The sequence below is a fragment of the Orcinus orca genome, chromosome X, assembly GCF_937001465.1.
Source record: "Orcinus orca chromosome X, mOrcOrc1.1, whole genome shotgun sequence".
NCBI classification, from domain to species: domain Eukaryota; kingdom Metazoa; phylum Chordata; class Mammalia; order Artiodactyla; family Delphinidae; genus Orcinus; species Orcinus orca.
The window spans coordinates 27,745,535-27,889,713 of record NC_064580.1 but is presented as its reverse complement, the minus strand read 5'-3'; the positions used below and the strand labels follow the sequence as shown (position 1 = coordinate 27,889,713).

General features: G+C 39.7%; 1 protein-coding gene and 1 pseudogene across 3 annotated transcripts; one reads left to right on the top strand and one right to left on the bottom strand.

Moving 5' to 3' along the window:
* Positions 1-15,819: 15,819 nt before the first annotated feature.
* LOC101274372 (tRNA 2'-phosphotransferase 1-like) lies at positions 15,820-16,581 on the bottom strand (annotated as a pseudogene).
* A 13,308-nt stretch (positions 16,582-29,889) lies between these two features.
* TAB3 (TGF-beta activated kinase 1 (MAP3K7) binding protein 3) lies at positions 29,890-131,051 on the top strand. 3 transcript variants are annotated; one of them, XM_033407966.2, is made up of 9 exons: positions 29,897-30,224; positions 69,451-69,574; positions 99,712-99,903; positions 104,157-105,618; positions 106,501-106,661; positions 112,589-112,682; positions 116,101-116,184; positions 124,934-125,035; positions 127,353-131,051. In XM_033407966.2, exons 3-9 carry the CDS (start codon positions 99,802-99,804, stop codon positions 127,499-127,501), a joined length of 2,154 nt encoding a protein of 717 aa, XP_033263857.1. In that variant the 5' UTR covers positions 29,897-30,224; positions 69,451-69,574; positions 99,712-99,801; the 3' UTR covers positions 127,502-131,051. The 3 variants fall into 3 exon arrangements, 2 of the variants coding, with proteins under 2 accessions (XP_033263857.1, XP_004281072.1); XM_004281024.3 differs by lacking the exon at positions 69,451-69,574; XR_004477540.2 differs by lacking the exons at positions 112,589-112,682; positions 127,353-131,051 and having other exon boundaries at positions 29,890-30,224.
* Positions 131,052-144,179: the final 13,128 nt, after the last annotated feature.

The window sequence follows — 144,179 nt, the reverse complement described above, 5'->3', positions numbered from 1 at the left end:
CGATTATTCTGTTGTCAAAGACTGAGTTTCCCTTGAGATACAGCAGTCCTTTGCTTTGTGCCCTATGTGGGTCACGGAATTTGCAGAGGTGAGGATCCACATAGCTATGTCCACCAAGCCTTTGAGCATTGCTGCCTTCCTGAGATTCTGCCAAATCACTGCCCCTTTTCTCTCCCTATCAATAAACGTATTCATAGTAACACTGCTCATAACAGCCCCAAACTGGAAACAGTCCAAATGTCCATCAAAGGTAGAGAGGATAAATAAATTGTGGTACAGTCATACAATGGGATATTATACAGCACCAAGAATGAACAAACAACATGACACACAACAACATGGATGAATCTCACAATCTTAATGTTAAATGAAAGAAAACGAGAAACAAGAACATTTAGAAGAGTAGAATTTGCCACCCTAAAATATGTCTCTTTGCCATATTAATTGTTTTAAGCGATTATTTTCCGAGAGAAACAGCAGACATCGAAAGGGCTCTGAAAACCAAGTAGGTGTTGCCCTTTTGTAAGAAACGTTTACATTTGTAAGGGAAATCTCCATTTGTAAGAGGGCCTCACTCTCTGTACCTGGAAGAGGAGGATAACCAAATATCTAGAAACCTATCAATGGAGAAGGCACTGACTTAAATCTGCATCACAATCACCCTTGTTTACTGTGCTTTTCCTGGGAACCTCCCATAACTGACTCTCTCCACCCTCAGCCATCCTCCTTTTTGTTTAGCTGTGGATGGTATTTAAGGGGAAGGCTTTGGCCATTTTGGTGAGTTACTCAGTTTTTCTGGGTCTCTCCCCCGTAAACAGGTTAATAAATGTTTGTTTGATTGTCTCCTGTTAATCTGTCTCCTGTCAATTTAACTTTTAGACTGGCCAGAAGGACTTGGAAGGATAAAGGAAACTTTCTTCCTCCCCAACAAGTACAAACTGTATGGTTTCATTTATAAATTTTAAAACCAGGTAAAACTGATCTAAAGTACTTAAGGAAGGATACTAGTTGAAGGATAGCAGAATATACCACCTCCAATTATGCCTCTTTGGCATAAGGATAATTTTGAGGTGGCATATTTCTGAGAAAAAGTAGACACAGGAGAAGCTCTAAAATCAGAGTAGAATTTATTCTCTTTATTTTTGTTTTTTGTTTTGCGGTATGCGGGCCTCTCACTGCTGTGGCCTCTCCCCTTGTGGAGCACAGGCTCCGGACGCGCGGGCTCAGCGGCCATGGCTCACGGGCCCAGCCCCTCCACGGCATGTGGGATCTTCCCAGACCAGGGCACGAACCCGTGTCCCCTGCATCGGCAGGCGGACTCTCAACCACTGCGCCACCAGGGAAGCCCAGAATTTACTCTTTTGTGAGGGAAATTTACATTTCTAAAGTTAATCTCCATTTTTAAGGGTGTCTTTCTCTCTGTACCAGGAAAAAGAGGATGACTCTAAATCACAAGGAACTCTCATCGTGGAGAAAGGCATGGACTTAAACTTGCTAACAATCTGTGTTTTTCTGGTAACCTTCCATAACTGGTCTCCTTACCCCTCTTGAAGATGGTATTTAAGGTGGTGTCTTGGGCCATTTTACAGAGCTTTACTCAGTTTCCCTGGGTATCTCCCATGTACACAGAAGGAATATATATTAAACTGGTTTTTTTCTCCTGTTAATCTGTCTTTTATTATGGGAGTCTTAGCCAAGAGCTCAGAAGGATAGAGGGAAATTTATTTTTGGTGGTTATTCAAAGGGTAGTGACTGAAAGAATGCACAAGAGGGCTTCTGGGACCCTAGAAATATTCTCTTCCTTGATCTGGACACTAGTTACATATGTGTGTTCACTTGGTGAAATTTTGTACAGCTACACACTTATGATTTGTGCATTATATATGTTATATTTCAATTAAAAGTTTACATTAATATGGTATCCTGCTCTCCCTTTGCCCTTAGGGCCACTTCTCTTCAGTGAACTCAGGGTTTAGAAAAAATTCCAGGATGGGAGGTATCTTGTACTGACTTCTGCCTAGGGTGACCAACTTGTCCCAGCTTGCCTGGGACTTTCCCAGTTTTTGTACTGAAAGTTCCACATGCCAGGAACTCCCCCTCCCCAAGTCCTGGACCAACTGGGAGAGTTGGTCACCCTGTTTCAGTCTACAAATATAAATTTGAGAAGGGGCATAAAAAGAATTGACTAACTTTCTGGAATGGGGGAAGGAAGAACATACATTATGCTCTCAAGAAATTATCCCAGCACAATACTTAGAGCTTATTCATCCCCATAATTAACAAAAGTTCTCTCTGTTTGGGCAATTAAAGGCACACAATATCACTTTAAAAGTCAGAATCTAGGACTTCCCTTGTGGCGCAGTGGTTAAGAATCCACCTGCCAATGCAGGGGACACAGGTTCGAGCCCTGGTCTGGGAAGATCCCACATGCCACAGAGCAACTAAGCCCATACACCACAACTACCGAGCCTGCGCTCTAGAGCCCACGAGCCACAACTGTTGAAGCCCATGTACCTAGAGCTTGTGCTCCTCAACAAGAGAAGCCACCGCAGTGAGAAGCCCACGCACCACAACAAAGAGTAGCCCCCGCTCGCTGCACCTAGAGAAAGCCCGCACGCAGCAATAAAGACCCAACACAGCCAAAAATAATAAATAAATAAATAAAAGCCAGACTCTACGTTAACCTAAAAGCTCAGGTTACACACGCGCACACACACACAAAGAACCATCTGAACCTAGATCCAGAGGGATTTATTCAGTTGGAAAGTTTACTTTTAGAAAGGTCAAGTTATTCTCTCTGAAGTTCCTGTAGACAAGTGATTTTACAGATAGAGGTCCCTTGAGATCTACAGGAAATGCTATTATAATACAAATAAACCTTCATGCAATGCAGCTGTGACATTTGATACCAGAGAGAATATGACTGAAAATACACAGCACCACTCTGGCTTTTCTCAAATGCAAAGGGAATTGTCAGAGACAACTATAATTTTCAAAGACAAAAACCAAAACATGTGAATTTGCATTTATAGTTCAAAGGATAAAGATGCTGGGCGGTGGGTAGTCAGGGTAGGCTGCAGAATAGCTACCAGAAATATTGACTTCTGTCTTGGCCAAATATTTCCAAAATGAGAAGCCAGAAAAGAGAGGACCCAGTTTAAATGAACTTCTCAGTCAATAAGTCCCTTAAACAAAGTGTTGTTCCTTTAACGTCTTCCATTGCCCAGTGATTAAATAGGCTCCCACACAGCCCTGATTAAAAACATTTTCTGGGGCACGTTTCTCCAGTTCTATAGCACTTAATGTTCCCTCCAAAATTGCTTTGGGGAGAGCAATCTCATGTCAGGGAAATGAATTCAAAAGTGCTTCCTTACAAGGGCTGAAAGAAATTCATACCTTTAATCCACAACTTGCAAAATACCAGGCTTTAGATTGCTTTTGGAAGTTCAGAAAATAAATTCAAGAAGGCTGATACTGAGTGAGGTAATCTTTAGCGAGTCTACATACACATTTAGTCTTTAAAAGTACCATTTTAAAATAGGTGATTACCAATATTCTTCAGCAGAATGTACCTTTTTAACCAAGTAAACTATTTGGAGAGCATGTTTTGTAAGCTTTAGCCTTTCTAGACTATCTCCTTTTCAGAGGTTATACTTTAAACTTTTGCCATACTATGTATTTAAATCCTGCTTGTACACAACTTAGCATTCAGCCACAGACCTCGAAGGGACCCCATGTGGGTTTATGGATCTTTTCTGTCTAGTCCCTTCTAGTATATTGCCCGGCATAAACATCTCCCTCCACTGGACAATCTTTCTGGGTTTTCTTTGGCCACAGGGCATGTGAGATCCCCAACCAGGGATTGAACCCGTGCCCTCTGCAGTGGAAGCTCAGAGTCCTAACCACTGGAGTACCAGGGAATTTCCTGGACAATCTTTCTGGATTCATGGGTGAAGGGGAAAAGAATTTGCCACCTCAAAATATGACTCTTTGGCATATTGATTATTTGGGGGGCTGATTATTTTTTTCTCATTTCATAAACTTCCTTTATTCAGGGGTGAAAACACGACTATCAGCAAATGGTATGTGCCTCATTTCTTCTAAGGAATCGTGTAAAGATTAACTTTCTAGATTAATGGTCTCAGTTCTCATTCTCACCTGGCTATTCTGACTTAGATTTCAAACTGAAGACATCCACAACTAGATTACTGCCCCCACCTGCCCACCTCCTTGTCCTGTGCCCTTTATCTCAAAGGGAAAAACAGGCTTGTAGCTGCTCAGGCAAATCCTAGGTTCGAGTCCTTTATCTCTCACCGTCTGACTTACACAGTGGCTGGTGAGTAAGACTCCCTGGTGAGAACATACCTGGATCCAACCAGTTCTCACCACCACAGCTCCACCAACCAGTCCGAACTGGCCCATGGCTGGGTGGTCGCAGTCATCTCCTCAGGCATCTCCTTCCTGCCTGTCTCTTCTCCACCAGATGGTTTTTTTTTTTTTTTTTTTTTGCAGTATGCAGAGCACAGGCTCCGCGGCCATGGCTCACGGGCCCAGCTGCTCCGCAGCATGTGGGATCCTCCCGGACCGGGGCACGAACCCGTGTCCCCTGCGTCGGCAGGCGGACTCTCAACCACTGCACCACCAGGGAAGCCCTCCACCAGATGGTTTTAAAGGCAAGTCCGAATGCGTCTTTCCCCAGCTCAGAACCTTGGGAAGTCCCCATCCCCTCACAAGAAAACTGATCCTTAGCGAGGTGCCAGGCCCCACCTCTTCTTTATTACCTGCAGCTGCAGACCAGGACTAGCCTGGGAGCCCTTAAGGATAGTGATGCCATTTGTGCGCTTAGGAGCACAGGTGAATGGAATCCTCATTCTTAGTGAAGGGGTCTGCAAATTGCTGAGCTGATTATTTTTGAGAGACTTCAGCCAGAGGAGAATCTCTGAAAATAGACTAGAAGCTGCCCTTTTGTAAGAAACATCTACATTTATAAGGGAAATCTCCATTTGTAAGGGTGTCTTTCTCTCTGGGTCAGGAAGAGGAGTCTCTAGAACCTGTCATCCATGGAGAAGGCAGAGGTTTAAATTTGCATAACAACCTTACCCTTGTTTACTGTGCTTCTCTTGATAGTCTCTCAGAACTGGCTGCCCTCCCATCCCTCCAACATCCTCGTCTTTAGCTGGAGATGGTATTTAAGGTGGGGACTTGGGCCATTTCAGGGAGTCATTTAGTTTTCCTGGGTCTCTCCAATGCATACAGGAGGTATCCACGTTATTAAACTTCTGTTTGTGTTTCTCCTGTTAATCTGTATTTTATTACAGGGGCGTTCTCAGCCAATAACCTGGAAGGGAAGAGGGAAAATTAGTTTTCCTCCTCTACGTGGACAATAATGTGAATTGGGACAGTTTGCTTGGCCTGTGTCCACTTGGGAACAGAACCCTCACAGCCTTTTTCATGTGTGACTCTAATTCTTCCCTCCAAATGGATCCTCTAGCAAAAGCCATAGCTCAACACAATTCCAGGGAGCGTCATTCACAGACACGATCCGAAGGGTGCCATTCAATTAGAGTTGTGTGGTGTCTAGACCCCGTCTCACCCTCCAGTTCTATTTCTGTTCACCTGAAATGAGGATTGGTCAATTGTTCACATTGCCCTTAAAGCCTTGGTCTCCATGAATTTTTGATTGTTTAGCCCATCAGTAAAAAGATTTTTGATCACACTCTCCAATATATATATACACACCTTTATTTATAAAATATAGACTTGTGCACACGATCACAATAAAGAATTTTTAAAAGCTTGAAATAAAAAATAAATATGTAGAGAACTTCTAACAATTTTTGAGATCATCAGGTTGGATGAAAAAGCAAGATCCAAATACGCTGCCACCAAAAACCCACTTTGAATTTAAGGATGCAAACAGGTTAAAAGTATACGCATGGGGAAATACATACCATACTAACACTAATCAAAATAAAGCTGCAGTGGTTATATTAATATCAGAGTAAATTTGAGAGCGAAAATAATAACAGAGGTGAAGAGGGAGACAAACCTGCAGTCTCTAATAGAGGGTTCCTACTAACCAGCTTTCCTAGAAATCTGTAGCATGGCAGGTTGCTTGTGGAGAATTCTGGGACTTCGGCTCCAGTCATCATTATTTCCTTCTTGAAGACTCAGTAAATAATGTATCACTTTGGACACTAAAAGAGAAAAGAAGCCATTTATTAACTCAGAGCACATAATGACATTACAACATTAGGACAATATCCTTAACAAGAAGAAAGGGAGATATGCTGCCGAAGGGTATGAGGGGCAGAGAGAGAACCACAGAGTAGCCGAATGCCAGTGGAACGAAAGCGTGACTTTTTATCCAATGTGAACTTGATTGTCAAAGACCTTCTGACCTTGGCTCTACCAATCATCACCTGTGGGACTTTGGACAAGTTATTCACCTCTGTGAAGCTCATTTTCCACATTTGTAATAGAACAGTAATAGAAACCACTTCTCAAATTTGTTGTGAGACCAGGAGACTATATGAAGAACGGGTGAATATGTATATTTCCATATTAATGTTGCCAATCATTTGGACCGGTGTCTTCTCAGCCATTATCTCCCACCAGAGATACATATCTGAGACACTGTATCACATAACTGTGTTCCCACAGTTTGTGCCCTTACTCCTCTCTCTTGGTTGAATATTCAGAGACATTAAACTGAGGTTAAATGTCTTTTTACCCAGTGTGATTGCTTTCATGAATTTTAATAATCTGAATTATATAATCCCACCATGCCTTCTCCTTGTTAGACTAGAAAAGATTCAACTCTCTTGCAACTACTTTGGTTAAATATTTTCCAGTATATCTTATGATTATTAAAAAGAAAAATACATTAATTCATTAACCAAATAAATATTTATTGAGTGTCCACCAAATACTGTGCTAGGTACCAGGTATAGAGCAGTGAACAAAATAGACCAAATACACCCTTATATTACATACCAGTATAAATAACTATAATACAAATTTCTTAAAATCTGTTGACTTTGTTCCAAAACTTCCATTGAGAATGGTCATTGTCTCCATTCTCAAATAAAATTGGTATTCAATTTGTATTTAGACAGTGCAAATTAATGAAGGTATCTTTAGTGCTAGAGATAAAGGAATATGGGGTAGATTTATCACACGAAATGAACATCAGGAAAATAACATATAATAAAATGAACATGCTGAGAAAAGAAAGAAAAATCTCTTGGTGACAATCATTAATTTTTCATTCTCTTTAAAGGTTTATTTTATAATATAAGAAGGGAGGAAACATGATCAGGTATTTGGAATATATTACAAGCTCCAAATTCGCATTAACTATATCTGAAAGAGAATAAAAGAATTTGGGAAGTAATGTCAGCAGTCTGACAAGCATATTAAAAAAGTTGTAATAGTGCATGAGTTTTCTCATGTTTACAGTTATTAAAGTCACTGTGTAGCTGTTTTACTCGACTTTCAAAATCAAGTTTTGACAGGGCCCAGAAAGTCAGCTTCACCACTAGTTATGAGACATTCTTTGAGCATTTATACCAATCATATCAAAACTAGCAAAAGTTTATACCAATCATATCAAAACTAGCAAAAGCTGCATTTTTTTTTCTTGTGGGAGGAGCTGGCTATCTCCTTTTTGAAAGTGAGTCCTTTGCTACTGTATGATATGGCAGTCTGAGGGTGCCAGTTTTCTATTCACTGCCCCCGTGCCTTCTACAAGTTGCTGACTCACTTTCTGGAGTGAAATTAAGAATCTGTCTGAATCAATAGGCATTTGTGGCAGAAAGTGCAAGTTCTCCCCCCAGCATCCATTTTCTCTTTCTTCTGAGGAAATAGAATCTTAGCTAGGCACAGCATTCACACAGGTCGACAAGATCCTGGAAAGCAGCTCACAGGCAGCAGAGGCAATAGCAGTGGGGTAAACAAGAAAGATTTACAAGTTTAGCAGTGTCTGCTGCTTCTTCCTACTTTTAGCAACATCCTACAGAGGGATGGACCCCAGTCAGAGCTAGCCAGACAGCAACCAAAAATGGAAGAGAACATAGCTATGTCAAGAGCCATTCTTGGCCTGTGGCCTCTGATTTCAGAGCTCCACACAATTGAAAAAGCCAACTGCTTTCTGCAACTCCACAGTGAAGCAGTTTAAAGGGCCAAAAAGGAAGACTTGGCAAGAGATAATACTACGGCTCCCCAAGGACCTTCCTTCTTGACAGGTAAATGAGAGCTGGAGCAGAGGTAAGAGCATACCTCTACTCTCCGTACCTGCAGGCTCTGCATCCGTGGATTCAACCAACCTAGGATAGAAAATATTCAGGAAAATAAAAAATCCAGAAAGTTCCAAAAACCAAAATTTGAATTTACCCTGCTGGCAAATATTTATGTAGCATTTACATAGTATTTATAACTATTTACATAGCATTTACATTGTATTAGGTATCATAAGTAATATAGAGATGATTTAAAGTATACGGGAGAGGAGAGGGGGAAGATGGCGGAAGAGTAAGACGGGGAGATGACCTTCCTCCCCACAGATACATCAGAAATACATCTACACGTGGAACAACTCCTACAGAACAACTACTGAACGCTGGCAGAAGACCTCAGACCTCCCAAAAGGTAAGAAACTCCCCACGTACCTGGGTAGGGCAAAAGAAAAAAGGATAAACAGAGACAAAAGAATAGGGACCGGGACCTGCACCAGTGGGAGGGAGCTGTGAAGGAGGAAAGCTTTCCACACACTAGAAGCCCCTTCGCGGGCAGAGACTGCGGGTGGCAGAGGGGGGCGGGGAGCTTTGGAGCCGCGGAGGAGAGCACAGCAACAGGGGTGCGGAGGGCAAAGCGGAGAGATTCCCGCACAGAGGATCGCTGCCAACCAGCACTCACCAGCCCGAGAGGCTTGTCTGCTTACCTGCCGGGGCGGGCGGGGCTGCGAGCTGAGGCTCCGGCTTCGGTCGCAGGGCAGGGAGAGATCTGGGGTTGGCTGCGTGAACACAGCCTGAAGGGGTTAGTGCGCCACAGCTAGCCGGGAGGGAGTCCGTGAAAGGTCTGGAGCTGCCGAAGAGGCAAGAGACTTTTTCTTCCCTCTTGGTTTCCTGGTGCGCGAGGAGAGGGGATTAAGAGCGCTTCTTAAAGGAGCTCCAGAGACAGGCGCGAGCCGCGGCTAACAGGGTGGGCCCCAGAGACGGGCATGAGACGCTAAGGCTGCTGCTACCGCCACCAATGAGCCTGTGTGCGAGCACAGGTCACTCTCCACACCCCCTTTCTGGGGAGCCTGTGCAGCCCGCCACTGCCAGGGTCCCGGGATCCAGGGACAACTTCCTCGGGAGAACTCACAGAGCACCTCAGGCTGGTGCAACTTCACGCTGACCTCTACCGCCGCAGGCTCGCCCCGCCCTCAGAGCCCCTCCCTCCGCCCCCGGCCTGAGTGAGCCAGAGCCCCCGAATCAGCTGCTCCTTTAACCCCGTCCTGTCTGAGCGAAGAACAGACGCCCTCTGGCGACCTAAACGCAGAGGCGGGGCCAAATCCAAAGCTGAACCCCAGGAGCTGTGAGAACAAAGAAGAGAAAGGGAAATCTCTCCCAACAGCCTCAGGAGCTGCGGTTTAAATCTCCACAATCAACTTGATGTACCCTGCATCTGTGGAATACCTGAAGAGACAACAAATCATCCCAAATTGAGGAGGTGGACTTTGAGAGCAAGATTTATTATTTTTTCCCCTTTTCCTCTTTTTGTGAGTGTGTATCTGTATGCTTTTGTGTGAGATTTTGTCTGTATAGCTTTGCTTTCACCATTTGTCCTAGGGTTCTATCCTTGCAATTTTTTGTTTTGTTTTTTACTATTTAAAAAAATTTTTTCTTAATAATTATTTTTTTATTTTAATAACTTTATTTTATTTTACCTTACTTTATTTTATTTTCTTTTATCCTCTTTCTTTCTTTCTTTCTACTTTTTCTTCCTTTTATTCTGACCCGTGTGGATGAAAGGCTCTTGGTGCTGCAGCCAGGCGTCAGTGCTGTGCCTCTGAGATGGGAGAGCAAACTTCAGGACACTGGTCCACAAGAGACCTCCCAGCTCCATGTAATATCAAACGGTGAAAATCTCCCAGAGATCTCCATCTCAACGCCAACACCCAGCCTCACTCAACGACCAGCAAGCTACAGTGCTGGACACCCTATGCCAAACAACTAGCAAGACAGGAACACAACCCCACCCATTAGCAGAGAGGCTGCCTAAAATCATAATAAGTCCACAGACACCCCAAAACACACCACCAGATGTGGACCTGCCCACCAGAAAGACAAGATCCAGCCTCATCCACCAGAACACAGGCACTACTCCCCTCCACCAGGAAGCCTACACAACCCACTGAACCAACTTCAGCCACTGGGGACAGACACCAAAAACAACGGGAACTACGAACCTGCAGCCTGCGAAAAGGAGACCCCAAACACAGTAAGATAAGCAAAATGAGAAGACAGAAAAACACACAGCAGATGAAGGAGCAAGATAAAAACCCACCAGACCTAACAAATGAAGAGGAAATAGGCAGTCTACCTGAAAAAGAATTCAGAATAATGATAGTAAAGATGATCCAAAATCTTGGAAATAGAATAGACAAAATGCAAGAAACATTTAACAAGGACCTAGAAGAACTAAAGATGAAACAAGCAACGATGAACAACACAATAAATGAAATGAAAAAGACTCTAGAAGGGATCAATAGCAGAATAACTGAGGCAGAAGAACGGATAAGTGACCTGGAAGATAGAATAGTGGAAATAACTACTGCAGAGCAGAAGAAAGAAAAAAGAATGAAAAGAACTGAGGACAGTCTCAGAGACCCTGGGACAACATTAAATGCACCAACATTCGAATTATAGGGGTTCTAGAAGAAGAAGAGAAAAAGAAAGGGACTGAGAAAATATTTGAAGAGATTATAGTTGTAAACTTCCCTAATATGGGAAGGGAAATAGTTAATCAAGTCCAGGAAACACAGAGAGTCCCATACAGGATAAATACAAGGAGAAACACGCCAAGACACATATTAATCAAACTGTCAAAAATTAAATACAAAGAAAACATACTAAAAGCAGCAAGGGAAAAACAGCAAATAACACACAAGGGAATCCCCGTAAGGTTAACAGCTGATCTTTTAGCAGAAACTCTGCAAGCCAGAAGGGACTGGCAGGACATATTTAAAGTGATGAAGGAGAAAAACCCTCAACCAAGATTACTCTACCCAGCAAGGATCTCATTCAGATTTGATGGAGAAATTAAAACCTTTACAGACAAGCAAAAGCTGAGAGAGTTCAGCACCACCAAACCAGCTTTACAACAAATGCTAAAGGATCGTCTCTAGGCAAGAAACACAAGAGAAGGAAAAGACCTACAATAACAAACCCAAAACAATTAAGAAAATGGGAATAGGAACATACATATCGATAATTACCTTAAATGGAAATGGATTAAATGTTCCTACCAAAAGACACAGACTGGCTAAATGGATACAAAAACAAGACCCATGTATATGCTGTCTACAAGAGACCCACTTCACACCTAGAGACACATACAGACCGAAAGTGAGGGGATGGAAAAAGATATTCCATGCAAATGGAAACCAAAAAAAGCTGGAGTAGCAATTCTCATATCAGAAAAAATAGACTTCAAAATAAAGACTATTACAAGAGACAAAGAAGGACACTACATAATGATCAAGGGATTGATCCAAGAAGAAGATATAACAATTGTAACTATTTATGCACCCAACATAGGAGCACCTCAATACATAAGGCAAATACTAACAGCCATAAAAGGGGAAATCGATAGTAACACATTCATGGTAGGGGACTTTAACACCCCACGTTCACCAATGGACAATCATCCAAAATGAAAATAAATAAGGAAACACAAGCTTTAAATGACACATTAAACGAGATGGACTTAATTGATATTTATAGGACATTCCATCTAAAAACTACAGAATACACATTTTTCTCAAGTGCTCATGGAACATTCTCCAGGATAGATCATATCTTGGGTCACAAATCAAGCCTTGGTAAATTTAAGAAAATTGAAATTGTATCAAGTATCTTTTCCGACCACAACGCCATGAGACTAGATATCAATTACAGGAAAAGATCTGTAAAAAATACAAACACATGGAGGCTAAACAATACACTACTTAATAACGAAGTGATCACTGAAGAAATCAAAGAGGAAATCAAAAAATACCTAGAAAAGAAACAAATGACAATGGAGACACGACGATCCAAAACCTATGGGATGCAGCAAAAGCAGTTCTAAGAGGGAAGTTTATAGCAGTACAATCCTACCTTAAGAAACAGGAAACATATCGAATAAACAACCTAACCTTGCACCTAAAGCAATTAGAGAAAGAGGAACAAAAAACCCCCAAAGTTAGCAAAAGGAAAGAAATCATAAAGATCAGATCAAAAATAAATGAAAAAGAAATGAAGGAAACAATAGCAAAGATCAATAAAACTAAAAGCTGGTTCTTTATGAAGATAAACAAAATTGATAAACCTTTAGCCAGACTCATCAAGAAAAATAGGGAGAAGACTCAAATCAATAGAATTAGAAATGAAAAAGGAGAAGTAACAACTGATACTGCAGAAATACAAAAGATCATGAGAGATTACTACAAGCAACTCTATGCCAATAAAATGGACAAGCTGGAAGAAATGGACAAATTCTTAGAAAGGCACAACCTGCCAAGACTGAATCAGGAAGAAATAGAAAATATGAACAGACCAATCACAAGCACTGAAATTGAAACTGTGATTAAAAATCTTCCAACAAACAAAAGCCCAGGACCAGATGGCTTCACAGGCGAATTCTATCAAACATTTAGAGAAGAGCTAACACCTATCCTTCTCAAACTCTTGCAAAAGATAGCAGAGGGAGGAACACTCGCCAACTCATTCTACGAGGCCACCATCACCCTGATACCAAAACCAGACAAGGATGTCACAAAAAAAGAAAACTACAGGCCAATATCACTGATGAACATAGATGCAAAAATCCTCAACAAAATACTAGCAAACAGAATCCAATAGCACATTAAAAGGATCATACACCATGATCAAGTGGGGTTTATTCCAGGAATGCAAGGATTCTTCAATATGCGCAAATCAATCAACATGATACACCATATTAACAAATTGAAGGAGAAAAACCGTATGATCATCTCAATAGATGCAGAGAAAGCTTTCGACAAAATTCAACACCCATTTATGATAAAAACCCTGCAGAAAGTAGGCATGGAGGGAACTTTCCTCAACATAATAAAGGCCATATATGAGAAACCCACAGCCAACATCGTCCTCAATGGTGAAAAACTGAAAGCATTTCCACTAAGATCAGGAACAAGACAAGGTTGCCCACTCTCACCACTCTTATTCAACATAGTTTTGGAAGTTTTAGCCACAGCAATCAGAGAAGAAAAGGAAATAAAAGGAATCCACATCAGAAAAGAAGAAGTAAAGATGTCGCTGTTTGCAGATGACATGATACTATACATAGAGAATCCTAAAGATGCTACCAGATAACTACTAGAGGTAATCAATGAATTTGGTAAAGTAGCAGGATACAAAATTAATGCACAGAAATCTCTGGCAATCCTATACATTAATGATGAAAAATCTGAAAGTGAAATCAAGAAAACACTCCCATTTACCATTGCAACAAAAAGAATAAAATATTTAGGAATAAACCTACCTAAGGAGACAAAAGACCTGTATGCAGAAAATTAGAAGACACTGATGAAAGAAATTAAAGATGATACAAATAGATGGAGAGATATACCATGTTCTTGGATTGGAAGAATCAACATTGTGAAAATGACTCTACTACCTAAAGCAATCTACCGATTCAATGCAATCCCTATCAAACTACCACTGGCATTTTTCACAGAACTAGAACAAAAAATTTCACAATTTGTATGGAAACACAAAAGACTCCAAATAGCCAAAGCAATCTTGAGAACGAAAAATGGAACTGGAGGAATCAGGCTCCCTGACTTCAGACTATACTACAAAGCTACAGTAATGAAGACAGTATGGTACTGGCACAAAAACAGAAATATAGATCAATGAAACGGGATAGAAAGCCCAGAGATAAACCCACGCACATATGGTCACCTTATCTTTGATAAATGAGGCAGGAATGTACAGTGGAGAAAGGACAGCCTCTTCACTAAGTGGTGCTGGGAAAACTGGACAGGTACATGTAAAAGTATGAGATTAGATCACTCCCTAACACCATGCACAAAAATAAGCTCAAAATGGATTAAAGACCTAATTGTAAGGCCATAAACTATCAAACTCTTAGAGGAAAACATAGGCAGAACACTCTGTGACATAAATCACAGCAAGATCCTTTATGACCCACCTCCTAGAGAAAAGGAAATAAAAACAAAAATAAACAAATGGGACCTAATGAAACTTCAAAGCTTTTGCACAGCAAAGGAAACCATAAACAAGACCAAAAGACAACCCTCAGAATGGGAGAAAGTATTTGCAAATGAAGCAACTGACAAAGGAGCAATCTCCAAAATTTACAAGCAGCTCATGCAGCTGAATAACAAAAAAACAAATAACCCAAAACAAAAATGGGCAGAAGACCTAAATAGACATTTCTCCAAAGAAGATATACAGACTGCCAACAAACACATGAAAGAATGCTCAACATCATTAATCATTAGGGAAATGCAAATCAAAACTACAATGAGATATCATCTCCCACCAGTCAGAATGGCCATCATCAAAAAATCTAGAAACAATAAATGCTGGAGAGGGTGTGGAGAAAAGGGAACCCTCTTGCACTGCTGGTGGGAATGTGAATTGGTACAGCCACTATGGAGAACAGTATGGAGGTTCCTTAAAAAACTGCAAATAGAACTACCACGTGACCCAGCAATCCCACTACTGGGCATATACCCTGAGAAAACCATAATTCAAAAAGAGTCATGTACCAAAATGTTCATTGCAGCTCTATTTACAATACCCAGGACACGGAAGCAACCTAAGTGTCCATCATCGGATAAAGAAGATGTGGCACATATATACAATGGAATATTACTCAGCCATAAAAAGAAACGAAATTGAGCTATTTGTAATGAGGTGGATGAACCTAGAGTCTGTCATAAACAGTGAAGTATGTCAGAAAGAGAAAGACAAATACCATATGCTAACACATATATATGGAATTTTAGGGAAAAAAATGTCATGGAGAACCTAGGGGTAAGATGGGAATAAAGACACAGGCCTACTAGAGAATGGACTTGAGGATATGGGGAGGGGGAAGGGTAAGGTGTGACAAAGTGAGAGAGTGGCATGGACATATATACACTACCAAATGTAAAATAGATAGCTAGTGGGAAGCAGCCGCTTAGCACAGGAAGATCAGCTTGGTGCTTTGTGTCCACCTAGAGGGGTGGGATAGGAAGGATTGGAGGGAGATGCAAGAAGGAAGAGATATGGGGATATATGTATATTTATAACTGATTCACTTTGTTATAAAGCAGAAACTAACACACCATTGTAAAGCTATTATACTCCAAAAAAGATGTAAAAAAAAAAAAAGAAGAAGAAGAGCTTAAGGAAGCAGTCATCAAGTTGAATGAGAGGAAGATGAGTCAGCACAGAGAACAGTGAAACAGTAAGAGAATTTGCCTGGAAGAGATCTTGGGCTGTGGTTACTTCTTTTTTTTCAATCCTGAGTTTCTTTTTTTGATTGTCTATTTACATTTCTTATTTAATGAATATTTTATTGTTGGATCATCCTTTACCCTCTGGAGCGGTGCTTGGGGCCACTCTGACATTCTGTCTACTCATTACCGGCCAAGGAGAGGGACTTTTGGGTGGGGCGTAGTTGCACGGCCTTCTCGAAATACTTGGGAAGCAGGAAGCCATCAGCATTCCCTGGAATCAGGATCACCCCACTGACGGAGAGGAAGAAGGGTATTTCATCTGCCAGGGCCAGGGGCCCATTGATGAACAAGGCCACTTCACAATTTGGCCACATGCCACTGATGACACTGTGCACAGTCCCCAGGCAGTCCTGAGGCCAGGTGGATGTGCATCCTTCCCCAGCAGGACATGCCTTTGAACGGGATGGATGGCCAGTGCTGCCAGAATGTGCCATAAATAAGCATCAGGGGCAGGGCCTGTCGGGTTGCCAAGGGCATCAGATCCATCTCAGGTACTTGCGGGAAGTGACCAAGATTGGCTTGGATGAGAGCCAATGCCGGGGTCCCCTGGCTGCAGTGTGAACCACTGCTTCCCCATGGTGTTCACCACTTGCTGCACATCTTCAGCTGAGAAGCTGTGGGACTGGGGCAGCTGTAGGAGGGTGCCCAGGGGCAGGAAGGCTTTGACCCCCACGGGAAGCCCCAGCTCCAGGGCTCCATGACAGGTCATAGGACCAAGTTTTGGGTACTTGCACATCTTGGTCTGGTTCCTGGGGTCTGTGAGCCTGTCTATCCCTGGGCCCTGCTGCTTCTTGCCTCTTTCCTCCAGAGAAGTTCATAGTCAAGATAGACTCCTGCTGTCCGGCAGCGTGTTACTTCTATATGTAACTGACGAACAGCAAATACAAAGAAGCCTATTATTAAGTGTTACAGGAATCTGAAAGCCAAAGAGACCAAAAGCCTGGCAAATTCCCATGATTATTAGAGTCAGTGTAGGGGCGGAAAAATTATTTTCCCTCTAACCTTCTGGATTCTGGGCTGAGACACACCTGTAATAAAAGACAGGTTAACAGGAGAAAAACAGAAGTTTAATAACATGTGTACTTCTCTTTATGCATGGGAGATACCTAGGAAAACTGAGTAACTCCCCCAAAATGACCTGAACCATCACTTAAATAACACCTTCAGCTAAAGACGAAGGAAGATGGGGCTGGGGAAAGTGGGGTGGGCGGGAAGCAGGGGCAGTCAGTTTGGGGAGGTTACCAGGCAAAGCACAGTAAACAAGGGTATGGTTGGTATACAGATTTACATCATTGCCTTCTCCCTTGATGAAGATTTCCGGATATTTAGAGTCATTCTCCTCTCCCTGGTACAGAGAGGGAGACACCCCTACAAACGGAGTTTCCCCTTATAAATGTATATGTCCCTTACAAAAGGGTGACTTCTACTTGGTTTTCAGAGCTTCTCTTGTCTTTTGCTTCTTGAACTTAACCAGCTCAAGATAATCTTATTTTGGGGTGGCAAATTTTGCTCCCCTTCCGTAGTCATGGAACTGTACTTGGAACTTTCCCTTGGTGATGGGTATGTTCTATGTATGGGAAGAAGAGCACACATAGATGTTTGCGTGGCCAGAATAGCAGAATGGCAGAGGCCAGTCGTTTTCCCCCAATATCTGTTTGCCTCTTCTATTACCATAATAGAATTTTGAGCTGAGTACATGACCACCTAAAATAAAAACTTCACTTCCTAGTCTCCCTTGTACTTAGATGTGGTCATGGAACTAAGTTCTGGCCAGAGGGAGGGCGATTACCAGTTATAGGGGAATTGACGTCAGGTGAGTTCATCATTAGTTAACAGGGAAACCAGTAGAGGGGCACGCCAAAGAAGATAAGATAGGATAAGAATAATCACTACCTGGGATCTGGGGCAAGTATCAATAGTAGGAAGGTCAGTCGTGTGTGTATGGTAGAGATGAAGCAAGCACTGGTCAGGCAGGGGTTGTACAGAGAGCAAGAGAACAGCCATCTTGTGTGGCCTGACCATACAACCTATTTCATGCTACACACTATGCTAAGTGTTTTGTATTTATATTCATGTATTTGGTCTTCACAACATTTTTTTTTTCGGCCGTGCTGCGAGGCATGTGGGATCTTAGTTCCCCAACCAGGGATCGAACCCATGCCCCTTGCAGTGGAAGCACAGAGTCTTAACCACTGGACCACCAGGGAAGTCTCTTCACAACATTTTATATAAGGGAAGCTGAGACTTGAGGAAGTTAAGCAAGTCACCCAAAGTCACATAACCAGGAAGAGCTTTGAGCAGGTTCAATTCCAAGGGTGTCTGACTTCAGAGTCAGTACTCTCAACTACTAAACTATATTGCCTCTCATGCCAAAATAGCAACATTTATAATGATGATAATGTACAATGCTGGAAAGACTGGTAAAGTGGTTTACTCATCCATTACTATCCAGTTTGCTTTCAGATGCCTCGCTGCCCTTCTCTTGCCCTCTGTGTCATAGAAAACTATATTTTCCAAGTTCCTTTGTTCTCTGGCCTCCGGGTAGGTTTTCCCAACGGACAATACTTGCAGAAGATTGGAAAGCAAGAAGATGGAAGAGTCCGAAATATTTTTCTCTGTCTCTTTTTCTGTTTCTTACAGCACCTCTTTCATGGATCCAACTTTTCCCAAAGCAAACCTTCCTTGATGATCCCAGTTACTACTGGAGAGTTCTGACCCGGCAGACCCAGTCATGGCTCTAGTTCCCTTCAGATGGCCCTAGTTTCTGCCCTCTGGTAATACCACCTCATCCAAGTGTCCCTCCATCCCCAAGGGTGGCAGAATTTTTCTGCTGTTGTCAATCTCTGGGTTATTTCACTACTGATTTCTTAGCTTCTCCATTACTTGTGAAGTCAATTTCCTGTTTTATTTTCCCTCTGTTAAAATTACTAGAGTGGTTTTCATGGTTTTTGCTGGAACCTGACTCAATACACAGACAATATACCCCTTTGGGGAATAAGAGCGGTAATGATGATCATACATGTTGTCCCAGTTTTCTATGCTGAAAAATGTATCCTAAGGGAATAACTTAACAGAAACAACAACAACAAAAACTGCACGTGTCCATTTCAGCATTATATTTAATATCGGAAAATTGGAAACCACTTAAATGGCCAATATTGGAAGAATGGACTAAAAAAATCAGGGTACATAACATGATGGGGTAATATGCAGCTGTTATAATTATTGTACCAGTCAGCTTTTGCTAGATTTTGCTGCAGTAGCAGATAATCCCCAAATCTCAGTGATTTATCACAGGTTTATTTCTCACTCAGTTACCTACCCTTTGCAGTTCAGCTGTAGCTCTGCTTCAACCCAGGACCCAGTTGGAAGGACTAGCTCCATATTGATCTCAAAGTAGTGAATAAAGAGCAAGGATTGACTAGTACAATAACTCCTACAGCTTATGCTCAAATGTGGGATATATCATTTCTGCTTAAATTCCACATGACCAAGCCTGATTTCAATGGGGCAGACGCCGCTCCTATGGGGAGGCCCACCAGGAATTGGTTCCGCAGAGGTGGCACCAGAGGAAAGGGATAGCAAATATTTTCAACAATAATAAAATCTTCCACAGTAATGAAGACTATGAAAATAACATGGAAAATGTTTGATATAATGATAGGTAAAATAAGAATGTACAAAAAGATTTTACATATACTAAAATCCATTCTAACCTGCTTCCTGGGCATATGAAGTTAGATGTAGTCATATGACTAAGTTCTAGTCAATGACACTATCTACCTGGAGACAGCATTAGATCCCACAAGATCCCACAGGACTGTCCCATCCCTCTCCATTTCAGATGCCAATCACAAGTCCAGGTTGTCACCTGTGCTTCTGAACAACTGGCTATAAATTGGATGTTCCCATGGCCTCAGGTTTGATTAATTTTGCTACAATAGCTCACAGAATTTAGGAAAACAGTTTATTTACTAGACTACCTGTGTACTATAGAATGATATAACTCAGGAACAGCCAGATGGGAGAGACACCTAGCGCAAGGGATGGGGAAAGAGCACAGAGCTCCTTTACACTTTCAGGACATGCCATCCTTCCAGAACCTCCATGTGTTTACCAACCTCGAAGCTCTCCCAACCCTGTCCTTTTGGGGTTTTATGGAGACTTCATTAAGTTGGCATGGTTGATTAAATCATTGGCCATTGGTGAGTAATTCAACCTCCAGTCCTTCTCCCCTCCCCACAGGTTGGGGGATGGGACTGAAAGTTCCAACCCTCTAATAGTTGTTGTTGGTTCCCTTGGCAACCAGCCCCCATTCTTAGGGGCTTTCCAAAAGTCACCTTATTAGCATAAACTCAGGTGTAGTTGAAAGGGGCTTATTATGAATAACTAAAGTCACTTTTAGAGCTCTTATCACTTAAGAAATTCCAAGGGTTTTAGAGCTCTGTGCCAAGAATGGGGACAAAGACCAAATATATCCCTTATTATAAATCATGTTAAAAAACAAAATTCAACTGAGTAAAATTTAAAGATCTTATTGGCTTTATTCAACAATTCATGGATTGGGCAGATCCCATATAACAGATAGAAAGGAGCTCCGAAGAGCTATACGAAATGGAAGACTTTTATAGGCAGAAGGAGGCGGGACTAGGCAGTTATTCTAGCAAGGAGCTGATTGTTTCAGGCCAGGTCACCTTTCTTTGGGGGACGGCAGGGGTCTATCAGGCAGATTACCTCACTAGTACTGACCAGGTAATTCCAGATTGACTGGTTTAAAGTTCCACTTCTGAAAGAGGTTGAAACTGCAATTTAGATATTATAAGTCTTAGTTTGGTATTGTGAGCTTAGCACAAGTGACTCCATTTGGGGTCTGTTGTCCCCTTTTTAACAATGACAATATCAAAAGGACTCACTCTCATATACCCTGATTTACCATCTCCCAGCTATTCCCTCTCAACTTTGTATGTGGATGACCACAGGTCAGAAAATTATAGAGTGAGAAGTTAAGGAAGAGCACCCTCTGATCAGGAGCACAGGATTCGAGAGTCAAACAATGATCTTTTTAGGTGTGAAAAAGAGAAATTCTAAAAAATTCTCCACGTAATTTCTCCTTGGTAAAATCGAAATAATAATAAACTTTAACTTTGAATATTTATTGTTTCATTGATAAGAACTGAACATGGGACTTCCCTGGTGGCACAGTGGGTAAGAATCCACCTGCCAGTGCAAGGGACGTGGGTTTGAGCCCTGGTCCGGGAACATCCCACATGCCGCGGAGCAACTAAGCTCGTGTGCCACAACTACTGAGCCTGTGCTCTAAAGCCCGTGAGCCACAACTACTGAGCCCACATGCCACAACTACTGAAGGCCACACACCTAGAGCCCATGCTCTGCAACAAGAGAAGCCACCACAAGGAGAAGCCTGCACACTGCAACGAAGACCCAACGTGGCCAAAAATAAATAAAATTAAATTTAAAGAAAAATAAAACTGAACATGTATTTACTCGTTTTTATTATGAGTTTACACATGACCTCCTTCGGGACAATCTCCCCAGACGACTGACTACTTCCTATAACTTTTGCAAACTTTCACTCTCCCAAACACTTTCTCCAGACCCATAGTTTCTAGAACACCAAAGGCATGAACCATGGCTTCATTTGCTACACTCCATTACGCTTATTTATGTGACACTTCTTCCAAAAACTGGGAAATACCTTGAAGCCAGGGACTTTGTTTTACTCATCTCTGTTTTCTCAGAACCTGGCTCAGTAAATGTATGTGGAACAATGAATGAATTCCTATAGCCATGAATAAAGGACACTGGCTGTTTCTGATGTTCCTGGCAGAGAGCTTATTGCATTTGCGAAGGGAAGACCCAAACGCGCATCTTAACTGGACAGGTTACCTATTACCTTAGGCAATTCACTTAATCTCAGTTTTCATCTGTCAAAGATCTTTTTTTTACTAACCCATGTTTACTATGAAAAGGAAACTGTGGTTCAGAAAGACCTCAAGACCACCTGGTAGAGGAAATGGCTGAAACAAAAGCATTTTTTATGTGTATTGACGAGTTGGCTATGATCTTCCCAAGAGCAAAGAAGATTTTCAGTTACAATATTTTGTAAGCAGTATCAATCAATAAATCACTTTTGGTGAGAAGGCATTTAAAATTTCCCTTTTTCCAAACTCACTGTGTCACTTAGGTTCTCCAGGTTCCTTTTGCAGAATCACAGTTAATGTAACAGATGCTTATTGAACACTTAAGTCTTGAGAGCTTATTATGTGTTGGGCAGTAAGCACTAGACAAGGATATTTTAGTAATACAGAATATAAATATTTTTGGTCACTTTGCCTTCCCTATACTCAATCGTTGTCTTGAATATTCAAACCATTAATTTCTTATTCATTCATAGTTTATCAGTTTAGATTCTTTTGTTTGCAAGCAACAGAAAATTTATCCCAAATAGGCTTATGCAAAAGGAAAATGTATTAGTTCGTGCAACTGAATAGTATAGAGCATAGGGCTGGTTTTAGGTACTGTGTGATGCAGGAGTTCAAATGATATTCCCCAAACCTAGTTCCTCTCTGTCTCTTTCTCTTTCTTCATGTCTCAGTTCACTTCCTTTTGGTTGGTATGATTCTTTTTTTTTTTTTTTTTTTTTTTTTTTTTGCGGTACGCGGGCCTCTCACCAATGTGGCCTCTCCCGCCGCGGAGCACAGGCTCTGGACGCGCAGGCTCAGCGGTCATGGCTCACGGGCCCAGCCGCTCCGCGGCATGTGGCATCTTCCCGGACCGGGGCACGAACCCATGTCCCCTGCATCGGCAGGCGGACTCTCAACCACTGCGCCACCAGGGAAGCCCTAGTTGGTACGATTCTTTAGGCAGGAGTTCCCACAGCAGTCATGAAACGGCTATAGAAACTCCAGATCTTCTAAACACTCAGAAAAAAGTGAGTGTCTTCCCTGGATGTCCCAGCAAGAGCCTCATTGCATCTGATTGGCTCTGCCTAAATCATGTACCCACCTCTGAACGAATTACTGTGATCTGAGGAATCTGAGGCTCTGAATGGCCAGAGTACTATGATCATCCTCGGAGCTGGAGGTGGAGGCAACTTCACTAAAGGCAAGTACATTTAAAGAGGAGAGTAGTTTCCTCCATCCCCCAGCAAGGGAAATCTGAGAGAATTACTAGAAGAAGGGTTGGTAGATACTAGACAAATAAAACAACTCAGTGCAATTATACATAGGTTTACTATACAGAGGTCTAAGATTAAGTTCTCTGGAAACAGATTTTGAGATGAGTAACTGAGTGCAGAAGGTGATTGAGAAATCCTCTTGGAAAATACACCTGTAAGGATGTGAGGAAAACAAGATTGGAGAGAGGGAGACCCTGATCCATGATGAAGTTGCAACCAAGGCTTCAGCCTGTCTCACATGGAGCTCTGGAGCTGGAATGGTCCTTCAGAGTTGTCTCAAATGAATGCAAAGATGCTAAGCCTTTATAGCTCCACATCAGCCAGTCATTGGTTGTGGGCCATCCACTGGGAGAGTGCATAACCTTTGTGAGGCGTACGCCTGAAGGCAAAGGCAATTCCCAGCGAGGGACATAGATGTAAGCTGTGGAGAACCAGTAGCCGCAGCAATTCAGGAATAGATACATTACCCTGAAGAGGGGATCTTGGTGGAGCATCACAGTATTCACTACAAATGTTCTGTACCGTTGCTGTAATCTTAGTGAGATCACTCCATGTGAATTCTTCCTAATTCACCTACCCGCTCATTCTCTTCTACCTGCCTAGCCAAAAACGGTGTTTTCCTTTCCCGTCTCGGAGGGGTCCCATCCACCAGTATCCACCCACTGGATCTGTAGCAAACCTACTTTGATGGCTTCCTAGAGAAGAGATTTTTTTAAAAAAGGAATCTATTTGTGATTCTTTCAACTTAACAGTTGAGGAAGGTGGGCTCTGTCAGCCTGTGTATGAGGATTCTCTTACAGCATCATTGAGCTGATCTAGCATTAAGGAAAGTCACAATACATTTATTTAGCAGTAAATATGGAACATATTGTCTATTTGTAATGTACTTTTGTACTTTTTGTACTGGTTTAGAGAACTGGCTCCCTAAATGTTTCTATCCCTATTATTAATTGACTTTTGACTCCAAACAAGAAAAAGATGTTAGGCCAATTTTAATGAAACTCTTTCTTCTGAGAGAAAGGTTAGCTCTCCCGAGATGACTGCCTTGGTAGCGTTGATCCAGTGGGGGAGTTGACCCACTGGATGGAGGCACTGGTGTTTAGTAGTGGGGTCTAGCAGAGAAAGGGAGGAATATGAAAGGATTGATCCTGGCCACCAGCTGGTGTCGCTGAGATTGGTGTACTATATGCATCCAGGGTGACAGCCTGAGACGCAACGCTATTCCTCTGGCTTGTTCCAAAAAGAGTCCTGGTGAGTATAGGTGAATCACGTTCCAGGAGGAGAACTAACCCATTATGCATCACCAGATATACAACTCGTAAGTCGGAGAATTTTGAAACAATGGGCACGTCCTGTCCTGGGACCAAGGGTAAAACGGTGGGGGTGATGGGCAACTGGTGTCTCTTCCTTCTTTGTCCTTTGCACTTAATTAATAATTTTTCCCCTCTTTAGGTGTCTTTGTATAAAGAGGCTCAGTTCTGTTGTTCGTTATGATAGGGAAAGTGAGGGGAGGCTACCTTTAGGTCTTCCAGCAAGCTCAGAAGGCATTCTGACACACTCATTATTTAGAGTACTGGCCAGTACAGGGGCAAGTACTAAATGAAGCTTAGGTGGGAAGCAAAGTAGATTATAGGGGAAATTTTAGATTATAAGGAACCCCTTTCCCATTGAGAATCACCAAATCACAAGGTAAAAATAAATCAAGGGGTCTACACAGAAGTGAAAATTAACATAACTTAAATATAGTATTTTTAGTACAAATTTGTCTGAAGTTGACCCTGAAAATTCATGCTGGGTTGCAGGCAAAAAGCTAACTGGAACCAGACATCTGCCCTTCTCCCAGAAGGGTGGGTTGCACCCAAACTCAGCTTCCCATGGGACTTCCTTCCCTCACAGAAGGACTGTAACATCTTATCAGCCTCAGAGTCCCAGATAATGCTTATAAACAGCTGGCACCCCAAATCCAGATTTCCCCAATAAGTTTCCTCGTAGGCTTATTCTACAAGAAGGCACAGCAAATGATCCTGCCGACAGAACCCAGGCTGGCCCTTCAGGTCCAACAAGGGTTCCCTCTAATTAAGGCACAATTAGCTACTACTGGCCCAATCCACCACCTGCAGAAACCAACACTGAGCCATATTATGGCACTGTTTCTAAAGGAGACCAGCCAGCCACTTGGGCAAATTGATTACTTTGGATCCCTTCCACAAGGGGTGTGTGTGTGATAGTGGGGCAGAAGTTCATTCTTTCCAGAACTGATTCAGACTCTCATTATGAGTTTGCCTTTCCTATTCACAGTTCCCCCAGCAGCACCATCATTCAAGAGTTTACAAAACGGTCACCTATTGATGTGGTATCCCACACAGTATTGCCTGAAACCAATGGACCCGTGTTACTGCAAAGGAGTTGTACATGACCATGAGAATCACTGGTCTCATCATATACCTCATCATTCAGAAGCAGACAGTCTAATGAATGGCCCATTAAAGGCCCAGCTAACATTTTAGATCTTAGACCATACTCTGTAGAGCTGAGGTGACTTGGTGAGAGGGAGTCCTTGTTGGTGCCAAGAATTGCCTCTATTCTTTTTTTTTAACATTTAAAAACTAGATATTTATTTTATTTATTTATTTGGCTGCGCCGGGTCTTAGTTGAGGCACGTGGGGTCTTCGTTGCTGTGTGCAGGATCTTTAGTTGTGGCATGTGAACTCTTAGTTGCGGCTTGTGGAACCTAGTTCCCTGACCAGGGATCAAGCCCAGGACCCCTGCATTGGGAGCGTGGCGTCTTAGCCACTGGACCACCAGGAAAGTCCTCAAATCGCCTCTATTCTTATCACCATAAGTAACCTTGGGTGAGACCAGAAGAAGTGCTGCCCAGCTGAGCCCAACACAAATTGAGAATCTATTGCACAATGAGCAAATAAAATGGTTATTATATTAGACTATTATGGTTTTTGTTGTTGTTGTTTGTTTGTTTGTTTTTTTTGTGGTACGTGGGCCTCTCACTGCTGTGGTCTCTCCCGCTGCGGAGGACAGGTTCCGGACGCGCAGGCCCCGTGGCCATGGCCCACGGGCCCAGCCGCTCCGCGGCAGGCGGGATCCTCCCGGACCGGGGCACGAACCCGCGTCCCCTGCATCGGCAGGCGGACCCTCAACCACTGCACCACCAGGGAAGCCCAACTATTATGTTTTAAAGTGGTTTGGTTACATGGCGATAGTTTATTAATTCAACAAGTGAAACCAAAAATATCTGAAATGGTACATGTGTCTGATACAGCTGAAGACGATACATTCCAAATTCTACCACAGTATTTTTTTAAATTAATTTTTATTGGACTATAGTTGCTTTACAATGTTGTGTTAGTTTCTGCTGTACAGCAAAGTGAATCAGTTATACGTATACATATATCCACCTTTTTTAGATTTCTTTCCCATCTAGGTCACCACAGAGCACTGAATAGAGTTCCCTGCGCTACACAGTAGGTTCTCATTAGTTATCTATTTTATACATAGTGCTGTATATATGTCAATTCCAATCTCCCAATTCATCCCATCCCCCGCCCCCCCTCTTGGTAACCATAAGTTTGTTCTCTACATCTATGACTCTATTTCTGCTTTGCAGATAAGTTCATCTGTACCATTTTTTCTAGATTCCACATATATATAAGAGATATTATACAATATTTGTTTTTCTCTTTCTGACTTACTTCACTGTGTATGACAATCTCTAGGTCCATCCACGTCTCTGCAAATGGCACTATTTTGTTCCTTTTCATGGCTGAGTAATACTCCATTGTATATATGTGTCACATCTTCTTTATCCATTCATCTGTCAGTGGACATTGAGGTTGCTTCCATGTCCTGACTATTGTAAATAGTGCTGCAACGAACTTCTGGGAGAGCGCTTCCAGGGTCTTCCCTAAAGGCTCAACAGGAGGTGGCAAAACTGGCTCTGTGACTTCCTCCAGCTTAAAAAAGAGAAGACTAGAAGGGAGATTTGTATTAGTTACCATCCTTGAGAGAGTGTTGTAGATTTTCTCTCCCATTGGGGAAGGCGAGGCCAAGTGAGGGGACTTCTGAGCTGAGTGAGGAGTGTCTTCAAGATGTATCACTCTCTAGCTGCTTGGTTACTGAACTGCAGCTACCTATAGGTCCAATCTAGAGAGAGAATATTAGGGAGAGCCAACCACGTATCTTTGGAGTTTGGAGAGCTGTGTTGATATAGACACTGCTGCCTGCTTCTTGCCAGAGGAATTCTGAAGGCAGGAAGCTTGCTGAGCAGCAGTGACAGGGTAGCATGTCTGTTGTTCAACATGGCCACGATTTGTGAGTTTTCCACAGATCAAGTGACTTTTGCAGAAAGCAAAAAAGCTTGAGCCTCTTGCTTGTGCTCTGCCGATGGATGAGGAGATACCAGAAGTAAGAAGTTCTGGGTATTCTACAAACGGCAGGAAGTGAGAAGAAGTTAGAAAAGCTTGATTCATATCAAACAACTGTGCCATGAGGAACGTGCTGAAGAATCATACTCACCCCATGAGAGAGCCAGCATTTGAATGCCTATCACATAGAAAGAACTGACAGCCTAGAGAGGACTTACAGCAGCATCAAAAAGTAAAAGAGACGAGGGGCTGAGGAGAGAGAGGCCCGATAGAAGAAAGAGCATCATTTGTGTCCTAGGATGTGCTATCAGATCTTCCCAGTGGGAGCCTAAGAAGAACGCCCAAATGAAACCCGGAGAGAGAGAGAGAGAGAGCTGACTTTAGACACCTGTCATATCCAGAGAGGACAAAGCTATCTCATGATTGTACCTGTAAAGCCATAATTTGCCCACCTCCATTCCCACCCTCTTATTCCCTAGAGGAGAAGAAACTGTGGTTAGCAAAACAGGGGAGGAGAAATAGAAGCCTAAGGAACAGAAAGATAAGGGTTATACCTGCTTCTTTGACTTCAAGCTCCTCACTGGGGGCAGGACCCAACTGGGAGAGGGAAGAAATAATTTTAAGTCAAGATCTGAGTTTTGATTATTTTCTGGGGCTGCTGGTTGTCCTCCCAACCTTTTTTCTAAAGTCAGAGAATTTTTAGCTAGGGACAAGACCGCTTAGAATGAGACCCCATTTCCCAGTCTACCCTGCGGGTAGATACAGTAATATGATTAAGTGATGTTAACAACCCACGGATAGTGCCCTTAAAGAAAATGGGTAGGCCTTCCTTTTCCTAATGACTGGAATGTCATGTGGTGCTGAGCCATTCTGGACCAAATATACTAGGATGGCAATCTAGGGATGGTGGGGCAAGAAGACAGAAGGAGACTAACTGCTCACTTTGTGGATAGAGCTGCTGTTCCACTTTTGCCATGTAATAAGCAAAAGTCTCAGTGCCATACTACAATACACATTTATTGCTCACTCATGGTTTTGTGAGTTGGCTGGGGCAGCTCTGTTTGGTGTGAAACCCTGAACTTGAAGCAGGTTTTCTACAAATGTTTTAACACACTAGTTCCCACTATGCGTGGGTGTGTGACAGGAGCGAATGGCTCCCTTTCTGACCACATCCAGCTTCTAAAATGAGTGGTTCTCAACACTGGAGCTGCTCTGCTTCAGAATGTGGGCCCGGTTCAGCTCTGCTTTATGTGTCTCATTCTCATTCCCAGGCTGCAGGGAGACTGGAAGCTCTCAGGACAGTGGCAGTTCCTTCCCATAGCAGCAGTTGGATGCAGTTTGCAGTTTTCCCCACACTTGCAGACACAGCATCTGGAGCCTCCCTCAGAGACACCAGCATCGGCAGATGCTGCTTCCTCCTCAGAGGTCTGAGTTTCAGCTCCACAAGGCCCCTGGTCTAAATATCTAAATTGTAATGACTGTAATAATCCCAACTGCTTTCCTTGGTTCCACTAGTTCTAGGCATAGTAGCTGCTTCCTTCAGTTGCTACCTCAACAATATATTAAGGGTTCTCTTCTTGCCTTTTTGGTTATATAATTATCAGTTCTTTATATTAACTTCTCTCCGTGAAAATACTGGAGGTGGTTTGTTTCCTGACATCACCCCGACTGATTCATTGGACTAAATCCCATGACTGTGAGACTCCCCTCAAGAATTTTCTCTTTGATAATTTCGTGACACCCCGCCTCCAATATCTGTCACTACTCTCTGTACTCATTTCTATCACAGAATTCACTGTACTGAACTGTCAGCATTGTTTTTTTCTCACCCATCTCCATCCTAGGCCAACAGATCCCTGAGGTCAGAGCACATCTGTTTCCTCAGTACCTGGCACATAGGAAACTCTGAAAAACAGAGGGTTTGAATGAATGAATAAATGAATGAGCGAGGAAAAATAAATCAGGAGCAGAAGCAGCTATTTTAGTATGAGATTTGGAAGGCTCATGTAGTGCCAAAATGAAAGAGAAAGTTAGGTGGTGATGTGAGAAACAGGAGGGCTATGGTTGCATACAGCAAGCGAACCGACAACAGGATGAAGGGGCAGCTGAGACTTTGCAAAGAATACTCGGTGACAGGAAGAGTAGGGAGAGGAAAGGGTTGGAGGACTCCCGGAGACGCCAAAGTGTGTAAGCTGTTCGTGCTCTGGAGGGATGACCAAGCCTTAAGGGACTTCTCTCACTTCGCCTCCGGGTCCCGCCCAATCCTTTCCCTGGTTTCGGTCCTGGTTGCTCCGCCCTCTCCTTCTCCGCCCCGCGCTTCCAGAGGAAACAGGTAAAACACGGAGAACTGGGTCCTATGTCAGGGGCTGCTCTGGGCATGCGTTCTCGTCCTTCCGCGCGCAGGCGCAATAACGTTCGCCTGGTGCTGCACGTTTCCGATATGGGGTAGCGTTTGCTGTGAAGTCAGCTTAGGTTACCCTCATTGACCGCCTTTCCTGTGGGTCCCCGCCCTCCCGTGGTTGTGGGGGAAACCTCGCGAGATCGCCATCGGCAGTCCCCCGGCGGCGCCATCTTTGTGCCTGGCGAGCGACGGCGCTCGATGCGAACCCTGAAGCCGGAGGTTCGCTTGCCAAGCTCTCGCCGAGACCGGATCCAGGAAACACGAGGCGGGTCTCGGTGGGAGGGACGCATTGAAGGAGGAGGGAGGAAAGGGGGCGGCGGCGGCGGCGGCTGCTCCTCCTCTCACCGGACCCGGGCCCCGCGCAGCGCGCACCCAAGGGGGGGTCGGGCGGAGAAGCGACGCCGGGGCCGGACCCCCGTGGGAGCTGGCGACTGGCGTGAGGGCAAGGCGGCGGCAGCGGCGGACGGGGAGCAGCGGCTGCGGGTGAGTGTCCGTGAGGAGGCCCGGCACCTGCCCGAGCCGGGACGTCGGGGGTGGCCCTGGGGTCGTCCCGGTGACCCCTCTCCCGGGCGCTGGGCGTGTGCCGGTCTGCGGGTGTCCCGAGGGCTCGTCTCGGCCTGGGGCTGCGGCGGACTCCGGGAAATGCGGGGTTGCCGGAGGTTTGCGCAGGGCCTGACGCGCCCGCGCCCTCCCGGGACGCCCCTGGAGGCCGAGGAGAGAGGGAGTGGCCGGGGGCCTGGGTTGGCCTTCGCCCCCCGAGCCGAGAGGGATGATGTCGTTCCTCGCCGGACCCTGGGCATTACAAGTAGTGAACCTCTGTGGACTGGTTTCAAGCCCCAGCAAAGCGCTTGGGAATGAAGACTAGCAGCACCAAGGTTGGGGTTGTCGAGGGTGTTGAGACCTGGGAATGGTTAGTAGTGATAGTAGTAATTGTTCTGAAAGAGGTTTGCAATGATTGTTGGCAGGTGTGGAGTAAGGAGAAGATACTGTTGACGTTCATTTAAAGATCACACAAGCAGTCCTCTGAGGTCCAACAACAGATTAGAGTTATTCCCAGGTGGAATTCTATAGTTTAGTGCTGTGTGCCGGCTTATTAAGGTGCCTAAAAGCAGAATTTGGGGGGATGGGATGGGGGACAAGGTGGGTTATAAAGTAAGCTGCATATAAAGTCAGAAGTTCATACCGTTGATGCAAAGCATTTATGTCCTTACTGAAACGTAATTTATTTAAATTGCTTAAGAAAACTTGTCACCTTTGGTCCAGACGGGGCTTATCAATTCCATGTTCATCAGCAACGTTTGTCAACCAGACAACAATTTTGGCGTGTGATGTATTTAGTTCTGGTGTGTAAAAGAACAAGAATGAATGGGAAAGAAGAACAATTTGACAAACTTAGCTTCTTTTCCACACTTTAGTGAAGGTAAATATTACATATGTGATTTTTATCTTAATATTTGACCGAACGTAATAATCTGTGTTCTGTCACTCTGAATTTTCTCCCACATGTTTCTTTGACACACTGTCAACACACTGTACAGTTTGTGTTGGAGCAAAGGGAGCTAACATTGAGTATTCAGGCACTGGGCTTGGTGGGTTACGTATGTTTGCATTTAATCCTCATAGCTACCCTGTGCTAAAGATGTTATCTTTGTTGTACAGATAAACACTAACCTCCAGTATTCTTCAGTAACTTTTCTGAGTAGGTCATATAGCTGGTAAATTGTGGAGCTAGAACCCAAACTCATGTGTGTCTGATTCTAGAATATGTGATTTTTCTACTATACTCTGCATAAGTGTATGTGCTGATTAATACATATTTTATGAAAATGGAAATTTTTGTTACAAAGAAACCTTTCAATTCTGTTGGTAATCTTGAAAGCGTTCAGTGTCCTTGGCTGAAGATAATCTCATTTTTTTTTCTTTGCAGATTTTTCCATTTTCTAGCCAGAGGTTAACATTTTAGCAGAAGTCTGCTGATTAGTGAGGATTCCTAGTAGTCGGTAGTGACCTATCTGAAATTCAGATGTTTTCAGTATCTTTGCCTTCAGTTTCAGCATGCCCAGGATACTTCAAAGATCAGATATCTTGTTTATTCTGGTCCTGAGTAGCTTTTCAAATTATATTACTAAAATAAAATATGAACTGTTTATAAGGATTTGAATTTGCTTTATCATAACTTGGAGGTTTACGCACACCTACCCACCCACCCACCTTCTCCAACAAGTGAAGTACTTGATAGCAGATGTTTTTCTTCTCTTTAATTTAGTACAGAGGTTTTGGACCCAGTTTGTGGTTTGCAGAAAATACAGCAGCTGTTCTGGGATCCAGCATAATCTTTTATGGGGCTAGGGAGTGAAAGACCTGAGACGTTGGTGAAACAGTAGAAACATCTTCCCAGTGCATGGTCATTGGTCACTTTTGTCCCCCACTGGTCTCTGCTCTTGCATCTTTGACTTGATGCTGAACTTGCCTACCTGGCCATTATCTCTGCTCAAGAGAGAGTTCAACTGGAAGAGTAGCTGCTGAAAGCTGAAATTAAAAAAAAAAAAAGAATGCTAAGTGCTGGCACTCATCCTCTACCAGGTCATTTGGTTAGGTTTACCTGTCGAATTAATTATCCCTGGCTGGAAGTTCTAGAAACATGGGCATAAGAGGCTGGAAGAAAAAACAGTCCTGTGCTCCTCAGGACGCATCTGCTTATGTTTTATGGAGTTTAGAGCTTTGCTTGAAATGTAATATCTTGAAATCCTCACGGGCGATGTTTGGTAATGAAAGAGCAAGTTTTTCATAATAGTTATACTCCCAAGAAAGGGTTAAATATATTCCTTACTTGTGAAGGTAATTACCGTATTTGGGCTACTGAGGTGAAAAAGTCAACAAATGATAATGTAACTGAGTGCTCACCAAGTAAATAAAAAAGCCTTTCTGAAATGATTTATATTGCCACTATATAAAGAAAAGACACCAGGAGATTGTCTCATATGTATTTAGAAGTTTATTTTCATACCTTCCTTATAATAAGCCTCAGCTTATTATCATGACCACAAATGTTCATTTGTCTAAAAGTGAAATGGTCCTATGAAATTTCTGAAACTGTCAAAATGAATCCTAAATATTTAAGAACATTTATTATAGTTTAATTTATTGGCAGTTCTATTAATTTATTTGTCTGACCCTCTAACATCCCACTTCTCTCCTGCTTCAAATTTCTCTCCTTCCTCTGCTTCCTCTCTTTCTGGTGCTGTTCCTGCTGGTATCTGGAGCTTTCCATTAGTTCTCAATTGACACTGAAGTCTTCGGCAGAATCAATGATGACGAGGAGGGCAAGGAAACTTCTCTGAGTCCACTCCCCTTCTCCAAACCCTTGTGCTCTAGGAGGTCAAGAGGGACCCGGACAGGAGCCCTTTACCCACTCCATTCTCTCTTGCAAAGGAGAATGAGAGTAGCCAGAGAGAGGGAGGCAGTGTCAAGACCCTTGCCACGGCTTCTTTTCCTTCTCTCTCTGAAGCATTAAGGAGGAAAGTTTGTAAAAGCCCATCTGCTGCAGGAGTAGCCACTGTTCCCTCATTGTCTTCTGCAGCCCACCCCGACCCTCACACACTTCTTCCTTGCTCCTTTTAGTTGCCATCCCACCATTCATCCTTTATTCCCAAGTAGGTCGTGCCTTCCTCATCCCAGGATCTCCTTCCACTACAGCTCTACCTTTTTGTCCTTCTAACTCTGAAGCCTGATGCACTGTCGACTGCCCTCTTTCATGCCTTTCCTCCTCCTTGGCCTTGATCATGGAAGCCTAGGCCTGTGGTCCTAGGGGAGCTGACTCCCAGTTAGAGGAGGGAAGGATTCTTTTTTACTTCCAAGGCTTATTGGGGCAGGGATATTCTTTTATTCTAAGTTGACTGTTAAATGGGTTTTCCCATAGAAACATTGCCCATGCAGGTTCGGTATTTTATTATACCTGTAACCTTATGGATGTTTAAGCTTTAGTGGACTAGCTTGGAAATCTGGCACCTTAGATCTTTGTTTCCTGGGAAGGCAAGTTCTGAGGTTCAAGTAGGTGATTTAAAAAAACAGCTTGTGCTCCAGAAGTTGTTAGGGGTTGCATGCTTTTTGTTAATTACTCATGGGCTGGTAGGGAGCACAGGTTAAGCTATCCAAAATTATCTGTTATGTGGATCAGGTGGCTCTTCTGGGAGATAAACGGTTAGTCTTTTTAGATGGTCAGTGGAGAATTTCTGAATTTAGGCACATGTTTTGAAATACAATTGAAGTTCAGTCTATCCCAGGTTAATGTTTGTGGTGAATGTTTGTCCTTAGAGCAGATGTTACAGTGTTGTGGAAAAAACAGAATTTTTCTTTGTCATAAAAGGAATATCTTGTTCCCGCTATTTCTTGCTGCTGTTCTCAAACTTTTCAAGGGTATTGGAACTCCTACAGTTATTTTACCCAAGTTTACTTAGTGGTAAACATGGACAGTGTTTTATTTTAATCAAAAGATTTTAAAGTAAAGTTTTATTAGTTTGTTGTTGAAGTTGCATGCTGTTACCACCGTTTGTATGGTTCAAACAATTGAGGGATTTCAAAGTGATAAAAGCAAAGCAAAATACATTTAGAATTTGTTATCCATAAATGTGTTCAGTCTTAGCTTGGTTGAAGGACATATTTCTAATAAAAGGCGAGATGGGACCATTTTTTTTGGTCTCCAAACCAATCTTGTTTAAAAATGAATTTGAGTTAAGTACTGTTTATTTTAAGAGTTTACTAGATTATTTAATTACACACAGATTGCAGTGGTTAAAAATAAAATCTCTAGGGGTAAAATGCTCAAATGTTCAGATCTTACTTTTGACACTAACTAGCTCTGTGATCTTGGGCAAGTTGCTTAATCTCTGACCTGTTTCCTCATTTTTGAAGTTGGGATAGTGTAATGTCTACCTCACAGGATTTTCATGAGGATTAAATGAGATGTACAGAGGATGTACAGTATGTAGAACATGCCTAGCAATGGTAAATGCTCAAAAAGAGTTAGTTTTTCTTGCTATTATTACTACTTTGTCATCATCATTAGTACTGCTGCTATTACTACTTTAGCTACCTTCTGACATAACACCCCTTCTGTTCTGGGGGTGTGTGTGTGTGTGTAAGATATATTTATTTGTTAATAATTTTTAAATGCAAAGCTTAGGGGGGGCCAGGGAGAGCAGTATATTCATTGCTGGATACATCCAAAATTGGCCATAGTGCAGGAAATTCATAAAATATTAAACTAATTTTTTTCAGTAACACCATTCCTATTATGTTAGGTATAAGGAACTGTGCCACTTTGACGTTATGAGCAAAACTGGATTATTTTAGTAATCACAGTCTTTATTAAAATTTTTTTAACTATAAGGCCAGAGCCTGTGTAGACAGAGCCTTAATTTCTAAATGGTTAAGACTTTCTTTTAGGAAGTCAGCACCATTTTCCCACAGAAATAATGTCACATATGGCCTTTAGATTCCCAGGCCAGCCCAGCATATCTGAATTTGAAGACTGATAGTACTATAAAAGCTAACTTCTATGTATAACAGTGTCTCAACAAGAATCTGCACTGAGTGCATCAGGTACTTAAAGATTATGAACACAATCTTGAAGATGGCGTGGTGGGGTCACATTCCTTCACGATTCCAGCAAGCACTCCCAAGCCTTGGGCAGAGGGCTTTCTTCTGGTGGAGGCTAAGGACAGGGTAAGTAGTGGGACCTGGTCTCTAGAAGGCAGGAGCTTTTTCCTGGCTTGGCTCCTCAAGAAGCTGTGTAGTGTAGTGGTTGCCAGTGTAGTGGTTGCCCTCGGTCTCTGTTCCATCACTTACAGAACTTCTCATGTGTAAAATGTAGATATAAGTACTGCCTATTTTACAAGGTTCTTGGGAGGATTAAATGTGTTAATATATATAAAGCAGTTAAAACAGTAGCTGGCCCATTGGTGAGTGCATGAGAAATGTTATATATATATTATTAACCTTTACTGTTTTAGGACTGCCAGAATACCCCTCTCTACTTGGCTGTCCACTGCCCATATCTGTTGTACTTAATATTTATTTATTTATTTGTTTGTTTATTTGGCTGCGCCGGGTCTTAGTTGCAGCATGTGGGACCTTTAGTTGCGGCATGTGGGATCTAGTTCCACGACCAGGGATCGAACCCGGATCCCCTGAATTGGGAGTGCAGACTCTTAGCCACTGGACCAATAGAGGGAAGTCCCTCTTTTTTTTTTTTTTTTTTTTTTTTTGTGTGTGTAGTACGCGGGCCTCTCACTGCTGTGGCCTCTCTCGCTGTGGAGCACAGGCTCCGGACGCGCAGCCTCAGCGGCCATGGCTCACGGGCCCAGCTGCTCCACCGCACGTGGGATCCTCCCCGACCGGGGCACGAACCCACGTCCCCTGCACCGGCAGGCAGACTCTCAACCACTGCGCCACCAGAGAAGCCCGGAAGTCCCTTTTTTGTACTTAAATAGGATTATTCTCCTCCCTTTCCACTGAGAAATAGTTTCATACCTTTTCATTTTCATCCCTGCCTAAAGTAAGCATCTTTTTTTGTGTGTGTGTTTTTGGCTTTTCTGGGGTTTATTTTATGTAGTAATATTGGAGAAATAGGTGGCATTTAAAGAGTCCCTTCTGGGAACCTCTCCTCATCCCCTTTTTAGGCTTTGTAGGGATGTGGAGACAACATTGCTTGAAGATACTGACTGTGGACATGTGATTGGGTCAGAATTGAGGTGTAAACTTTTGACTTTCGGTAGTTCTCACTGAGTTATTTTTTAAAAAAATAGGCAAAAATAGTACAGAATTCCATATGCCTTTCATCCAGGTATACACAGTGATGGTACGTTTGTCAAAACTAAGACACTAACATTGGTATATTATTATTAGCTAAACTGATTTTATTTGATTTCACTAGTTTTCCCACTAATGTCCTTTTCTGTTTTAGGATCCATTCGAGGGTACCATGTTGCATTTAGTTGTTAGGTCATTTTTAATCTTTAGTGAATAAGTTTCTGTGGCCATAAAACCATTTTGTGATGTAAGCTTTCTGCAGATCCTCAAAAGGCCAGGTGTTTCCCCTGGGGTTGGCAACTTCAGGGAGTCATCTTGGTACTGAACTTTATAGTTTGAAATAAGAGGAGTCCTGTGATAGAGGAAAGAATGCTATGGTGTTAGGGTGAGATTGAAGCATTTTTATAATTGAAAAATATGTTGGACTAAATGGGTTTTATGTACTGTTCACTTTTGGTGGATTTAGCTTCAGAGTGACAAGACATTCTTTTTAAAATGTTAAAGATATATAAAAAGCATGCTTCATATTGGATGTAGAAGCTAACTGGAATGAATTGCAGAAAGTACTTATAATTTTGATTGAGAAATTAATATTAAGTTAGGACAATAATTTGTTACTAATTTAGCACATTTGTTTATATGTGTTGGCTTCAGTTTGTGGTCGTGATTGATTTTATTTTGTCTTTTTCAGGGTACCGTATGCTATAGGTGCCATTGTCATTCTAAATTGTGACATATGCCTTAAGATTGATGTCACAGTCATCACTTAGTGTAAACAGAAAGTTATCTGTTAGGTTGCACATCATGAGCTTTACTTTAGAAAGTCTTATCTTTTCTGCCCCAGAAATAGGTTTTGGCTATTAGTCATGGATGGCAAAGAAATTAATTTTGAGTTGGTAAAATTTGGATGAAAATGTTTCAGTTGAATATGGTATGTGTTGAGGGACACTGTCAGTAAACAAGTACTCTTGGTGGGTGGAAATCCCCTAGTACTTAGAGAAAATTGGCAAAGGGGAGAACTTAATTAAATAGTTTCAGTTGTTTCTACTTATCAAGAGCTGCTTATGACGTTGAACAAATCACCCAACTTCAAAGGACAAGGGTTTCTTCGTTTGTATATAAAATTAGGAGATTTGACTAGATGTGTGAATCTATTCATTTCTAAGATTTGAAACCCTTTTATTTAATAGAAACCTACTGTATAGCACAGGGAACTATATTCAATATCCTGTGATAAACCATAATGGAAAAGAATGTGGGAAAAAAAGAAAAAAAAAGAATGTGAAAAAGAATGTGTATATATATATATATATATATATATATCACTGAATCACTTTGCTGTACTGCAGAAATTAACACAACATTGTAAATCAACTGTACTTGAATAAAATAAATTAAAAAAAAACCTATAAGGTCAATTTGCTTATCTTGGATCTTTATGAATCAGCATTAGTCACTAATCTAGGTATAAATCAGTTTATCTTTCAGCGTTCAAATAGTTTCAAACCATTGTTACTGTAAGTTTGAGAGTCTCTAGTTGGTTTGACAGCTCTATCAATATTTTTTGGTAATTAGCATGTTGTCTAATACCTGCTTTTTTAGTTTTTGTTAAGTTATTTAATTTCTGTGCTTTGACCTGAAGTAGTGGACTTCAAACTTTTTTGCTCTCATATCCCCTAACCAATTTTGAAAAATAGGTACTCTTTCACACTTAAAAAATTATTAAAATTTAATATATTTACAGAAAGTACACATCAAAAAATTATTAAAATTTAATATATGTACAGAAAGTACACATCAGTAGTGAACAGTTTAGTGAATTTTCACAAACTGAGCACACTTGTGTACCAGCAGCCAGATCAAGAAAGTGAACATGACCAGCCACTTTCAGAAGCCCCTTTTGTTTGCCCTTTTGGTCACTTGCCGCCCTATCATCCCCCCACCGTTTCCATGACTTTTTTTTCTTAATTTAATTTTATTTATTATTTTATTTTTGGCTGCATTGGGTCTGCGTTGCTGCACGAGGGCTTTCTCTAGTTGCGGCGAGTGGGGGCTCCTCTGTTGTGGTGCGCGGGCTTCTCATTGCAGTAGCTTCTCTTGTTGCAGAGCACGGGCTCTAGGCGGGCGGGCTTCAGTAGTTGTGGCATGCGGGCTCTAGAGCGCAGGCTCAGTAGTTGTGGCACACGGACTTAGTTGCTCTGCGGCATGTGGGATCTTCCCGGACCAGGGATTGAACCCGTGTCCCCTGCATTGGCAGGTGGATTCTTAACCACTGCGCCACCAGGGGAGCCCTTCCCTGACTTTTAACATCAAAGATTAGGTTTGCCTACTTTTGTATTTTATATAAATGGAATCCTACTGTACTCTCTTTTGCAGCATTATGAATGTGAGATTTATCTGTATTGTATATAGTTGTTAACTATTCCTTCTCATTACTGTATATTTCATTATGTGAATATATCATTCTGTTGTTGATGGGTATGTAGGTAGGTCTCAGTTTTTGGAGAATGTCTTTGTTGACCTTGGAGTGGGCAAAGATTTCTTAAACAGGACTTTTTCAATGATACATATTTGTTTTAGAGTTGTGACTAGAGAAAGAATGAGAAAACTGGCTTACTTTAATACAGGCATCTAAACAATTTTGAAAATATTAATATATAGTAAAAATCTTTTAGTCTGTAAATCTTAGGGAAAGTGTCAGATTTAAAACTAGATCTAGGTGACTGAGGTTTGTGCTTTTATAACTGTTTTGGGTGGTATTCCTTCAGAAATGTGTCATGTACTCCCTTGCCTATTTTGACTTGCTGATTTGTAGAAGTTCTTTACTGTATGCTAGAAATGAGCCCTCACTCACTGCAGGGGCCTGCTTTTTCATTTTTAATGTGTCTTCTGATAAACCAAAGTTTTAAATTTTAATGTAGTCTGATTTATCAGTGTTTTATGTTTAAACTAGACATCAGGTTCGGTTTAAAATATCCTTTCCTATCCCAAGGTCTTGAAGATATTCTCTGTCATCTTCCAGAAACTTTATTGTTTTAGCCTTCTTATATAGGTCTAACATCTACCTGAAAGTAATTTTTGTGCATCGTGTGAGGAAGAGGACAATATTCCTTTTTTCCACATGGATAGCTAATTGGCCCAGCACACTGTCTTTTCCCTACTGTTGTCAAGAATCAGATATTCCTGTGTCTCTGGTTGTGTTACTTGGCTGTCCTGTTCCATTGGTCCTTGCACTGATACCACACTGTCTTCTTTACTGTAGGTTTGTCGTAAGTCTTGATGTTCAGTAGAACAAGCTCTTCCACCCAATTGTCCTTTGAGAGCATCTTGGCTATTCTTGGCCCTTTGCACATTTATGTGAATTTTAGTATCATATTGGAACTTCCCACACATCACAGATACACACACTGACACAACATACCGAGGGATTTTGACTGAATTTGCATGGAATCTATAGAGCAATTTAGGAAGAATTGACATCTTTATCATGTTGCTTTCTAATTCATGAACATGATATACCACTCCATTTATTTAGGTCCTCTTTAATTTTTCTCAGTAATGTTTATAATTTTCTCCAAAAGTCATTCACAACTTTTGAAAGTTTTATTCCTAGATCTTGATACTTTTTGATATTGTAAGTTTTTATAGATTTCATTTGTTTATAAAAATACAATTGACTTTTGTATATCAAGCTCGTATCTATCAGTTGTGCTAAACGTTTATTACTTTTAGGAATTTATCTTTTAGAATCTTGTTTTTTCCTTTCAAACTGTGACACTTTTGTTTCTTAGTGTTCTGACTAGTACTTATATTATAAGATAAACTAAGTGAATAGAAGTGGTAGTAGAGGGCAGTATTTTCTAGTTCCCTTTCTCAAGGGGAAAACTTTCAACATTTCTACTCTAAATATGATACTTGGTGTAATTTTTTACCTGTAACTCTATTGAAGTTTCATTCTGTTTGTGGTTTGGTAAGAGCTCATATCATGAGTGATACTCGATTTTATCAAATGCTTTTCCTATTGTTAATATATTATTTTACTTCTCGAATCAAATTATATCGATAGATTTCCTAATGCCAAATCAACTTTGCATTCCAGGAATAAACCCAATTTGGTCATTATCACATTTTCCTCTTACTTAACATAGGAACTTTGTACCTTTGTTCTTGAGTCAGATTGGCCTCTAATTTTGTTTTATTGTCCAGTTTTGGCGGACTTGTAAAAAGAGTTAAGGAAGGTACCTGTTATTTCTTTTAAAAAATTTATTTTTTCTATTTATTTAAACTAAAACAAAACAAGTTCACCCATTTCTTCCACTCCCACCTCTTGCAATCACAAATCTGTTTTCTGTATCTATGAGCTTTTTTTTTCTTTTTAAGATTCTGCAAATAATAGAGACTATATGATGTTGCATATAATAGAGACCATATGATATTTTCTTCCTCTGACTTTTTTCACTTAGCATAACGCCCTTGAAGAGCCCTTGAGGTCCATCCATGTTGTCACAAATGGCAAGGTTTCATTCTTTTCTAAGGCTGAATAATACACCACAGTTTCCTTTATCCATTTATTCCTTGATGGACCCTTAGGTTGTTTCCATATTTTGGCTATTTTATAATTTATATAATGCTGCAGTGAACATGGGGGTGCATATAGCTTTCCAAATTAGTGTTCTTGTTTTCTTTAGATAAATACCCAAACATGGAATTGCCGGATTGTATGGTAGTTCTATTTTTGATGTTTTTGAGGAACCTCCATACTGTTTTCCATAGTGGCTGCACCAATTTACATTACCACCAACAGTACACAAGGGTTCCCTTTTCTCACATCCTTGCTAGCACTTGTTATTTCTTGTCTTTTTGATAATAGTCATTCTGAGAGGTGTGAGGTGGTATCTCATTGCGGTTTTGATATGCATTTCCCTGATAATTAGTGATGTTAAGCACCTTTTCATGTACCTTTTGGCCATCTATATGTCTTCTTTGGAAAAATGTCCATTCACATCTACCCATTTTTTTTTTTTTTTTTGCGGTACGCGGGTCCCTCACTGTCGCGGCCTCTCCCGCCGCGGAGCAGAGGCTCCGGACGCGCAGGCTCAGCGGGCCCACGGGCCCAGCCGCTCCGCGGCACGCGGTATCCTCCCAGACCAGGGCACGAACCCGTATCCCCCGCATCGGCAGGCGGACTCTCAACCACTGCGCCACCAGGGAAGCCCTACCCATTTTTTAATCAGATTGTTTCTTTTCCTGTGGAGTTGTGTGAGTTTTTTGTATATTTTGAATATTAGTCCGTTATCAGATGATTTGAAAATATTTTCTCCCATTCTGTAGGTTGCCTTTTCATTTCTTGATGTTTCCTTCACTGTGCAGAAGCGTTTTTGGTTTGATGTAATCTCACTTGTTTAGTTCTGCTTTTGTTGCCTTGGCTTTTGGTGTCAGATCCAAACAATGATCACCAAGACCTATGTCAGGGAGCTTACTGCCTGTGTTTTCTTCTAGGAGTTTTATGGTTTTGGGTCTTACAGTCATGTCTTTATTCTATTTTGAATTAATTTTGGGGTATAGTGTAACATAGTGGTCCGTTTTTTGTTTTGCATGTGGCTGTCCAATTTTCCCAACACCATTTATTGAAGAGACTCATTTTCCCATTGTATATTCTTGGCTCCTTTGTCATAAATTAGTTGATCCTATATGTGTGGGTTTATTTCTGGACTCTCTGTTCTGTACCATTGATCTATGTGTCTGTTTTTATGCCAATTCCATACAGTTTTTTTTAAAATTAAATTATGACTTTGATATTCATCCTATCCTCAACTCTGAGGTCCTTTTCAACGGTACCACCACTATGTATATCAGGACAGCTAAACTCAAAGCAGTCCCTGAAAAACAGCACAAAGACCCAAGTCCGAAACAGAGGTCACAGGGTGGGAGTGGAGGAGTGCCTAAGCCATTTTTCAGGACGTGTATTACTTTTTTTTTTTTAACATCTTTATTGGAGTATAACTGTTTTACAATGATGTGTTAGTTTCTGCTTTATAATAAAGTGAATCAACTATACATATATCCCCATATCTCCTCCCTCTTGCGTCTCCCTCCCTCCCACGCTCCCTATCCCACCCCTCTAGGTGGTCACAAAGCACCGAGCTGATCTCCCTGTGCTACGTGGCTGCTTCCCACTAGCTATCGTTTTACATTTGGTGGTATATGTAAGTCCATGCCACTCTCTCACTTCGTGCCAGATTACCCTACCCTCTCCCCATGTCCTCAAGTCCATTCTCTATGTCTGCATCTTTATTCCTGTCCTGCCCCTAGGTTCTTCAGAACCTTTTTTTTTTTTAACATTCCATATATATGTGTTAGCATACGGAATTTGTTTTTCTCTTTCTGACTTACTTCACTCTGTATGACAGACTCTAGGTCCATCCACCTCACCACAAATAACTCACTTTCGTTTCTTTTTATGGCTGAGTAATATTCTATTGTATATATGTGCCACATCTTCTTTATCCATTCGTCTGTGGATGGACACTTAGGTTGCTTGCATGCCCTGGCTATCGTAAATAGAGCCGCATTGAACATTTTGGTACATGACTCTTTTTGAATTATGGTTTTCTCAAGGTACATGCCCAGTAGTGGGATTGCTGGGTCGTACGGTAGTTCTATTTTTAGTTTTTTAAGGAACCTCCATACTATTCTCCATAGTGGCTGTATCAATTTACATTCCCACCAGCAGTGCAGGAGGGTTCCCTTTTCTCCACACCCTCTCCAGCATTTTTGTTTGTAGATTTTTTGATGATGGCCATTATGAATGGTGTGAGGTGACACCTCATTGTAGTTTTGACTTGCACTTCTCTAATGATTAGTGATGTTCAGCATTCTTTCATGTGTTTGTTGGCAGTCTGTATATCTTCTTTGGAGAAATGTCTATTTAGTTCTTCTGCTTATTTTTGGATTGGGTTGTTTGTTTTTCTGATATTGAGCTGCATGAGGTGCTTGTAAATTTTGGAGATTACTCCTTTGTCAGTTGCTTCATTTGCAAATATTTTCTCCCATTTTGAGAGTTGTCTTTTGGTCTTGTTTATGGTTTCCTTTGCTGTGCAAAAGCTTTGAAGTTTCATTAGGTCCCATTTGTTTATTTTTGTTTTTATTTCCATTTCTCTAGGAGGTGGGTCAAAAAGGATCTTGCTGTGATTTATGTCATAGAGTGTTTTGCCTATGTTTTCCTCTAAGAGTTTTATAGTGTTTGGCCTTGCATTTAGGTCTTTGATCCATTTTGAGTTTACTTTTGTGTATAGTGTTAGGGAGTGTTCTAACTTCATTCTTTTACATGTCGCTGTCCAGTTTTCCCAGCACCACTTACTGAAGAGGCTGTCTTTTATCCTTTGTATATTTGTGCCTCCTTTATCAAAAATAAGGTGATCATATGTGTGTGGGTTTATCTCTGGGCTTTCTGTCCTGTTCCATTGATCTGTATTTCTGCTTTTGTGCCAGTACCATATTGTCTTCATTACTGTAGCTTTGTAGTATAGCCTGAAGTCAGGGAGCCTGATTCCTCCAGCTCCATTTTTCTTTCTGAATATTGCTTTGGCTGTTCGGGGTCTTTTGTGTTTCCATACAAATTGTGAAATTTTTTGTTCTAGTTCTGTGAAAAATGCCATTGGCAGTTTGATAGGGATTGCATTGCATCTGTAGATTGCTTTGGGTAGTACAGTCATTTTCACAGTGTTGATTCTTCCAATCCAAGAACATGGTATATCTTTCCATCTGTTTGTATCATCTTTAATTTCTTTCATCAGTTTCTTATCTTTTTCTGCCTACAGTTCTTTTGTCTCCTTAGATGGGTTTATTCCTCGGTATTTTCTTCTTTTTGTTGCAGTCGTAAAGGGGAGTGTTTCCTTAATTTCTCTTTCAGATTTTTCATCAGTGTATAGGAATGCCAGAGATTTCTGTGCATTAATTTTGTATCCTGCTACTTTACCACATTCATTGATTAGCTCTAGTAGTTTTCTGGTGGCATATTTAGGATTCTCTATGTATAGTATCATGTTATCTGCAAACAGTGACAGCTTTACTTCTTCTTTTCTGATTTGGATTCCTTTTATTACTTCTCTGATTCCTGTGGCTAAAACTTCCAAAACTATGTTGAATACTAGTGGTGAGAGTGGACAACCTTGTCTTGTTTTGATCTTAAAGGGAATGGTTTCAGTTTTTCACCATTGAAAACGAAGTTGGCTGTGGGTTTGTCATATATGGCCTTTATTATGTTGAGGAAAGTTCTCTGTATGCCTACTTTCTGCAGGGTTTTTATCATAAAGGGGTGTTGAATTTTGTCAAAAGCTTTCTCTGCATCTATTGAGATGATCATATGGTTTTTCTCCTTCAATTTGTTAATATGGTTTATCACATTGATTGATTTGCGTATATTGCAGAATCCTTGCATTCCTGGAATAAACCCCACTTGATCATGGTATATGATCCTTTTAATGTGCTGTTGGATTCTGTCTGCTAGTATTTTGTTGAGGATTTTTGCATCTATGTTCATCAGTGATATTGGCCTGTAGTTTTCTTTCCTTGTGACATCTTTGTCTGGTTTTGGTATCAGGGTGATGGTGGCCTTGTAGGATTAGTTTGGGAGTGTTCCTCCCTCTGCTATATTTTGGAAGTGTTTGAGAAGGATGGGTGTTAGCTTTTCTCTAAATGTTTGATAGAATTCGCCTGTGAAGCCATCTGGTCCTGGGCTTTTGTTTGTTGGAAGATCTTTAATCACAGTCTCCATTTCCGTGTTTGTGATTGGTCTGGTTATATTTTTTATTTCTTCCTGGTTCAGTCTTGGAAGATTGTGCATATCTAAGAATTTGTCCATTTCTTCCAACTTGTCTATTTTATTGGCATATAGTTGCCTGTAGTAATCTTTCATGATTCTTTGTATTTCTGCAATGTCAGTTGTAACTTCTTTTTCATTTCTAATTCTATTGATTTGAGTCTTTTCCCTTTTTTTCTTGATGAGTCTGGCTAATGGTTTATTCATTTTGTTTATCTTCTCAAAGAATCAGCTTTTAGTTTTATTGATCTTTGCTCTCCTTTCCTTCATTTCTTCATTTCTGATCAGATCTTTATGCTTTCTTTCCTTCTGCTAAGTTGGGGGGTTTTTGTTCTTCTTTCTCTAATTGCTTTAGATGTAAGGTTAGGTTGTTTATTTGAGATATTTCTTGTTTCTTGAGGTAGGATTGTATTGCTATAAACTTCCCTCTTAGAACTGCTTTTGCTGCATCCCATAGGTTTTGGGTCGCCATGTTTTCATTGTCATCTGTTTCTAGGTATTTATTGATTTCTTCTTTGATTTCTTCAGTGATCTCTTGATTATTAAGTAGTGTATTGTTTAGCCTCCATGTGTTTGTATTTTTTACAGATTTTTTTCCTGTAATTGATAGCTAGTCTCATAGTGTTGTGGTTGGAAAAGATACTTGATACGATTTCAGTTTTCTTAAATTTACCAAGGCTTGATTTGTGACCCAAGATATGATCTATCCTGGAGAATGTTCCATGAGTACTTGAGAAGAAACTGTATTCTGTTGATTTTGGGCAGAATGTCCTATAAATATCAACTAAGTTATTTCTTTTTAATGTATGATTTAAAGCTTGTGTTTCCTTATTTATTTTCATTTTGGACGATCTGTCCATTGGTGAAAGTGGGGCGTTAAAGTCCCCTACTATGATTGTGTTACTCTCGATTTCCCCTTTTATGGCTGTTAGCATTTGCATTATGTATTGAGGTGCTCCTGTGTTGGGTGTATAAATATATACAACTTTTATATCTTCTTCCTGGATTGATCCCTTGATCATTATGTAGTGTCCTTCTTTGTCTCTTGTGATAGTCTTTATTTTAAAGTCTATTTTGTTTGATATGAGAATTGCTGCTCTAGCTTTCTTTTGATTTCCATTTGCATGGAATATCTTTTTCCATCTTCTCACTTTCAGTCTGTATGTGTCCCTAGATCTAAAGTGGGTCTCTTATAGACAGCATATATATGGGTCTTGTTTTTGTATCCATTCAGCCAGTCTTATGTCTTTTGGTGGGACCATTTAATCCATTTACATTTAAGGTAATTATCGGTATGTACGTTCTTATTACCATTTTCTTAGTTGTTTAAGTTTGTTATTGTAGGTCTTTTTCTTCTCTTATGTTTCTTGCCTAGAGAAGTTCCTTTAGCATTTGTTGTAAAGCTGGTTTGGTGGTGCTGAATTCTCCTAGCTTTTGCTTGTCTGGAAAGGTTTTAATTCCTCTGTCGAATCTGAATGAGATCCTTGCTGGGAAGAGTGATCTTGGTTGTAGGCTTTTCCCTTTCATCCCTTTAAATATGTCCTGCCACTCCTTTCTGGCTTGCAGAGTTTCTGCTAAAAGATCAGCTGTTAACCTTATGGGGATTCCCTTGTGTGTTATTTATTGTTTTTCCCTTGTTGCTTTTAATATGTTTTCTTTGTATTTAATTTTTGATAGTTTGCTTAATATGTGTCTTGGCGTATTTCTCCTTGGATTTATCCTGTATGGGACTCTCTGTGCTTCCTGGACTTGATTAACTATTTCCTTTCCCATATTAGGGAAATTTTCAACAGTAATCTTTTCAAATATTTTCTCAGTCCGTTTTTTTTCTCTTCTTCTGGGACCCCTATAATTCGAATGTTGGTGCGTTTAATGTTCTCCCAGAGGTCTGTAAGAATGTCCCCAATTCTTTTCATTCTTTTTTCTTCTGCTCTGTGGTAGTTATTTCCACTATTTTATCTTCCAGGTCACTTATCCGTTCTTCTGCCTCAGTTATTCTGCTATTGATTCCTTCTAGAGAACTTTAAATTTCATTTATTGTCCTGTTCATCATTGTTTGTTTGCTCTTTAGTTCTTCTAGGTCCTTGTTAAACGTTTCTTGTATTTTCTCCATTCGATTTCCAAGATTTTGGATCTTTACTGTCATTACTCTGAATTCTTTTTCGGGTAGACTGCCTGTTTCCTCGTCATTTGTTTGGTCTGGTGGGTTTTTACCTTGCTCCTTCATCTGCTGTGTGTTTCTCTGTCTTCTCATTTTGCTTAACTTACTGTGTTGGGGTCTCCTTTTTGCAGGCTGCAGGTTTGTAGTTTCCATTGTTTTTGGTGTCTGCCCCCAGAAGGTAAGGTTGGTTCAGTGGGTTGTGTGGGCTTCCTGGTTGGGGGGACTGGTGCCTGTGTTTTGGTGGATGATGCTGGATCTTGTCTTTCTGGTGGGCAGGACTGTGTCCGGTGGTGTGTTTTGGGGTGTCTCTGTCTTTATTATGATTTTAGGAACCTCTCTGCTAATGGATGGGATTATTTTCCTGTCTTGCTAGTTGTTTGGCATAGGGTGTCCCGCACTGTAACTTGCTGGTCATTGAGTGGAGCTGGGTCTTAGTGTTGAGATGGAGATCTGTGGCTGAGCTTTTGCCATTTGATGTTACGTGGAGCCGGGAGGTCTCTGGTGGACCAGTGTCCTGAACTCGGCCTTCCCACCTCAGAGGCACAGGCCTGACACCCGCTCGGAACACCAAGACCCTGTCATCCACATGGCTCAGAAGAAAAGGGAGGAAAAAAAAAAGGAAAGAATAAAATAAAATTGTTGTTAAAGTAAAAATTGAAAAATAATTATTAAAAATAACAGAAACTTGAAAAGTAATTAAAAAAAAAAGAGAAAAAAGAGAGAGAAACCAAACCAAGAAACAAATCCACCAATGATAAGTGCTAAAAAGTATACTAAGAAAAGAAAACAAAACACACACACACCAAACCGGACAGACAGAACTCTAGGACAAATGGTAAAAGCAAACCTATACAGACAAAATCACACAAAGAAGCGTACACATACACACTCACAAAAAGAGAAAAAGGAGAAACATAATTCTATATATAAAAAAAAGGAAGAGAGCGACCAAATCAATAAACAAATCTACCAGTGATAATAACTTGTACATACTGACTTAAGATAAGCATAAATCTAGAAACAAATCAGATGCAGAAAGCAAACCCCAGGTCTACGGTTGCTCCCAAAGTCCACCACCTCAATTTTGGAATGACTCGTCTATTCAGGTATTCCACAGATGCAAGATATATCAAGTTGATTATGGAGATTTAATCCGCTGCTCCTGAGGCTGCTGGGAGAAGTTGCCGTTTCTCTTCTTTGTTCTCACAGCTCCTGGGATTCAGCTTTGGATTTGGCCCCGGCTGTGTGGGTAGGTCTCCTGAGGGCGTCTGTTCTCGCCCAGACAGGCCCGGGTTAAAGGAGCAGCCGATTAGGGGGCTCTGGGTCACTCAGGCCAGTGGTAGGGAGGAGTACGGAGTGCGGGGCAAGCCTGCGGCGGCAGAGGCCAGCATGACATAGCAACATCCTGAGGCGTGCCATGTGTTCTCCCAGGGAAGTTGTCCCTGGATCTCGGGACCCTGGCAGTGGTGGGCTGCACAGGCTCCCGGGAGGGGAGGTGTGGATAGTGACCTGTGCTTGCACACAGGTTTCTTGGTGGCTGCAGCAGCAGCCTTAGCATTTCATGCCCATCTCTGGTGTCCGCTCTGATAGTTGCGGCTCGTGCCCATCTCTGGAGCTTGTTTAGGTGGTGCTCTGAATCCCCTCTCCCCGCACACCCCAAAACAGTGGTTTCTTGCCTTTTAGGCAGTTGCAGACTTTTACCCGGCTCGCTGTGGCTCACTAGCCCCCTTCAGGGTATATTCACACAGCCAACCCCAGTCTTCTCCCTGGGATCTGACCTCCGAAGCCCGACCGTCAGCTCCCAGCCCCCACCCTCCCCGGTGGGTGAACAGACAAGCCTCTCGGGCTGGAGAGTGCTGGTTGGCACCGATCCTCTGTGTGGGAATCGCTCCGCTTTGCCCTCTCCACCCCTGTTGCTGCACTCTCCTCCGTGGCTCTGAAGCTCCCCCACCCCCGCCACCCTCACCCCTGTCTCCGCCAGTGTAGGGGCTTCCTAATGTGTGGAAACTTTTCCTCCTTCACAGCTCCCTCCCAGGGGTGCAAGTCCTGTCCCTATTCTTTTTTTGTCTCTTTTTTCTTTTGCCCTACTGACTTACATGGGGAGTTTCTTGCCTTTGGGGTTTTCTGCCAGCATTCAGTAGGTGTTCTGTAGGAGTTGTTCCACATGTAGATGTATTTCTGATATATTTGTGGGGAGGAAGGTGATTTCCACGTCTTACTCCTCCGCCATCTTGAAGGTCTCCCTCCATACTGTTTTGATTAGTATAACTTTTTAATATAGTTTGAAACCAGAAAACATGATGCCTCCAGCTTTGTTCTTATTTCTCAAGATTGACTATTGGAGGTTTTTTGTGATTCCATACAAATTTCAGGATTGTTTATCTTTTTGTGAAAAATACCATTGGAATGTTGACAGGGATTTCATTGAATCTGTGGATTGCTTTAGGTAGTATAGACATTTTAACAGTATTAATTCTCCCAATCCATGAGCATAGACTATCTTTCTGTTTATTTCTGTCATCAGTTTCTTTTGTCAGTGTCTTGTAGTTTTCAGTATATAGGTCTTTAACCTCCTTGGTTAGATTTATCCTAGATAGTTTATTCTTTTTGATGCAGTTGTAAATGGGATTATTTTCTTAACATCTCTTTCTGATAGTTAATTATTAGTGTAAAGAAACAGGGTTTTTGTGTATTGATTTTGTATCCTGCAAGTTTACTGAATTTGTTTATTAGTTGTAACAGTTTTTTGATGGAATCAAAAATTTTGATGGAATCCTATGGGTTTGCTATATATAATCTCATGTCGTCTGCAAAAATTGATAGTTTTACTTTTTTCTTTCCAGCTTGGATGCTTTTTATTTCTTTTTCTTGCCTAATTTCTGTGGCTAGTTCTTCCAATGCTATGTTGAATTAAAGTGATGTTCCTGATCTTAGAGGAAAACTTTTAGCTTTTTACTGTTGAATATAGTGTTAGCTGTGTGCTTGTTACATACATCCTTTTATTATGTTTAGGTTCATTCCCTCTGTACCCGCTTCGCTGAGAATTTTTATCATGAATGAATGTTCAATTTTGTCAAATGTTTTTTCTGCATCTGTTAAGATGATCATATGATTTTTATCTTTCATTTTGTTAATGTAGTGTATCACACTGACCGATTTGCAGGTGTTGCACCATCCTTGCCTCCCTGGGATAAACCCCTTTGATTATGGTGTATGATCCTTTTAATGTATTGTTGACTTTGGTTTGCTAATATTTTGTTGATGATTTTTGCATCTGTGTTCATTAAGGATATTGGCCTGTAATTTTCTTGTGCTATCCTTGTCTAGTTTTGGTATCAGCCTAATGCTGGCCTTGTAAAATGAGTTTGGAAGTGTCCTCTCCTCTTCTATTTTTAGAGGAGTTTGGGAAGGATTTGTATTAATTCTTCTTTGAATATAGAATTAACCAGTGAAGTTCTCAGGTCCTGGACTCTTTGTTTGTTGGGAGATTTTTGGTTACTGATTCAGTCTCTGTAATAGTAATTGGTCTATTCACATTTTCTATTTCTTCATGATTCATTCTTGGAAGGTTGTGTGTTTGTAGGAATTTATCTATTTTTTCTAGGTTGTCCAATTTGTTGGTGTATAATTGTTCATTGTAGTCTTTTATGATCCTTCATAGTTCTGTGGTATCTGTTGTAAATGTTTGTTAATTTTGTCTCCTTTTTAAAGAACCAGCTGTTTGTTTCCTTGATCTCTTCTTTTGTCTTTTGGCCTCTATTTTATTTGTTTCTACTCTGATCTTTGTTATTTCCTTCATTCTACTAACTTTGAACTTTGTTCTTTTTCTAGTTCCTTGAAGTGTAATATTTTGTTATTTATTTGGGATATTTATTGTTTCTTGAGGTAGGCCTCAGTTATTATGAACTTCCCTCTTAGAACTGATTTGCTGCATCTCATAATTTTTGGTGTGTTGTATTTTCATTTGTCTCAAGGTATTTTTCCATTTCTCTGTTGACCTTTTAGTCTTTCAGTAGCATGTTGTTTAATCTCCACTGTTTGTGCATTTTCCAGTTTTCTTTTTGTAATTGATTTCTACTTTTATACCATTGTGGGAAAAGATGCTTGGTATGAATTTATTTCTTCTTACAACTTGGTAAGTTATATATTTAAAATATTTGTCCATTTTATCCGAATTTTCAAATTATGGGCATTACAGTTATGCCCTTTTATCATTTATTGTCTACAGATTCCTTACTGAATGTTCCTCCTTTCTTTTCTTAATAGCTTTGAGGTATAACCGCACATTTCACCCACTCGAAGTGTACAATTTTGCGGTTTTTATAACATTCACAGAGTTGTACAACCATCAGCATAATCAATTTCAGAACAAAAAGGAATGCTGCACCCATTAGCAATCACTCCCCATTTTCCCCGAGCTCCTTCTTGCCCCATCAGCCCTAGGCAATCACAAATCTTTTTGCCTCTGTAGATTTTCTTCCTGAAATTTTCACATAAATGGAATCATGCAATTTGTGGTCTTTTGTCACTGGCTTCTTTCACTTAGCATAATGTTTTCAAAGTTCACTTATGTTGTAGCATATTATCAGTACAGTTGACTTTTGAACAACAGGGGTTTGAGTTGTGTGGATCCACTTATATGGGGACTTTTTTCAGTAGTAAACACTATAGTACGACACAGTCTGCATTTGGTTTAATCTGCAGATGTGGAACCGTGAATACAGAGGAACTGTGTACACAGAGGAATTATGTATGTGGAGGGCCAACTATAAGTTATACTCAGATTTTCAACTGTGTGGAGGGTTAGCAACCTTAATCCCTGTGTTGTTCAAGGGTCAACTGTACTTCATTTCTTTTTACTGCCAGATAACATGCTACTGTATGGATATACCATATTTAATTTATTCATTCATCAGTTGATGGATGTTTGAGTTGTTTTCAGTTTTTGGCTATTATGAGTAATGCTACCATGAACATTCATGTACAAGTTTTTGTGCAGACATATGTTTTTATTTCTCTCGGGCCTTTTTCATTCTTGATACTGGGTATATGTATCTTTTTTTCCTCCTTCGCTTTTTAAAAAGAATTTTACTAGAGGATTAGCACTTACAGTAATTCTTCCAAAAGAACCAGCTGTGTTGGTGTTTCTTTATTTTGTTAATATCTGCTTTTATATTTATTATTTTTTTAGGATTCCTTTTGCTTTTATTTTTCTAACTTCTTAACAAGGGTGGTTAGGTATTAATTTGCACCGTTACTTCCTTCCTAACATATGCAGTTAAAACTACACATTTCAAGTATGTCTTTACTTGCATCCCATTATTTTTGATATGTAGTATTTCCATTATAGTTTCACAACATATTTTAATTTCCATTGTAATTTCTTCTTTGATCAATGGGTTATTTTAAAGTGTATTTTTTAATTTCCACTAATATAAGAATTCTCTAACTGCATATTTTATAATTGTTTTCTGGTTTAGAGTACTTTCTCTGAGTGATTTCAGTCTTTTTAAATTTCTCGAGATTTACTTTATGGCTCAACATGTGATCAGTTTTTGTAAATATGTAAGACCTTGAAAAGAATATATTCTGCAGCTGTTGTATGCAGAGTTCTATATATGCCCATCAATCAGATTTGTTAATTGTGTTGTGTTATCCTTACTGATTTGTTTTTGTTTTTGTTTTTTTGGCGGTACGTGGGCCTCTCACTGTTGTGGCCTCTCCCATTGCGGAGCACAGGCTCCGGACGCACAGGCTCATCGGCCATGGCTCACGGGCCCAGCCGCTCCGCAGCATGTGGGATCTTCCCAGACCAGGGCACGAACCCGTGTCCCCTGCATCGGCAGGTGGACTCTCAACCACTGCGCCACCAGGGAAGCCCTTTACTGATTTTTTTTGTCTGCTTATTTCAACTACTGAGAGATACCTTAAAATCCACCACTATGATACTAATGTATGTGTATTTCTCCTATTAGTTCTGTGAGCTTTTCCTGTATATATAATTTGAGGTCATTATATCAAGTGCATGTAAATTTTTAGAAACTATTTATTTATTTGGCTGTGTTGGTTCTTAGTTGGGGTACGTGGGATCTTTCGTTGTGGTGTGCAGGCTCTTCTTTGCGGCACATGGGCTTCTATCTAGTTGTGGTGCGTGGACTCTCTAGTTCTGGTGTGTGGGCTCCAGAGCGCACAGGCTCAGTAGTTACAGTGCGTGGGCTTAGTTGCCCCGTGGCATGTGGGATCTTCGTTCCCTGACCAGGGATGGAACCCACGTCCCCTGCATTGGAAGGCAGATTCTTAACCACTGGTCCACCAGGGAAGTCCCAAGTGCATATAAATTTAGTTAATTATGTTCTGGTGAGTTAAACATTTTATCATCGTTGAAGTGACTCTTTTAACTGTAGTGATACTTTTTCTTTGATGTCTGTTTTTTCTGAAACTAATTTAGCTATACCATCTTTATTTTGGCTAGTGTTTGCATGATATATTTTTTTTTCTTTCAGCCTTTCTGTATGCTTATGTTTAAATGTGTCTCTTGAAAGAGACCATATGTTTGTAGATTGTTTTTTTAAGTCTGATAATCTTTCTCTTTTTTCGGAACATTCAGTCCATTTGTATTTATGTAAGTACTGACATTTTGAGATTAAATACAGCAGCACATTTTTGTCCCACCTGTTCTTTATTTTTCTCTTCCTTTTATTTGATTGTTTTTATATCAATTTTCCTTTATTGGTTCAGATATCACATGTTCATTTTAATTATTTTCATGGTTGCACTCGCACTTCCAGCATGCATAGGTCACTTATCAAAGTCTAGTGTTAACTGATAGTTTTATCTTCCTCCTGGTTGAAGCAAGAACGTTAAAATACCTCTGTTCCGCTTACTGATCTCCTGACATACATGCTCTTGTCCTGTAACTTAATATTCTGTATGTATATTTTTCTACAAAAAGCTGTACATATTCCATGTATATAATTTAGTGGGTTGGAAGATAAGTTGCTGTACGTATTTTAACCCCCACAGGACATTATTATTTTATACAATCAATGCCCCATTAGATTTTTCACATTCTTACTTAAACTTTCATGGTTCTTCATTCATTTCTGCATCTGTGACCTTCCATTTTGGGTCAGTTTTTTTGCTTTATGACTTTTTAGTGAATTGTGAATTCTGTTTTTATTTGTCAGAAAATATATTTCATTTTCACTCTTTTTTTAAAAATGTATGTATTGTTTTTCAAGTTCTTTTCCCATTTAGGTTATTACAGAATATTGAGCAGAGTTCCGTGTGCTATACAATGTGTCCTTGTTGGTTATCTATTTTAAATACAGTAGTGTGTATATATCAGTCTCAAACTCTGAATTTTTTTTGACTTTTTATTTTATATTGGAGTACAGTTGACTAACTGTGTTGTGATAGTTTCACTTGTACAGCACAGTGGTTCAGTTATACATATACACATGTCTATTCTTTTTCAAGTTCTTTTCCCATTTGGGTTGTTACATAATATTGAGCAGAGTTTGCTGTGCTATATGGTAGGTCCTTTTTGGTTACCCTTTTTTTTGGCTGCACTGGGCGGCATGTGGGATCTTAGTTCCCTGACCAGGGATTGAACCTTCACCCCTTGCAGTGGAAGCACAGAGTCGTAACCACTGGACCACCAGGGAAGTACTGTTTATCCATTTTAAATATAGCAGTGTGTACATGTCAATCCCAAACTCTCTAACTATTCCTTCCCCTCACCCTTACCCTTACCCTTACCCTCCTGGTAACCGTAAGTTTGTTCTCTAAGTCTGTGAGTCTGTTTGTTTTGTAAATAATTTCATTTGTATCATTTGTTTTAGAGTCTGCATGTAAACAATATCATATGATATTTGTCTTTCTCTGTCTTACTTCACTCAGTATCATAATCTCCAGGTCCATCCGTTTTGCTGCAAATGGTATTATTTCATTCTTTTTAATAGCTGATTAATATTCCATTGTATATATGTACCACATCTTCTTTATCCATTCATATGTCGATGGACATTTAGGTTGCTTCCATGACTTGGCTGTTGTAAACAGCACTGCAGTGAACATTGGGGTGCCTGTATCCTTTCAAACCATAATTTTCTCCGGATGTATGTCTAGGAGTGGGAATGCTAGATCATATGGTAGCTCTGTTTTTAGTTTTTTAGGGAACCTCCATACTGTTCTCCATAGTGGCTGTACCAATTGACATTCCCACCAATAGTGTAGAAGAGCTCCCTTTTCTCCACACCCTTTCCACCATTTATTGTTTGTAGACTTTTTGATGATGGCCGTTCTGAATGGTATGAGGTGATATATCATTGTAGTTTTGATTCACATTCTTCTAATAATTAGCAGTGTTGAGCATCTTTTCATGTGTCTCTGGGCTGTATGTATGTCTTCTTTGGAGAAATGTCTATTTTAGATCTTCTGCCCATTTTTTGATTGGGTTGTTTGGGTTTGTTTTGATATTGAGCTGCATGAGCTGTTTGTAGATTTTGGAGATCAATCCCTTGTCGGTTGCATCGTTTGCAAATATTGTCTGCCGTTCTGTTCATTGCCTTTATGTTTTGTTTATGGTTTCCTTTGCTTTGCCAAAGCTTTTGAGTTTCATTAGGTCCCATTTGTATATTTTTGTTTTTATTTCCATTACTCTAGTAGGTGGATCGAAGAAGATATTGCTGCGATTTATATCAAAGAGTGTTCTTCCTATGTTTTCCTCTAAGAGTTTTATAGTATCAGGTCTTAACATTTAGGTCTTTAATTCATTTTGAGTTTATTTTTGTGTATGGTATCAAAGAATATTCTAATTTCATTCTTTTACATGTAGCTGTCCAGTTTTCCCAGCACCACTTATTGAAGAGACCGTCTTTTCTCCATTGTATAGTCTTGCCTCCTTTGTTTTAGGTTAATTGACCATAGGTGCTTGGGTTTATTTCTGGGTTTTCTACCTTGTTCCATTGATCTATATCTCTGTTCTTGTGCCAGTACCATACTGTCTTGATTACTGTAGCTTTGTAGTATAGTCTGAAGTTGGGGAGCCTGATTCCTCCAGCTCCGTTTTTCTTTCTCAAGATTGCTTTGGCTATTCGGAGTCTTTTGTGTTTCCATACAAATTGTGAAATTTTTTGTTCTAGTTCTGTGAAAAATGCTATTGGTAGTTTGATAAGGATTGCATTGAATCTGTAGATTGCTTTGGGTAGCATAGTCATTTTCACAATATTGATTCTTCCAATCCAAGGACATGGTATATCTCTCTGTATCATCTTTAATTTCTTTCATCAGTGTCTTACAGTTTTCTGCATACAGGTCTTTTGTCTCCTTAGGTAGGTTTAGTCCTAGGTATTTTCTTTTTTTTGTTGTACTCGTAAATGGGAGTGTTTCCTTAATTTCTTTTTCAGATTTTTCATCATTAGTGTATAGGAATGCAAGAGATTTCTGTGCGTTAATTTTGTATCCTGCTACTTTACCGAATTCACTGGTGAGCTCTACTAGTTTTCTGGTAGCATCTTTAGGATTTCTATGTATAGTGTCATGTCATCTGCAAACAGTGACAGTTTTACTTCTTTTCCGATTTGTATTCTTTTTATTTTTTCTCTTCTCTGATTGACGTGGCTAGGACTTCCAAAACTACGTTGAATAAAAGTGGTGAGAGTGGACATCTTTGTCTTGTTCATGATCTTGGAGGAAATGCTTTCAGCTTTTCACTGTTGAGTATGTTGTTAGCTGTATATATGTTTGTTGTATATGGCCTCTATTAGGTTGATGTAAGTTCCCTCTGTGCCCACTTTCTGGAGAGTTTTTATCATAAATGAGTGTTGAATTGTTTCAAAAGCTTTTCCAGCATCTATTGAGATGATCATGTGATTTTTGTTCTTCAGTTTGTTGATGTGGTGTATCACACTGATAGACTTACGGATATTTAAAAATCATTGCATCCCTGTGATAAATCCCACTTGATTGCGGTGTAGGATCCTTTAATTGTGTTGTTGTATTCGCCTTGCTGGTAATTTGTTAAGGTTTTTTTTTTTTTGCGGTACGCGGGCATCTCCCATTGCAGAGCACAGGCTCCTGACATGCAGGTTCAGTGGCCATGGCTCACGGGCCCAGCTGCTCCGCGGCATGTGGGATCTTCTCGGACCGGGGCACGAACCCGTGTCCTCTGCATTGGCAGGCGAACTCTCAACCACTGCACCACCAGGGAAGCCCTGTTAAGGATTTTTATGTCTGTGTTCGTTAGTGATATTGGCCTGTAATTTTCTTTTTTTGTATTATTTATGTCTAGTTTTGGTATCAGGGTGATGATGGCCTCATAGAATGAGTTTGGGAGTGTTCTTCCCTCTGCAATTTTTGTAGAAGTTTCAGAAGGATAGGCGTTAACTCTTCTCTAAATGTTTGATAGATTTTGCCTGTGAAGCCATGTGGTCCTGGGCTTTTGTTTGTTGGGAGTTTTTAAATCACAGTTTCAATTTCAGTACTTGTGATTGGACTGTCCATATTTACTATTTCTTTCTGGTTCAGTCTTGGGTGATTGTACTTTTCTAAAAATTTGTCTATTTCTTCTAGGTTGTCTATTTTATTAGCATATAGTTGTTTGTAGTAGTCTCTTATGATCCTTTGTATTTCTGTGGTGTCTGTTGTACCTTCTCCTTTTTCATTTCTAATTTTATTGATTTGAGCCCTTTCCCTGTTTTTCTTGATGAGTCTGGCTAAAGGTCTATCAATTTTATCTTTTCCAAGAACCAACTTTTAGTTTCATTGATCTTTTCTGTTTTTTCTTCATCTCTGTTTAATTTATTTCTGCTCTGATCGTTGTTTAGTGTTGTGTTTGGATAGCTCTCTGTCTCTGTCTCCTTTTTTTTGGTCACGCCACACAGTATGTGGGATTGAACCTGTGCTCCCTGCAGTGGGAATACAGAACCTTAACCACTGGACCGCCAGGGAATTCCTTGCTTTTTCTCTTTTGTGTGTATATTTCTTATAGATTTTTGGTTTGCGGTTCCCATGAAGTTTTGCTATAGCAGTCTGTATATATAAACAAGATTGTTTTAAGCTGCTGGTCTCTTAATTTGAAACGTTATTTCCCGTTTCCTGCATTTGTGCTCTCCTCACCATTGCCGGTTTTGATAACATATTTGTGTGTAGATGCTTTCCTACCTTTACTGTATGTTTGCCTTTACCAGTGAGCTTTCTCATTTGTATATACTTGTTTGTAGTTGTGGCCTTTTCTTTTCTGCCTAGAGAAGTTACTTTAGTATTTGTTGCAAAGTTGGTCTGGTGGTGTTGAATTCTCTTAGCTTTTCCTTGTCTGTAAAGCTTTTGATTTTTTTGTTGAATCTCAATGAGAGCATTGTTGGGTATTCTTGGTTGTAGGTTTTTCCTTTTCATCACTTTAAATATACTGTGTCACTCCCTTCTGGCCTGCAGAGTTTCTGCTGAGAAATCAGCTGAAAATCTTACGGGAGTTCCCTTGTATATTATTTGTTGCTTTTCCCTTTTGCTTTTAATATTTTTTCTTTGTTTTTAATTTTTCTCAATTTGATTATTATGTGTCTCTGCATGTTCCTCCTTGGGTTTATCCTGCCTGGGACTTTCTGTGCTTCCTGGACTTGGGTGACTGTTTCCTTTCCCAAGATAGGGAAGTTTTCAGCTATCATCTCTTCAGATATTTTCTCAGGTCCTTTATCTCTTTTTTCTCCTTCTGGGACTCCTCTAATGTGATTGTTGTTGCATTTAATGTTTCCACAGAGGTCTCTTAGACTGTCTTCATTTCTTTTCATTCTTTTTTCTTTATCATATTCTGTAGTAGTGATTTCCACCATTCTGTCTTCCAGCTCACTTATCCTTTTTTCTGCCTAACTTATTGTGATATTGGATTCCTCTAGTGTATTTTTTATTTCAGTTGTTGTATTATTAATCTGTTTGTTTGTTCTTTAGTTCTTCTAGGTCTTTGTCAAACATTTCTTGTATCTTCTCGGTCTGTTCCTCCATTCTTTTCCTGAGATCTTGGATCATCTTTACTATCATTACTCTGAATTCTTTTTTGGGTCGATTGCCTGTCTCCACTTCACTTAGTTGTTCTTCTGGAGTTTTATCTTGTTCTAACACCTGGGACAGATTCATCTACTGTCTCATTTTGTCTTACTTTCTGTGATTACCGTTTGCATTCCTCAGGCTGCAGAGTTGTAGTTCTTGCTTCTGCTGTTTGCCCCCTGGTGGATGAGCCTGTCTCAGAGGCTTGTGCAGGCTTCCTGGTGGGAGCAACTGGTTCCTGCCCATTGGTGGGTGCAGCCGGGTCTTGTCCGTCTAGTGGGCAGGGCCATGTCAGGGGTTGTGCTTATGGGGCAGCTGTGGGCTCAGGAAGACTTTAAGCAGCCTGTCTGCTGATGGGTGGGACTGTGTTCCTGCCCTCTTGGTTGCTTGGTCTGAGGCATCCAAGCACTGGAGCCTATAGGCTGTTGCGTGGGGCCAGGTCTTGGTGAGAAGATGGCAGCCTCCAGGAGGGCACATGCCAATGAGTACTCCCCAGAACTACTGCCGCCAGTGTCTTTGTCCCTGCATTGAGCCACAGCAGCCCCACACCTCTGCAGGAGGCCCTGTAATACCAGCAGGAAGGTCTGGCCCAGGCTCTTATGAGGTCACTGTTTTTTTTCCCTGGTTCCTTGTGCACACGAGACCTTGTGTTCCCCCTCTGAGAGTGGAGTTTCTGTTTCCCCCAGTCCTGTGGAATTCCTGCAATCAAACCCCATTGGCCTTCACTGCTAGATTCTCTCGGGCCTCCTCCTCCCGTTGCCAGACTCTCAGCCTGGGGAGCCTGACGTGGGGCTCAAAACTTTCACTCCTGCAGGAGAGGTTCTGTGGTATAATTATTCTCCAATTTGTGGGTCACCCACCCAGCGGGTATGGGATTTGATTTTATTGTGATTGTGCCCCTCCTACCATCTCACTGTGACTTCTTCTTTGTCTTTGGATGTAGTATATCTTTTTTTGGGAGGTTCCAGCATTTTTTTGTCAATGGTCATTCAGCAGTTAATTGTGATTTTGGTGTTTTCGTAAGAAAAGGTCAGCTCACTTTCTTCTACTGCACCATTGTGTCTCCGCCTTCTTAATTTTCATTCTTGATGGGTGTTTTCTCTGCAGTGGAATACTTGGTTGGCAGTTGTTTTTCTTTCTGCTACTTAGGGATTCCATTACATATGTCTTTTAGCTTCCATTTTTGTTGTTGAGAATTAAGCTATCCATGTAACTGTTGCTTCTTTGAAAGTAATCTTTTTCCCCCTCGGGATGCTTTTAACTTTTTCTTTGTCTGCTGATTTTCAGCTAGGAATTCATTGACATCCTTAAATTTGTGGTTTGACATTTTAAAATCATTTTTGGAAATTTTCAGCCATTCAAGTTTTGCTTCTACTCTATACTGTCTTTCCTTTCCTTCTGGAATTCCAATTAACTGTGTCGGATGTTATACCTTCACACCATATCCCCATATTGCTTATCATGTATTTATTCTGAGCTTTTTTTCCACTGACTTGTCTCTGATTCAGTGTCTCAACTGTGTCCATTGGCTGTTAAACCTGTTCATTGGATGACTAACTTCAGTTTTTGTATTTTTCAGTAACAAAATTTGTTTGCTTCTTATAAAAATCTGGTATATCACTTTTTATAGTTTCTAGTTCATTGGTGAGACTTTTCAGTTTGGCTTCCATTTCCTTGAACCAAAGTGTGTGTTTCGTAATTCCAATATTTGGAGTCTCTGTGAGTGTCTATTGTTTTATATTTCTGTGGCTTTTGATCTTATGTCTGTTGTTTTCCCATGTGCCCAGTTGTCTTTAATTGTTTGCTGGGCATTGGATTTGAAAAATTACTTGAGAAATCATTTGAGACCAGGATGATATCTTACAGGAAGGATTTTTTGGGGGGGCGGGGGGTGGCATCTGCTTGAGGGAATCTAGGATTACTTAGTCAAATCTCAGCTTTTGAGATTTCTCTGGGCCAACTGGATGACTCAAGGCTAAATTGCTTTCAATTTATGGACTGTTCAATTTCCGGTTCACCCATATTTCTAAGGTGCAGCCCTTTAGGTTCCTAACATGAGGGTAGCGAAGAGGATTTTCCTTTTGTCTCTCTGGGCCTACCCATCTGTCAGATACAGTTTAACTTCTGGTTTCTTCTGGATTGTTGTGCTCACCTCTCTGAATTCCAGTCCTTTAATGTATCTGAAAGCACTATCCTGTTGGTTCTTTGATCCTTTAAGAAAGTCATTTCTTACATTTTGTCCAACTTTATTATTTGTCTTCAGTGGAAAGATTGGTTTGGGCTTCCCTGGTGGCGCAGTGGTTGAGAGTCCGCCTGCCGATGCAGGGGACACTGGTTTGTGCCCTGGTCCGGGAAGATCCCACATGCCGTGGAGCAGCTGGGCCCGCGAGCTATGGACACTGGGCCTGCACGCCTGGAGCCTGTGCTCCGCAACGGGAGAGGCCACAACAGTGAGAGGCTCACGTACTGCAAAAAAAAAAAGGAAAGATTGGTTCAAATTACCTAATATGCCATAACCAAGAGAAGGAGTCTTCCCATTAGCTCTTTATGGCAGAACATGATTTTGTCTTGTTTTCTAGGTCAGACTCAGCCCCTAGTTCTCTTTAAATTTTGTTTGATGTAGCTGTACTCACTTGGATAACTTTGCACATTTTCATTAAAAGGTTACATTGTGTGTGTGTGTGAAAGTATAAATAAGTTGTTACCTGATTATTCAGGATTCAGGATTTTAGTCTCTTCCACCTAGGGCAGTTTCTAGTCCTTGACAGTGGACAGGTTTATTGTATTTAAGTTTCAGTTAAAAATAAGTCTCTGGAATGACTTTAAGAACATGAAATCCCTCTTAATTACTATTGAAATTGGGATGTACAATATCAACTAAGTTTTTTTCCTTTCATAGAAAAGAATGTTTTCCTAGTTATACTATAAGTGTCATGACTTCTGTTTTAGTGTACATATTTGTAGACATAATATATGTCTTTGTGAAATAGAAAAAAAGGAGGCAGTTCTGCTGAGCTTCTTGTTTGCTGTATTATGAAAGCTCTCGAGCATCCTCTTGAATGAATATGGTGCTTTACAAGTTATAAACATTTTCCTTCTGCATAAATTAATTCCTACATCTTGTGAGGTGTGGTATTAAGCAAAGGATTTGGAAACAGGGCCTAAGAGAGGTTAAGTAACTTGTCTGTGGCTCCACATCTGGTGAGTGGCTTATGTCGTCTATGATTATTATAGTGTTTTATTTCAGCTGTTGTGGCCTGTTAATGCTTGCCTGTAGATGCTCACTGACTTCCCAGTTTTGTCATGTTATGCTTTCTTCTTTCTGTACACCATGTAATATAATGACCTCATGACTCATGTCCTGAAGATTGAGACAATTGGGATATTACTCCTTCATATCCCATCCTCACTGCCTCTCAGCCCACCCCATTTCTAGAATATGGTCACACCAGCCCTGGAATTTGCCAACTCCTCTGCCCTGTTGGAAAGCTTGCTTTGTCACTAGTCTTTTCTCACCCCACATGTATAGTCAGTCCCTTTCCTTCTCTTTACACATGCCTCAATTTTTCTGATTCTAAGAAAGATGCCTCTTTTTTTTCCAGTGCACTTGCCATCTTTCTTGTCACTCTTATGGTTAGACTCAAACTGTCTAACTTCCTTACTGGGTATCTTCTGTAAGCCTTCCTTTCTTTCCTAATCGCTCTTTATAAGATCCTAGCCAAAATCTCGTTTGCTCTGATCCTTTGAATCTTAAGGAGAGCAAAAAGCTTTTCTGCCTCAGACCCTTTTCCTAGCAGTAGAGTCAGTGCTTCTATATGTCTGGTGGTGCTTCTGCTTCTGAATGGTACTCACATCTCATTTTCAAAATCCTTGTAATGAAAACACTGAACAGTTTTCTTACGTTAGGAATGTGGATGTCAAATGCCCTTGTTTGCTTGGAGCATGTTCAATTACATAGTGTTCAGTTACTACTTATTTAAGGGTATGAGGATGCCACCTCCTCAAATTTAGTAATATTCCATTTTCTCTTGAGAACTATTGTGTCTGTGTGTGGTTTGTTTTTTTTATTTTGTCCCTGTCCAAGGATTCTTTTCTTGGAAGTTGATTCATCAGTTTTCTCTCAATCTCACTCACAAAACTGTCATGCTTTAAAATGTTGGTAGAAGGGCTTCCCTGGTGGCGCAGTGGTTGAGAGTCCACCTGCCGATGCAGGGGACACGGGTTCGTGCCCCGGTCCGGGAGGATCCCACATGCCGCGGAGCGGCTGGCCCCACGAGCCATGGCTGCTGAGCATACACATCCGGAGCCTGTGCTCCGCAACGGGAGAGGCCACAGTAGTGAGAGGCCCGGGTACCGCAAAAATAAATAAATAATAATGTTGGTAGAATTGTGAGTGGTACCAGTACCTTTTGAATGTCCTGTTTCAAACCTTTGCACTTTTCCCTTTTCCTTCTCTTTTAATCCTGCATCATTTCTGTTGTCCACTTCGATTATTTTTCTTCAGTAAACTTGATTTACATGAACTCATCTTTCCCTTCTCTGAACTCTTTTTGTTATCAGGGTACAGAGTACATATGTTCTTTTTCACCAGCTCAAGAGTAAGCTTTAAGACAGGGCATGGGCAATTAAAAAAAAAAAAAAAAGACAGGGCATGGGCTTCACTCTTTTGTTTTATCACTTATTTTTTAAAATAAATTTTTAAATTATTATTTATTTTTGGCTGAGTTGGGTCTTTGTTGCTGTGTGCGGGCTTTCTGTAGTTGTGGCGAGCAGGGGCTACTCTTCATTGCAGCGTGCAGGCTTCTCATTGCAGTGGCTTCTCGTTGCGGAGCACGGCCTCTAGGTGTGTGGGCCTCAGTAGTTGAAGCTCATGGGCTCTAGAGCACAGGCTCAGTAGTTGCGGCGCACGGACTTAGTTGCTCTGTAGCATGTGGGATCTTCCCTGACCTGGGTTCGAACCCATATCCCCTGCATTGGCAGGTGGATTCTTAACCGCTGCACCACCAGGGAATCCCTGCTTTATCACTTATTGCAGGGCCTTGCATATAATAAGATTCAGTAAATATTTAAGTTTATATTTAATATTATAGTTAATTATAAGTTATGCTGATAATTATAATTACTAATTAATATTATTAATCATAATATTAGGTAATGTTAATTGACGTTTAAATATAATGGTTTTGGCTCTTTAAGGATTTTACCTCTGGACTGCCTTAAGAACCTTCTCAGTAGTTTTATATCTTTAGCTTCTTTTTCTGTGATCTCTGTACAAAAGAATGAAAATCATCAGCTTTTAAGTATTATTTTGAATACATTGGGTTTTTTCTCCTTAAAGGACTCTGTCGTGACTCCTCGTTGATTGTTTTTATTTTTAAATTTTTATTTGTGAACATTTCCAAATGTACACAAATAAAAAGTTCAGTGATCCTCTATGCTGCAGACATCAACATTTCTCCATACTTCTTTCATCTTCCCCCTATAGCTTTTTTTTTTGCTGAGAATTTATGGCATATCCAAGACATTATTTCATCCCTAAATAACATGTATCTAAAACAACACATTTTCTTACATAACCACAATGCATTGTCATGTACAGCACACCTGGTAATGATTCCTTAATTGTGTATACAATACTTACTAGTCCATGGTCAAGTTCTCCCAGTTGTCTAAAAAAATTTCTTTTGTAGTTGGTTTGTTTGATTTGTGCGAGAGGTCAGGTGTTGACAGCCTGATCCCTTCATAAAGCCCCACTTTTCACCCTAATGCTTTTATTATTCATTGATTACAATTGCATGGATTAGTTATTAAATTAAAAATTGCCAAATTAGCTGAAACTTTTCTCTCTGGAAGAACTTTTTCCTCATTCACTAAGGCTAGTTGGTTAACCTAAAATATCTAGTTAGTTCTTGAGAAGTTAATACCCTCTACTGGGGAAAGAAGACTCTGCTTTCTTTTTTAGCTAGTAAGACTCTTTAGATTATTTCACTAAGGCCTATAGTAAAGTATTTTTTTTTCCTTCTTGAGGAAGTTAAAGTTATTCTTGAGTGGTAGATTAGTGATTTTGTGGATTGGGTTATGGGGAGGGCCTCCCAGTCCTGAGTGAGCAGTTCAAGTTCTCCTGAGAAGGTACAGCGGCGGGGGGCGAGGGGGCGGTGGATGGTGGGGAAAGGAAAGGAATACAAAGGAAAAAAAATATACCCCCTTCACTGTTGGGATTTGTACTGAAGGTGTGGTGCTCACTTGGGGTGTGGAAATTTCAAACGTTCTTTTACTTTCCCAGAGAATAAATTAGACTCAATAAAGATTCTGTATAGACGCAGTATAGAGTCATTTAAATTTAAGGACGTATGGCCCTTAAAGGGTCTTAGCACAGTTTTGTAATCAAAACCATTCGATTTTTTTTTACATCTTTATTGGAGTATAATTCCTTTACGATGGTGTGTTAGTTTCTGCTTTATAACAAAGTGAATCAGTTATACATATACATATGTTCCCATATCTCTTCCCTCTTGCGTCTCCATCCATCCCACCCTCCCTATCCCACCCCTCTAGGCGGTCACAAAGCACAGAGCTGATCTCCCTGTGCTATGCGGCTGCTTCCCACTAGCTAGCTATTTTACGTTTGGTAGTGTATATATATCCATGCCACTCTCACTTTGTCACACCTTACCCTTCCCCCTTCCCATATCCTCAAGTCCATTCTCTAGTAGGTCTGTGTCTATTCCCATCCTACCCCTAGGTTCTACATGACATTTTTTTTCTAAAATTCCATATATATGTGTTAGCATATGGTATTTGTCTTTCTCTTTCTGACTTACTTCACTCTGTATGACAGACTCTAGGTCCATCCACTTCATTACAAATAGCTCAATTTCGTTTCTTTTTATGGCTGAGTAATATTCCATTGTATATATGTGCCACATCTTCTTTATCCATTCATCCGATGATGGAAACTTAGGTTGTTTCCACCTCCTGGCTATTGTAAATAGAGCTGCAATGAACATTTTGGTACATGACTCTTTTTGAATTATGGTTTTCTCAGGGTATATGCCCAGTAGTGGGATTGCTGGGTCGTATGGTAGTTCTATTTGCAGTTTTTTAAGGAACCTCCATACTGTTCTCCATAGTGGCTGTACCAATTCACATTCCCACCAGCAGTGCAAGAGTGTTCCCTTTTCTCCACACCCTCTCCAGCATTTATTGTTTGCAGATTTTTTTGATGATGGCCATTCTGACTGGTGTGAGATGATATCTCATTGTAGTTTTGATTTGCATTTCTCTAATGATTAATGATGTTGAGCATTCTTGCATGTGTTTGTTGGCAGTCTGTATATCTTCTTTGGAAAAATGTCTATTTAGGTCTTCTGCCCATTTTTGGATTGGGTTCTTTGTTTTTTTGTTATTGAGCTGCTTGTAAATTTTGGAGATTAATCCTTTGTCAGTTGCTTCATTTGCAAATATTTTCTCCCATTCTGAGGGTTGTCTTTTGGTCTTGTTTATGGTTTCCTTTGCTGTGCAAAAGCTTTGAAGTTTCATTAGGTCCCATTTGTTTATTTTTGTTTTTATTTCCATTTCTCTAGGAGGTGGGTCAAAAAGGATATTGCTGTGATGTATGTCATAGAGTGTTCTGCCTATGTTTTCCTCTAAGAGTTTGATAGTTTCTGTCCTTACATTTAGGTCTTATGAGGTGTCACCTCACACTAGTCAAAATGGCCATCATCAAAAAATCTAGAAACAATAAATGCTGGAGAGGGTGTGGAGAAAAGGGAACACTCTTGCACTGCTGGTGGGAATGTGAATTGGTACAGCCACTATGGAGAACAGTTTGGAGGTTCCTTAAAAAACTACAAATAGAACTACCATATGACCCAGCAATCCCACTACTGGGCATATACCCTGAGAAAACCATAATTCAAAAAGAGTCATGTACCAAAATGTTCATTGCAGCTCTATTTACAATAGCCCGGAGATGGAAACAACCTAAGTTTCCATCATCGGATGAATGGATAAAGAAGATGTGGCACATATATACAATGGAATATTACTCAGCCATAAAAAGAAACGAAATTGAGCTATTTGTAATGAAGTGGATGGACCTAGAGTCTGTCATACAGAGTGAAGTAAGTCAGAAAGAGACAGACAAATACCGTATGCTAACACATATATGTGGAATTTAAGAAAAAAAATGTCACGAAGAACCTAGGGGTAAGACAGGAATAAAGACACAGACCTACTAGAGAATGGACTTGAGGATATGGGAAGGGGGAAGGGTAAGCTGTGACAAAGCGAGAGAGTGGCATGGACATATATACACTACCAAATGTAAAATAGCTAGCTAGTGGGAAGCAGCCGCATAGCACGGGGAGATCAGCTCTGTGCTTTGTGACCGCCTAGAGGGGTGGGATAGGGAGGGTGGGAGGGAGGGAGACGCAAGAGGGAAGAGATATGGGAACATATGTATATGTGTAAATGATTCACTTTGTTGTAAAGCAGAAACTAACACACCATTGTAGTCCAATATAGATGTTAAAAATAATAATAAATAAAAAAAGAACATGTTTGGTTTTCATTCTCAAGGTTTACAGTTATAAAACCTAGAGGAAAATAAAAAGTTGGTAAACATTATTTCAAGTGCTGGTGGTAACAAACAGACAATAACTTTTGTAGGCATTTAGGAAGGAGAGAAAACTGATTCAAGTTGATGGGGAGAATGTGGGGTGGATTTTGTGTTGTCACATCAGAGATCAGAAAAGGCTGTTTCACGTGGTAGAAAACAGCCTTCGTATAGGTGCAAGTACTTCTTGCTCATACTTGAAGTTCATTTTTCAGGTACTGTTTAAGATAAAGTAACTAAGAAGTTAAAAAGTAAGAAAAAGTATAGTAAAGTGCTAAAAAATACATTATAAACAGGCTATGTTATTTTAGCTCTACTGTGGTTATAAAATGAGGTTGAGTCAGTAGATTAATTAGAAACTTATATGCATCATGGCTCTGATACAAGCCAGTATTTGCCCTAAAATGATAAGGTTAACATTGAATTATTAGGTTTACCGAGAACGAAGATAGTTTCTAAATGATGGAGAGAGAGAATGCTCATCTGTCAAAATAAGCCAGTAAGGGCTTTTTTTTTCCCTTAAAGTAGCAGTTTTTTAAAAGTTGTATACTATTTTGGCTATGCAATTGAAAATTTTATAGATGCTTGATAGTTCTGGGCTTCATCCTTTCTTCTCTAGATAGAATGGGGGGCTCATGATGGTAAGTCACAGCCAGGTGTGCTACAAAAGCCTTAAGAAAACAGGCAGTGGACTATCTTTTTGTCTTTCTGAAGTGCTCTCAGAAAGACAAATGTAGAATTTAATTACTGTAGAAGATATTTGTGACCTAAAGGAAAAGAAGGTTCCGTTTGTGATGATACTTGGGAAGGAACTGCTTGCCCTAAAAGTGTGGCCTAGCATCCTGTCTGTTGTTACTTTAAGTCACCAGAAGTCTATGAGTTTTTGTCATTTTTCTGTATTGAGTTAAGAAGTTAATAAAAGGATAACTTAGCTCCTCATTTTGTCAGATTTCAAGTCTACTGAAAAGAAGGTGCTTTGAGAGCTGGAGATGTGAGTAAGAGTCCAGTGCCAGGGTAATTTTTTAATTTTTAAAAAAATAGACTTTATTTTTTTTGGAACAGTTTGTTTTTCAGAAAAATTGAGAAGATAATACAGACAGTTCCTTTATACCCTGCACCCAGTTTCCTTTATTATTAACAGCTTACATTAACATGGTATATTTGTTACAACTAGCCAATATTAAAAGTGTTATTAACTAAAGTCTATACTTTATGCAGATTTCCTTAGTTTTTACCTAATGTATTTTTTCTCTTTCAGGATCCCACCAGGGCCCTGTATTACAGTTAATCGTCACGTCTCCTTAGGCTCCTCTTGACTGTGACAGTTTCTCAGACTTCCCTTGTTTTGATGACCTTGGCAGTTTTGAGGAGAATTTGATCAGGTATTTTGTAGAATGTCCCTCAATTGGATTTATCTGATGTTTTTCTCATGGTTAGACTGGGGTTATGGGTTTTTAGGAGGAAGACCACAGAGGTAAAGTGCCATTCTCATTCCATTATATCAAGGGTACAATGATTTATCACTATTAATGTTGACTCTGGTCACCTGGCTGAAAATGTTTGTCAAGTTTCTCCACTGTGAAGTTACTTTTTTATTTTTTGTAAAAACTTTGTTCCATGCTGTGTTGTTTGGAAATAAGTCACTAAGTGTAGTCCACACTTAAGGAGTGGGAAGTTTTGCTCCATCTCCTTGAGGCTCTTCTACGTAAGTTACTGGGAATTCTCCATGGGAGATTGTCTCTTCTCCCCCATTTACTTATTTATTTATTCAGTCATTTCTTTATGTCAGTATGGGCTTACAGATATTTGTTTTATATTTTGGGTCATAATCCAATACTACCTTATTTATTTTGTTGCTCAAATTTTTGCTGTTTTGGCCATTGGGAGCTCTTTTGGTTGGCTTCTGTGTCACTCTGACATGCCCCCATCGTCATGGGGTGTTTTTTGTTTTTTTTTTCGGACACTTCCTTATTTTCTGGTACTACAAGATTCTCCAGGCTCATCCTGTATATCCCCTATCCCAGTTCTAGAATCAGCAGTTTCTCCACAAAGTCCAGATTTCTTTTATTAGAGAATGCTATTGGAAATCAAGATCTGGGTGCTAGGTGTGCTTGTTGCTACTAGAGTTTTGCTGTTTCTAGGCCTTCTTAGCTGAAATCCTGTGTATATATTACCTGTATATTTATGCATATTTATAAGTATTTCTATGCATTCATTTCTGTATATATATCAGTATTAAGGTAAACATGAGTTCATATTGATGTCTCCAGCTCTAATCCATTACTACATAGGTCATTCTAGCCTCCTCCCCTTGCTTTTCTGTAACCTCCCACTCCAACAGTGAGAAATCTGGCTCCCACCATTCACCATCCATTTACTTAATTGTTCAGTCCCAGTGTACATGTATAGTTGTATATCAGTTTTGTTAACCTGATACCCTGATGGGTAACAATATCAGAATTGTTAACCTGTACCCCCATGGGAAACAGCTTTATCAGCTAGAATACAATGCTTATGTACAGTTCCTTTTACCTTTAGTCTTACAGACTCCACTCATTTCCAAAGTTCTTTCAGTCAGCACCTTTCCCCCCATCCCCTGCAGTGATACTGTTTCATACATTTGTAATACAGTTAGATTCTGTTATATGGTCTCCATTCCTTCCTGGGACCCCCTGACTTTCTAAAGGATTTTTTAAAATTTGCATACTTTAAGGTTCATTCTTTGTATTATAAAGTTCTGTGGGTTTTGACAAGTGCATAATGTCATGTATCTACCATTACAGTATCATACAGAATAATTTCACTGCCCTAAAAATCTCCTGTGCTTCACCTATGAACCCTCCCTTCCTCCCCACAAACCTCTGGCAACCGTTGATCTTTTTACTGTCTCTATAATTTTGCCTTTTCTAGAATGTTCTTGAGATATTTTTAAAGTCACTTTCTAAAGGAAACCTTTGATTTCTCTAACCTAGATACCATTTTTTCTCCCACCACCAATTCATTCTTAATTGAACAAAATATTTCTAATAAGTAAGAATCAAGGCGTTCCCATTTCTTTTCTCAGTTACCGCTATATAAGGTCGTTCAGCTTTGTTTATCTTTTAATATCCTACCTCTTTGTTACCAACCTCGGAATTGGGAGGAGATCCCAAGTACCTTCTTCTTCTTCTTTTTTTTTTTTTTTTGTGGTACGTGGGCCTCTCACTGTTGTGGCCTCTCCCGATGCGGAGCACAGGCTCCGGACGCGCAGGCTCAGCGGCCATGGCTCACGGGCTTAGTTGCTCCGCGGCATGTGGGATCCTCCCGGACTGGGGCACGAACCCGCGTCCCCTGCATCAGCAGGCGGACTCTCAACCACTGCACCACCAGGGAAGCCCCCAAGTACCTTTATTTTTGTTGGGGAGGTTGGTGGGGGAAGGCAGGGAGTGGCCCTGTATGGTGTGGTGCGTCCTGTATAGGTAGCAGCTGGCAAATAGATGCTCACTTGTGGGGAGGGGCATTACGCTTAAATTTTATCTGAATATGCTTCTGTTTGTTTCCGATGGGAGGTTATACTTAACTTGAAAATTCCTTTGATGAGTGTTTTAATATGAATATTATTTTGGTCCATAGTCTCTTTTGAGAATATAACAGAATATGAGATAGATGAAGTGAATATGTGACTATTTCAAAATGGTTTCTACTGTAATGAAAATCCTGTAGGATGATAGTTTTAGAAATTATTTGGAAGGCTCTAACTTAAGGGAAATAATAACTATCATATTCCTATTTCTCACTTGTTGTTTGGTACAATCTTTACATATATGTGTGAAAAATTCTGAAATTGGAATTTTTACCCCTCCAGTAAAAGATCATTTGTTATGCTCCAATATCAGTCACTCCTTGTTGCTATTTACCTTGAAGAATTCACAGTCTGGTGCAGAAACTCTTCTTTTTCATTTTTATTTTTTTTTGTGGTACGTGGGCCTCTCACTGTTGTGGCCTCTCCCGTCGCGGAGCACAGACTCCGGACGCGCAGGCCCAGCGGCCATGGCTCACGGGCCTAGCCGCTCCGCAGCATGTGGGATCTTCCCAGACCAGGGCACGAACCCGTGTCCCCTGCATCGGCAGGCGGACTCTCAACCACTGCGCCACCAGGGAAGCCCGAAACTCTTCTTTTTTAAAAGCAAGTTTTGGTTTAAACTTTACAGTGTCTTTAAGAGTTATGACATCATCAAAATCTTACCATGTAGCCTATAGTACAGGAGAATAATGGCTAAAGCATAGACTTCAAGTTTATGTTTTAGCTTTCTGCTTGTTAACTTTGTCACCACAGGCAAATTATTTACCCTTTCTGAGCCTTGCATTTCCTCATTTGTAAAATGTGAATGATGATATTACCTCTCCCATGGGATGATAATGGGGATTATATGAGATAAAGCACTTAGCACAGTGCCTGGTACATAGATATGGCTCAATAAGTATGCTCTAGGGGTTTCCCTGGTGGCGCAGTGGTTGAGGGTCCGCCTGCCGATGCAGGGGATGCGGGTTCGTGCCCCGGTCCGGGAGGATACCACGTGCTGCGGAGCGGCTGGGCCCGTGAGCCATGGCCGCTGAGCCTGCACGTCCGGAGCCTGTGCTCCGCAATGGGAGAGGCCACAGCAGTGAGAGGCCCTCATACCGCAAAAAAATAAAAAAATTAAAAAGTAAGTGTGCTCTAAAATCAAAACCTCCCCTCAACAAGAAAATGGATGAAGGTTCAAAGTTTTATACTGGTGTATATGTTTCTGTTCAACAGTTACTACTTGGACCAGACCAGTCAGAAAAATGAATGATTCCTTTAGTTTTTTTATCTTAAAACTTCTCTCAAGATAAGGCTAACTTTTCTTCAAATCTGGGAAATGCTCACATCACTAAATTTGACATGCTAGCAGTGGTTGTCAGCCTAAGATACTGTTGCCTCTCCTGGGGCCGTTTGGGGGTGCTCTTGGGATTTTACAGGAGGGACCAGGGTGCTGAACACCTTGTGACACATGGAGCAGGCTTGCATGTTGAATTATTGTGCCTCAAATTACCACAGCAATAGCATACTGTTGAGACACACTAGACTAGACTAATATGTACGGTACTATCTTTAAACCTCTCTGTTGAACACATTTCAGGTGTCACAGACCCAGCAAATATGTCAGTGAATAGAGCAAGGCCAGGCCTCCGTGTCTGGGACACGCAAGGGAGTGTAGGGACTAGGCAAGCTGGAGAGAATGTGTCCTTTCTAAACAAGTGAGCCGCGCTTCAGCTTCAGCTAGTTGTTGACTACTATTGCTAGATCTGATTTTTCAGAGAAAGGCTAGATATCCAAATTTTTATGTCATATTTTCCTATTTTAAAGTGTGGCTCAACCTTTTTTTTTTTTTTAATATGCCAAGGCCAAACCAAACAGATTGGTGGGCTGATTTTGGCCCAGAGACCACACTGGTTTATAACCTGTGATTATTATTGTAGAAAGTGAGCTAAAGTTTTGGCAGGGGTAAACAGTCAGGGCCATAACAGCCCTGAATATTTGCTGAGCTCAGAGAAGGCTGTGGAAACAAAGCACTAGGTGTTGAGGTCATTTTCTAGAGCGTAGAGAATCATGGCATCAGAGCAGAGCTCTAGGGGAGCTTCCTCTGGTTGGAAGGAGGAATTCTGTTGAGAGAAATCCCAGCACCTGCATTTTGAGGAAGAGATCCCACTGTGCCTTATGCTGACACTCCTGAATTAGGAGGGTAGCTGCACCACTGGAGGAAGCCTTAGAGTGATTCCACTGCTAAGCATTACCATCCCAGCCCCCAGTCTCAGTACTGCCTTGAGAAATTAGGAGTACCCGCAAAGCTAACAGGCAACAAAGGCTCAACGCTACAAAATCTCCTGGTTTATGTGGCTTTCGAACAGTGTGACATTCGTAGGGTTTATACCTTCAGTATTTCTTCTTGATCTAGGGTTACTGCCTACTCAGCTCCACAGTCCACAGCTGTGGCCATCTGTGGTTTAGTGGGGGTGTTTCATGGGTGTCCCAGGAGTTTGGTCACATCCTAGCCTAGCCAGTACAGTTCAGGTGCTACTTGCTCTGGCTGGTTTTAAGGTGTCAAGTCATCACTCATCACTTTAATATTATATAAAAAGTAGCAGCCCATTATAATATTGTTAAATAACAATGTCTGTATGTATTTTGCATAGTTGTTGAATACATTAATATATATGGGCAAGAATAGATTGTATGTTTTAATATGCATCACTTTCAAATCTAATATGAGATCATATATGGCAATGTGTCATTTTAGTTGTATTCTATGGGATTAAATACAAAAATACAGTGTAGTATTTTACTGTAAAACTTTGCTTTTTTAAGAAACAGGCTGATCTTATTGGTCGGAATATTTTCTGTTTGTAAACTACCTGCTGGCTTAACCTCCCAGTGAGCAGAAAGGAAATAACTTTTTAAAAAGTATTTTAGTATTTTATAATCCTCAGAAAGTTAAATTTATTTGAGAATGTTATATATTGTGAAATACTTACAATACTTAATGATTATCCACATCATTTAGTGCTTACGTGAGTGAATGTTTGTACAGAGCAGAGTGCTAATCACTTTTAAGATCGCTGTCGTAATCCCTTGAGGAGAGTAAGTTTTTATCAGTTTAGATTCCTACTTGTTGTGAAAAGTAGGTCTACTATTAATCATCTTTTCAGATGGTAGCTGTCTTTGTGGGTGTGTAAGTTGTTGGCTTCAATTTTAAAGATGTTTTTTAATGTTTTTCCAAAGGCAAGTATTTGTAACCACTAAAAAAGAAAATGGCAACTTTTCCCCTTCAGCTCTGTTTCTTGTATGTCCGAAAACAGCTTATTTGTAAAAGGATTCTTTCCTCCCCTCTCAGCCCTCCAAATCCCACACACCTGTAACCCTCTGTTTGGATGATAAACTGATGAGGGTTTCCTGTCTTTTTTCCCCCCAGCTAGTGAAAGAAGGGTGCTCATCATCACTCTGCTGGGAATGTCCTTGATACCTACCAATGACATAGTGGAAAGAAAAGACTTTGGAGAAGGCAGGCTTGGATTTGAGTCACGATTCTGCCATATGCCCATTCTCTGAGTTTAATTTCTTCTTTGTAAAATGGAGGTAATTGTAGCCACCTTTCAGGGCATAGTTGTTCATAAATGGTAGCTGATAACAATAGTGATAAAATTAATAGTAACTTTGGTCTTAGTAGCGCCTGAGGTTCTGAAGGCTAATAAAGCTAGCCGAGAGCTAGGAACTCCCAAAAGCTCTGCAGTAACCTATGGATCCTAGGCTCTTGACATCTGAAACATCTTTGTTCTTACTGACCCTTGTCGCTTTTTCTTCTTTCTCATAAGAAGGCAAACTGTATTGCCCTTATATTTTAAAGACTTGAAATTAGGGTTGAGAAATGAATAAAAACGGTTCTTTGAAGCCACTAGGAAAGCTTGAGTTAAGACTTTGAATGCTTCAGAAACTCTTTATTGACAATGGTTAAATAGCCATCAAGTGTTCTGAATATGGTTAGTCCGTCAAATATTGAGGAATCCTTTCCTGGTAGGAAAGGTGTTATTGTTTCTGTAAATAAATACAAGCAAATTTGATCACCTAAGTTCATTCCTGTCACTAAATTCAATGAATTGCATTTTGTTCATGTCACCTAGCAAATACTCATTGAACACCTAGTCTGTGCTAGGCCCTATGCCCAGTCAATTGTATACCCTCAAAGGAGGTACTGAATTAGGGAATCTAAGAGTTGTAGCTCTTAGCCTCTATTTTAAATGAAAATCCTAAGCCTCAGAGCTGCCCTGACCAGTAAGGTAGTCATGACTAACTACAGGTGGCTGCTGAGCAGTTGAAACGTGACCAGTCTGAATGGAGATGTGCTGTAAATATAAAACACACACTGCACTCCAAGGACTTAGTTTGAAAAAAAATATGTAAAATATCAATGATGTTTATATTGAATTCATGTTAAAAACAAAAGTATTTTTGCTATCTTGGATTCAATAAAATATATTAGAATTAATTTCACCTGTTTCATTTTACTTTCTTAGGGTAGCTACTGGAACATTTAAAATGAATCACATTATGTTTTTATTGGACTGCACTGTAAGGCAGTGCTTCAGTGACTTGGCAAGGTTACTAGTCCAGTTAGGACTCCTGTGGCTAGTGCAAACTATAGATCAGCTTACTGTGAAAATGGCAGGTAGTGTTTGTTTTGATCAAAAAGGTGGAAAATTCAAACCTTGTTTCAGAAAAAAGTTAAACGCTAAGGACTTTAAATAGTTTACATTTTAAATTAAAGCCTAGATTGTTAAACTGTTAGAATTGCTTCGCGTTTCAGATTTGGGGTGCTTTAAAAGGGGCAAACTAGGGGCTTCCCTAGTGGTGCAGTGGTTAAGAATCCGCCTGCCAATACAGGGGACACAGGTTCGAGCCCTGGTCCAGGAAGACCCCACATGCTGCGGAGCAACTAAGCCCGTGTGCTACAACTACTGAGCCTGCGCTCCAGAGTCCGTGAGCCACAACTCCTAAAGCCTGGGTGCCTGGAGCCCGTGCTCTGCAACAAGAGAAGCCACCGCAATGAGAAGCCCGCACAGCGTAACGAAGAGTAGCTCCCGCTCACTGCAGTTAGAGAAAGCCCGCGCACAGCAACACAGACCCAATGGAGCCAAAAATAAATAAATAAAATAAATAATAATAAAAAATAAAAGGGGCAAACTAGAAAAATATACCGACTGATTCAGTAACGTAAACCTATTTTTCATTTCTCTAAGCATTCACAAGTCATTATGTAGTTGATCTCTGATTCCCCAATATTTTATTGGGAGGTGGGGTGTGCAGAAGGTAGGGGGCAAGCTTCATCTATATATTTTTCTTTCTTGCTAGCTAGACTGGTTCAGTATAATGAAATCGATTCTTCATTATTTAACAAACATTTGAGCAGGTACTAGGTCAGGTTCTGGAAATGCAGTGGTGAACAAGGGATAATCCCTGAATAGAACTACAGGCTTTCTGTTTGGTTTTTGTCTTGTTTTGGCTTTGTATTTGGAAAATAATTCTAAACTTAAAGAAGTTATAATAATAAATATAGTACAAAGAACACTATATACCCTTTATCCAGATCCATGTACTGTTAACATTTTTTCCTGTGTTCTTTTTTAAAAAATTGAGTTATAGTTGATTTACAATATTATATTAGTTTCAGGTGTATGACATAGTGATTCAAATTTTTATAGATTATACTCCGTTTATAGTTATTATAAAATATTGGCTATATTCCCTGTGCTGTACAATATATTCTTGTAGCTTATTTATTTTATACATAGTAGTTTGTTGTACTTCTTATCCCCTGCCCCTATTTTGCCCCTCTCCCCTTTCCTCTCCCCACTGGTAACTACTGCTTCATTCTCTATATATGTGAGTCTGTTTCTGTTTTGTTATATTCACTAGTTTTTTAGATTCCACATATAAGTGATAACATACATATTTCTCTTTCTCTGACTCATTTCACTAAGCATAATACCCTCTAGGTCCATCTATGTTGTTGCAAATTGCAAATTTTCTTTCTTTTTTATGGTTGAGTAGTATTCCATTATATCTATATCTATATCTATCTATCTATATATCTCACATCATTTTTATCCATTCATCTTTTGATGGACACTTAGGCTATTGTACGTAATGCTGTTGTGAACGTTGGGGTGCACGTATCTTTTCAAATTAGTGTTTTTGTTTTCTTTGGATATATATCCAGGAGTGCAATTACTGGATCACATGGTAACTCTATTTTCAGCTTTCTGAGGAACCTCCATACTGTTTTCTCCAGTGGCTGTGCCAATATACATTCCCACTAACAGTGTACAAGGGTTCCCTTTTCTCTACATCCTTGCCGGCACTGGTTATTTGTTGTCTTTTTGATGATGGACATTCTGACAGGTGTGAGGTGATATCTCATTGTGGTTTTGATTTGCATTTCTTTGACGATTAGCAGTGTTGAGCATCTTTTCATGTGCCTGTTGACCATCTGCATGTCTTCTTTGGAAAATTGTCTATTCAGGTCTTCTGTCCATTTTTTAATTGGGTTATTTGTTTCTTTGGTTGTTGGGTTGTATGAGCTCTTTGTATATGTTGGATATTAACTCCTTATCAGGCGTATCATTTGCAAATATTTTCTCCCATTCAGTAGGTTGTCTTTTTCTTTTGTCGATGGTATTCTTTGCTGTGTAAAAGCTTTTAAGTTTAATTATGTCCCATTTATGTATTTTTGTTTTTGTTTTTTGTTGCTTTAGGAGACAGATCCAGAAAATGGATCTGTCTATGATTTATGTCAAGGAGTGTTCCGCTTATGTTTTCCTCCAGGAGTTTTATGGTTTCCGGTCTTATATTTAGGTCTTTAATCCATTTTGAGTTTGTTTTTATATACGGTGTGAGAAAATGTTCTAATTTCATTCCTTTATATGTAGCTGTCCAGTTTTCCCAGTGCCATTTATTGAAGAAACTGTATTTTCTCCTTTGTCATAGATTAATTGACCATATGTGCATGGGTTTATTTCTGGGCTCTCTGTTCAGTTCTGTTGATCTATGTGTCTGTTGCTTCCCTGGCTTTCTTTTGATTTCCATTTGCATGGAATACTTTTTTCCATTCTCTCTCTTTCAGTCTGTGTGTCTTGAAATCTGAAGTGAGTCTCTTATAGGCAGCATATATATGGTTCTTGTTTTTGTATCTGTTTGGCCATTCTGTATCTTTTGATTGGAGAATTTAGTCCATTTACATTTAAAGTAATTATTGAGGGGCTTCCCTGGTGGCGCAGTGGTTAAGAATCCGCCTGCCAATGCAGGGGACACGGGTTCGAGCCCTGATCCGGGAAGATCCCTCATGCCGTGGGGCAACTAAGCCTGTACGCCACAACTACTGAACCTGTGCTCTGGAGCCCATGCACCACAATTACTGAATCCCGCATGCCTAGAGCCTGTGATCCACACGCAACAAGAGAAGCCACCATAATGAGAAACCTATGCACCACAACTAAGAGTAGCCCCCGCTTGCCACAACTAGAGAAAGCCGGCACGCAGCAAGGAAGACACAATGCAGCCAAAAATATAAATAAATAAATAAAATGAAATAAATAAAGTAATTATTGATAGGTATATACTTACTGCCATTTTGTAAGTTGTTTTGTGGTTATTTTTCTGGTTATTTTTTGTTCCTTTTTTTTTTCCTACCCTTTGATTTGATGTCTATCTTTAGTATTATGTTTGGATTCCTTTCTCCTTTTTGTGTTCTATCTGTTATAGATTTTTTGGTTTATGGTTACCATGAAGTTTATATATAGCTATCTATATATATACATGATTGTTTCAAGTTGCTGATCTCTTAATTTCAAATGCATTTTAACAACCCTTTATTTTTACTCGTCTCCCCCCATAATTACTGTTTTTGGCATATTATTTTACACCTTTTTGTTTTTGTATCCCTTACTGAGGATATAGATGATTTTACTACTTTTGCCTTTTGAACTTCTACTACCTTTGTACTTGGTTGATTTACTACCTTTACTGTATATTTGCCTTTACCAATGAGCTTTTTATTTTCATAATTTTCCTTTTTTTATTGAAGTATACTTAATTTACAATGTGCTAATATCTGCTGTACAGCAAAGTGACTCAGTTACAAACATATATATTCTTTTTTATATTCTTTTCCATTATGCTTTATCCCTGGAGATTGGATATAGTTCCCTGTGCTATACAGTAGGACCTTGTTGTTTATCCATTCTAAATTTAATAGTTTGCATCTCCTAACCCCAAACTCCCTGTCCATCCCTGTCCCTCTCCCATTCCCCCTTGGCAACCACAGGTCTATTTCCTATGTCTGAGTCTGTTTTTTGTTTTTTTTGTTTTTTTCCCCAGTACTCGGGCCTCTCACTGTTGTGGCCTCTCCCGTTGCGGAGCACAGGCTCCGGACACGCAGGCTCAGCAGCCATGGCTCATGGACCCAGCCGCTCCACGGCATGTGGGATCCTCCCAGACCGGGGCACGAACCCGTATCCCCTGCATCGGCAGGCGGACTCTCAACCACTGCACCACCAGGGAAGCCCTGAGTCTGTTTTGTAGATAGTTTCATCTGTGTCATATTTTAGATTCCTCATATAAGTGATATCATATGGTACTTGTCTTTCTCTTTCTGACATATTTCACTTAGTATGATAATATCTAGTTGCATCCATGTCACTGCACATGGCATTGTTTCATTCTTTTTTATGGCTGAGTAGTATTCCATTGTATATATGTACCACATCTTCTTTATCCATTTATCTGTCAGTGGACATTAAGGTTGTTGCCATGTCTTGGCTATTGTGAACAGTGCTGCTATGAACACAGGGGTGCATGTATCTTTTTGAATTATAGTTTTGTCTGGGTATATGCCTAGGAGTGGGATTGCTGGATCATATGGTAATTCTATTTTTAGTTTTCTGAGGAACCTCCATACTGTTTTCCATAGTGGCTACACCAACTTACATTCCTACCAACATTGTAGGAGGGTTCCTTTTTCTTCACACCCTTTCCAGCATTTGTTATTTGTAGAATTTTTAATGATGGCCATTCTGACCAGTGTGAGCTGGTACCACATTGTAATTTTGATTTTCATTTCTCTGATAGTTAATGACATTGAGCATTTTTTCATGTGCCTACTGGCCATCTCTATGTCTTCTTTTTTATTTTATTTTATTTAATTAACTAATTTGGCTGTATCAGGTCTTAGTTGTGGCATGTGAGATCTTTGTTGCCTGCGGGACCTTCATTGTAGCATTTGGGATCTTTTTAGTGGCGGCATGCGAACTCTGAGTTGCAGCATGTGCGTCTAGTTCCCTGACCAGGGATCGAATGTGGGCCCCCTGCATTGGGAGTGCGGAGTCTTAGCCACTGGACCACAAGGGAAGTCCTTGTATGTCTTCTTTGGAGAAATGTCTATTAAGGTCTTCTGCCCATTTTTCAATTGGGTTGTTTGTTTTTGTTGTTGTTGAGTTGTATGAGCTGTTTGTATATTTTGGAAGTTAAGCCCTTGTCAGTTGCATCATTTGCAAATATTTTCTCCTGTTCCGTAGGTTGTCTCTTCATTTTTTTATGGTTTCCTTTGCTGTGCAAAAGCTTGTAAATTTGATTCGGTCCCATTTGTTTATTTTTGGTTTTATTTCTATTGCCTTGGGAGACTGACCTAAGAGAACACTGATTCGATTTATGTCAGAGAATGTTTTGCCTGTGCTCTCTTCTAGGAGTTTTATGGTGTCATGTCTTATGTCTTAAGTCTTCAAGTGATTTTGAGTTTATTTTTGTGCATGGTGTGTGTGTGTGTTCTAACGTGATTGATTTACATGCAGCTGTCCAACTCTCTCAACACCACTTGCTGAACAGACTCTCTTTTCTCCACTGTATATTCTTGCCTCCTTTGTCAAAGATTAATTGACCTTAGGTGTGTGGCTTTATTTCTGGGCTCTCTGTTCAGTTCCATTGATCCGTATGTGGGGTTTTTTTGTACCAATACCATACTGTTTGGATTACTGTATCTTTGTAGTATTGTCTGAAGTCTGGGAGGGTTATGCCTCCTGCTTTGTATTTTCCCTCAGGCTTGCTTTTTCAATTCTGGGTCTTTATGTTTCCATATGAATTTTTGGATTATTTGTTCTAGTTGTGTGAAAAATGTCATGGGTAATTTGATAGGGAGTGTGTTTAGTCTGTAGATTGCTTTGGGTAGTATTGCCATTTTAACAATATTAATTTTTCCAGTCCAAGAGCATGGGATATCTTTCCATTTCTTTGAATCCTCTTTAACTTCCTTTATTAATGTTTTATAGTTCTCAGTGTATAAGTCTTTCACCTCCTTGGTCAGGTTTATTCCTAGGTTTCTTTTTGGTTTTGTTTTTAGTGTGATTTTTTGAAAGATACTGTTTTTTACATTGCTTTTCTGATATTTCATTGTTAGTGTAAAGAAATGCAGCTGATTTCTGGATGTTAATCTTGTATCCTGCTACTTTGCTGAGTTCACTTATCAGATCTAGTAGTTTTTCTGTGGTGTCCTTAGGGTTTTCTATATATAGTATCATATCATCTGCATATAGTGACAGTTTTACCTCTTCCTTTCCAATCTGGATACCTTTTATTTCTTTTTCTTGTCTGATTGCTGTGGCTAGGACTTCCAGTACTATGTTGAATAGAAGAGATGAGAGTGGGCATCCTTATCTTGTTCCAGATTTTAGCGGGAAGGCTTTCAACTTGTCACTGTTGAGTATTATATTGGCTGTGGGGTTTTCATAAATGGTTTTTATTATGTTGAGGTATGTTCCCTCTATACCCGCTTTGTTAAGAGTTTTTATCATGAATGGATGTTGAATTTTGTCAAATACTTTTTCTGCATCTATTGAGATGATCATGTGGTTGTTGACTTTTCTTTTGTTAATGTGATGTAGTACGTTGATTGATTTGCATATGTTGAACCATCCTTGTGAACTTGGGGTGAATCCCACTTGGTGGTGGTGTATGACCTTTTTAATATATTTTTGGATTCGGTTTGCTAATATATTGAGATTTTTTGCATCTATATTCATCAAAGTTATTGGCCTGTAATTTCTTTTTTGGTGATATCTTTGTCTGGTTTTGTTATCAGGGTGATGGTGGCTTCATAGAATGTCTTTGGGAGTGTTCCCCCCTCTTCAGTCTTTTGCAAGAGTTTGAGGATTGGTGTAAGTTCTTCCTGGTATGTTTGGAAGAATTCCCCAGTCCAGTCAACTGGTCCAGGACTTTAGTTTGTAGGGAGTTTTTTAAAATTACAGATTCTATTTCACTTCTAGTGATTGGTGTGTTCAAATTATCTGTTTCTCCTTGATTCAATTTTGGTGTGCTATATGTTTCAAGAAAGTTGTCCGTTTCTTCTAGGTTGTCACATTTGTTGACATATAATTGTTCTTGGTATTCTCTTATGGTTTTTTGTATTTCTGTGGTATCGGTTGAGATTCCTCCTTTTTCATTTCTTATTTTGTTTATTTGCGTTCTCTCTCTTTTCTTTTTGGTGAGCCTGGCCAGAGGTTTGTCAATTTTGTTTACCCTTTCAAAGAACCAGCTCTTGGTTTTCTTCATTTTTTCTATTTTTTTTAATCTCTATTTTATTTATTTCCTCTCTGATCTTTATTATTTCCTTCCTTCTGCTGACTTCAGGTTCTGTTTTGTTTTTTGGTTTTTCTTGAATTCCTGAATTTTATTTATTTTTCTACATAGCAGGTTCTTTTTAGTTATCCATTTTATACATATTAGTGTACATATGTCAATCCCAATCTCCCAATTCATCACACCACCACCACCCCCGGCCACTTTCCCCCCTTGGTGTCCGTACGTTTCTTCTCTACATCTGTGTCTCAATTTCTGCCCTGTAAACCGGTTCATCTGTACCATTTTTCTAGGTTTCACATATATGTGTTAATATACGATATTTCTTTTCCTCTTTCTGAGTTACTTCACTCTGTATGACAGTCTCTAGATCCATCCACGTCTGTACAAATGACCCAGTTTCGTTACTTTTTGAGGCTAAGTAATATTCCATTGTATATATGTACCACATCTTGCTTATCCATACGTCTGTCGATGGGCATTTACGTTGCTTCCATGACCTGGCTATTGTAAATAGTGCTGCAGTGAACATTGGGGTGTATATGTCTTTTTGAATTATGGTTTTCTCTGAGTATATGTCCAGTAGTGAGATTGCTGGGTCGTATGGTAATTCTATTTTTAGTTTTTTAAGGAATCTCCATACTGTTCTCCACAGTGGCTATATCAATTTATATTCCCACCAACAGTGCAAGAGGGTTCCCTTTTCTCCACACCCTCTCTAGCATTTCTTGTTTGTAGATTTTCTGATGATGCCCATTCTAACTGGTGTGAGGTGATACCTCATTGTAGTTTTGATTTGCATTTCTCTAATAATTAGTGATATTGAGCAGCTTTTCATGTGCTTCTTGGCCATCTGTACGTCTTCTTTGGAGAAATGTCCATTTAGGTCTTCTTCCCATTTTTGGATTGGGTTGTATGTTTTCTTAATATTGAGCTGCATGAGCTGGTTATATATTTTGGAGATTAATCTTTTGTCCGTTGATTCATTTGCAAATATTTTCTCCCATTCTGAAGGTTGTCTTTTTGTCTTGTTTGTGGTTTCCTTTGCTTTGCAAAAGCTTTGAAGTTTCATTAGGTCCCATTTGTTTACTTTTGTTTTTATTTCCATTGCTCTATGAGGTGGATCAAAAAAGATCTTGCTGTGATTTATGTCAAAGAGTGTTCTTCCTATGTTTTCCTCTAAGAGTTTTATAGTGTCCGGTCCTACATTTAGGTCTCTAATCCTTTTTGAGTTTATTTTTGTGTGTGGTGTTAGGGAGTGTTCTAATTTCATTCTTTTACATGTAGCTGTCCAGTTTTCCCAGCACCACTTATTGAAGAGACAGTCATTTCTCCATGGTATATCCTTGCCTCCTTTGTCATAGATTAGTTGACCATAGGTGTGTGGGTTTATCTCTGGGCTTTCTATCCTGTTCCATTGATCTATATTTCTTTTTTTGTGCCAGTACCATATTTTCTTAATTACTGTAGCTTTGTAGTATAGTCTGAAGTCAGGGAGTCTGATTCCTCCAGCTCTGTTTTTTTCCCTCAAGACTGCTTTGGCTATTTGGGGTCTTTTGTGTCTCCATACAAATTTTAAGATTTTTTGTTCAAGTTCTGTAAGAAATGCCACTGGTAATTTCACAGGGATTGCATCGAATTTGTAGATTGCTTTGGGTAGTGTAGTCATTTTCACAATATCGATTCTTCCAATCCAGGAACATGGCATATCTCTGCATCTGTTTGTATCATCTTTAATTTCTTTCATCAGTGTCTTACAGTTTTCTGCATACAGGTCTTTTGTCTCCCTAGGTAGGTTTATTCCTAGGTATTTTATTCTTTTTGTTGCAGTGGTAAATGCGAGTGTTTCCTTGATTTCTCTTTCAGATTTTTCATCATTAGTGTATAGGAATACAAGAGATTTCTGTGCATTAATTTTGTATCCTGCAACTTTACCAAATTCATTGATTAGCTCTAGGAGTTTTCTGGTAGCATCTTTAGGATTCTCTATGTATAATATCACGTCATCTGCAGACAGTGACAGTTCTACTTCTTTTCCAATTTGTATTTCTTCTTCTTCTCTGATTGCTGTGGCTAGGACTTCCAAACTGTGTTGAATAATAGTGGTGAGAGTGGACATCCTTGTCTTGTTCCTGATCTTAGAGGAAATGCTTTCAGTTTTTCACCATTGAGAATGATGTTTGCTGTGGGTTTGTCGTATGTGGCCTTTATTATGTTGAGGTAGGTTCCCTCTGTGCCCACTTTCTGGAGAGTTTTTATCATAGATGGGTGTTGAATTTTGTCAAAAGCTTTTTCTGCATCTATTGAGATGATCATATGGTTTTATTCTTCAATTTGTTAATATGGTATATCACATTGATTGATTTGTGTATATTGAAGAATCCTTGCATCCCTGGGATAGATCCCACTTAATCATGGTGTGTGATCCTTTTAATATGTTGTTGGATTCTGTTTGCTAGTATTTTGTTGAGGATTTTTTTTTTTTTTTTTTTTTGTTGAGGAATTTTACATCTATATTCATCGGTGATATTGGTCTGTAATTTTCTTTTTTTGTAGTATCTTTGGCTGGTTTTGGTATCAGGGTGATGTTGGCCTCACAGAATGAGTTTGGGAGTGTTCCTTCCTCTGCAGTTTTTTGGAAGAGTTTGAGAAGAATGGGTGTTAGCTCTTCTCTAAATGTTTGATAGAATTCACCTGTGAAGCCATCTGGTCCTGGACTTTTGTTTGATGGAAGATTTTTAATCACACTTTTAATTTCATTTCTTTGTGATTGGTCTTTTCATATTTTCTATTTCTTCCTGGGTCAGTCTTTGAAGGTTATACCTTTCTAAGAATTTGTCCATTTCTTCCAGGTTGTCCATTTTATTGGCATACAGTTGCTTGTAGTAGTCTCTTAGGATGCTTTGTATTTCTGGGGTGTCTGTTGTAACTTCTCCTTTTTCATTTCTCATTTTATTGATTTGAGTCCTCTCCCTCTTTTTCATGATGAGTCTGGCTAATGGTTTATCAATTTTGTTTATCTTCTCAAAGAACCAGCTTCTGGTTTTATTGATCTTTGATATTTTCTTTGTTTCTCTTTCATTTATTTCTGCTCTGATCTTTATGATTTCTTTCCTTCTACTAACTTTGGGTTTTGTTCTTCTTTCTCTAGTTCCTTTAGGTTTAAGGTTAGATTGTTTATTTGAGATGTTCGTTGTTTCTTGAGGTAGGATTGTATTGCTATAAACTTCCCTCTTAGAACTGCTTTTGCTGCCTCCCATAGGTTTTGGATCGTCATGTTTTCGTTGTCATTTGTCTCCAGGTATTTTTTGATTTCCTCTTTGATTTGTTCAGTGATCTCTTGGTGTTTTAGTAACATATTGTTTAGCCTCCATGTGTTTGTGTTTTTTACATTTTATTGCCTGTAATTCATTTCTAATCTCATATCGTTGTGGTCAGAAAAGATTTTTGATATGATTTCAGTTTTCTTAAATTTACTGAGGCTTGATTTGTGACCCAAGATGTGATCCATACTTGAGAATTTTCGTGCACACTTGAGAAGAAAGCATAATCTGCTGTTTTGGAGTGGAATGTCCTATAAATATCAGTTAAATCTGTCTGGTCTGTTGTGTCATTTAAAGCTTGTGTTTCCTTATTAATATTCTGTTTGGATGATCTGTCCATTGGTGTAAGTGAGGTGTTAAAGTCCCCCACTATTATTGTGTTACTGTTGATTTCCTCTTTTATAGCTGTTAGCAGTTGCCTTATGTATTGACGTGCTCCTTTGTTGAGTGCATATCTATTATATTTGCAAATATAAATATATATTTATAATTGTTATATCTTCTTGAATTGATCCCTTGATCATTATGTAGTGTCCGTCCTTGTCTCTTGTAACATTCTTTATTTTAAAGTCTATTTTATCTGATATGAGTATTGCTACTCCAGCTCTCTTTTGATTTCCATTCGCATGGTGTATCTTTTTCCATACCCTCACTTTCAGTCTGTATGTGTCCCTAGGTCTGAAGTGGGTCTCTTGTAGACAGCATATGTATGGGTCTTGTTTTTGTATCCATTCAGCGAGCCTGTGTCTTTTGGTTGGAGCAGTTAATGCATTCACATTTAAGGTAATTATCGATATGTATGTTCCTATTACCATTTTCTTAATTGTTATGGGTTTGTGCTTTAGGTCCTTTTCTTCTCTTGTGTCTCCCACTTAGAGAAGTTCCTTTAGCATTTGCTGTGGTGCTGAATTCTCTTAGCTTTTGCTTGTCTGTAAACTGTTGATTTCTCCATCGAATGTGTATGAGATCCTTGCCAGGTATAGTAATCTTGGTTGTAGGTTCTTCCCTTTCATCACTTTAAATATGTCATGCCACTCTCTTCTGGCTTATAGAGTTTCTGCTGAGAAATCAGCTGTTAGCCTTATGGGAATTCCCTTGTATCTTATTTGTCGTCTTTCCCTGTTGCTTTCAGTAATTTTTCTTTGTCTTTAATTTTTGCCCATTTGATTACTGTGTCTCGGCGTGTTTCTCCTCGGGTTTATCCTGTATGGGACTCTCTGCCCTTCCTGGACTTGGATGTCTATTCCTTTCCAATGTTTAGGGAAGTATTCGACTATAATCTCTTCAGATATTTTCTCAGGTCCTTTTTCTCTCACTTCTCCTTCTGGGACCCCTATAATGTGAGTGTTGTTGCGTTAAATGTCGTCCCAGGAGGTCTCTTAGGCTGTCTTCATTTCTTTTCATTCTTTTTTCTTTATTCTGTTCCTCGGCAGTGAATTCCACCATTCTGTCTTCCAGGTCACTTATCCGTTTTTCTGCCTCAATTATTCTGCTATTGATTCCTTCTAGTGTATTTTTTATTTCAGGTATTGTATTGTTCATCTCTCTTTGTTCTTTAATTCTTCTAGGTGTTTGTTCTTTAATTCTTCCAGGTCTTTGTTAAACATTTCTTGCATCTTCTCGATCTTTGCCTTCATTCTTTTTCCGAGGTCCTGGAACATCTTCACTATCATTATTCTGAATTCCTTTTCTGGAAGGTTGCCTATCTCCACTCCATTTAGTTGTTTTTCTGGGGTTTTATCTTGTTCCTTCATCTGGTACAAAGCCCTCTGCCTTTTCATCTTGTCTATCTTTCTGTGCATGTGGTTTTTGTTCCACAGGCTACAGGATTGTAGTTCTTCTTGCTTCTGCTGTCTGCCCTCTGGTGGATGAGGCTATCTAAGAGGCTTGTGCAAGTTTCCTGATGGGAGGAAGGCTTGTGCAAGTTTCCTGATGGTAGGTAGAGCTCAGTAAAACTTTAATTCACTTGTCTGCTGATGGGTGGGGCTGGGTTCCCTCCCTGTTGGTTGTTTGGCCTGAGGCAACCCGACACTGGAGCCTACTGGGCTCTTTGGTGGGGCTAATGGTGGACTCTGGGAGGGTTCATGCCAAGGAGTACTTCCCAGAACTTCTGCTGCCAGTGTCCTTGTCCTCACGGTGGGACACAGCCACCCCCCACCTCTGTGGGAGACCCTCTGACACTAGCAGGTAGGTCTGGTTCAGTCTCCCCCAGGGTCACTGCTCCTTCCCCTGGGTCCCGATGCACACACTGCTTTATGTGTGCCATCCAAGAGTGGAGTCTCTGTTTCCCCCATTCCTGTCGAAGTCCTGCAGTCAAATCCCACTAGCCTTCAAAGGCTGATTCTTTAGGAATTCCTCCTCTCGTTGCCGGACCCCCAGGTTGGGAAGCCTGACGTAGGGCTCAGAACCTTCACTCCAGTGGGTAGTGTTCTGTGGTATAAGTGTTCTCTAGTTTGTGAGTCACCCACTCAGCAGTTACGGGATTTGATTGTATTGTGATTGCGCCCCTCCTACCGTCTCATTGTTGCTTCTCCTTTGTCTTTGGATGTGGGGTATCTTTTTTGGTAAGTTCCAGTGTCTTCCTGTCGATGATTGTGCAGCAGTTAGTTGTGATTCCGGTGCTCTCGCAAGAGGGAGTGAGAGCACGTCCTTCTACTCTGCCATCTTGAACCAGTCCCCCCAGGTTTTGTTTGTTCTTTTTCTAAATCTTTTAGGTGGTAGGTTAGGTTGTTTATTTGAGATTTTTCTTGTTTTTTGAGGAAGGCCTGTATCCCTATGAACTTCCCTTAGGAACTGCTTTTGCTGTATCCCAAAGATTTTGTATGATTGTGTTTTTATTGTCATTTGTCTCAAGGTATTTTTTAATTTTGTTTTTTATTTTGTCATTGACTCATTGGTTTTTGTTTTTGGTATTTTTAAATTAATTAATTAATTTATTTTTGGCTGTTTTGGGTCTTCGTTGCTGTGCACAGGCTTTCTCTAGTTGCAGCAAGTGGGGGCTACTCTTTGTTGCGTTGTGCAGGCTTCTCATTGCGGTGGCTTCTCTTTGTTGCACAGCACGGGCTCTAGGCGCGTGGGCTTCAGTAGTTGTGGTGTGTGGGCTCAGTAGTTGTGGCTCGCAGGCTTTAGAGTGCAGGCTCAGTAGTTGTGGTGCACGGGCTTAGTTGCTCCACGGCATGTGGGATCTTCCCAGACCAGGGATCAAATCCGTGTCCCCTGCATTGGCAGGCAGATTCTTAACCACTGCACCATCAAGGAAGTCCCGACTCATTGGTTTTTTTAGTAGCATGTTGTTTAGTTTCCATGTAGTCTTTTTTTGGTCATTTCTTCTCTTGCGGTTTTTTTCTAGTTTCATGCCATTGTGGTCAGAGAAGATGCTAGAAACAATTTCTGTACTCTTCACTTTGTTGAGGTTAGTTTTGTGCCCTGGTATGTGCCCAGTCCTAGAAAATGTTCCATGTGTACTTGAAAAGAATGTGTATTCTGTTTTTTTGGATGTAATGTCCTGAAAATGTCAATTAAGTCTAACTGTTGTATCATTTAGGATCTCTGTCGCCTTATTGATTTTTCTCTCTAGAAGATGTGTCCATTGATATGTGTGGGGTGTTAAAGTCTCCTACTGTTATTGTATTCCCTTCAATTTCTCCATTTATGTTGGTTAGTATTTGTTTTATGTGTTTGGGTGCTCCTATATTAGGTGCATATGTGTTCACGAGTGGAAGATGCTCTTCTTGTGTTGATCCTTTTATCATTATGTAGTATCCTTCTTTATCTTTCTTTATGGCCTTTGTTTTAAAGTTTATTTTGTCTGATATGAATATTGCGACTCCTGCTTTCTTGTCATTTCCGTTTGCATGAAATATTTTTCTCCATCCTCTCACTTTCAATCTCTGTGTCCTTTGCCCTAAGGTGGGTCTCTTACAGGCAGCATATTGTAGGCTGCTGTTTTTTATCCAGTCTGCCACCCTATGTCTTTTGATTGGAGCATTCAGTCCTTTGACATTTAAGGTAATTATTGATACATATGTGTTTATTGCCATTTTAACCCTTGTTTTCCAGTGGATTCTATGTTTCTTCTTTGTTCCTATCTTTTTCTTTGTTTTTCTTTTTGTGGTTTGATTTTTTGCTTGTGTTCTCTTCTTTTTGGTTTTTGTGAACCTATTGTATGTTTTTGATTTGTGGTTGCCCTGTTTTTCAGGTATGTTAATCCCTTCCTATATCTGCTTCTTTTCAACTGATAGTCATATAAGCTCAAACACATTCTAAGAAAAAAAAAAGAATCTACATTTTTTAACTCTCTTTCCCCACATTTTATGATTCTGATGTCCTTTTTTACATCTTCATGTTTACCCTTTTGCCATTCCTTCTGTTTATCAACACTTTCACAAGTAGGTTTTTTTCCCCCTTTTTGATCTGTATACTGGCTTATTTAAGTAATTTAGTTTCCAATTGTGATTTACTCCTTCCTAATATCTTCTTACTTCTTTTCTATTTAGAGAAGACCTTTCATTATTTCTTTTAGGTAGGTTTAGTATTGCTGTATTCTTTTAGTTTTTGCTTGTCTGAGAAATTCTTTATCTCACCTCTTATTCTCAGTGATAATCGTGGTGGGTAGAGTATTCTAGGCTGCAGGTTTTTCTCTTTCAAAACTTTGAATATATTTTGCCACTCCCTTCTGGCCTGCAGTGTTTCTGTTGAGAAATCAGCTGATAGCCTTATGGGGGTTCCCTTGTAATTGACTCTTTGTTTTTCTCTTGCTGCCTTTAGAATCCTCTCTTGAACTTTGGCCATCTTTATTACAATATGTCTTGGTGTAGGTTTGTTTGGGTTCATCTTGTTTGAGACCCTCTGTGCTTCCTATAGCTGGATATTTGGTTCCTTCTTTAGGTTTGGGAAGTTTTCAGCCATAATTTCTTCAAATACATTTTCAATCCCCGTTTCTCTTTCTTTTCCTTTTGGAATCCCTATTATGCGTAGATTGGCATGTTTATGTTATCCCATAGGTCTCTTATATTGTTTTCTTTTTGTGTGCCGTTTTGATTAATTTCCATTTTTCTATCTTCATTGCTTATTCTTTCTCCTGCAATATTCATTCTGCTATTCATTGCTTTTAGTTCAGCTTTTGTCTTGGCAGATGAATTTTCTAATTTTTCTTGGCTCCTTCTTATAGTTTCTCGGTCCTTTTTACAGTAATCTGCATTTCTGTTGATAGCCTTTCTTCATTCCTTTGGTATTTTTCTTACCTCTTTTTTTGAACTCAGTGTCTGTTAGACTGAAGAGGACTGTTTCATTGTTTGTTCTTTCAGGGGAATTCTCTTGGACTTTTAAGTGGGAGTAGTTCCTCTGCTTCTTCATTTTGCTTATATTTCTCTTACTCTGTGCGTTTAGGAGAACAATTATCTCCTGTAATCTTGGAGGTCTGTTTCTATGTGGGAGTGTCCCCGTGAAGCTTGTGTGGGTTTAATATTGTTTTGGCGTGAGGGCTGCTTTTGCTTTGGATGCTTGCTGTCTCTTTCCTCAGTATGTGCTAGCTGTTATTCCCTTGATGGGGGTGTGAAGGTGAGTGGCCTGCGCATGCTCCCAGGAATGCGGGGACAGTGGTTGGTGTCTGTTCACAGAATTCTCGGTAGTGGCAGCAACCAGCACCCACCTCTCGAGTCTGATGTGGCAGCTGTGGCTCGTGCCCACCCCAGAGCTTGTGCAGGCAGTGCCCTATTGCCTGATAGTACACACGGAGAAAGAAGCTCCTATGGTGGTCCTGCCCCTTTCCTTGCGTGCCCCCCAACAATAGCACCTTGCCTCTGTGGCAGGCCCAGTCTTCTTCCCATACTCCCTTGGTTGTGGCACATCACACCCTAGCCCTCTCAGGCTGTCTCCACACAGCCAACCTGAGTCCTCTCCCCAAGTCTGACCTCCGAATTGCGAGCCTCAGCACCCAGCCCCTGCCTGCCCCAGTGTACGAGCGTCTCAGGCTGGGGAGTGCTGGGTGTTGGCACTGACCGTCTTTGCAGGTCTCACTCCGCTTTGCCTTCTGCAAACTGGTTTCTCCACTCTCTTCTGAGGCTCCGAAGCTCTGCTTCTGTCCCAGATGATCTTCCCGCCAGTGAGGGGACTTCCCAATGTTTGGAAACATTTCCTCTTTCACAGCTCCCTCCCAGGGGCTCAGGATCCCTCCTGATTCCTTTCTCTCTCTCTTTTGTTTTTTTTTTCTTTTTTAGTTTTGTCCTACTCAGTTACATGGAGATTTTCTTGTCCTTTTGGAAGTCTGAGGTCTTCTGCCAGAGTTCAGTAGATGTTCTGTGATAATCGTTCAGCATGTAGATGTATTTTTGATGTATTTTTGGGAGAAGGTGAGATCCACGTCCTACTCCTCTGCCCATCTTGATCCGATCCCATCTTTTCATAATTTTCACATTTCTAGATGTGGCCTTTTCTTTTTCTCTTAGAGAAGGCCCTTTAATGTTTCTTGTAAAGCTGGTTTGGTAGTACTGAACTCTTTTTTAGCTTTCGCTTGTCTGTAAAACTTTTGATCTCTCCATTAAACGTGAATGAGAGGCTTGCCGAGTAGAGTATTCTTGGTTGTAGGTTTTTTCCTCTCGTCACTTTAAATACATCATGCCACTTGCTTTTGGCCTGCAGAGTTTCTGCTGAAAAAACAGCTCATAGCTTTATTGGAGTTCCCTTGTATGTAACTTCTTGCTTTTTCCATGCTGCTTTTAATAGTCTGTCCTTGTCTGTGATTTTTGCCAGTTTAATTTCATCGTGTCATGGTGTGGCCTCTGTGGGTTCATCCAGTTTGGGACTCTTTGCTTCCTGGATCTGGATATCTATTTCCTTTCCCAGGTTAGGGAAGTTTCCAGCTGTTACGTCTTCAAATATGTTCTCTGCCCCTTTCCCTCTGTCTTATCCTTCTGGGACCTTTATAATACGAATGTTAGTATGCTTCATGATATCTTAGGAGTCCGTTAAACTGTCGTCATTTCTTTGTATTCTTTTTTTTTTTCTTTAAATCTGTTCAGCTCAGTGATTTCCACTGCTCTGTCTTCTGGTTCGCTGATCCATTCCTCTGTATCATTTAGTCTACTACTGATTTCTTCTAGTGTATTTTTTTTTTTTTTTTGCAGTACACAGGCCTCTCACTGTTGTGGCCTCTCCCATTGCGGAGCACAGGCTCCGGACGCACAGGCTCAGCGGCCATGGCTCACGGGCCCAGCCGCTCCGCGGCATGTGGGATCTTCCCGGACCGGGGAACGAACCCGTGTTCCCTGCATTGGCAGGCGGACTCTCAACCACTGCGCCACTAGGGAAGCCCTTCTAGTGTATTTTTCATTTCAGTTACTGTAGTCTTCATTTCTGTTTGTGGTTCTTTATGTATTCTAACTCTTTGTTAAACTTCTCACTGTGTTCATCCATTCTTCCCCCAATTCTTTGATTAACTTTATGGTCAGTACCTTGAACTCTTTATCAGGTAGATGGTTTATTTCCACTTCATTTAGTTTTTCTTCTGGGGTTTTATCTTTTTCCTTTGATTGGAACATGTTGCTCTGTTGACTGCCATTTTTATTTCTGGGTATCTGGTAGATTGGTTATATTTCCCAACCTTGGAGAAGTAGCCTTTTGTAGGAGACATCCTAAGTGTTCCAGCAGTGCACTCCCCTCTGGTTACCAGAGCTGTTATTCTCTAGGGGTGTGGGCTGTGTGGGTCCTTCTGTTGTGGCAGGCTGACTATGTCACTTTGCTAGGTGTGGCTGGCTCCTGGTCTGGTTGGGCACCAGGTCCTGCTTTGTGCAGTGGTTGCCAGCTGCTGGTTGGGTGGGCCAGGTCACGAGGCAACTGGCTACAGAAACCCAGGTGTTCTAGAGCTAGTGCTGGCTTACTGGTGGGCAGACCCGTGTTCAGGGGTGGGTAGTTGTGGGCCCGGGGTTCCCAGATCTAGTGTCAACCTGCTGGTAAGTAGGGCCGGTTCTTGACTCGACTGGCTGCAGGTTCCGTGGTGTCCAAAGCTGGTGCTGGCACACTGGCGAGTGGGGCTGGATCCCAGCGTGGCTGGCTGAGGGGCTCAAGTTGTCTAAGAGCTGTTGTTGACCTGATGGTGGGTGGGGAAGGGGCCTAGTGGGTCCTGTGGCTACTGCTGCTCTGTTGGTAGGTGGGGCTGCATCCCCACCTGGTTAGTTGCTTGGCCTGAGGCATCCCAGTACTGGTGCCTACAGGCATGTGGGCAGGGACTCTGTGGGATCCTGAGGCTCATAAGCTAGATGGAGGATTCCAAAGTGATGCTTGCCAACAGCAGTGTCTATATGGTAGAACAAGCTCCCCCAAATGACTGCCACCAGTGTCTGTGTCCCCAGGGTGAGTGCCAATTGCCTCCTGCCTCTCTGGGAGACTCTTCAAGGTCAGCAGGTGGGTCTGACCCAGGCTCCTTTCAAATTACTGTTTCTGCCCTGGTTTCTGGAGCATGTGAGATTTTGTGTGTGCCCTTAAGAGTGGAGTCTCTGTTTCCCACTGCCCTTGGTTCTCTGGAAGGAAAGCCCTGCTGGCCTTCAAAGCCAAATGTTCTGGTGGCTCGTCTTCCCAGTGCAGGATGACAGGGCTGGGGAGCCCCATGTGGAGTTCAGACCCCTTCCTTGGGGAGGACTTCTGCAGTTGTAATTCTCCTCCTGTATGTGGGTTGCCCACCTGGGGGTTTGGGTCTTGAGTATACTGCAACTCTACCTCTTCTACTCATCTTGTTGAGGTTTTTTCTTTATATCTTTAGTTGTAGATCTTTTCTGGTAGATTCCTGACTTTCTTATCAATAGTTGCTCTGTAAATAGTTGTAATTTGGGTGTGCCCATGAGAGGAGGTGAGCTCAGGGCCTTCCTACTCTGCCATCTTGTTGTAAGTCCTTTTCCTTTGCGCTTTTGTAACTTGCTCCCTCTTTCTGTGCACATGTGTGTGTGTGCATGTTTGTATATATGCACACATATACATATATTTGATTGTTTCTCCTGAACCATTTGAAAGTAAAGTTGCCCTTTACTCCTAAATGCTTCATTGCCTAATTCCTAAAAATAGGGATATTCTCGTATATAACCACAGCACAATTACCAAGTCAGTAAATTGATTAAATTCAATAAGTTTAACATTGGTAGAATACTTTTCCTAATGTACCATCCACATTGAATTTTGTCAGTTGATCCATTCATTTATTTTATAACATTTCCTCCATTTAGTATAGGATCCAGTCTGAGATCAGTCATTAGATTTAGTTGTCATGGTTCTAGTATCTCCTTTAATCTTTGATTTTTCTAGCATTTGTCTTTTATGACGTTGGCATTTTTTTAAGATGACATTTTCACCTTCCCACTCCCTGTTTTTTGTTTTTAACAGAACATTTCTCATTTTGGTTTTGTCTATTTTTTAATGAATAGTTTCAGATTACATATTCCTAACTGGAATATTATAAAGTGATATATTCTTCTCACAGTATCACATCTGGAGGCGTGTGCTGTCCATCTGTCCCTCATTGGTGATGTTAATTTTGATTATCCAAGATGTTGTTTGATTTATCTACTATATAGTTAAATTTTCCTTTGCAGCTAATAAGCAGTTCTCTGGGGAGACACTTTTAAGACCATTAATATAGCCTAACTTCATCCAAATTTCCCCCTAGATTTAGCATCCATTGATGATTCTTTATTGAAGTAGTCTGTACTGTGATGGCTGCAAAATGATGATTTTTCCAGCTCCAGCACTTCCTGCACACATTTACCAGTTGGATTCCACTAAGCAAAAGCCCTCCCTTTGCCTTTATTAGTGTGTGTGCCTATTTAGCTATTTATTATCGGGCTAAGGACTCACGGGTTCCGCTTTTCTACAGGCCTGTAATTCATTACTGTCCTTAATTGTTTTGGTGCTCAAATTGTCACAGATTTGGTCAGTGGGAGCCTCTTCAAGCTGACTTTCAGGTTCTTGTAACAAGCTCCCATCATTCTTTGAGTACGTCCCCACTTTCTGGCATAACACATTCTAGGTGGAGCTACAGTTCCACATGTGAGACCTTCAGATACACAGGTGGCTCCAGTATAGTGTGTTTGGTGCTCCTGTGAGGATAAGCACAGCCTGCTGTGGAAGCATAGTGGAGGGTCCTTTAGCCCAGAGTAGGTGGAGGAGAGTTACGGCAGCCGGACTAAGTTGCGGGGGGTGGTGGTGACTGTCAGTGGAAGCCTTCTTAGAGGAGGTGCCACCAATACTGACATGTACGGTATCAGTATGGCTCGGAGAAGCAGTGGGAGGGAGGAAGATAGAAAAGTATCTCAGGCAGATGGATGATCATGGGCTAATGCCCTGAGAGGAGGCAGTGTGGGACATCCATGCACAGGATCACACATAGCGCTGTTTGGTTGAGATTAGAAAACAGATACTCTGGCTGTGATGTGGGGGAAGGCAAGACCTGAGGTGGGAAGAGCAGCAGGAAGTTGCTAGTATAATGTTGATGAGAACAATATTCAGACATGCCCTGAATAATAGTAACTAATGCTTCCTGACTTACTACTGTTTGCCTTTTAAATTCTACTACAATCCTACAGTTATTTCCATTTTTAAATATGAAGCTTCAAAGGCTTAAAAGCTGAGTATCTTTCCTAGATGCTACTAAATGGCAGAACCAGGGTGCACACCATCACCCATTTGATTTAATATTCTTGTTTAGTTGGTTGTGCAAGAATGGGAAGTCAAGGAGCACGCTCTGGTTTCTAGTTTTGTTAACTGAGTGAATAGTAGTAACATTCATAGAGAGAACACAGTGTTTGGGGAAGGATTGTGGTAAGGAGTTCCTTTTTGTACATATTGACTAATGTCTTTGGGTTTATCCAGATGGTGCTGTGTGTAGGCAGTAGACTCTATGTGTCTGGAGTCTTAAGAGAGAGCATGCATGGTGCTTAATAGCAATTTGGGAATCATCAGCCTTTAAATGTTTTTGAAACCTTAGTAGTGGAGGTCATCACTAGGCACAAGGATGTAGAATGAGAAGACGAGGCGGCTTAGGGCCCAAACCAGGCAAGCATTAATGTGACAAGAGAGGTGGGAAGAAACCAGGCTAGTGTGATGTCATAGAGGCTGAAAAAAGGAAGGAATGATCAGTAGTGTCAGATGCTGCAAAGGTCAAGGGGCATAGGAACCAGAAGATAAATCCTCTGAATTTAGCAGCAGAGAGATGATGAAGAGAGTATTTCAGTGGAACAGTGATTTGAGCCAGATTAGAGCAGACTAAGGAATGCATTGCAGAGAGCAGAATTGTATATGGAGGCCAGAAAGCCTATATATATGTGCATATTGGAAGTTATCTTTATTCTTTTCCCATATTTTGATTTTTCTTTAGATTCACTAGATATCCTCCATGTTGATGTTGGAAGTCATTAAAGCAGTCCCTAATAGCTATTTATACCTGAGGTTAGGCAGAGTCTTATCCATAGGGGCTTTGTTGCCACCTTGTAGACACAGAGAGTATAATTACTCTTGACAGTCTTGGCTTAGAAGGAAGAAAAGAGAGCTCGATGCCCAGTAAAAGTCAAGAGATTGCATGCAAAATGAAATTCCCTGCTTATAATGAAAGTCAAATTTGAGATTACATGGTATTTATTTTTTAATTATATACTTAATTATAAAGCAGCAAAAGTAATTCAGTATTTTCCTGCAGCATTTTAAGGTTTTAAAATATTCTTGGGTCTTCCCTGGTGGCGCAGTGGTTGAGAGTTCGCCTGCCGATGCAGGGGACGCGGGTTCGTGCCCCGGTCCGGGAAGATCCCACATGCCGCGGAGCGGCTGGGCCCGTGAGCCATGGCCGCTGAGCCTGTGTGTCCGGAGCCTGTGCTCCGCAACGGGAGAGGCCACAACAGTGAGAGGCCTGCGTACCGAAAAAAAAAAAAAGAATTCTCTGTAGTTCTGTACATTGCCCCAGGTAATGGTATTATTTAAAGTTTCAGGGCCTGTTTGCAAGAAATGGATTTGGTGTGGGATGACCCTCCTTTATTGTGTAGTTTAGACTTGCATCTTAAAATCATGATTTCCGTGCATCTTACGAAGATGCAGGTGTTTAATTCTCAGTCTTAAAAATATTTTACCATCTCATGAGTGATCACAGCAGAAATATTATGAGATTGTATGGTATACACTGTACATTTTTCCCGTCATAAAAATGGGAGAGATAGATGAAAAATGGGTCAGTTAATTGACCTTGATGGTGCCACTTGATTTATGATTTCATTATTACTTCACTAGCTGCCTTTATTTACATGGGTGATTAACTTGACTAATACCAGTGAGATTGGGGGTGACTTGCCTCTACTCAAACTGTGCCCCCAAATCCTGGCATCTTTGCACCTGTGCCAGTTGCACCAGAACTAGGTGAAACCTTAGCTAGGCAAGTCTGGCCTAGATGGACCACCAGCATCATCTTTGAAAGCAAAGGATTCTGCATTTCCATTTTTGTTTGCCCAGTAGTTTCATTTAGACATTGGGTTTGCTTTACTCAGAGTTCAAATTCAAGCCTTTTGGCTTCAAAGTACAGGGAGAATGTAAGGCAAACAGGACATGTGTGGTTTGTGGTGTTATTATCAATTCCTGTTGCCTGATTTTATTACTTCAGACATCAAAATGATTATCCCGCTTTAGAGGACTGATATGATAGCCCGTAGGAAAACATGAGTGATTATACATAAGTAGGATTTCTCAAGACTTAGAAAAATATGGTTGCCAAATAATAATACTCTGTATTTTTAATCTAGCTGCTGCTTTTTTCATTTTTGAAGCATTAAAATGGAACTGAAGGTTTGGGAATTCTGTCGTTCTTGATTTTAAACCAGTGATTAGCTATATATTCCATCAGAAAAGTCTTTGGCTAAGTAGAATTTGTCCATTTTCCAACTTTAGAATTTGGTATACTTATTTTAGATCGCTCATTTTAATGTATTGATGGTTTCTATTTGAATAAAGTGAAATATGTAATTAAATTTAACCATACTTTAATTTCTTTTAATAGAAAATGACTGCAGTATTGGAAGATCATTACTATTGGAAGACCGATTAGCATCCATTTCATAAGAGAAACTTGACCACCATTTGCTCTGGCATGGCGCAAAACAGTCCACAGCTTGATATGCAGGTTCTCCATGACCTCCGACAACGTTTCCCTGAGATTCCGGAGGGTGTGGTGTCTCAGTGCATGTTACAGGTAGATTACCCACCAATGATAGTGATATTAAAGTTACAGTTTACCTTATTAGAGGTGACTTTGTGTTGTAGTGACTAGAACTCAGTTAAGTTTTCTTGTTTATGTTGGGGGAACATTTAGAGCAGGATTTCTCAACCTTGGCCCTGTCGACATTTTGGGCTGGATATATTGTTTGTTGTGGGGGTCTGCCTTGTGCATTGTAGGATGTTTAGTAGCATCCCTGGCTTCCACCCACTAAATGCCATTAGTATCCCTGCAGTTGTGACAACCAAAAATGTCTCCATGGGACACAAAATCTCCATGTTCCATGGGAGGCACAATCTCCCCCATTGAGAACCAGTGATTTAGAGAAAAGAATAAAGGCGTGTAGCAAAAAGATTCTTCATGCATTTCACTTCTTAAATTTTGGGGGTTGTGTCATCAGTCCCCAAATCCTTAAGAGTTGAATTTGGATTTCAAATTTATCATTATAACTTCTTAAACTATATACTTTTTTAGCCTACTTTTTAAAGTTTTTAGAAAGTTCCCTCCCTTTCTTACTGTTTTTCTAGTTAGTAAATGCTTAACTAATGTCTAATTTTAAGTGGAAGGCTACTTTCTTTAATCACATTACTTTTGTCTTGTTGTCTTCTATTGAAATAAATCTTTCATCTCTGATAGAACGTCTCTTCCCACTCAAGGGGCCACAGAAATAGGCCTAACACTCCCCCTGTTGAGTTTTGCATCATCCTTCACAGAATCGCAGTGTGTTTTGGGTTACAGCATTTCCCTAGTTGGTTGACTTTTGGGAGCGGTATTTCTGTCCTGCTCACTGGACTTCCGTAATTACACAATCAGTCCAAACTCTATGTTACTGCATAATATGCAAGCTTCTCCCTTACAGTGTGAGCTGCTCAGGATATAATGTAAACCTATATATAGTTGAGGTTAATTGCAAATAGAGACTCACAGATCAGTGGTGGTAACAGAGGTGCTTCCTTTGTTTGCAAGCCCTTCTACTAGGTCTCGTTTTTGTGTTATAGCTTGTCTTTATTTTTTCTACCATAACATTTCCAGTCTGAATTTCCACTCTTTAGCCCCATTTTGGTCTCTGGTAGAGCAAAGGTACTTCCCACTGGAGTGAAACCCTTCTAGTTTAAATCACCTTCCTAGCAGTTACCTTCCTAACTTATTCTAGGGCCCCCACCTTGTTTTCTTAATTTAATTTTATTTAGCCCTTTATTTTTTCAAGGCTTATTGTTTTCGTTTTACTAAATTGAAAGAATGGAACTTTAAATTCAACTCAGTGAACATTTGTTGATAACTTACATTGTTCTAAGTCTTTTACTTTTTTGTTCCTTTGGGATTAATATTGTTTATCAGTATGGACACTTAACACCTGCTGGCTCTGGAAGGTTTCTCTGTTTGCATTAAAGTATATAAGACTCAGTAGTTTGCCTTTTTTTCCTTTTAATTGAAGTATAGTTGATTTACAATGTTGTGTTAGTTTCAGGTGTACAGCAAAGTGATTCAGTTATACATAGGCATATATCCATTCTTTTTCAGATTCTTTTCCATTATAGGTTATTACAGGATTTTGAATACAGTATAGTTCCCTGTGCTATACAGTAGGTCCTTGTTTATCTATTTTATCCCAAACTCTTAATTTATCCCTCCCTCCCTGTCCAGTAGTTTGCATTTAATACACAAGCATTAAAGCCTCTCTTAGGTTATCATCCCCCAGTTTAGGACCACTTTTTAGGGGTATGATGCTTTATTGGCTCAGTCCTTTCATGAGTGTTCACATATATCTTCTTAAAACTTCTGACCTCTTTATCCAGCTAAACAATTTTTATTTCTTTATTCTTCATATTTATCGTTTGATAAATTTTTGATCCTTTGTTTTTTCTTTTTAAGACATTTAGCAGGTCACATGTGACATTTGAATCTATTGTGGTGGTATTTTTAGACTTAAATATCTTGCATTTGTGGTTTTAAATTTTTCTTCCTAAGAAAATGTACTCAGCTTGTCACTGTAGACATACATTTGAATAGGCCGACAACTCCAACTTTGCATCATTTAAATTTGTATCTTTTTTGTGGCAGTACTAATTAGGCAACCTAATTCAATGTAGAAAACATGAAATTTTAGGATAATGAATAAAAATGTTAAATAGTGAAGTGTCTGTTACTGCTTAGGTTTCAAATAAAACTCTAGTTTTTGTTCTCCTTTTAATCCATAGGTTTATTAAAAAACTTGAAGGAGCTAATAATCTTTTTTTTTCCCCTTCAGATATCTGTCAGTGACATTGTCTTGTTGGCAATCAGTTTGAATCCTTTGGCTCCAAATTTGCATAGTGTCTAGCAATATCTGTCTTCTCTCTTAATATCTGTCTTCCTTCCCTTGATCAGCATGGTTTCAAGCAGGATAAGAAAAAGCCCAAATTTAATTGTTTTCTTACATTTCAACAATTACTTTTTTCCTTGGCTCAGAAAGTATTTTAAAAAGTACTTGAATTTTAGTATCAAAAGTTTTATATAAGGAGAAGGATAAAAGTTATTATGGAGTTTTTGATAAAGCAATTCTTTGAATTTCTGAGAATTCATTTTACAAAGGTTTGCTTGACTGAATTTTCTTTTACTTCCTAAAGTTTCAGTATAGTAATGTACTTTTGGCCTAACATCCTGTCCCTTGAAATTACTGTGTGATAGTAGAAAGAGCACTGGGAGTCAGAAGACCAAGAATCTAGAACTGGCTCTCCAGTTAACTAGTTAAGCGCTTGTTATCAAGTCATGTAACTTCCCAGGCATCTCTTTGCTCATCTGTAAATGAGTTGAGTTGGAGTAGATGGGAACCCTAAGAGTCCTCTCAGCTCTAAAATTAAAACATTTTATGTCCTGTTTTACATTTAGCTTTATTTGGTTCTCAGCAGAAGTGAAGTGTTTGCTTTCATTTTTATACAAAATGTACTTTTCCCTAGAATATAGTAATATGTGTATATGTGCATATCTGTATATATATTTATGAAATACGGAGAAGGTCATGATAATTGGGAAACTTCAATAGATTATCTCAAAGGTAATGAATAATTGTGTTTTAGGCCAATAAAATAGTTCTGAATTTTAATGGAAAACTATCTTATAGTACCTTAAAATTTTCAAAAGAGGAAACCTTTTATTAGTTTGATTACTGTCACTTGGAACATCTAAAATGTCAGTTTGCTGTTTACCATCTTTGTGTGTGTATATAATTCAAAAAATTGAAATCTTTAAAAGATTTTGGAAGTTTACCAAGCTACGTTTGAGCGGGTAAAAACTTTTGAGACTGTGGGAGTGTGAATGAATTTCATTAAGGCAGTGAAGACCTGGTTTTGTGTTAAATTACCATAATTTGGCAAAGTCACGGAACCGTAATTCAAAAAGTGGATTTGGGGCTTCCCTGGTGGCACAGTGGTTGAGAGTCCGCCTGCCGATGCAGGGGACACGGGTTCATGCCCTGGTCCGGGAAGATCCCACATGCCGCAGAGCGGCTGGGCCCGTGAGCCATGGCCGCTGAGCCTGTGCGTCCGGAGCCTGTGCTCCGCAACGGGAGAGGCCACAGCAGTGAGAGACCCACGTACCGCAAAAAAAAAAAAAAAAAAGTGGATTTGTTTTTATACTGATATCTTTTTTTAACTTAATCTTCCATAATGAAACAGACAGTTGAAGTTAGATAGGGTTAACTTTGGTTAAACGAAAAGTAAAGGCTGCTTTAGAATTTTTGTTGTTTTGAGTCTTTAGGAATTTTTATTATAACTTTTTTCTGTTTGGGGTTTCATTACCTTTTGAAAACTAATGCATGGTTATTTTCATGTTTATCAGTTTAAATATTAATGATGGATATTACTTATACTTATATATTACAGCAAGTGTGGTGAATCCAAGATTAGCCCAGCATTTTAATTTGTTGAGATGCAACAAGTGTAAGATGAGTCCTGGATTTGGAGTCAGAAAAGTTGGGGTTGAGTCACAGTGTTCATTAGTAGGTACTTTACATTTCTGTAGCAGTAGCGGCGTAGTACTAGTTATGTGAGCTAAATGTCTGTAAAATAATATGGATTGTTTGGGATCTCCTTTTCAGGGTCAATGACCATAAAGCTTTTTTGTGTTTAAAATACTGTTCTCTACTTATTCTGTGACAGTTATATTTACATAATTCTGTGGCAAAGCTTGACTTCCCACTATTAGGATTTGTCCATTTTGCCAATGTTATTTTTACCATTTCTTCCCCCTAGAACAACAACAATCTTGAAGCCTGTTGCCGCGCGCTCTCCCAGGAGAGTAGCAAATACTTATATATGGAATACCACAGTCCAGATGACAACAGGATGAATAGAAATCGCCTTTTGCATATTAACCTGGGTATTCATTCTCCTAGTAGCTACCACCCAGGAGATGGAGTGCAACTTAACGGTGGTCGAACACTGGTACATAGCTCAAGCGATGGACATATTGATCCACAGCATGCAGCAGGCAAACAGCTGATATGTTTAGTTCAGGAACCACACTCAGCTCCAGCTGTTGTCGCTGCTACTCCCAACTACAATCCATTTTTTATGAATGAACAGAACAGAAGTGCAGCTACTCCTCCTTCACAGCCACCTCAACAGCCATCTTCCATTCAAACAGGAATGAATCCATCTGCTATGCAAGGGCCTTCACCACCACCACCGCCACCTCCTTCATACATGCACATACCTCGGTATAGTACAAATCCAATTACTGTTACAGTATCCCAGAACCTCCCTTCTGGACAGACTGTACCAAGAGCTTTACAAATTCTTCCACAAATTCCAAGCAATCTTTATGGGTCTCCTGGTTCTATCTATATTAGACAGACATCTCAGAGTTCATCAGGAAGACAAACTCCTCAGAGTACGCCATGGCAGTCCTCACCACAGGGCCCAGTGCCTCATTATAGCCAGCGTCCTTTACCTGTTTATCCGCATCAACAGAACTATCAACCTTCTCAGTATTCTCCCAAACAACAGCAGATCCCTCAACCTGCTTACCATTCACCACCACCTTCTCAATGTCCTTCACCCTTCAGCTCTCCACAGCATCAAGTACAGCCATCCCAGTTGGGCCACCCTAGTTCCCATGTCTTTATGCCACCTAGTCCTTCAACTACTCCACCCCATCCATATCAACAAGGACCTCCTAGCTATCAGAAACAGGGAAGTCATTCAGTAGCCTATCTCCCATATACACCATCTAGCTTACCCAAAGGATCCATGAAGAAGATAGAAATTACAGTCGAACCCTCTCAGAGATCTGGGACAGCAATTAATAGGAGTCCTTCACCTATCAGTAATCAGCCATCTCCACGGAATCAGCACTCATTGTACACAGCCACCACGCCACCTTCAAGTTCTCCTTCAAGAGGGATATCCAGTCAACCAAAACCTCCATTTAGTGTCAATCCTGTGTATATTACATATACACAGCCAACTGGACCTTCTTGCGCTCCATCACCATCTCCTCGGATGATACCAAACCCAACTACAGTTTTTAAAATTACTGTAGGCCGAGCAACAACTGAAAATCTTTTAAATTTAGTGGACCAAGAAGAACGTTCTGCAGCCCCAGAACCTATTCAGCCCATTTCAGTGATACCAGGCTCTGGGGGAGAAAAGGGAAGCCATAAATATCAGAGAAGTTCTAGTTCTGGATCAGATGACTACGCCTATACACAAGGTAATTTTACCCTTTTTTTGAAATTTAATCTTTGTGGTGAGGTGGCAGTCTCCTACTCAAAATAAAATAATTTATATTAGCTGTTTAATTTTAATTAAATGTTTAGTATTTATTAAATATTGGGCACTAGCATTGCTATTAAGAATAGCGTTAGTGCTTCAGAATCATCTACAGACTTTGCTTTAAAATATAAAAATATAGGCATGATAATAGTGACCTCTAAAAGACTTCTTTTTTAGGAAGAACATTCACTGGGAGAAAAATATAGAGAAGTGAAACCAATATTGTCAAAAATACAAACTACAGAGTGGGAAAAAAAGATTCATAGAGGGTGGACTAAAGTTTATCAAGGTGAAAAATTTGAATATTTTCTAAGAGGATGGCCTGAAGGGTGTAATATTTATAAGTAATATATTTATAAGAAGTGGGATTGGTAATGAAGAACATTATTGGATTAGTTCACAGTGGACCTAACTAAATATAAGGAGAATAGAGTATTTTAAAAGTTTGTTTCAAGATATGTGATAATTTAGTATTCTTTCAGTATATAAGAAGGGAAGTAATTATGATTGTAATTCAATATGCCTGGTTTTGAGCCTGTTTAAAACGCACACAGGTATAGTTAAAGAGAATCTTGGGGAAATGAAGTACAGTAGAACAAGAGGAATGTACAGATGGTGTCATTTTGGCAGAAGTTACAAGAGCTAAATTAAAGCAGATTTGAAGGCAGAATAGCATTAGAAAGACATGAGAGTAAATGTCACCTGAAGTTGAATGACAGGGTTCTTTACAGGTATTTTGTACATTAGCAATGCATATAGAAATTTCCCAGTCACTTGTTCAATGTTACTTTCTGCAATGACTTTATCTGTAATGCTATAGCCTTGCTGTTACATCAGCGAGCAAGGATGGAGAGGTTAGCAAAGCAATTGAAACTTGAGAAAGAGGAGCTAGAGCAATTGAAGGCTGAAGTTAACAGTATGGAGCATGACCTGATGCAGAGACGGCTCAGAAGGGTCAGCTGCACCACTGCGATCCCAACGGTGAGTACGATCTATTAGGATGCATGGATAGGAAGGTGGACATGTTGGCTGTCCAGGTTGTTTGTTTTTCTTTTAGGTTCTGTTCCTGGCACAGTTTTGGTTTTGTTTCTGTTTTTTAAACAATGGATGAAGGACTTCTGCCTTCTTTTCTCATCAAAATAATTTGATGCTTTATTTTTCTTTGTCATGTGAATTCCATAGACTCATCACTATTTTCAAATACTGACAGTTATAATCAAGGTAAAGCATCTCATTCACTATAAATTGCTTTCTGTCCGAATAGAAATGAAAAGTACACCTTGACCAAATATTTTATACATTGTTCTCATGTATTCATTTATCCTTTTAAGCATATTGTATATATATTTTTCAAACATTTAAAAGTTATTTTTCTAAGTACATTAATGCACATGAGTTAGATCAAGATGAATATGCATGTTGGGAAAGTGTTGACTATAGAATATTTTAAAGCAGAGCAATTTGGTTAGTGTAAATAATTGTAGAAACTAAGATAATAGTATTAACAGCGGTCCTAACAGGAACTGCTCTCATGAAAAGATTCGGTAATATATTTTTAACATGTTGGTGAATATTTGTGAGTTCTAAAGTTCTTTAAAAATTCCGAAAAATTGGAAACAGGTGTCCTAAAATCCTGTGACATCACAAGCTTTCTGTGATCCAACCTATCATTTCGTCTTTCAACATTGATTCGTTCAACAAGCATTTTTTTTTACAGTTTATGAATGTGGTCCTATACTAGGAGCTTAGTGTATACCTGCTAGTGGGAGAAATAGACCCATCAGTAGATAACTGTAATACAGTATGGTAAGTGCTGTGTCTGCTCACGGGTAATGAGAGAACTCATACATCAGCTAGTTTATCCGTGTATACTCAATACACTTTTTGCTCGCTCACATTACGCTCCTGCTGCAGTGGTCTTCTGAAGCTCTGTGTATACATATAAATGCTGTCTGTTCTTCAGGGCTGAACTTAATCTCTACTTTTTCATGGAGCCATTCCTCATGTTCTTACTGTCTCTTAACTAAGGGTAATCTCTTTCTCAGAGTGCACAAGTTTAGAGAAGTTAGTGTATATGTCAGGCCTCTTGCAGACAGGATGTCTGCAGCTATGCCCTCATAGAGAAGTTTTTAACTGAAGTTCGTGGCTTCAAAGGAGATCCGTGAGTCCCTGAAATTATATGCAGAGTTTCATATGTGTGTTTATATGGGAAGCAGGTCTCTAGCTTTCATCTGATTTTCATAAGGTTATTAGAACTCACCTTTTTCCTTTAATTTAATAACTGTATGAAAATCAGTATTATAGCATAACCTAAAAATACTAAACAGTACAGTATTGCTATGTAGGCATAGAGGAAAGGGGAAGGCATTTTAGAAGGGAAAAAGAGCATGAGGCAATGAAGGCTTGAAGTCAAGACAGACTTTAAGGAGTCTTTACAGTTCCCTCATTTAAGCTGAGATTTCTGATGTCTTAACAGGTTAATATGCATAGGTAGAATAGTGGAGGTGTTTGAACTGTATTCTGCTGGTAATGGGGAACCAGTGGAAGTTTCTGAGAAGTTAACTATTGAGAAAAAGGCATATTTAATAATGTAATGGAATTTTTTCTAATATTGACTAAATACCTAAGTATAGTCAATATCAGAAGTGAGAAGGAAGGGTTTTAATTACTTAAGACACATGGAAAATTACAAAGCTATCTTTTTTTTTCCCCCCCCGCGGTACGCGGGCCTCTCACTGTTGTGGTCTCTCCCGTTGCGGAAGCACAGGCTCCAGATGCGCAGGCCCAGCGGCCATGGCTCACGGGCCCAGCCGCTCCGCGGCATGTGGGATCTTCCCGGACCGGGGCACGAACCCGTGTCCCCTGCATCGGCAGGCGGACTCCCAACCACTGCGCCACCAGGGAAGCCCTACGAAGCTTTCTTTAACTGAAAGATGATACTGTAAATCACATCTATGCCTCATTTTTTTTCCCCAATCAAAATCTTAATTATATCCTCTGATTGGGGGAGATATTGAAGAACATAACCCAAATGGGAATCCACCAGTGGTGGGTGGGCACTTTGGAGTCCTTTAGGTACTTGTAGAGTATAAACAGATTTTCTTAGCATAGAAGTCGTTTCTCTAAAATAACCATGTAAACTTTCTTTAGCAACTTCTTGCTGTATAATAATCCCTGCTAAAGCCCTATTGATTTCTTTGTTGTTGGAAGTAGAGAATTGTCTAAGGTAGCATAGATCAGTGCTTTAAAAAAAAACCAGATTTTACACGAGAGCTTTTATTGATGAGACTTCTTTAGAAAAAAAGGGAAGTTAGTCAAACTGCTGCCCTATGCTATAATTTATTTTTAACTTTTTGTTACAGAGTTTCAAACATACATAAAATAAGCAGAATAGTATAGTGAACTCCTGTGTAGCCATCACCCAGCTTCAGAGATTAGTGGCTCATGTGGGTGATAATATCTGAGAGGTGAGAAATTTGAGTGTGTGATTCCCATGTGTTTCCACTGCCAGGCCTAGAGTAAAATAGAAGACTAATAGGAATGCGTGGCTGAAGAACAATTATACATGGTGGTTAAGATCTGGGCTCTCAATGCAGGTGTGAATTTGAATGCTACTTCTTTCTGCTCCTTCTGTGTCACTCATATATCCTTGGATAAGCAACTTCCTTTATGCTTGTTTTCTGGGGAGTACCCATCTCATGGGATTTTTGTTAGAATTAAGTAAGATAATATACATTAAACAATTTATACAATGCCCAACAGATAGTATTCTTACAAAATAAATGTTGTTTACAAGATACTGGAGAAATCTGCTTTAGGTATATATATATATACATAACAAATCTGAAATACTTTGAAAAAACTTGATTTCCTTTTAACTTCAGGAACATGTATAACATTAAGGGTATATATTATGTAGGAAATTAATTAAGAAATAAAGCATCTAGTCATAATTCCCTTTTTGTTCATAGAGGCTCATTCGTGGCACCATGATGTAGTTGAAAGGGTGCCTACATAGGCTCTGGAGCCAGAATAACTCTTTACTCACTGGTTCTAACTTCTCTGTATCTGATTTTCCCTATCTATAAACGGGAATTATAAGAGGTATATTTTAATATTATTGTCAAGATAAAGAGGCAGTATATGTAAACTGCCTGGTGTGAAGTGGGTGCTCAATAAATGGGTATCACTATCATTGTCCCACTCGTGTAGGATTATACAAGAGAATTAACTTTTTTGCTGCTAAGCACATATTGCCTCCTTTACGTTTCAAACTAATTTCTTACCAAGTAGTGTATAAAAAAATTGGTTAGAAACCTGTGTGCCTCATGAAACTGAAATGCAGGTTTGTGACCAGCTATATGTGCAGTTGCAGATGATTATAGAGGGGCAGTGAAATAACCTTTCCAAGGAGGGCAGAAGTGAAGGATGCATAACGGCCATCAGTTTTCTCAGTCTCCTGTTTGCAAAGCATTTTATTAAATGCTGTGGGAGATGTCATCTCTTAACAACATCTGTATGTGAAAAGACATACATGTATCTGTCTGTGAACCTGTACGTGTGTGTTTGTGTGTGTGTGTGTGAGAGAGAGAGAGAGAGAGAGAGAGCAGGAAAAGATAACGTAAGACAGTAAATCAGAAGTGCTGGCCAACTAAATAGTAGTGATATTAAGTACTTTCAGAGTTCTGAGATAGAAATGTTAGTTTTTGCTAGTAGGGTTCAAAGATGGGACACTTTCATGGAGAAGGGGGAAATTTAAGTTATACCTTGAAGGAAAAATAAGATTTTAATAATCAGAGAGCTTCCAGTTATTCCCTCCCACAAGTTTTTCCCCTTCATTCATCTTGTCCTGATTAATTGGGTTTTGGGACCAACCCACAATCCCAGACATGTAACTGGGGCCAAACCATGAAAGAACATTAGTGGTCTTCGACCTTGGTCTCTGAGACAACTTCTTAAACTGATGGAACAGGTGACTCAGGGTATTTCTGCCACCTTTTGGAAAAAAGCTTAGAATTTTTTACTTGGAAAGGTCAGATATAAAACATCCTGGTACTTTACAAACAAGTCTGAATTACACACAACCAATCTTGAAACCCCCTCCCCCATGAAAATACCGTATACTTTTGGACAAATGGTAGTAATGTTTCAGAAACAACTTTTTTTCCCTCAATCAGAAGCTATGAAGATAGACATAGGAATCTTACAGATAAACTCTTAGTTTTAGCAAGTTCCAGTGGTTCTACTGTCTTTGGAAATGAGCGTGGTGACGAGAGCTTTTTTGTTATTATAAGCCCATGTATAGTAGCCTCTTGAGTATAAAGTATATTATAATATTTCCATACTTAGTTACAGAGCTTCACTATTCAGGACTGCTGTGGCTGAAACATTCCCTTCCCCCTGCAAATACATAGGAAGGATTTGCTCCTTTAGGTACTTTCCCAGTGATTCTACAAAGAAAAGAATAGGTTCTTTCACATATTCCTAGGAAGACAGCATCACTCTTTGAAACCCTTGACCAAGTGCTTTATCTTTAATATAAATGCTCAGATATGTTTTAAACTTTTAATATTTAATTACAAGGTGTAAGCATTTTGCATGTTAACATCACATGGTTTGCCCCTAGGAAGGAGAAAAGGAAAGCAGTCCCTAATAAATATTTCTCAATGACTTTTTTGTTCCCCTAGCATTCTAAGGGATTGTAGCTCTTATTATATTCTGCCTGTTAAATCATTTAAAACTTTTGACACCTGCTAATGTAATGGGCATTCCCAGTTATTCTGATAATATGTCCTAACAGCATAATATTTTGCATTATTGGTAATTAAGATAACCCATTTTGCTTATTTTTCTTTTGTATTTAGTTTTTAGCAAAACTACATGTTTTTAACAGTATTGTCTTCCTATCATAGCAGATATTTATCTTTTACTTCATGTAGTTGAAATCACCTGAGTAACTGGGTTAATAGCTGTGCTGTGCTGAAGGATTCAGTACCCATGCCTCTGGAGTCTAAACTCTTATTTTTTACTGTACATATATGTAAATAGTAAGGAAATTCAGAATCTCGAGGGAAGTAGCAGCTTCCAAAAAGCTTTATTTAACTGAAAAATAGGGCTCTCTTCACATTTCAGAGTCTCATGTATGCCCCTGAAAGACCTAGGGAGTAGGCTGGGCTGGAAAGGTCAAGGCAGAAGGAAACAGAGTTGGAGGAAGAATGGAATCCATTTGTTTCTGAAATTTTCATGTACTAGATTAATAGCTTCCTTTGATCTAGAAAACAAGACAAAGATTTCTATATAAGTTTATACGGAAGACCTCTATATAAATCCTGGCTTTATCAATTATGTTTCTTATAACCTTGGGAAAATGATATAACTTCTTTGTGCCTCAGCTTTCTCATGTATAAATTGGGGGTGATATCAGTACTTACCTGGGAAGATTGTTTTGAGGAAAGAATGAGAGAATTCTGGTGAACATAGTGCCTGACAATTAATAAGCATTAATTAAAATTAGTACTGTGGTAATTTTTACCAGCCTTGACGAGACTAAAATCGTGGACGTTGCTTGTTTAAAAGGTTGATTCTTAGTTTCCCTTACCATGAAAACGTAGATGTAAAATACTCTCAATGCTTTGTGATTAAAATATGGTAGTATTTGTATGAGAGAACATAGTGTAGTATTACAGCCCCGCCACATTATATGCAGATTTTGTTTATATGTGGCCATATTGATGTCACCACTTTATTCCTTGAAAAACATACAGGACTTCTTAAACATGTCCTCTAACGGATTAGGGCCATTTTCTTGGTAATAACCAATCAGAACGATTAACGTGAATAGCAGTTCTTAAATGTTGGGCTTGATAATGACTTTCCCACAATTGCTATTTTGGGTCCTTTCTTACTAGCCTGAGGAAATGACAAGATTGAGAAGCATGAACAGACAACTCCAGATAAATGTTGACTGTACACTGAAAGAAGTTGACCTCCTTCAATCTAGAGGTATAGACTTGATTATTTGGTAAACCATAAGTAATAGTGTGGTGTTTTAAGCTGCTTAAATAGCAATCATTTTGGTTTTACAGATATAATGGATAAAAACTCTCTTAAAAGATCACAGTCCTGGTAGAGATCCCTCACTCCATGGTCATAGATCAGATTTGGGTGATCAAAAAATAGTATTACTTTGGCAACTTCATCATTAAGTTCTTACCATTTAGACTGTTTTATGTTGTTACTCTGTATTTATCCTCTTTTAGTCATTTACTGTGAATATTTTATAAATTGCTGGGGTTTAATTCTAAAACGTAGTAGATTTATATTATGTGATAAGTCATCTAAGTTATCTGTAAAAATAGGGATCCCAAATCAGAACATCAGATTTCTCACTTTAAAAATAAGTTCCATATGCGGTTTTTTATGTTATCTGTTACATGAAAACATTCAACTCTATCTTAGATATTTTGTTTTGGGGTTTTTTTTTTGGCTCTCTTATAGAAGTATACTACAGTAGAAGCTCGCTTAATTGACTTTGATTTACCCTACTTGCCAGGTTAGAGATATTCTTCATTTTCCTCTGTAAAATACACAGCCAGGAGGGGCTGCATTCTGGCACGTCTCTGTACTATTGCTCGCATCAGCTGAATTGTCTGCTTACCAAGAGTCAGTTGTGCCTGTTTTTAAACCCGTTTAAATTACAGAAGTATTGTAACTGGCATAATGTTTTCAAAACTGACATGAATGCAGGAGAAGCTGCTCTTTCTATAAAAGCCATAGGCAACTGCTTTTTAAAGACTCAAAGGCAAACACTTAAAAAAGAAATATATAGGGACTGTGAATTAGATATGGGTGTAAACAACTGAAAATGATTACAGAGGAAAATCAGAGGATTCTATTCTCAAATGTTCTTAAAGTATCTTTTTTGCTCCATTCTAAAATCAAAACAGGGAATTATAGATCAGGGTGCAGCAAACTAGCCTGCTCTCTGTTTCTGTAAATAGTTTTAGTGGAACATAGCCAGACCCATTTGTCTGCATATTGTCTGGGGCTTCTTTTGTGTTTCAACAGCAGTTGAGGGCTTACAACTGTATTACAGGTCCACAAAGCCTAAAACTTTTATTATCTGGCCCTTTACAGGAAAAGTTTGCCCACCCCCACTTTAGATCATCATGATGGGTGTAGTTAATTTAAGAAAGACAATATAAGAAGTCTGGTCAACAGATACATAAAGAAAAGGTCTTGGTCCAACATTAAAATATTGCTATGTTTATATGTTTTGTTACATTAAAGTGGGCCTGGGCTTCCCTGGTGGCACAGTGGATAAGAATCCGCCTGCCAATGCAGGGGACACGGGTTCGAGCCCTGGTCCGGGAAGATCCAACATGCCACGGAGCAACTAAGCCCGTGCACCACAACTACTGAGCCTGCGCTCTAGAGCCTGCGAGCCACAACTACTGAGGCCCGCGCCTAGAGCCCATGCTCTGCAACAAGAGAAGCCACCACAATGAGAAGCCCACACACTGCAAAGAAGAGTAGCCCCCGCTCACCGCAACTAGAAAAAAGCCTGCACGCAGCAACCGACCCAGTGCAGCCAAAAATAAATAATAAAGTTGGCGTGTAATTTTTCTTAAGAATTCCGTTTTAGTCAGCCACCCCTCCCCCACCACCACTTAACTATTCTTAATTATGGCAGCTAAGAGAGCTTCTACTGTATTTTAAAGTACCCCGTTGCCATTTTAAGGCAAGATTATACAGTAGAAGCAGGGGAACCAAAAAGATACGGAACTCTCTGAACAATAGACAGAAGCACATTTCCATGTGAAAGTTGAGCAATCTGGTTGGGTACCCTTGAAGTTAATTTCAGAAGCCTAGGGGACTCTACAGCCTAGTAGCTTTAAGCAATGAAAGAACTACTGCGTGGGGGTTAGACAAACTATTGCTACTATATTAGAAGGTTGCATCAATTTTTTTGCTTAATGTGTTCTTTGAAGCTAAACAAGAAACACTGAAACATTTGGTTGGGATATTTTTAGTAAGCCTTATGGGACCTAGAAATTAGATCATCAGCTGTAACTTAAGTAATTGAAGAAATACTTATGCAGCATCTTAAAGCATAAAAAGATCTAGTTAATAAATGAAATAGCATTGTGGCTTTCATGAGCCATCACAGGAATTATTTTCAGAAACTTATTTAAAAATAGCATATCTAAATGGATTAAAAGCATTTGTGTATAGTACCTGCAAGGAAAACTGTTACTGAGGTTTTATAAACGCAGAGCTGTGTTTTTGGTGTCTGTTGGGCAACAAAGAGCTCTTTTTTGGTGCTTAAGCAGTTCTAAATCTCCCTTCATAAGGGGTCCAAATATATCCATTTTATACTAAATTGTACTCCTCCATCCTGTGGAAAAATTTTATACTGAGTTTTCAGCCTAAATTTTTAAGCCAGAGAAGGAATCTAGACATTTTGGGGGGCAGGGCATTTAGATTAGATACAAATCAGTGCGCGAGTTGATGAAAAGCAGCTTCATTGTTGGTTTTGGTGAGGAAAACTTTTGTTGGGGGAGAAAATTAGGTCTAGAAATCAAGAGATCCAATATATTTGAACTATCAGTACCACATATCCTCCTCTGTAAATAAACATGTATACAGTTTCAAAGCTTAACTGGAATTATGCAGAACTGGCAGATTGTGATGATGGGTTCACAGATGTAAAGGTAGGACCCAAAGTTGGCATTGGATCAAAACTGACCTTGCCGTTGTCATGTCAGGAGAAGGGGCTGAAACAGACACTGTATCAGGGAGTGAACATTTTGAGAGAGGTGAGATTGTTCTATCTGTTATTCTGAAATTGGCAGCATATCATCTTTTATTATTGATAAGTCTGTAGGGAACATTTAAGATTCTCCTTTTCTTGAAGATAGGAATCCCTGAGCTGCTGCTATCATAACAACTTGATTAATCTTGGTAAATTTATGTGTAGCTTCTTCCATACTTGAATTTATAATGGATAAAATTTTAAGGTTAATATGAAAGACATAAACGTGAGCTTTCTCATGGTTTTGTTCATTAAAATCAAAACAAACAGAGAAAACAGTTGTCATCCTTTCATTTCTCTTCTTCATTTACCTCCCTATGTGCGCCACATACTTAATCCTGTGTAAAGAGATGAGCTTTATAGTTAGAAAAATGTTCCTTTAGGTGATACATTGTAGAAAGACACTGAAGTGGTAGTTTGCTTGAGTATTTTCTCAAAACGGTAAAACAGTTTCAGTGGGAGAAGGGTAGGATAGTATAATGATTTTTGAAACCCTGGAAAAACAGTTCCCCTTTTTACATGTTTATTTCCATATTTTCCTCAACAAAAATTTCAAATAACAGGAGAAAAAGTCCTAAATGCTTGCTGATTTTATTTTCTTTATAGGTAACTTTGATCCAAAAGCTATGAATAATTTTTATGACAACATAGAACCTGGTCCAGTTGTACCACCCAAGCCACCTAAAAAAGGTAAGTAGGGAAATGTCACAGACGTCATAGAAATGAATATGAAAATTCCTTGGCAGTTCACCTAAAAAGCTGAAGAAATTTCCATTAGAGATAGCATTTTAAAAGTTACCCTATTGATGTTACTGTGGCAATAATGAAATGTCCCCAAAACCTTAATTTCTAAAAAGTACTAAATAACTCCTAGAGGTCAAAGGTAACTAAAATACGATATACAATTTATTTTGTAAAAAATAACTTGAAAAAAATTGTTATTTTGTATAGTTGATTTACACTGTTACGTTAGTTTCAGGTGTACAGTGAATTCGGTTCTGTTATACATATACCCATTCTTTTTTCAGATTCTTTTCCCATGTAGGTTATTACAGAACTCTATTACAGAGTAGAGTTCCCTGTGCTATAAGTAGGTCCTTGTTGAGTATCTGTTTTATATATAGTTGTGTATATGTTAATCCCAAGCTCCTAATTTATTCCTCCCCCACCATCTTTCTCCTTTAGTAACTGTAAGTTTGTTTTTGAAGTCTGTGAGTCTGTTTCTATTTTGTAAAGAAGTTCATTTATATCATTTTTTAAGACTTTTATGGCTGAGTAATATTCCAGTGTGTGTGTGTGTGTGTTTGTGTGTGTGTGTATGTGCCACATCTTCCATACCTTCTTTATCCATTCCTCTGTCGATGGGCATTTATGTTGCTTCCATGTCTTGCCTATTGTAAACAGTGCTGCGATGAACATTGGGGTGCAGGTACGTTTTCAAAGTATGGTTTTCTCCAGATGTATGCCCAGGAGTGGGATTGCTGGAACATATGGTAGTTCTGTTTTTAGTTTTTAAAGGAACCTCATACTGTTCTCCACAGTGGTTGTACCACTTGACATTTCCACCAACAGTGTAGGAGGGTTCTCTTTTCTCCGCATCCTCTCCAGCATTTATTGTTTCTAGATTTTTTGATGGTAGCCATTCTGACTGGTGTGAGGTGATATCTCATTGTAGTTTTGACTTGCATTTCTCTAATAATCAGTGATGTCGAGCATCTTTTCCTGTGCCTCTTGGCCATCTGTATGTCTTCTTTGGAGAAATGTCTGTTTAGGTCTTCTGCCCATTTTATGATTGGGTTGTTTGTATTTTGATATCGAGCTGCATGAGCTGTTTGTATATTTTGAAGACTAATCCCTTGTCGATCGCATCATTTGCAAATATTTTCTCCCATTCTGGGGGTTGACTTTTGTTTTGTTGATGGTTTCCTTTGCTGTGCAAATGCTTTTAAGTTGAATTCGATTCCACTGGGGGTTTTTTTGTTTGTTTCTATTTTCATTACTCTGGGAGGTGGATCCAAAAACATATCGCTGTGATTTATGTCAAAGAGTGTTTTGCCTATGTTTTTCTTCTAAGAGTTTTATAGTATCTGGTCTTAGATTTAGGTCTTTGATCTGTTTTGAGTTTCTTTTTCTGTATGGTGTTAGAGAATGTTCTAATTTCATTCTTTTACATGTAGCTGTCCGGGTTTCCCAGCACCACTTACTGAAGAGACTGTCTTTCCTCCACTGTATATTCTTGTCTCCTTTGTCATAGATTAGGTAACCATAGGTGTGTGAGTTTCTCTGGGCTTTCTATTCTGATCTATATTTCGGTTTTTGTGCCAGTACCAGACTGTCTTGATTACTGTAGCTTTGATTCCTCCAGCTCCGTTTTTCTTTCTCAGGATTGCTTTGGTTATTCAGGGTCTTTTGTGTCTGCATACAAATTTCAAAATTTGTTGTTCTAATTCTGTGGAAAGTGTCATTGGTAATTTGATAGGGACTGCATGGAATCTGTAGATTGCCTTGGGTAGTGTGGTCATTTATAACAGTATTGAATCTTCAAATCCGAACACAGTCTGTCTTTCCATCTTTCTGTGTCATCTCCGATTTCATTCATTAGTGCCCTATGGTTTTCAGAGTATAGGTCTTTGACCTCCTTCGGTAGGTTTATTCCTAGGTATTTTCTTCTTTTTGATGCAATGGTAAATGAGATTGTTTCCTTAATTTCTCTTTCTGATCTTTCATTGTTCATGTATAGTAATGCAACAGATTTCTGTGTATTAATTTTGTACCCTGCAACTTCACCAAATTCATTGATGAGCTCTTAATAGTTTTCTGGCATCTTTAGGATTTTCCATGTATAGTATGATGTAAACAGTGACAGTTTTACTTGTTCTTTTCCAATTTGGATTCCTTTTGTTTCTTTTTCTTCTCTGATTGCTGTGGCTAGGACTTCCAAAAAAGTGGCTAGAGTGGACATCCTTGTCTTGTGCCTGATCTTAGAGGAAATGCTTTCAGGTTTTCACCATTGAGAATGATGTTTGCTGTGGGTTTGTCATATATGGCCTTTGTTATGTTGAGGCAGGTTTCCTCTATGCCCACTTTCTGGAGAGTTTTTATCATACATGGGTGTTGAATTTTGTCAAAAGCTTTTTTCGCATCTATTGCAATGATCATGTGGTTTATTCTTCAGTATGTTAATGTATGTATCACACCGATTGATTTGTAGATCTTGAAGAATCCTTGCATCCCTAGGATAAATCCCAGTTGATCATGGTGTATGATCCTTTTAATGTGCTGTTGGATTCTGTTTGCTAGTATTTTGTTGAGGATTTTTGCATCGATGTTCATCAGTGATATTGGCCTGCAGTTTTCTTTCTTTGTGACATCTTTCTCTGGTTTTGGTACCAGGGTGACGGTGGCCTCGTAGATTGAGTTTGGGAGTGTTCCTCCCTCTGCTATCTTTTGCAAGAGTTTGAGAAGGATGGGTGTTAGCTCTGCTCTAAATGTTTGATAGAATTCGCCTGTGAAGCCCTCTGGTCCTGGGCTTTTGTTTGTTGGAAGATTTTTAATCACACTTTCAATTTCAGTGCTTGTGATCGGTCTCTTCATATTTTCTATTTCTTCAGTCTTAGGAGATTGTACATTTCTAAGAATTTGTCCATTTCTTCTAGGATGTCCATTTTTTGGGCATAGAGTTGCTTGTAGTAGTCTCTTAGGATGCTTTGTATTTCTGCGGTGTCTGTTGTAACTTCTCCTTTTTCATTTCTAGTTTTATTTATCTTGATGAGTCTGGCTAAAGGTTTATCAATTTTGCTTACCTTTTCCAAGAACCGGCTTTCAGTTTCATTGATCTTCTCTATTTTTTCTTTGTCTTATTTCTTTCTCTACTAATTTTAGGTTTTGTTTGTTCTCTTCCAAGTTACTTTAGGTGTGAGGTTAGGTTGTTTATTTGAGATTTTTCTTGTTTCCTGAGGTAAGATGGTATTGCTATAAACCCTCTTAGAACTGCTTTTGCTGTGTCCATATGTTTTAGATCTTTGTGCTTTTTTTTTATTTGTCCGTAAGCATTTTGTGATTTCTTCGGTGATCCATTGGTTGGTTAGTACCATGTTGTTTAGCCTCCATGTGTTTGTTTTTTGCACTTTTTTTCTTGTAGTTGATTTCTAATCTCATAGTGTTGTGGTCTGAAAAGATGCTGATATCATTTCAATTTTCTTAAATTTACTGAGGCTCAGTTTGTGCTCAGCATGCCTGGAGAATGTTCCATGTGCACTTGAGAAGAATGTGTATTCTGCTGCTTTTGGATGGAATGCTCTATAAATACCAGTTAAGTGCATCTGGTCTAATGTGTCATCTTAAGGCCTGTGTTTTCTCATTGATTTTCTGTGTGGATGATCTGTCCATTGATGTACGTGGGGTGTTGAAGTCTGCCACTATGAATGTGTTACTGTTAATTTCTCCTTTGAAGGCTGTGTTAGCATTTGCCTTATTAAGGTGCTCCTATGTTGGGTGCATAGATATTTACAATTGTGATATCTTCTTCTTGGATTGGTCCTGTGATCATTATGTAGTGTCCTTCTTTGTCTCTTGTGTCTGATATGAGAATTGCTACTCTGGGTCTCTTTTGACTTCCATTTGCATGGAATACCTTTTCCCATCCTGTCACTTTCAGTCTGTGTTCCTAGAACTGAATTGGGTCTCTTGGAGACAGCATATACAGGGGTCTTGTTTTTGTTTCCGTTCAGCCAGTCTGTGTCTCCTTGTTGGAGCATTCAGTCCTTTTACGTTTAAGGTAATTATTGATATGTATGTGCTTGTTGCCATTTTCCTAATTGTTTTGGATTTGTTTTTGCACGTCTTTTCCTCTTTTGTTCTCTTGTGATTTGATGACTATCTTTAGTGTTGTGTTCGGATTGCTTTTTCTCTTTTGTGTATCTGTTGTAGATTTTTGGTTTCTGATCCCCATGAGTTTTGTTTTTGTTAACTTTTATTGGAGTATGGTTGATTTACAATGTTGTGTTAGTTTCCCATATAGGCCATTACAGAATATTGAGTAGAGTTCCCTCTGCTGTATATAGTAGGTCCTTATTAGTTATCTATTTTATATACAGTAGTGTGTCTGTCTATGTCAATCTCCCAATTTATCCCTCCCCTCCTTACCCCCAAGTTTGTTTTCTATGTCTATCTATAACTCTCTATTTTGTAGATAAGTGAACTTGTACCCTTTTTTGAGAATCCACATATAAGTGATATCATATGATATTTGTCTTTCTCAGACTTACTTTGCTTAGTATGATCATCTCTAGGTCCATCCATGTTGCTGCAAATGGCATTGTTTCATTCTTTTCAATGGCTGAGTAATTAATATTCCATTGTATATAGGTGCCACATCTTCTTTATCCAGTTCCTCTGTCGATGGACATTTAGGTTGCTTCCATGTCCTGGCTATTGCAAATAGTGCTGCAGTGAACATTGGGGTACATGTATCTTTTTGAAGTATGGTTTTCTCCAGATATATTATGCCCAGGAGTGGGACTGCTGGATTGTATGGTAGCTCTATTTTTAGTTTTTTGAGAAATCTCCTTACTGTTTTCCACAGTGGCTATACCAATTTACATTCCCTCATCCTTTGGGAGAACCTCTGCCATATAATTAATTTTCAGTTTGTGGGTCTCCCACCTGGTGGGTATGGGATTTGATTATATGGGGAAAGTGCCCCTCCTACCATCTCTTTGTGGCTTCTTCTTTGCCTTTGGACGTAGAATATCTTTTTCGGTAGGTTCCAGTGTTTTTTGTTGATTGTTGTTCAGCATTTTGTTGTGATTTTGGTGGCTTGGTGAGAGCAGGTGAGCTCAAGTTCTTCTACTCTGCTCTGTTGTCTCCCTTCCCCCAAAATAAATGGAAACTGTATATAATATAGTTTAAATTTACTCAGCATTATAAAAACTATAGTCCTAAAAGATAATTCTTACAGTGTAATGGGAATTTTAAAGGTTTTATTTTAGAATGGGAAGTTTGATCTGCAGTAGATCTACGATTATTTAATTGACAGGCCACAAAAGAATCCTTGTGTACTCAACAGGCGGGCAAAACACTTTAAGATTGGGACTAGGACAAAGGAAATCCTACATGACCAAGATTTGAGGAATCACTTTTGCATAGTTATTAAATCATTTCTGTGTGGTATTAAATCTTTTCTTTTGAGTTTTATGTACCAAATGTATAACTAGCATTGCAGTATCTTAAAAAATCATTCTTATACATCTCAAGCCTGCGGTCAAGTATGCATTTCATATCTTAATCCTCTTTGGTTTAAAGAACTCAAGGTAGGTTGATCATGAGGACATACAATATTGGAGAAGGCCTTACTTACAAAAGTTACCTACAGGGGTAACGTTTTAAAATCACATCAAACTGATTAATCAGAGAATTTTAATTCTACACAAAATAATGTTACCTAACCTAAACAGCTTTGTGTTCAACACTCGGTACAGCGTGTTTTAAGGATTTCATTTATAGGTGGCAATGCAGTACATGTTCTTTTTATTGTTTAATACTATTGGGTTGGCCAGTTCGTTCAGGCTTTTCTGTAAGATGTTACAGAAAAACCTGAATGAATTGTTTGGCCAAGCCAATACTGTGGATGTTTTGACTGCTCTGCATTTAAAATAGCCTACTGCTGTCTAAAAATGGTACAAAGAATCTTAGTGGATGACTACCAAGTACCAGATTTGTATCTACTAAGGAAGCATTGCCTAGTGGTAATCCGGTTAATTGATTCAAGGGCTGTGGGAGGAATCACCCTGTTTAAGGGATATGTCCACTGTGAGCCACCTTATTAGCATAAACTCTATGGCCTGAAGGGCCCACCATAATTAACAAGGACACTCCTGTCTCTTGAGAAATTTCAGGATTTTAGAGGTTATCTGCCAGGAGCTGGGGCCAAAGCTAGAGCTTTCTTTGAGCAAGGCCAAATTCTTTACAACAGTTAAAGTAGTGCTTAGAAGGAAATTTATAGCCTTCAGTGCTCACATAAGACAAGGAGATCTAATGTCAATGACATAAAATTCTACCCTAAGAATATAGAACAAAGGAAGTGAAAAGAAAGAAAATACAAGAAACATCAATGAGACAGAAAATACAAACAACAGAGAAAGAAAGGCATCAAAGCCAAAAAACGCCAAAACTTTGAAGGATAAGCAAAGTCAGTAAACTCTCAGGTTGACTGATCTCGAAGAACAGATTACCAAAATCAGCAATGAAAGATGAGGCTACCTGTTAAAATAAGGGAATGCAGTGAACATCTTTATGCCAGTAAACTCGACACTGTAGATGAAATGGACACATCTTGAAAAATACTGAGAACAAGATGAAAAGGGAAATATAACTAGTTATATATGTAATTAAAGAAATTGAATCCATTATCAAAAGTTTTCCCAGAAGGAAAACTTTAGACCCAGATGGGTGCACCAGTGGGTGAATTCTATCAAATATTTAAGGAAGAGATAATGCCAATCATACAAACTCTGAGAAAATAAGAAGAAGGAATGCTTCCGATTTTCTTTATGTAGCCAGCAGGACCGTGATTCTAAAACCTGATAGCCATTACCTACCTCCCCAAAAGAAAACAAAGTTACAGATCAATAACTCTCATAACATAAACTTAATAAAGTATTCCCAATAGAACAAAAGATAGATAATACATCATGACCAAATTGGGTTTAGCCTCAGGAATGCAATATTAAGAAAGTAAAGGAGAAAAAGCATATGATCATTTCATTAGATACTGAAAACCATCTGATAAAATTCAGCAGATGACATGATTGATTATTTGCAAAGAAAATCTAAGGATACCAAAAATTAGAACTAATAAGTGAATTTAACAAGGTTTTGGGATATAAGGTCAGGATCCAAAAACCATATTTATATATATTAGCCAACAATTGGAAAGTGGAAATAAAAGGATAATTACAATACCATCCAAAAAATGACACTTAAATGACACTAATAAGTTTCACCAGATATGTACATTGAATATTATAAAACACTGCCAAAGGAAATTAAAGAAGACCTAAATAAACCATGTCTGTTATTAAATCAGTTTTATTAAGGTAGCTATTCTTTTCAGATTGGTGCAATACCAGATTTACTGTTTTTTTCTTTTTTTGGTAGAAATTAAAATTCATATGGAAATGCAGAAGACCTAGAATATCCAAGTGGAATATAGATGTTTATCTGAATAATAAGTGTGATAATTAGAGAAAGAAGGAAAGATAGAAAGGGAGACTGAGAAATCTTTTTGGACCAGACTTTGTAGTTAAGCAACGCAAGTGTGTGTGTGATAAGCTGCCTCAGCTGATTCAGAAAGTTGTCCCCCCACCCCCAACCTTGACATTGGTAACTCATAGTGGCGAGAGCACTGACCTTGGTGTGGTACAACTTAACTTGAGCGCTGGTCCTGGTTGTCTTGGCCACCTGACCTTGTTCAGATCCAGAGCGGTGCTTCTGTACAGGGTTGTTGTAAGAGTCAGCGAGAAGGAGGTATGTGATGCTATAAAAGTGGTTAACAGTTCTAAGAAGTAGAACTTGACCTTAGTCTATTCTCTGGAGCCTAAGATGTTCACTCTGCTTTTGTTTTACTCTGATAACAGTGTTTAAGATTGTGGAGCACTGATTTCCAAAGGTAGGTTGTACTAGAGGGCTGCTTATGGGCTCCAAACTGATTACAAAATGTAAGATCTTTCTTCGGTTCTTAAGGGTAAATCATATGAAGTCTGCCATTTTTTGTTTTTACTTAATACAAAACGCTACTTACTAACTGCCTATACATTAATAGAAACAGTATTCTCGCAAGAAATTGGTAATTGGTGTGCCTGCAGTCCATGTGAAGTGTCTGCTAGGCTTTTGCACACACAGGTAACTGGAATTTATGAAAGATTGGGGAGTATGTATTATCAGTATATAGTATTACTTTGAGTTGGTTCTGATTTTTCAAGTACTGCTATTATGGTTTACTGTTACCATTAATGCAATGTGTTCTTGGGTTAGCCTTATATGGGTGGTGTACTTTAAACCCATAATTTTCTAGTAACTACTGCTTAATCAGGGAATTGCTAAAGTATCATCTCCCGAATTTTGTGTTCATATTGACATTTAATTATACTGAGTTTGCACCCTTAACTCACTAGAAAGTGGGAAACTGGTGAAATAAGTCATTTATTCCAAGTAATTAGAGAGGATGGAAAAAGTGGATACCACCTTATCCACTGCTCTGGATAGGTTGTAAGAGCAGTATTAAATATGGGACTTACCTTCATGGGAGAACTAAAGGTAGCATGAGGTAAAAGAGTAAATACTCAACTGTGTGTGTTCTGCGAAAGGTCCTTGTGAGCCTGTCCGCTCTTCTAATGCACAGCTTGATCCCTTCCTCCTGGCTTTGCTTCTTCTCATGCAGACTCATCAGACACCTGCACAGTTGAGAGGAAAGCCCGAAGAATTAGCGTGACCTCCAGAGTACAGGAGGACATCCATGACACCCAGGCAGCAGCTGCAGATGGTTTGTACTTGTGTGTCTGGAGTTTGTGCAAAATGTCCAAACACACATGTTAACCCATGTAGAGTTCTCATAAGTAAAGGCCAACCTTTTTTTTTCCCTTAAGAAATTACTCTCTACTGAGTTTCTAAGGCTGTGCTGTCCAATAGAAATAACAGTTGAAGCCACGTACATAATTTAAAATTTTCTGTTAGCCAAAGTAAAAGAGAAAAGTGAAATAACATTTCACTATGAAATCAATATAAAATTAGTGAGGTATTTTATTTTACATTCTTTCATACTAAATCTTCCTTTTACACTTAGAGCACACCTCAGTTCAGAGTGGCTGCATTTCTAGTGGCCACCACATGGGACAGAGTCCTCTAAAAATAATAGTATCTAGGAAACAAGGCCAAGTAAATAAATAAAAAACAACTTCAACTTGAAAGTTTTGGACTTTACAATATCTTATCAAAAGCAGATTAATATTATAAGAAAACTTTGTACTCTTAACAGAGAGATAACAAGTTCAGGTTTTGCACCACTTTCCCTTTAACATTAAAGTATTACATTTTTTCTGTTAAGATTTCCTCTTAGTGTACTTTTTATTTTGTTTAACATCTTTATTGGAGCATAACTGCTTTACAATGGTGTGTTAGTTTCTGCTTCATAACAAAGCGAATCAGCTACACGCTCAAATTTAATCTTAGTCCTGACCACCCATAGAATTCCTTTCTCACAAACCTTCTACAACTTTCTATATTCGTATTAATTTCTCCCTTATTTTCTTTCCCGTTTAGAAATAACCAGCTTTATGACAAATTACTTTCTGTTCTCTTAACAAAACACATTTTCATTCCTTATGCCCCTTCTTTTTCCTTGCATACAAAGATGTTTTTCCTTATGAGTTTTTAGTACTTTTACTTACATATTTTAATTAGAATTCGTAACCTTAAAGCCTTGGTTTCTAGCAAAATCTAAGAAGTAATTATGAACTGTTTGCCAGTCAGGAAATGCTGGTATGACAAACTATGAACATATCCTATAGCCTACTTTCTTTCTTTAATAACCTAATTAATTTCTTTCTTTAGTGGGTCCCAAGACATGTCCAGTGAACGCAAACAGACTTGTTTAGCAGTTAATGTTCTCGTAGCTTATTTGGAAATGATCCGAATATTCAGTGAATTCCCATTGCTTAATTTAGCAGTTTCAAAAGTTACCAAAAATCTGGAGAAACTGTTCTGTGTAGGCAGTCCTAAAACATTATTCCTCAAGAGTTCACCTAAAAACTCTCATCTCATTTACCTTTAAAGTTTCATCATATCAACTTATTTTCTTGTTGACAAATTTTGTAACAGGAATAGTAACATCTTATTTGACTTCTAGTCAAATTGACTCTATGGTCTGTATGACAAGCCAAGTTCCATGTTGTTACCTAGCCCCCCTTTATTTTTTTCTTGTTGATGAGAGTTAGTTACCTTTGAAATTTGCATTTTGAAAATGGCCTAGATAAGCATTCCTGGAGTAGACCGGCTAGACCTTTGGCATCTCAAAGGCATAGGAGGAGAAATGCAAGCTTCTCCTAGGTGGACTTTGTTCCTTAAGGCCAGATCCACCCCACCCCCCACTACTACAAGCCTCTTAAGATAAATAGGGGAGGTTTTTGGGATTGGGGAATGGTGAAGGATTGTGGGCTTTGGATTGGATTGTTCCTGGAGCTACACGTCTGGTCCTGGAAAAACCTGAATTTGTAAAACAGGGACAGCTATTTTGAATTTATCAAAGGATCGACATACCCATCCACCCTATGATAGAATGTTTTTTATGAACTGTCACACCACTTATAAGTCATTATGATTAAAAACATGCATATTGTGGAGCTGAAAGTCTCATGGAAGAAGGCACACATTTAATCAATGTTTGATATAGTATGACTAGTACTACGGGGGGGTGGAGTCATGGGCGGGCCGAAGTTGTGAGGGAAAACTTCAGAACTAATTTAACATGCTATATAACATTTCTCATTGTTTTCACTTGGCTGGAATATAGCATAACTATCCACTATCGAGAGATGATTAATTAACTTGGAAGGTAGTCTGTACTGGACTTCTATCTACTTGTAGGAAAAAAGTAAATTGTTGAGAACAAAGTAGAAAATATATCATAAACTTACTATTTAGTTCTGCATTTCTAGTAGCTATGTATACTACTGGCTTTGTCATTTCACAATACCACTTTCCTTGCTTTTGGGGGGGTAATTTTGAATTTCCGTTTCGATGATACTTAGAAAAAAATTCACTCTGTTTTCTGTTTTCTCTCTTTTATTCCTAACTTCTCTCAGAGCATCCAAGTAGCTCCAAACAGAGTCCTCGGACACAACCCCGAGATGAAGACTATGAAGGGGCTCCATGGAATTGTGATAGCTGCACCTTTCTGAACCACCCCGCACTAAATCGCTGTGAGCAGTGTGAGATGCCACGGTACACTTGAATTCCCAAGAGTCTGCACTAGGTTGAGAGTGAAGCTTTGAGCGCCCATTAGAAAAAAAGGAAACCTGGGGAATCTGTTCATCTGCCCAGCCTTTTCATTTCATATAACATGGTGGAGGGGGGGGTGACAATGCAGCCACTTGTGCTCAATAAAGAAAAAATGGGGAGGGTTTTTTTTCCCCCTTTCTTAACTCATTGCAGAGTTACAGATAGAAAGGGATACTTGAAATGGGGAAAGGATTCACTCCTGAAAGAATGTACACAGAGAAGTCAAGAGCTCTTCTGTGCAACCCCAATTGTTAAAGTTACTGCTGTTAAAGTTACTTATAAAATAAGTTACCCTTATTTTATAAACTAGAACTTTGATTCATGATGTGACATGTTACAGTTTATGCAGACAAACTGTGAATTGCCAGAGCAGACTTACCTGGTCACAAGCTCTCTGGAAAACCCAGGCTCCCCAGGCTTCTTCCTGTTGCTTCCTACTGAAGAGAAGGACAGGGAGAAGCAACCAGAGGATGTTTTCCTGGGGGGGCAAAATAACAAGGGTATTTGTAATTGCTGCTTTTTTCAGGGGTAATTTCAAACACACAAACAAAATGTTTTAAAATGTGATTTGTAGCAGTCAGGAATTAGGCATATCGCGCCCTTTGTTCGAAAGTACAATCAGAGGCAATAAGATCCCTTTTGCTTGTACAGTGATTCATCAAGCTATACCAACACTGGTAACTAAGACCTAATTATGCCGCATAATAGATATATTTTTTAAGTTACTGCATGCTTTTATTAGGCCACTGGTTTTTAAAATAACCAAGTCCTTACAAATTATGATTTTATGAATGACCTTCTCGTAAAACTGCGCTTCACCAATAGCACAGTGAACGTATGCTGAATGTAAATCCATTCCAAAATCCACTTGGAATCTTGAGCTCAGCTGTGGTTCTATAAGAAATGTTTGCAGTCCCTAGAGCCTTTTTCCCCCTCCTTCCAATTTGTGATGAGTCCATGATGTTTACAGCACAGATAATACTTTGTGCCATAATCCTAATTTAGCTGAAAAAAATTAATATTAGTTGTTCAATAAAGATATATTTGCACATATGTTAACAAAATAGTGTGAGGAACATTATAGTTGGCCAATATCATAAAGTTGCACGCTGCGTTATTTGGGGAGGAAGAGAAGGCTAGTCAAGAAATAACGACTGAGAGAAAGGTGAATACAACAGACTTTGAAACTAAGAACTTTTAAAATGTAACAATACTGTATTCAGAGATGATACTGAGTTTGTTCAGACAGTTCAGGTGATACTAAAGCACTCTTTATTTATGAAACTAGAACTTTAGGGTATAAATAACTGAAGACATAAAATCATTTGACTTACTAAAGTGCACCACTAGAAAATTATTAACAGGACACTGAATTAAGGTCTTTACCATTGTTGACTTTTCTTCCAAGCTCAGAATTGGATTTTGGAATCTTCCCCCTATTTGGGTAAATATAAACAGCAATGAAACTGGTAGGTTTCCTAATCCTAAAGGATTTTACCTCAGGTTATATATAACCTGAGGAGTATATATACTCTCCCATACCAGCCGTCCCCCTTCTCTCCTCTCTCTCCCTCTCTCTATCACACACACACACACACACACACACACAAGCTTCACGCTGTCACTGTGCTAATTTAGCAGTAATCTCTGGCAGACCTGGAAAAACAAGCTGCACTTAATAGCATAATGAAACCAAAGGCATAATAACTTATCATAGCTTATCATCAAAATCACAATTTCACACTGTACCTGCAGCTTTGAAAACATTTTTTCATATGTGGAAAATGTCCTGAAGAATATCTACTTGTCTCACAAAGTCAGCGTGGCTATGTACTTACACTGATAAAACATCTCTCATATAACAACTGTGGTAAAACTGTGAAAATAAAGGTGAGAAAGCAGATGGGCTTAAAAGCATTGACCTGAAAACAGCATTCACTCTTTAAAGGCTTTTGTAGTAACACTGGTGTCTGTCAGTCTCCAATAAGTCTATCAGTCCTACTGTCCTGTAATATGCCCATGCTTTTGCCTTTGTATGGTTTCACATCTCTTTAGTGATGGTCAACCCCACTTGGTATTAAGTAACAATTTAGGGGAAAAATACATATATTGCTTGATGTTCTAGCTAAAGGTTTACCCAGTATTCTTAGTGATAATGCTGAAGTGGCAGCAATTAACTTGGCAGTTGTCAGTTGAGAATGAAAGTAGCATGTATGAAAACCGTTTGATGCTTTATTAAAACCATGTAGATGACTTTAAAACTATTGCATGAACATACATCCAGATTACTGAACTGTTATCATCATACAGTAGATGCATGGTTCCAGTCCTTTGGTGATAGATCTAGTAAATCATTGTTTTCACCTGCCAGGAAATATGAGCAATCAGTCTATTTGATAGGTGTAGAGGGTGGGGTTTGAGACATCAGCGATTGATTTTTAAGGAAGTTTTGTATATGTTCATTTCTGGTTGTGCACAAGTTTCATACGCCAACATAGGCTGTATTCAGTTTTTAAAACAAGCAAAATTATTTGACACTGATAAATTTGATATATTTAACTGTGTCCCATATATAGACTACTTCTTGCCTATGACAAGTTTGAACAAGAATTCAGTCAACTTTCAAGATGCCTTTTCAAAAGGATCTGGCTGCTGAGGTGCCTATGCTTTTAGGATCAGTTGGTGCACTTCTTGTTTCTAGTAAAAAAAAAAAAAAAAAGGTTTTTTCTTAAAATACAACCAGTTTGATGTATCTGGGAACACAGAGAGCTGACTGTACATTTTACATTATTTCACTGTTTTGTAAACTGGGTTTGTAGAAAGCACCTTTGTCATTTTGTTAAAGTACATTGCCCCTTACATTTTGAGGTAGTTCTTAAAAGTTTAAAGTGGTAAAAGATGAGTCAGAAACTTTCTAAGCATTGTAAAATGTTTCCAATAATGACCTTGTTTGAGGGAGTACAGAGGCGCGCAATTTAAAATAAGAAGTGCGTGGTAGAAAAGGTAGTTTTAGAGCAGATTAATGATGGTGGGGAAAGTGTTGCTAATTTGTTTATTTCCCTGAAAAAAATGGGAGTGTGATGAGCAGTTTAATAATTTTTAAGGAGCTGGTCTCAATTTTAGTACTTATTATAAAAGAGATCAATGTTTCCTTCAGTTTTGACATTGCTTTGTCCCAGTTATCTAGGGGGTTCATATTCCAACTTTCTGTGGCAACTCGATTTTATATAGTATTTTAAAAGGTAATTGTAATGTTTTTGACAGTATAAACAAAAAGCAAGAATATAAGGCATAGAAAAACTGTCCTTTGAAAATATCAGTGATGTACCCTGGAATGTGAAGATGTCCCCTTATAGTTTAAATTGATTTATATTTTAATATTGTAATCACTGTTCAGACTTTGAACGAGTCGTTACAGTGTGTGTCTGTATATCCGTAGAGAAAAATGACAAATGTAATGTTACTTTAAAATCAAAATAAATTTGGCACTGTCTGTTGCACCACTACTGTATCTTTTTGAAAGAATTATTAACAGTATTTTCTTATTGTAAAAGGTAATTCTGATGATGATTTCATTCACCAGACGTGCATATTTTTTCCTGTTATTTGCATCCCCAAATATTTAATACAAGTAGATTCTGCATGGCTTGAGCATTCAGAGATTAATAGAATGACGACTCAATTTTAATTTCTAAAGCCATGAAACGTGGCTTTGACACTGAACAATTCAGATCTCTTGTTTATAATGACACCCAGTTGTCCATGTTTCCCCACTGTAAAAGATTTGCTCAATTTCTTCCCTAAAACAGCAAGAATTTATTAAATCTTGTAAATACCATGGCTTAGATTTCTGTGTATGTTGTGAATTTAATTATTTTGAGGCGAAATTGTACAAAGGCATTTTTAAAGGCTATGCATGCATCGTATCTCCAAACAGAACATATTCGGAAAGTCAGATCCCTGAGAAATAAATTAATAAACTAAAAGCAAACACTACATTCTGCATCCTTTCTGTGTAATTAGAAATGATTTACAATATCAAACCAGTCCTAGTTCCAATACGCATATATTTCTGGACTGAAATATGCTGTCTTAGAAATCTAATCTTTTCTATTCTTCTATTAGAACATGTAGTAATGTTAGATGTGGGTTATTAAGTATTAGTACATTACTCTAACTTAAAAATTGGGTGAAAGTATAAATAAGCAAATTTTATATAAAAGTGGGATATATACACTACCAAATGTAAAATAGCTAGTGGGAAGCAGCCGCATAGCACAGGGAGATCAGCTCGGTGCTTTGTGACCACCTAGAGGGGTGGGATAGGGAGGGTGGGAGGGAGACGCAACAGGGAGGAGATATGGGGATATATGTATACATAGAGCTGATTCACTTTGTTATACAGCAGAAACTAACACAATATTGTAAAGCAATTATACTCCAATAAAGATGTTAAAAAAAGTGGGATATGTTAAAAATTTACATTTTTCATTCCACTTTAATATATATCACTTACCAAAGAATGAGTGATTTTCTTATATCTTTATGTCATCTGTAGTTAGGTTTTCAAAGGGATATAATCACCTTCCTCTTGCTAGGGTCTGTAGTCACCCTTCCCAACTTGTGCACAGAAAATACTGCAGATGAAGTATGGTAGATAGTATTTTCAGTGATTAGGCATATTTAAAGTCAAAATCACTCCCACTACATTATTTAAATATAAGAAAATTTGCAAACATACAGAAGTACAGAAGAATCCTGTAATCCCCCACTCATTACCCGGCTTCCAAAATTATCCAGATATAAGCAGACTTATTTCATCTATATTCTCATCCACCACCCCCACCATTATTTTGAAACAAATCCCCAGACATCCTAGCAACTCATCTGTAAATAAACTTTTAAGTTTATTAAAAAGCACCATCTATCACACCTTATAATATCAAATATCCAGTGTTAAGTTTCCCAACTGGTCTCACAGGGTTTTTTTATAAGCATGTCTAAATTAGGGTCTAAATAGAATACTTGACATTGATTGTTATGTTTCTTACATCTTTAATCTGCATATATACTTTCCCTCCTTCCCTGTCAGAAGTTACAAGGAAACTTTACTTCATCAGGTACTTGGTTACCCTCCACCACATCTTAGTGTAAAGTAACACATAGAAAGAACATCAAAGATAACTAAAAATAGTATGTGAAGTATTTTTTTACTGTCTTCTTTCCTTTCTCATCACTTCTCACATCCTGTGTTGTCCCTTTTAAACAATCTGTTTTTGAAATAGAAGATTACTTCAAATCTGGTTACCACAATAGTGATTCCTTGTGCTGCTCATTTTGTTAATTAGGCATCTGAGAGAACTGCATCATCTGTCTGTAATCCCACTACCCATATAATGATTTCTCTTCAGGTACTGACCGCTCAGTTTCCCACACGGAAGTGTGCTGGGTGTGGTTTGTCTCCCACCCCAATTCCTCCAGAGACTTCCTGACTTGACTTTGGCCTACAGGCCTTTTTCTAGGCCACTATCCAGGTGGTGTTTCGTGACGGAGGTTTCAGAGGTTTTAATAGGGTATATAATATGTGGGTGAGATTTTTGGTTCGCCAGTTCCATACTCTTAAAGCTGTGAAATCATCTCACTTGTCCTGCCCTTTGGAAAAGTGGTGGGTGTGCTTTTTTTTTTTTTTTTTTTTTGCGGTACGCAGGCCTCTCACTGCCGTGGCCTCTCACGTTGCGGAGCACAGGCTCCGGACGCACAGGCTCAGTGGCCATGGCTCACGGGCCCAGCCGCTCCACGGCAATGTGGGATCCTCCCGGACCGGGGCATGAACCTGCGTCCCCCGCATCGGCAGGCGGACTAACAACCACTGTGCCACCAGGGAAGCCGGGTGGGTGTGCTTTTCACCAGCCTCTCATGACGTTCTAGCGGTAAGAAAAAGAGAATGCAGGAAAATCAGGTGATGCAGCCTAGCTTCCTTCGGTTTTGCATTGCGATTCGGGAGCAAAATGTTACTTACTATATATTATATTACTTTGCTTCCTTTTGACTTGTTTATGCATTTATTCTCTTGGGGACTGAATCTGTTTTGAGGTAGTTCTATTCCCTTGATCAAGAACCACTAACATAGCCATTTCTAAATCCCATCCCCCAATTATGACTTCTTTTAAGTCACTAAAAATAGTCTGCTTTGGGTGTACATGATTCAAAAAAAGGGTCTTTATTTGAAAGGCATTTGGGGTTGGGGGAGGAGAAAATTGGATTAGTGTATTGAAATAGCTTGCATTCCCTCTACACTTTCCTACACTTTCACAACGAATGAAATGGTCACAGCTGGCAGGGGTACTGCTATTTCAAGATTAGAATTTGAGTTTCTCTTCCCAAATTCTACTGAAATAACTAATGAAAACATTTTTAAGGGCTGGAGAACAGGGAAGGGTGCTCTCAGGGAGAAGGAAATGACAGGATGCAGATGGGGGGGTGTGTGTACTGAGGGCGGTAGCAACCAATATCAAGAACCCACAGTTTTAGCTGCCAGTGAAAGTTAACCTATAACTCAGGTCTATTGGGCTCCCCAACAGAGGCCATGAAGACCCCCAAATTCTGAGCAGCAGGCAAATAGAAGGATCTGTGATGGTCAGAAAGCAGGGAGACTGCGGCAACTGCCTCCTGTCTCACTTGCACCACAATTGACTAAATAAGAGAGGTACTTAATACAACTGGTTTGGCCACATTGATAAGGAGCACGATGCACCCAGTAACTTAAAGCTGCCATACGAGCATGGAGGAAAAACTTCCTTAGCCTAGCTCAAGATTCCAGGGAGCAATTTTCAACCCTGCTGTAAATACCTAAAAGCAGCAGCCACTGGTGTTTGCTTATTGACTGGCTAGAAACAAATGCTTAGCAAAACATTCAACCTCCCTGTCTTTCCTATACTCTGTAATCAAGTAATTTTCTAACTAAGAAGAAGCTACAGAAAAGAGTAGAAAGCTTTACGCTTGCTTTTTCGTTAAGGATTAAAAGATTAAAGCAGTGTGACCCACATAACCTTTTAAAATTTTCCTTAAAAATCAGCGAACATATAGAAACGTTTAGCCTCCTGAAAAAAGGACTTCATTCTACAGAATCAGAGAAGAAGAGCAAACTTTGATTTCTAATTTTAATTCCAAACAGAAATTTACAGCTATGTCATATCTCTCAAAAAGGATTAATCAGATCAGGGATGGTTGCTTTCAAATGAAAGGTAACTTTTATGGAATTGTAAACTAAAAATATAGGTAGTGAGATTTCACAAAACTGAGTCAATAGAGAAACTATTCTAGAATTCAGAGGAAAGGGATAGAGATGAAGAGCTAACACATAAGAAATGTGAATTCTAGATCCAGGAGATGCAATAAGGCATACCACAAGGAACGAACACAGCAGACAGGGAAGAAGCAAGAAACACAGAAAAAAGAAACATGGGGATGAGAGGGTTTACAAAGGTTATCAAGATAAACAATAAACAAAGGTGACATCAGAATTCTCCTAAATTTTGTGTGTAAAACTTGAACACACCTGTCTAATTTTGACGTGCAAAACAGACAAAATAGGAAATATTATAATCGGCAGTTAAATCTCCATATAATAAAATTTTGTATCTCACGTGAACTAAATATTTTTTCAAATGTCCACCAAACATTAACCAAAAAAAAATATACCCAGAAAACCTGAATTTTTAAAATTATACAGGCCACATTTTTCTAATTGCAAGACATTAAATCTTTAAAAATTACTGAATCAAATCAAGCCACCTAAAAGGGGAAGAAGAAAAAAAAACTTCTAAAGCTCTCGATTAAAAACTGGAAATAAAAACAAAGTCAGGGGCTTCCCTGGTGGCGCAGTGGTTGAGAGTCCACCTGCATGCCCCGGTCTGGGAAGATCCCACATGCCGCGGAGCGGCTGGGCCCGTGAGCCATGGCCACTGAGCCTGCGCGTCCGGAGCACAGGCTCCGCAACGGGAGAGGCCACAACTCTGAGAGGCCCCGCGTACCGGAAAAAAAAAAAAAAACAGCCAGATTTAGTTCAGGCAAATCCTCAACAAGAGGCTTTAGCAAAGATGTTATCTCAAACTCAAAAGAAAGCTTTCCACTCCCAGAAAAGAGGGCAGAATAAAAGAGTATGATACCCCAGTGACGGTCAGAGAATGCATCTGTTGAAACAGTTCTAGATGCAAGTAAATTGTCCACACTTGTAACAGAACAAGTTGCACAAAGAAATAATTCAGAACTTGAGTTGATGAAATACATTTCCATTACTAGATGTCTCTGTGCAAACTCTTAACAGTGAAACGAAAATGTGGAAAATCACAGTTCAACTATACTCTGAGAGAAAACACACTGTATTTAATACAGCCAGTGTCAAGAATCCTTACGAGCTGGAAAGCTCCAGGAAAGAGCTGGATCAGAGGTCTTCCAAGGGCAAGCTGATGTGTGACGTGTATGGAAAAGTGGTTTTACAAGCCAGCAGCTTGAGAAGGCACGTGAGTATACATACAAGGGAGTCAAACTCTACCTCTGCCACACGTGTGGAAATGTGTTCACCCAGTATAACCATCTGAAAACTCAATGTAAGAAAGCCATATAAATGAATTATGTGATAGAGGCTTTTGCTCAAAAGTGCCAGGTACTCATCCGCAGTTGCATTCACTGTGGTGAGAAAAAACCCTTTAAGTGTGATGTATGTCACTGACCACTTACAACTTCCACAATTTCAAGATTAACAACATGGACAGATAGCGGAGAGAAGTCCTATGTCTAAGATAGGAGTGGACAAAGATTTGCCCGTCCCAGCACGCTGACCTCTCACAGTCGCAGGTTTACTGAAGGAAACCCTTACAGGTGTCATACCCACAAGGAGGCATGTGCTGTCTCTGGTTCTCTTATCTCACACACTCCAAACACGCAGGGGGAAACCATACAAAGGTGGTTGTCTGTGGGAAAACTTCAGCTCAAAAACTTATGATCTCATCAATAAGAAAGGTAATTTATTATGTAGAAGTACTTACAAAGCTATTAAAAATGTAAAGAATCATAAAATGCAAGTTCAGACTAGGCAAAACTCTAGAGTCCAGTGCTAAGATTCCATATGGAAACGTCCTGTACTGGAAGCTATGGATTTGAGGCTTTCTGAAATGACTTTACCAGATGATATCAGTGTTCTCCATCAGATACTTGCTGTGCTTAGCTGGGACTAGAGTTGATTTGCTGGGTACTGGGGGCTGGGGAGAACAGTTAACTGAGGAATAGAAAGTTGCTTATATGTCTCTGTTAGTAAACAAAAATATCTCTGGTAAAACTTTCTGCATCTTCACTGTGCAGTGCTCGTTCTGACTTTTCGCTTTTGAAGTCTAGATATACACACAGCTTTTTAAGGAATGCATATGACAGTACTTTTAAATAGAGTGCTATTTTAATTTTTAATATACGTTAAACTTATTTTCAAGTTGCCTGCATTCCTTTTTTATTTTGCATTAACTATTGCTTTATTTAAGTAGAATCTATCTTATAGTGTGCATCACCATATAATCTATTCATGATTCATTTTTGACTTGTGAAATTTTTATTTTTCTGTCCTCAAAATTTAAGCAAAGTTCTTAACAGTATCAGCCCAAGAGTGTTGCTGTTTGTAAGCCCAATAGACCAATATGTAAGCAATGGGGGGAAAATTGAAATTTTACATTTCTAGAATATTTGAGCTATCTTTCTTCTTAACATATTCGACTGGAGATATCTTTTCTAATAAAGTATAGAAGGTTCTCATAAAAACTGAAGTGTACATAATTTTTAAAACTAATTTATTGAAGTATAATGGATATGTTTGTAGAGAACTCAGTATTATGGAGGAAACTCAAGGGCAGTGTTTTGCTTTGAGACTACATTTTCAAAATTAATTTTAAATAGGTATTTGGTGTTTTTATCCTGCCAAAAGAGAATTTGAAAATTCAATTCAGGGCTTCCCTGGTGGCGCAGTGCTTGAGAGTCTGCCTGCCAATGCAGGGGACACGGCTTTGTGCCCCAGTCCGGGAAGATCCCACATGCCGCGGAGCGGCTGGGCCCGTGAGCCATGGCCGCTGAGCCTGCGTGGCCGGAGCCTGGGCTCCGCAACGGGAGACGCCCCAACAGTGAGAGGCCCACGTATCGCAAAAAAAAAAAAAAAAAAAAAAAAACTTGTTTCATTTTTACATTTATTTATTTATTTATGGCTGCGTTGGGTCTTTGTGGTGGTGCGCAGGCTTCTTCATGGCAGTGGCTTCTCGTTGCAGAGCTTGGGCTCTAGGGCACGGGCTTCAGTAGCTATGGCACATGGGCTCAGTAGTTGTGGCTCGCGGGCTCTAGAGCGCAGGCTCAGTAGTTGTGGCGCACGGGCTTAGGTGCTCCGCGGCATGTGGGATCTTCCCGGACCAGGGCTCGAACCCGTGTACCCTGCATTGGCAGGCAGATTCACAACCACTGCACCACCAGGGAAGTCCCTGATTCATTTTTAATAGATTAATTTGCTGAAGATAAGGAAAATACACTGAGTTTTAGAAATTTTTTGAGAATCCTCTGGTGTACCTGCTATGCACTTTTTAAAAATGAATATTAAAATCTAAAAGATTTTTACTGAACATAAACAATGCATAACTGCAAATCCCTTGTTTTCTGAATTTGATGTATTATCTTACATAAGGAATGAGAAATTAACTTCAATTATGATATTTTGAGCTACTAGAAGGCAAATTTATTTTAATATTTGAGTGTCTATAAGCTGTATATTTTAATTTTTTTCGTGTCTTAAAACATAGCATTTGGTTATTATAGTTTCACAGGGTCCTTTTCCTTGCTTAATGGATATAAAAAAATTTAGGGTTACCTGATGTTAACTGCTACCCTTCCCCTTTATTCTTTGCTCTTGCATTGATTTATTTCACTGTCTCATCTTTGGTCATTAAGTAATCAGTTCCACAAACTCAGTTCCTATACTGCTGACAGAACTACCTGGTGACATTATTTCTTATTTCTGCCCTGCATTACCTGTGGTTTATTTATTTCCTACTTTTAAACTAGACGTGTAATATAGTTAATGTATTTTCCATTGGTAGTGATTTCTTTCATTGTAATTTTCTGTTTAGAGGTCCAGGTCATAAGAATCAATTAAAGAAAATATAGTAATTACTATAGCTACTCAATTCTTGTAGAGATCTTCACTATTTCTCAGCATGTTCAGCATTTTCACAAGAAAGTACCACCAGCAGGATTGACTTCACTGAAGAAGGAATTTGAAATATTGCCTTTGTATAATACACATTAAACTTAGTATTTATCTAAGAAATCTAACCATACGTGTTTATTAACTTAATATGCTGGCTTTAAATAAAATTCATGAATTTATAAAATGCTGAACTAATCTAATCTAGCTTGAATTCAACAGGAATCTGTTCGAACAGATACTACAGTAAAAATGTGAAAAATGATAATACCCAGTGCTCGGGGACCTTCTCACACTGCTAGAGATCAATTTGGCAACATTTAATCAAAGTCTAAATGTGGTCCAGTCCTGGGAAATTTTCACAAAGACATCATTAGGTGTGCAAAGAAGCATGTATCATCCAGTCAAGGTACTGTTTGCCACAGTGAAGAATTAGAAACAACTTACCACTAATGGGGTTGGTTAAGTAAATTGTGTAAGAACTACGTGATATTATTAATTTTTGTCAAAAGTCATAGTTTACATAATATCCAATTGATGGAATTACAGATAATCTTTATTTTCTAAACCGTGACTGAATTTTTAGAATTATTCTTATTTTATGATGACCATGTAATAATTTTATAATCACAAGTATCAAAAAGTCTAAGGAAAGTAAATTGGCCAAGATGTTGGAGTAGGAAGACCGTGAGCTCATTTCTTCTCACCAGAATGACAACTATTTAGAGAACACCTATCAGTGAAAAAGACGGGAACCTACCAGAAGAGATCTTCTACAACTAAAGACAGAAAGAAGAAACCACAAGATGGGTAGGATGGGTGGAGTCACAGTACAGTCAAGACCCAACCCCCCAGGTGGCTGACCCACAAACGCGAGGAAAATTACAATTGCAGACGTCTTCCCCGAGAAGCAAGGGGTCCAAGCCCCACATCAGGCTCCCCAGCCCGAGGGTGCTGCACCAGGAAGCTGAAACCCGGAAACACTTGGCTTTGAGCGCCAGCAGGGCTTCCTTTCAAGAGTCCCAGAGGGCTGTAGGAAATGGAGACCCCACTCTTAAAGGACCAGAAACACATACACTCTGGGACCTAGGGCAGAAACAGTCATTTGAAAGGAGCCTGGGTCAGACCCACCCGCTGATCTTGGTGTGTCTCCCAGAGAGGCAGGAGGCAACATTCCTGGGGACATAGATACCGGAGGCAGGCATTCTGGGAGCTTGTTCTACCATGTGGACACTGGTGCTGGCAAGTGCTATTTTGGAATCCTCCATCTAGCTTATGAGCCTCAGGACGCAGCCCTGACCTCGCCTATCAGCCTGTAGGCAAGAGCACTGGGAAACCTCAGGGCAGTCAACTAGCCAGGTGGCCACACAGCCCCACCCACTGGCAGAGAGGCTGCCCTAAGACCCCTTGAGCCCACAGCCACCCCTGGACACAGCCCTTTCCACCAGAGGGCCGAGGACCCTGCACCACACACCAGTGCACAGGGACTAGATCCAGGACCCCCAGAGACCCTGGGACCCAGCCCCACCCACCAGTGGGCAGGCATCAACCTTATAATTGCCAGTACTGCACACCAGGGAGCCTGCTCTAGCCTACGGACCAGCCTCACCCAAAAGCGGGCAGACACCAGCCCCAATAAAACTGCACACCAGGCCCACCACCAGCAGGCCAGCACTAGCCCTGGGACCAGCTGGACCCCAGCCCAGCCCACCAGCAGGTGAACACAAATTTTGGGACACCCTGGACCCCACAGCCATCTGGGTCAGGAACTGGCCCCAATCACGAGTGGTTTGACACCAGATCTGGGACCCCTGAACGCTGCAGCCAGACCCTAGGACCTGGCTGTGCCTGCCAGTAGGCCAGCACTAGGCTCAGTGCACCGCCCCCGCCCCCCCGCCGGGTTGTGCAGCCGGCCACCTCCTGACCCAGCCCAGGCAAGCAGTGGCCAGCAGCCTCTATACAAGGCAGGGCCAGCAAACAACCAGACCAGTGACCAGCCACGCCTACAAGACTACCCATAACAGTTACCTGACAAAACAGAAGGAGCTGTGCAACCCCCACAGGGGGCACCCCTACAGCATATAGCTCTAGTGAACAGAGAGGAGTACCCTGCTGGGATCAAAAACAAAAACAAAAACCTTATGGTTACCAAAGGGGAAAGGTGGGGGGAGAAATAAATTAGGAGGTTGGGATTAACATATACACATTATTATATATAAACCAGATAATCAACAAGGACCCAGTGTATAGCACAGGGAACTATACCCAATAATCTGTAATAACCTAAATGGGAAAATAATCTGAAAAAGAATAGATACATGTATAACAATCACTCTGCTGTACACCTGAAACCAACACAACATTGTAAATCAACTATACTCCAGTACAAAATAAAAATTTTAAATAAAGGAAACAAAAAACGGTGACAAAAGACACAAAAACCTCAAAAAAAAAAAAAAAGACATAAGGATGGCCAAAAGGCATATGAAAAGAGGCTCAACATGACTAATTATTAGTGAAATGCAAATCAAAAGTACAATGAGGTATCACCTCACACCAGTCAGAATGGTCACCATCAAAAAGTCTACAAATAACAAATGCTAGCAGGTATGGAGAAAAAGGAACCCTCCTACACTATTGGTGGGAATGTAAATTTGTACCACCACTATGGAGAACAGTATGGAGGTCCCTTAAAAAACTAAAAACAGAGCTACCACACGACCCAGCAATCCCACTCCTGGGCGGATATCTACAAAAGGCAAAAACTCTAATTTAAAAAGATACATACATGCACCATAATGTTCACAGCAGCTCTATTTACAATACCCAAGAGATGGAAGAAACCTAACTGTCCATCAACGGATGAATGAATAAAGATGTGGGGTGTGTGTGTGTGTGTGTGTGTATACACGTGCGTGCACACACACACACAAACGGAATATTACTCAGCCATAAAGGAGTGAAATAATGTCATTTGCAGCAACATGTAAAGACCTAGAGATTATAATCCCAAATGAAGTAAAACAGAGAAAAACAAATATGATATCACTTATATGTGGAATCTAAAAAATGATACAAATGAAGTGACTTACAAAACAGAAACAGACTCACAGATGTAGAACAAAATTTATGATACAAAAGGGGATAGATGAGGGAGGGACACATTGGGAATTTGGAATTAGCATATACACACTACTATGTATAAAACAGGTAAACAAGCAGGACATACTGTATAGCACAGGGAACTTTACTGAATATTCTGTAATGACCTAAATGGGAAAATAATCTGAGAAAGAACAGATATATGTATATGTATAACTGAATCACTTTGCTGTACACCTGAAACTAACACAACATGGTAATAAATCAATTGTACTCCAATGTAAAATAACATTTTTTTAAAAGGAAAAAAAAACTGTGACAAAGGAGAAAAAAGCTCAAATTAAAAAAAACACAATGGTGCTTCCCTGGTGGCACAGTGGTTGAGAGTCTGCCTGCCGATGCAGGAGACACGGGTTTGTACCCCGGTCCGGAGATGCCACATGCCACAGAGTGGCTAAGCCCGTGAGCCATGGCCGCTGAGCCTGCGCATCCGGAGCCTGTGCTCCACAATGGCAGAGGCCACAACAGTGAGAGGCTTGCGTACTGCAAAAAAAAAAAAAAAAAAAAAAAAAAAACCCGCAATGAAGACATACAGGTGGCCAAAATGCACATGAAAGATGCTCAACATCGCTAATTATTAGAGAAATGCAAATTAGAGAAATGCAAATCACCACTACAATGAAGTATCACCTCACAGTCAGGATGGCCATCATCAAAAAGTCTACAAATAATAAATGCTAGAGCAGGTGTGGAGAAAAAGGAACCCTCCTACACTACTGGAGGGAATGTAAATCTGTACAGCCACCATGGAGAATAGTATGGAGGTTCCTTAAAAAACTAAAAACAGAAGTACCATATGATCCAGCAATTCCACTATAGAGCATATATCCAGAGAAAACCATAATTCGAAAAGATACATGCACCCCAATGTTCACTGCAGCACTATTTACAATAGCCAAGCTATGGAAGCAACCTAAATGTCCATCAACAGATGAATGTATAAAGACAGTGTGCTATATATATATACAGTGGAATACTACTCAGCCATAAAAAGAACAAAACAATGCCATTTACAGTAACATGGATGGACCTAGAGATGATCACCCTAAGTGAAGTCAGACAGAGAAAGAGTAATACTATATATATCATGTATATCTGGAATCTTAAAAATGATACAAATGAACTGATTCACAAAATAGAAACAGACTCACAGATTTAGAAAATAAACTTAAGATACCAAAGGGGAAAGGTAAGGGGAGGGATAAATTAGGAGCTTGGGAAAACTTATACACACTACTATATGTACAACAGTTAATCAACAAGGACCTACTATAGAGCAGAGGAAATTCTACTTAATATTTTGTAATAACCTATATGGGAAAAGATATTGAAAAAGAATAGGTATATGTATATATATAACAGAATCGTGTTGCTGTACACCTGAAATTAGCACAACACTGTAAATCAATTATACTCCAATACAAAATAAATATTTTGTAATAAATAAAGACTGTGAGGAAAGACAAAAAAACCTCAAAAAAAAAAAAAAAAAAAGACAGGGCTTCCCTGGTGGTGCAGTGGTTGACAGTGCGCTTGCCGATGCAGGGGACATGGGTTCATACCCCGGTCCGGGAAGATCCCACAAGCCGCAGAGCGGCTGGACCCGTGAGCCATGGCCGCTGAGCCTGCGTGTCCGGAGCCTGTGCTCCGCAACAGGAGAGGCCACAACAATGAGAGGCCCGCGTACCAGGAAAAAAAAAAAAAAAGACATACACATAGGCAAAAGGCACATGCAAAGATGTCCAACATCACTAATTATTAGAAAAATGCAAACCAAAACTACATTGAGGGACTTCCGTGGTAGCACACTGCTTAAGAATCCACCCGCGAATGCAGGGGACATGGGTTTGATTCCTGGTCTGGGAAGATCCCACATGCCACGGAGCAACTAAGGCTGTGCACACAACTACAGAGCCTGTATGCCACAACTACAGAAGCCCGTGCACTCTAGGGCCCACGTGCCGCAACTACCGAGCCTGCGCGCTGGAACCACGAAAGCCTGCATGCCTAGAGCCTGTGCTCCGCAACAGGAGAAGCCACTGCAATGATAAGCCCGCACACAGCAACAAAGAGTAGTCCCCACGTGCCGCAACTACAGAAAGCCTGCACGCAATAACAAAGACCCAACTCAGCCAAAATAAAAAAACAAAACAAACAAAAAACATGCATTGAGGTATCAACTTGCACCGGTCAGAATGGCCATCCTCAAAAAGTCTACAAATACCGGCTCGGGGTCTCT

Excerpts from the sequence above, each read along its gene's own strand:
- TAB3 (XM_004281024.3), top strand. The coding sequence starts at position 99,802 with ATGGCGCAAAACAGTCCACAGCTTGATATGCAGGTTCTCCATGACCTC. Across the intron at positions 112,683-116,100 it reads TGACCTCCTTCAATCTAGAG|GTAACTTTGATCCAAAAGCT; the intron begins GTATAGACTTGA and ends TTTTCTTTATAG. Across the intron at positions 125,036-127,352 it reads CCAGGCAGCAGCTGCAGATG|AGCATCCAAGTAGCTCCAAA; the intron begins GTTTGTACTTGT and ends AACTTCTCTCAG.